The sequence below is a fragment of the Cyprinodon tularosa genome, unplaced genomic scaffold, assembly GCF_016077235.1.
Source record: "Cyprinodon tularosa strain WSP-4 unplaced genomic scaffold, ASM1607723v1 ctg673, whole genome shotgun sequence".
NCBI classification, from domain to species: domain Eukaryota; kingdom Metazoa; phylum Chordata; class Actinopteri; order Cyprinodontiformes; family Cyprinodontidae; genus Cyprinodon; species Cyprinodon tularosa.
The window spans coordinates 228,422-372,600 of NW_024039422.1; the positions used below are offsets into that span (position 1 = coordinate 228,422).

The 144,179-nt window shown below is 37.3% G+C and overlaps 2 protein-coding genes across 3 annotated transcripts in view; both read left to right on the forward strand.

Moving 5' to 3' along the window:
* The first annotated feature begins 11,580 nt into the window (after positions 1-11,580).
* On the forward strand, positions 11,581-86,979 carry sh3kbp1 (SH3-domain kinase binding protein 1). The gene is made up of 19 exons (XM_038267441.1): positions 11,581-11,906; positions 33,299-33,456; positions 50,683-50,797; positions 52,523-52,629; positions 57,101-57,245; positions 57,332-57,408; positions 58,545-58,628; positions 69,987-70,056; positions 72,780-72,874; positions 72,955-73,050; positions 73,138-73,189; positions 73,267-73,338; positions 77,671-77,806; positions 77,897-77,967; positions 78,052-78,158; positions 79,123-79,233; positions 84,571-84,782; positions 84,862-84,925; positions 86,805-86,979. Exons 1-19 carry the CDS (start codon positions 11,903-11,905, stop codon positions 86,841-86,843), a joined length of 1,815 nt encoding a protein of 604 aa, XP_038123369.1. The 5' UTR covers positions 11,581-11,902; the 3' UTR covers positions 86,844-86,979.
* Positions 86,980-95,137: 8,158 nt separating this feature from the next.
* Positions 95,138-144,179, forward strand: part of map3k15 (mitogen-activated protein kinase kinase kinase 15) — a 49,297-nt gene continuing 255 nt past the window's right edge. Inside the window, exons 1-30 of one of the 2 annotated variants that reach the window (XM_038267442.1) lie at positions 95,489-95,777; positions 100,270-100,409; positions 100,591-100,614; positions 100,878-100,955; positions 104,037-104,230; positions 104,881-105,049; positions 105,165-105,271; positions 106,158-106,328; positions 106,415-106,527; positions 108,279-108,438; positions 108,993-109,143; positions 109,227-109,334; positions 109,559-109,608; positions 111,853-111,948; positions 112,417-112,504; positions 112,593-112,726; positions 115,711-115,838; positions 116,189-116,319; positions 116,996-117,101; positions 122,322-122,479; positions 122,573-122,756; positions 122,995-123,169; positions 124,583-124,757; positions 127,820-128,005; positions 128,352-128,457; positions 130,278-130,518; positions 138,341-138,453; positions 139,736-139,842; positions 139,936-140,012; positions 140,273-144,179. The exon at positions 140,273-144,179 is cut by the window's right edge and continues 255 nt beyond it. In XM_038267442.1, the coding sequence (XP_038123370.1) occupies positions 95,489-95,777; positions 100,270-100,409; positions 100,591-100,614; positions 100,878-100,955; positions 104,037-104,230; positions 104,881-105,049; positions 105,165-105,271; positions 106,158-106,328; positions 106,415-106,527; positions 108,279-108,438; positions 108,993-109,143; positions 109,227-109,334; positions 109,559-109,608; positions 111,853-111,948; positions 112,417-112,504; positions 112,593-112,726; positions 115,711-115,838; positions 116,189-116,319; positions 116,996-117,101; positions 122,322-122,479; positions 122,573-122,756; positions 122,995-123,169; positions 124,583-124,757; positions 127,820-128,005; positions 128,352-128,457; positions 130,278-130,518; positions 138,341-138,453; positions 139,736-139,842; positions 139,936-140,012; positions 140,273-140,366 (4,053 nt within the window). In that variant the 3' untranslated portion in view covers positions 140,367-144,179. Of the gene's footprint in view, positions 95,778-100,269; positions 100,410-100,590; positions 100,615-100,877; positions 100,956-104,036; positions 104,231-104,880; positions 105,050-105,164; positions 105,272-106,157; positions 106,329-106,414; positions 106,528-108,278; positions 108,439-108,992; positions 109,144-109,226; positions 109,335-109,558; positions 109,609-111,852; positions 111,949-112,416; positions 112,505-112,592; positions 112,727-115,710; positions 115,839-116,188; positions 116,320-116,995; positions 117,102-122,321; positions 122,480-122,572; positions 122,757-122,994; positions 123,170-124,582; positions 124,758-127,819; positions 128,006-128,351; positions 128,458-130,277; positions 130,519-138,340; positions 138,454-139,735; positions 139,843-139,935; positions 140,013-140,272 lie in introns of both variants that reach the window. The other variant, XM_038267443.1, reaches the window with a different exon arrangement.

A 144,179-nucleotide genomic window follows, 5' to 3' on the forward strand; every position in this document is an offset into this window, starting at 1 on the left:
TATTTGTTAAATCACTATCAATTTACTATTATACATCTTAATTGATTTTATATTATTAATGCCTGAGCTAATAACCAGATGCTTCTGTTCTTCCATCCATCTCCAACCTTGTAACTTTGTTTTCCCAACTAACTTCTTTGAATCCCAAAAAATTTTCAGCTGCTCTTTCAATGATTCTGATTTTATATGTCTTATGCTTGACTATAAAATTAGTTCCTCTGGTGTCGGGGTGAAGTTTTCTTCTCTTTCTACTTTGCTTTGCTTTTAAACGTGATTCTGTGCTTGATTCATTTCTCATGTCATTTGTCCTTGAACTCTCTTCAGTGCTTCTTTTCCACATATGTTTGGTTGTTTTGATGTTTTGTCCATAAACTGAAGTTAAAAGCTTTCAGCTGATCCAAAATGCTGCAGCCAGAGTTCTTATGAAAATTAAAAATAGAGATCATATTTCTCCTATCCTTGGATCTTCATTGGCTTCCTGTTTAATCCAGAATAGAATTTAAAATCTTCCTTCTCACATATAAAGCCTTAAATGGACAAGCTCCGTTCTGAAAGTAGAAACGGAGGCAAATCCTTTAGTTATCCGGCTCCATCCCTTTTTGATAAAGCTTATAGTTAGGGTGGCTCAGGTTATCCAGAGCTATCTCTATAGTTATGCTGCTATAGGCTTAGACTGCTGGAGGATACAGTGGCCCCTTTTTTCATCATTCTGCTTCATTCTATTTCTATTGTCCCATTCTCCAGTATTCTCTAACATTATGTAATTAAGTAAGTAAGTAAGTAAGTAGTAAGTAAGAAATGTTTATCTATATAATACCTTAATACAGAGGTCACAAAGTGCTTCACAAAATTACAAAACATATAAAAATACATTTTTATTTACAGTCACAAAAGACAACCCTACTAGAATTAAAATACTTTCTTAAACAAATAGGTTTTCCGTTTGCTCTTAAAAACACCAATAGAATCCAATAAGCGCAAGGAAAGTGGGAGATCGTTCAAGAGAACCTGTGCAGCCGGCTGAAAGTAGCAGTCTCCCCTGGTCCTGTAACGAGTACGAGGGACTATGAGCAGGTTCTGGTCCTGAGACCTCAGCCTCCGAGAGGCAATATAAGTCTCTAATGTAGGAGGCAGCCTGACCGTGGAAGGCTCTCAAGGTCAGCATACCCAGGATTTTGCTCTCTCATCTGGCTATTTGGCTGTGACACCATCCTGGAGAGAAATATCAGCTGTGCTGCTGCCATCAACACCTTTGTGTATAGATGTTTGAGCTCAGCCTGTTTTTCAGTGTAGTCCTGTTTCTCTGACTGTGACTAACAGGATGTGCTCTCTTCATCCTCTGACATTGGAGCTGGCTCGGTGCTCGTTTGCCTGGCTGTGTGTTTCCTGGACGAGGCCGCCTATGGAGCTGGTTGACAGTTGCCTTTTGTATCTCTGCTTCTTTTTGTATGTCTGCTTCTGTCTCATTAAACCCCAGTCAGCCTCGGCAGATGGCTGCTCATACAGAGCCTGGTTCTGCTGGAGGTTTCTTCCTGTTTAAAGGGAGTTTTCCTCCCTACTGCTTGAAGTAGGGACATGCTTGATGTGAGGAATTGCTGAAGGGTCAACGAGTCGATGCAATCAACTTGTTTTCCGTAGATAGGAAACTTTAAACCAATCTGACTGTATTATTTGGTTGAAATGTCTCTGTAAAGTACCTCGAGATGAGATGTGTTGAGAACTTGTGTTATGTAAACTGTATTTCCACTGCTTTCTTTCTCGCTAAACATCCTCTATAGTAAACTCTGTGCAGGCTTTCACCATTGCAGCACCTTTCTACAGCTTCTTCCCTGCACTCCTTGATTCTGTGTTCATCTCTTTTGCTTTCCCCTAAAAACTACTACGTGCCAAAGCGCTGATACCTGTAGCACCTGAGTGGAGGTGGAATGAACTGCTTGACTGGGAAGCTAAACCTATTTTATCTCTTTCTAGTCAAACTGGCTCTAAAAACTCAACCAGCAGGGACATGCTTGCTGCTCCTCTGCCTTCTATATTTATTTATTTTGTTAACCTTGGCTCCAAAAAGGTTTATGATTAATCAATCTAAATCCTGGTTATTGTATTCCTGTCACTGCTATCAATGTTTTATTATCTCCAATTACTTTTATCTCTATCACCTCCCTCCCACCCCCACCCCCGTGGTCAACATCCAAAACCTGTTTTTGTTGGGTTTTTTTGCTCCTCAGTTTTGCAAATTATCAGCAAATTTCTATCTCTTAGCTCCCTCACCATTTGGATTCTCATTCTTTTATTTATCTGAAAATCATTAGGGGCTCAAAGGACTGTTATTTCTTAGCACTGAATCCAATTATTATTTTTATCTCTTCTCTTACTACCGTCCTTTGCACAACTCTTTCTTCATCTGGACTGCTTATTCTTCTAATTCTCGTTTATATCCTTCACTCAAACAACGTTTCACCCTTTTACCTGCTATATCTCTCCCTTTCCAATTTGGAACTGTTATCCAGCCTTTTTCATCCTCATCTACCTGACTTGCCATTTTGTGGCCACGAGCCCATATTCGCCGGCCTGTTTTCAAGAAAGACTATGTCCAAAAGGCTTCTCCCTGCTAACCACTTTTTGTCATGAACCCAGCTTTCCAGTTCTCGAGTGTGTAGTTCATGATGGATTCATCTTTATATTACAAAAATCGAATTCTTTATAATGTGGTTCTATATAAAAATTTATAAACACCCTCCTGAATGCAGCAGAAATCTATCCACAGGCATCAATAAGGTCCTCTTGAACCTTGGTAACATAAATAAGGACACACCAACCATGAAGGTGTGTCCAAACTCAATTGTTAAGGTAAGACATGTTTACTTATATTGCACAAGTCAGTAAAAGGACAACTCATAGGGTTTTACAGGAACAAAACCCTCACACAAAGAGTACTTTTTAATTCAGGGCAGAGGAAATCTATAATGATTCATTTAGATTTAAAAGAAAAGTCAAAATAAGCTCTAAACAAATTCAAATTTAAATGAGCTCAGAAACTTGAGAAACCCGAAATAACAAAGAGGTCTGAAAGGTCGATATCTTTGCAACAAATCTGTAGTGTTTCATGTTAAGGCATTCATCAGTTCATAAAAAAAAATATATATATATATATATATATATATATATATATATATATATATATATATATATATATATATATTTTTTTTTTTTTTTTTTTTTTTAAGGTCTTTTCTCTGCAATACAGTAAGCCAAGAACTGGAGTGGGTGTGATATTTGTAGACCCAGAATCATTAAGACATAGAAAGGCAGCAGTTTGCGTCCCTCACCACATAAGTTTGTTAAATCCTCATGTCTATGACTGTGGCTGATGTCTGTCCAGTCAAAATATCATTGCTCTTCATTTGCGGACAAAGTTGCACCTAAGGTAACTTTACTTCAAAGTAATTTCAAGATCTCTGTTAAATGGATTTAAAACATTCACTTCCTGGTAATATAATGGGCAGGAAGTATTTTAGTTCTGAACGGGTGTTTTACTGGAAGAGCAGCAGAATTAAAAACAACAAACATGAGCTATTCATATCTGTAAAACTCCCTTTTGTTTTTAAAGACTATTTTTTTTTACAATCTCTTCCTTCTTTTAACATTTTTTTTAAAGGAGGAGTAAATATGTTGGGTGTGTTCATTCTGTCATACCTGCTCAATACCTAAAGAAGGGATGTAATTCACCATTCATGTCTTTCCTAATTTTCTTGAGTAAATTTTTGTGAGCTATATATTTTTGAAAGATAATTATTGAAAGGAATGTTTTTGTCAAAGTTCTGGTCAACATCATTTCATCTGTTAAATGTGCAAGCAATGAGCAGCTGCAAAGAAACACAATAGATTGAGGAAAAGACTGTAAAAAACAGCATCTTGTCACAGATTCTAGCTGTAATCTAAACCACTGGATGATATTTCTGTGACTTTTACTGGGTTTAATGATGTTGTATGATGTCTGTACACTAATGTTCTCTAATAAACCCTAAGGCCTGCACAGAACAGTAATATTGACAGTGAGATTATTAGATTATTTAGTAAGAGACTGTAACTTAAAAAGTACCAAAGGTGCAGTATTTAGAAGGTCATAATAGGAGCTTTGCTTCTATGAGGAAGTCTGGAGTCAGAGAGAAAGAGAGTTTCACAGGATATGGAGCTGTAGGAGTTCAAGGTAAAAGTAGGATTGCATTAGGGCAGCAACTAACAATTATTTTTTAAATCGATAAATCTGTCGATTATTTTTCCAATTAAGTGATTCATTATCGGAGTTCTGCATAGAAAATTTTGATAGATGGAGAAGTTTTTTGATCTTAAATACAAAATGTTTGCATATTGTTTTTTTTTTTTTGTTTTTTTTTTTTTTACAATTTTGGTATAATCAGTCCTCTAAGTGCTCTGTCTGTCAGCCAAAGAAATGTTTTACAGTTTCTTCTTGATTATTTTAATAATTGATAAATCATGATTAATCCAATGAATTGCTTTGAACCTAGATGGCATTAAGGATTGTCTTTGACTTGCTTTCTATTAGCTGTGATGATGGAAACTTTAACAGCTGAGGTGAAAAAGGAAATTTAATTAATTAGGACATTTGCAGATGATATTGTGATTTTTGGTGGGAGTAGTGAGCTGGTGGATTAGTGCCTTAGACAGGACAGGTGTTGCAGATTTCCATTCCAAACCTTTTAGCCGCTGAGAGTGTATACCGATCGGGCCAATGATTTATAGATTTATGACACATGGAGGATATGGTGACACATAGGGATCTAGAACTTGTTTTTGGCAAATGAAGGTAAGCTGCAAGTCAGAATAATGGTCTAAGTGGAGCTGGAGGTTACAGAGATCAGAGCAGAGATACAATAGTAGGGGATTTTAAACAGTCAAGGTCAATAATGAAGTAAATAAAGTAAAAAAACAAAAACAAAAAAAAACGTAAAATGTGTCCAAACAGAAAGGAACAGGTGGAGAAAAGCGTCAGATGAATTGTTTAAAAACGGTATCAGCAAGAAATGAAAAGAGTAGAAGACATGGTGAGACCAGCCATGTTCTACGGTTTAGAGACAAGAGGCAGAGGTGGAGGTAGCAGAGAAGAAGATGTGGAGGTTCGCTTTAAGAGTGATGAAGATGGATGAGATCCAGAACGTCAGAGGGAAAGCTCAGGCTGTACTACAGATAGTGTTAGAGAAGCCAGATCTGGTTTAGAAATGTACAGCTCTATCAGGTTTCCTGAGATCACACAGCCTGTCTATTTGAATTTGAATTCAGATCAATTTGGATATGTGGGATGGATACGATGCGGTAACATCCGACTGTCTAACAGCGTTATTTACATCGATAACAAACATCTATTACACCAACTCAGATACAGTTTGACCATATTATATCTAAGAAAAAGAAACACCTTCTAACTATTTAAAACAATACATTAGATGTAACGTAGTGTAATGCCTTGTGAACCTCAAAAGTGCATTTTTAAAGACAATAGATAGAAAAATTCTAATGTATGGCTAAGAATGACTAATCTATGTGCAAAACATATTATATTGTGCCCACAAAATATATTTAATCTATGCCCCAAATCCTAATCTACTGATGGGAATATACATATCTTAAACAGTACATATAGTAGTATGCTTTGTGTCCAATATTACGGAATTGAGCTGCACTACTTCAGCTCTGTATATCCATCCAATAAATGAGATAAGATAAGATTACTGCTCTCATGGGGAAATTGAATATTTGTTGACTAACTGTTCAACCCAAGGTGTTAAAGCTTAGAAATAAGTAAATACAACAAAACACATCAGGGTATGCTTGTAGGAATGATTTACTGTGTATCATCTGTTTCCTGCTGTTCTGTGAGATTTAATATTTAACTGTGTAATAGCAGCACAATCCCAGATGGGGTCACCTTAGTGCTTTGTGTGAAATGGATGGAGATTTACACTCCATCTGCAGATAGAGAAACAATTGTCTTCCCTTAAAGGAGTAGCGCAGATGGCGTCTGTATGAGGAAGAGGAAATATGGGAAGAGGTGAATTAAATCGCTTCACATGCTTTTAGATTTTTCTTTGCTATTTTGGTTTTTCATATTTCATTAGATGCTGAACTTATGGTACAACACATATTACTACGAATTTAAGTTTTTTTTTGTTTTGTTTTATTTTTTAAAAGGGATTTCAAGAAGTGATCTGAGGGCTTTCGAATGATCTTGGTTTATCCCCAAGCTAAAATCAATAAATCTAATGGAGTGTTGCACTATTAATAATATATTTATTATTTAAAGTATATATTTCCGATTTTTTATGAACTAATTCATTAATTTGATAGTTCCATGAAATATTTATTTATTGTATTGTGGCACTTGTCACCCTCCATACATCCAGGAATACCAAACCCTTTCTTTATCATGAAAGCAGAAATCGGACAAAAAGTGAAGGTATTATTCTATTATTATATATTATTATATTAATCATTATTGTATTTATTGCCTTATAATATATTTCGAGTATTTATTTCTTATTCAGAAAACCTTTGCTGTGTAATTTCCTTGTTATGTTTATGTACAATTTGAATGTTTAGTTATCTATTTATCTCTTTACTTGATTGAATCATTTGAAAATCAATCAATGTTGTGGTTGAATTAATTTCTTAATAATGTAAAAATATATTATAAGCATTGCTCAGAGGGAAGAATGGATTTTTACCCCTCAAACAGAATTTTACAAATAATTAGAACAGTAAAAGTTTGCCTAAATAAGTATAGATTGGTGCAATTTTAGTGCCATAAGGCTTTCTTTTATTTCTGTTTGTCTCGTATCTGTTTATTTGTGAGTTTTCTTGAAAAAGTGACCAAAGACCTGAACAAGCTTTTTTAGAAAAGAGGGAAAAAAATTCATTATATCACATTCCCAGTTCCAACTTCTCTGTTCACAAAATTCCCTCTCAGGTCAGATACGTTTTGCTTCAATGTCACAAATATATCTTAAAATCTTCTAAGTAGCTCCAACTTCATCTTATCAGATTTCATTTGTCGCCCATGCAGCATCTTGGAGCAGCAGACACAGAAGAGGCGAACAAAAACCCCTATTTCCTAATCTCTTTGTCCTTTTTACCGCTGAATCATTTAATCACCCTCTTTCTGCTGCCGCCAGCAAATTCTTCTCCCTGAAAGAAAAATAGAACAGCTGTGCATCAGCATGTGCTTAGAAAAACTTACCTTCTGTGTGGGAATGATTTAATATATGTTTGGAATGAAAAGAGAATCATGCAAGCAGATTTGCATTCAAGTAAGCTACACTTCACTTGGGATGTCCCTGCTATTAAAAGCAATACATTTTATTTAATAATAAATTACAAAAATCTACAGGTCAATGAATTTCAGTTTAAACTTTTGATAAATGCAGGACAATCTATATATAGCAATATAGCATTTACCCTAAATTATATGTAAAGTCTTAATAATAATCGGTTAATTATTTTCTCTTCATTTGGGTGTTGCCCTAAAAAGACTACCTCTTAAAATTGCAGCCTTTTTATTTCTTGCAGTAAATTATGAAGGGCTTGGAATAAGCAAAGTTAACAGAAATCTATTTAAAATGCAAGAAACAAGAGGTAGAAGAAAATTGGTGGTATTAAATTCCACCTCAGTCTGTTAATTACTATCTTCTGTACTATCATTATAAATTATTATGATCCAGATATGTGCTGCTAATTTTCTCTATATGTACATTTTTAATCGAACATTTTGTGTTAGGTGGTATGGTATTAAGCTTTTGTTTATGATAATAAGCATTCATTTCAGTGGCCATGAGAGCTGAAATATATTTTTCTCCATATTTCAACATGTTTAAAATCCAAATTTTATAAATAATTTTTGCTCTGGAATCTGGTGGAATTCCTTTACTGTAATAGAAGAGTTTGGTGAACTGTATATCGGGATATTTGGTCCACCCAGGTGTGACGCGTTGGTCCCCTGCTGTGAAACATTCAAAGACTATGGGAAATACCAACATTTTCTGTGTCGGCTGAATGGTAGAAATAACAGATCATGCTGAACATCTGCTTCCTGGTTTATTTTGCAGTAAAACAATAAATACATCACAGATTTAAATATTTAGATGAACTTTTTTTTTTTTTTTTTTTTTGATGTCCACATTTCAAAAGTAGATAATTTATTAGGCTATATATACTTTAGCTTTTGTATACTAATGTTAAGTCTCACAGAAGTATATCCAATAAATTATGGGGAATGTAAAAAATCAGGCCACTAATTAAGCTGCTGGAATATATTTTCATTTATTAGATTCGGTTGGAGCACATTTTAAAGTATTAAGCTAAACAACATTATTATCATATTGAAAGAACGTGAAAACACATACAGAAAAAAAAAAATCTAAATGAAAAGTTTATTACAACAAAAATTCTCCTATTTCTGTTTGTATCAATTAGATTTCACATTTAAATTCTTAGAATCTTTCAGAACGAAAACTCATGTTTTAGTGTACAAAGTTTAATGTAATATATTCTATTTCTAGGCAACACATTGCATATATAGAATTGCATACATAGAAACAGGGAACAGAAACTATGTGCAGCTCTTGACTCTTCTTTCCTTTTATAGGTTTGCAAACTCGACAATAACAGCGCTGATCAGAAGAAAAACATAAAAGGACAGCTACAATAATTAGTGCTGCAGTACATTTTGTTTTGGCTTACTTTCAACAACTCATCAATCCTGCTGCCATAAAGGTTGATTTGCATGACTGTCAGTTCTTTTGTCTACAGATTTCCCCTTTTGAATTGTGGAAGTGCAAATGTTAAAGTTAACAATTTTTACAGTGACAGGTATATACTGTTTTACTACAGTTAAATTAATCAACTTTACATCGTTTAATTCAAATTTTGTAACAAATTCAAATGTAATAGCTTCATCTCCAAATTTGCCATTACTGAAACACATTTTATTTAAAAGAGAGAGGAGGGGAAGCTTCGATGTGACATTTATCCATTTATTCAGTCACTTAACATTTGCCAGTATTAACTGTTTGCCACTAACCCCTGGTAACTACTTCCTTCAGTAAGAGAGCAATATTATTATACAACCGCTCTGCCTCATAAGAGTAAAAACAGCCTGCACCTATTTATTTATTCTAAGTTTATTTTGAATTCATTACTTCTCTTTACACCTCCAATTTGGCTCTATATTTATCATGAATTATTTAATTTCCTTTCATTTTATGTTTTTATCAAACTTTACTTTGCTTATATACCTTTTGTCTAAAAATGTATTTATTTTTATATTAATAAATTGATTGTTTCAGTTACTTCCATTTATTTATTGATTTAATGATTTAATTTGATTGAATGAGGATTAATTTAATTACAACCATATAGTTCATTTCCTTATCAATATTATAGTGTCTATGCCTCCTATATTAATAATGTTTATCCCTGCTCAGAGGTGCAAAGTAACCAAGTATAAGTACTTAGTATAAATATTTTCATGTGCAATATTAAGATAATTTATTACTTTTACTCAGTACATTTCAACGCAATTATCTGTACTTTCTACTCCTTACTTTATCAAACTCTGACTTGTAACTTTCTATCCACATTAAATGACATTAAGTAACAGCTGCAGTCTGTCCAGCTGGAGCACAGTTTGTACTACAAGTATTTAACTGCTTATGCAGGACTCCTTTTCAGTTTAATATAGCATCCTGACTGGAAGAAAAATAACGATTTAGAGCAAAATTAGACAGTTTTGCCAACACAGCCAACAAAGGAAAATAATTTTATGATCATTGAAATGTTTTGTTTTTTTAAGAATAGCTTTTAAAAGTTATTTTGCATCATAAAAAAAAAAAAAATTGTACTTAAGTGACGTGTTTAACCTTTGCTTTTTTACTTGTACTTTAGTAAAAGACTTCATTCTGTACTTTTACTTTTAATAGATAATTTTTTACAAAGGTATTTGTGCTTTAAATACTTTTAATACTTTAGACCAGAGGTCTTCAACAGGGGGTCCGTGACCCCTTGGGGGTCCTCGAAGGTACTCCATGGGGTTCGCAAAGTTTTGGTTGATTAGACCAGAGATGGTAAAAGTACTCACTTTCCCTTCTTGAGTAAAAGTACAGATACTTGTGTTAAAAAATACTCTGGTAAAAGTGGAAGTACTGAATAAACTTCTTTACTCAAGTAAAAGTAACAAAGTACAGGCTTGTAAATTTACTTAAAGTATAAAAGTAAAAGTAGAAACCACTTTTTTCATTCCATTGCCTACATTTTAAATGGATGTCTGCCAATAGGACTAGATCTCTGTTGTGTTCATTTTCAATCATCTTCAATCATCTCGTCGTCCATACTACTATGCTAACGCCACCGCCACCAAGCTGCAATGATTTGCCGCGAATGAATACCGCTGAATCTGTCGATTCATCTTGTAGTGGTGCGTCAAATGCAATGTAGATTCCCATCCAATTAGACTGAATTTGGTATTGATGATGAGAAAAATAATAACGGTAACTCCATTGAAATTGTTCAAAACTAAAGTAACGAGCCAATTTTTAAAATGTAAGGAGTAGAAAGTACAGATATTTGTCTAAAATGTTTAAAGTAGAAGTAAAAAGTCGCCATAAAAATAAGTAGTAAAGTAAAGTAAAAATATCAGAAAAATCTACTTGAGTACAGTAACGAATTATTTGTACTTCGTTACTTCCCATCTCTGGATTAGACTTTGTTTTTTTATTCCCCCCTGCAATTTTTTCCACTAATTGAAATGTCTTTAAATACACATTAACATGAATTCAACACACTGTAGGAAACAGATAAAGTCATCAATGCACACATTCAGTGACACCCAGGAGCTCTTTCAAGCCGTTTCATTCACAACACCTGTCCCATCAACCAGGAATCAGAATCAGAAATACTTTAATAATCCCAGGGAGAAATTACTTTCGTTACATTACGTTACAATTTCATACAATATATATATAATCAGGGGGTCCCCGCTCCATTTCGCCATCAGTTTGAGGGTCCTTGGCCTGGAAAACATTGAAGACCCCCAGCATTAGACACCTCTGACCCTAGTGTCCTGTCATCATCATCAAAACAATGGCATTTATTTCAACTGGCGATATTTAGCTCTTAATTTATTGTATTTTCTTTTTTTTTTTAGAGATTTGAATTTTTATAGCCTATAATTTTTTGTTACTCTTATTTTATGAAAAAGCTTCCTTGCTGAGTAGTAAAGGTGCTTTATAAAAAAAAAAAAATACAAAATATGCAAAAGTGCTGTAACAAACCAGGAAAATAGCAAATTGATACACAAAGCCTATTACCTGTTTCAATATTTGTATATTTTGAGTTCTAAAAAAAAAAAAAAAAAAAAAAAAAAAAAAAAATTCAGCTGATTAGGACCGATGGGATTTCCTGGTCTAAAACACATTTGTGTCACCCACCATCTGTGCTGCGAAGATGACGTCACACCTTCCCTCCTGCATCCCACGGCATTTACGAAAACGAAAACTCACCGCTAGCAGCTGGAATTTACGAGGCGTACGCGAAAGTAACACAGGAGATAGAGAGCGAGGGGAGAGAAAGGGGTTTGCTCATCAGCGCTTTTTCCGTTTTCTGGCCGCTCGTTGTTCCTCCTCCTCCTCTTCCGTGTCACTGGCTTGAAAAAAAGAAAAAAAGAGGAAGGAATATGGTTTGGTGTGACGCTCCTCCCGTTTAGTAGCGGATCTCTGCAAACACGGACGGGAGACTGTCAAAGGGGGGGGCTTGGTCCGGATAAAATCCGCCTGTAACACCTGAGACTATCGCCCACAGTCCTGCAAGAGAAACAGCAGCACACCGGGGCACATAAATGGGTGAGATGCTGCACGTTTATTTTTACTTTTTTTATTGTAGTTGCTTGTGGTTGTGAGCAGCCTGCAGCCTCCTCTGCGCATCTGGATGGGACAGGACGCTCCAGATGCGCACAGGGTTCAGTCTTCTCTCTGTGCCTGATCTACCTCCACCCCACACACCCTTTTTGCATCTTTTTTTAAATATCGTAATAAAGACAAGCGTTACGTGGGCCGTGAGCCTTTGTATATAGAGGTCCACAGCCACGCGTGGGGGGGGGGGGGGGGGTGTAGTGAGCGCGTGTTTTTTTTTTGGGAGAGAACGCCACTGATGAGTTGCAGATGTTGACACGTTTGCATTCACAATGTCTGTGTGCCAGAGTGTTTTAACGTCCAGCTCAGTGTCTGTTTGCACGAAAAAGGCCTTTGCTGTCTCTCTTTTCCCCCCCACGAGCAATGCGTGTTGTTCATCTGGCTGCAGATTAGGTGGTCTGGAGATCAATAATTAGATGCCATGTAAGTCGGCTCATTGTCTAGAAAAAGCCATGTCCTTTAGGGCTTTATAACTCTGACTTCCCCCTTTTGTTTGCATGTTTCAAATTCCAAATGCCCTGCATAAAAGACACAGAAATCCCCATTAAGCCTATTTATGTCCATTTTGCATGCATGCATTGTGAGGCCCCATTCTGTTGGTGCATTGTAATTGTAGTAAATCAACTATTGAGGTGATGCAGGGCTCACCTCATGCAATAAAACTTCTAATAAAACTCTGAACCATTTTGAGTAACACTCAAGAGCATAAGCTGTGTGACAAGCCTGTAAAAGTCACTAACCACTCCTCAACCTAAAAAACCTCAAAGTAAACACCACGCAGAGAGATGAATTAAGTAGCGAATATTGTAAAGACCAGTACTTTATTTAACTATGCGAGAAAACTACATAGGTCACTGGGTTAAGAATATTCTCCGTTCATGATTGATAATTTCTGTACAGATGTGTACTAACTCAATGTAAACATTACACTGCAAAACTAATACTGCTCTATATGATTGTATTTTGATCATAAACTAAAGAAATTATGATAGGCCTACTGATGACAGGGATTAATATTATGACGGAGTATTAGGTCCAGGCTAGAGAAAATTGTTTTTCTTCTATTTCGAGAATAAAGTCGTAAAATTACAAGAATAAAGTCATAACATTACGAGAATAAAGTCGTAATATTGGGAGAATGAAGTCATCCTACCACAACCCATTTCAGAAAGAAAGACTCGAGCCCTGACCAGCATATGACAGCTGACCATCGCCACCAAACAGCAACTCGAGTCCACTTTGACCTACTGCCCAATTTGATGCTGGTGTGCTAAAAGATTTTCTTATTTGTCAAACTAGAGCCAAGTATAACTTCACATGATACTCGACATTCCTCATTTTAGAGAAGAAAGTGCTTCTTGTAGGAGTTGTCATTAAATACACCTTTATTCTCGTAATTTTATGACTATTCTTTTTGTGACTTTTTTCTCATAATATTACGACTTTATTCCTGTGATCTTAGGACTTTATCCTTGTGATGTTACGACTTTATCCTTGTGATGTTACGACTTTATTCTCGTAATTTTATGACTTTATTCTCGTAATGTTACGATTTTATTCTCGTAATTTTATGACTCTTCTCGTTGTGACATTTTTCTCATAATATTACTTTATTCTCGTAATTTTACGACTTTATTCTTGTAATGTTACAACTTTATTATTGTAAGTTCACAACTTTATTCTTGTAATTTTGCAACTTTATTCTTGTAATTTTATGATTATTCTCGTTGTGACTTTTTTCTCATAATATTATGACTTTATTCCTGTGATTTTAAGACTTTATAGGGGACGGGCACAGCGCGTTGCATTCTGGGTACGCCGCCATATTGACAGCTAGTTGCTACGGTAAACAAAGACCTTAAACAGCACAGAGACGAGTAAACAGCGATGTTAAAAGCGAAGAAAGGATGCGGAATATACCGAGACACACTGCAGAGGGAAGCCAGGGACCGTTATCTGCAAAAGATGGGCTTCATAAACGGACTTGATCCCTACGAAGTAGCAAGCAAGGAGTGGTGCGTTGGGGAAGAATTTCTACCGCCGTTTGCGAGGGAGGACATATTTTCCTATCTAGTGTGTGGCGTCAGTGCCTACACACATGAAGAATTTCGCTGCTACAAGTCGCTAGAGGCTTACAAACAGCTGACAGATGGAAAAGTTCACGACATGGAAGTAATCAAACCGAATGAGAACACAGTCATTAGATCCAAGGTAAGCTACCGTCTCAACATGGTGTGGTGTTTGTTGTGGTGATAAGACTAGGTGCAGGCACTAACGTAAAACATCAAAAATGTATCTAAACAAATCTTGTGCTGACTGTACGTGTCCTGGGATACTGTAGTTACATTCTGATGATATACGACTGTCCTACCATGGTACTATGTTGTATGTATGTTCTGTAACTTACCAGAATGAAAATGCCGGGAACACACACTCATGGACACTGGGATTGAGTTGAAAGTTATATTTGGCCGTCTTACAGCAGCGACCCATGCTAGCCGGCGACTCTTTGTTATGGAGGACATTTGTTTTCCATTGAGACGCCTCCAGGTTGGAAAACGGTAAAAAGACAATCCATTTGGGATTTTTTCCCCCGTCCAGTCACAGCTTGCGCTACTACACCCTACGACACAGCAACCGGTGACCATAACGACAGCAGAGGTAAAATGAAACGGCAAAAAACTAAGCAAACTACTAGCAGAAGAAAGCAAGTCCTTACAGGCGCGAAGTCGAAGTGTAAACAATGGGCTGACCAGCTTTCAATATGGCTGCCGCGCAACGTGTGACGTCATGTGCCCGTTCCTTATTCTCGTAATGTTACGACTTTATCCTTGTGATGTTACGACTTTATTCTCGTAATGTTACGATTTTATTCTCGTAATTTTACAACTTTATTCTTGTAATGTTACCATCTTATTCTCGTAATTTTTATGACTATTCTCGTTGTGACTTTTTTCTCATATTATGACTTTATTCTCGTAATTTTACGACTTTATCCTTGTGATGTTACGACTTTATTCTCATAATTTTACAACTTTATTCTCGTAATGTTACGACTTTATTCTCGTAATTTTACAACTTTATTCTCGTAATGTTACGACTTTATTCTCGTAATTTTACAACTTTATTCTCGTAATGTTACAATTTTATTCTCGAAATTTTTATGACTATTCTCATTGTGACTTTTTTCTCATAATATTACGACTTTATTCTCGTAATTTTACGACTTTATCCTTGTGATGTTACGACTTTATTCTCATAATTTTACAACTTTATTCTCGTAATGTTACGACTTTATTCTCGTAATTTTACAACTTTATTCTCGTAATGTTACGACTTTATTCTCGTAATTTTACAACTTTATTCTCGTAATGTTACAATTTTATTTTCGAAATTTTTATGACTATTCTCATTGTGACTTTTTTCTCCTAATATTACGACTTTATTCCCATAATTATGACTTTATTATTGTAATGTTACGATTTTATTCCTGTAATTTTATGACTCTATTCTCTTAATGTTACGACTTTATCCTCGTAATGTTAAGACTTTATTCTCGTAATGTTACGACTTTATCCTCGTAATGTTACGACTTTATTCTCATAATTTTACAACTCTATTCTCGTAATTATATGACTTTATTCTTGTAATGTTGAGACTTTATTCTTGAAATAGAAGAGAAAAAAAATCTCTAGCCTGGCCCTATACTCCGTCATAAAATATATGTCTTAAACCAAATCTTAAATGTTTTCCTGTTCATGGACGTGCAAGTATTAGCATAGAAGCACACTTAGCTGGTGCAGGGAATTTAGAAAAATGTTGTGCACCAACATTTATATGTGGGGATTTTTATGATCCATTTAATGGTTGGAAGAACTCACAACCAATAGTGTGGTTCACAGGCAAGGTAATGGTCCAGTTTCTGGCCCAATCCTCCCCTTCCTACAGTATTAAGGACTCCTGCATTTTCCTGCGGTGTTTGGTGCGGTTAAACTGATGTAATTTGCTCGGAAGTATGTCTGGACCACCCCTATCTTGTCTTTGGAAATTATCCTAGCATGTGGTGTTTTCCTTGAAGATAAATAAGCATGCAGTCTATTTAATGACATTCAGCAAATCAGGAAATACTAAGAAACTATTACTAGTACTTTCTGTATGTAGCTGTACACCACATACTCTAGGACCAAGCCTGTTATATCTATCTTTGTCATCTTACGTGTTGTCTCCCAAGTTGTAAAAATAAACAGGCAATTGTAAACATCTTGTCATGTGACCAAGGCATGAAACTAAGCCTCACGTATGTGCTAGCATTATTATAGAAGCTGATATAGGGCTTTGAGAGATTGGCATTTTAAGACATCTATGAACCATCATCTAAAAGTGATATATTGACTGTTGAACATGTATATCATCCATTATAGACCTAAAATTAAATCTTAGATGCAAGCAAGGATTTGTATAGAAGATGTATTTTATGTGTGGAAGTATCTGTTTTAAAATATAATAAGCCATTTCCTGGAAGTAAGACATTAACCCATCCATCCATCCATTTTCGGTCACGCTTATCACTTCTGGGGTCACGAGGGGTGCTGGTGCCTATCTCCAGCTGTCTACGGGCGAGAGGCGGGGTACACCCTAGACAGGTCGCCAGTCCATAACAGGGCAACACAGAGACAAACAACCATTCACACACACTCACACCTAAGGAGAATTTAGAGAAGCCAACTAACATAACAGTCATGTTTTTGGACTGTGGGAGGAAGCTGGAGTACCCGGAGAGAACCCACACATGCTGAGGGAGAACTTGCAAACTGCATGCAGAAAGGCCCCTGGCCCGGGCATTGAACCCAGAACATTCTTGCTGCGAGGGAAGCAGTGCTACCCGCTGCTCCACTGAGCAGCCCTTATATTAACCCATAGAAATGGTTATTATCAGTGGTATGAGAATAAAAACGTACCTCTAACACAGCTTTTTTCTGCACATGAGCTAATGTTAAGCTAGCATGGACCATAAGTCAAATAATCATCTGTTCGAACACTATTGAATCGACACAAAAGTAGGGGAATAACTTGTGTGGATGTTCTACTATGGATTATTTACTAGAGGAGTGTAAACATATAAATAAAATACCTAAAACTAAATCACCACTGTCTGTTTTCAAGGATTAGAGAATTTAAAAAGTAGCATCGCTGCACAGCCAGCTGCTACAAGTAGCTGGACAGTTGACAACACAAATGGCTGCCCTTCTCATGGTTACAACCGTACCCAGTAATTTACTGGCTGAGGACGATGTGTGAATAAAGCCAGAACTGATTTACTGGGTAAAACTGACCTGATGGTTCATATCCGTTAATTACAGAAAATGCTGTAGTGTTATTAAAGCCGTTGTTCTGTCAGATAAGCCTACCTAGTCAGACCATCCAATAGTCAATAGGACCTCAGATTTGCATTTATTACTTTAGTGTTGTACGAAAAATAGACTTTAAACTTTGTTGACAGGTGTGTATCCCTTTAGTCATATACAAAATAAAAACAATTAAAGGTCAGATTGACATATGCTTCAAAAAACACCAAAAAGTAAGCAGTTAAATAGTTGTTTTGTATATGACTAAAGGGATAAACTACAGGGATAAGTGGGTGTTGACTATGGGTATGCTGGTGTGAGGGGGTATGCTCATCTGACAGAATAATTCAATTCAGTTTATTTCTATAGCACCACTTCAAAAGACATGTCATCTCAAGGCAATTTACAATTCCACCAGTCCACACAGTTAAATTGATTCAAAGTTTTCTATCTAAGGAAAACCACTTGATTGCATCGACTCATTGACTTGAAGGCAATCACTCACTCTAACCATGCTTGTAGTGACAGTGGAGAGGAAAGACCCCCTTTTAACAGGGCGGCCCTGTCCAGGAAACATACAGCCAGGCAGACGAGCTCCATATCAATACAGGGTATGGCACGTATATGTTATCTTCGTAGTCATGCGTTGCCTAACCATAGTCCTGCTTCCTGCTATATGTTGTTAACAGGGATGCCCTGATACAACTTTTTTTTATTTCTGATACAATACCGATATTGCACTGAGTGTTACTGATACTGAGCCGATACAATATCAGCACAAATCGGACATATTTATTCTACTCAGTTTGTGGTGTAGGATATAAGAAAGGGTATGATAAAGGGGTATTATTCAGAGAACAATAGTCACCTAGAAAAGCTATGAGAACAACCGACCCATTTATTATTAACCAACAGTTTACATAAACTTTAGATAGAAGCGGCGTGTCTTTATCAGCATGCCGGTATCAGAGAACTGGGTGCAGGGGGCAAAATCTGATTTTTTTGCCTGATATCAGTTGTTCACCTCTGCAACAACAGCATTGGTTACAAACATGCTGGCAACATTTCTTAAAGTATTTTTATCAAGTAAGCAGACAAGTTTTCTAATGACGTCTGGAAACTGGTTGAATCTGGAAGTGAAAGAACTCCTCTCTGCCGCTGTCAGGAACTGTCCAGAACTCGGTTCTCTAAGACAAGATACCTGCTGCTCTTCTGGATCACAGGGTACACTGGAAAAAATAGAAATCAAGTTATTTATAAACTTCCATCTGCAGAGAAAGTACTGTAAATCAAAGTAACCAAACTTAAAGATGGTAGTAGTGACACAACGGGAGAAATAGCCCTTCAACCCTTTTACCAATCGAAAGCCAACTTCAGTTTCATGCTTGGTAAATGGTAAATGGCATGTACTTATATAGCGCCTTTATTCAAGTTAGGAGACTTGACCAAAGCGCATTACACTACATTAATTCACCCATTCACGCACACACTCACACACTGATAGTGGCAAGCTACATTGTAGCCACAGCTGGCCTGGGGCTCACTGACAGAAGCGGGGCTGCTGTACACTGGTGCCACTGGGGCCTCTGACCACCATCAGTAGACAATGCAGGTGAAGTGTCTTGCCCAAGGACACAACGACACCGAAAGTCGGAGCCGGGGCTTGAACCGTCAATCCTTCGATTTCAGGGCAAATTCCTACATCCAACGCCACTGTCGCCACTGCTTATGTGTTCTCTATCAATCATTTGATGGTCTAAGGTTTTGTACATTTGTTTCATGGGAGGTCTGGGATTTGGAGTGGTTTTTATTGAGGTAGTCATGTTTAACCTTATGTTTGGGTTGGAAAAGTCAGCCCTAGCAAGCCCTTCTGTGTCGTACAGCACATCTGTTCCCTGCCACCACACTATTGCCGCTGTCACACAGCTAGGCAGAAAGCAGAGAGATTTTCGAATAGCGGTTACTAACAGTAGCTCACCCTTTGGCACTTTGTAGTTACCTAGCAATTAGCCACCCTGCTAAACTAAATAACAAAAGAACAGCAGTCTTCTTTATAGTTTGCTTGATCATTTAAAGCTATATCCTTTGCATTGTTGCCACCTGCAGGTGATATTGGATATATCTGTTCCAGTATTTCTGGGTTAGGCTTCACGGTGAAAAACAGTGGGTGGCGCTGTTGCCTTGCAGCAGTGGGTTCGATTCCTGGTCCGGGGTCTTTCTGCATGGAGTTTGCATGTTCTCCCTGTTCTTTTGGGGTACTCCGGCTTCCTCCCACGGTCCAAAAATGTCCTGCGATAGATTGGCGACCTGTCCAGGGTGTTCCCCACCTCTTGGCCATTGACAGCTGGAGATAAGCATCGGTCCCACAGATTATGAAAAAATGGATGGATGGATGTTATTGGGTTAAATTGGGAAAACAGCTGACCTAGAAATGTACGGGGACTAATGTGTGAAAGGGGCTTTGAGAGGATAAGCACTTTAAACCTTGCATGAATAATTACCATAACTGTAATACTTTTTAATTGTTTTTAACCGTGTATTAATTAGAGGTGGATGCATATAAAACACAAATGATATTGAAGGAATATATCGGCTGTTTTTGTCAATGCATCAAATTATGTGCTACAAAAAGCTAGCTATTAGAAGAAGTGACACTGACAAAGTAGTAGTTTGTAGCATACATTCTCAGGTCACAGGTCTGTGTGTGGTGGGTACTGCTTCTTTTTGATTATTGGGGGATGTTTAAGCAGATAATTAATTTAGACAGTGGATTTAGTAACTTTATATACAATTCACTCAAAATTTAGCTTTGATATTTGTAATTAGTGCAATAATAATAATAATAGCCCTATTAAAAGATGCTTCAGTTCCAATAGATTTTATGCTGCCACCACTCATATTGTGTCCAGGAGCTAAAGATAAAGTCATCATGTTGTCTATTGCTATTCAGACAGGGTGTGTTAATTGTCTGTATTTATTATACATCTTAATAGAATGTAAATAATTACCTCACTATAATGGTGGACCTTCAGTTACTTTGTACCCAACATTAGTCATTTTTTAAGATGGCTTAAACATGTAGTTTAATATTAGGCAAATTGGATCCTGAAATTAAACCATGATAAAAGCATACACTATATAAAGAAAACATAAAAGTGTAATATAGTTAGTTAAAACTCTTACAGGTTTTCCGCGGGTCATTAAAAGTCATTAAATTATATTTTTTAAATTAAGGCCTTAATTGGCATTAAAATTAATTGAATGTGTTTATTGTGGCGTTTAAAATGCAAGATGTTTATGAAAACTATTTCGTCAGACATATTATATCACAATATATTTGCGTGGAACTGCTTCCGGTTGATCGCAAAGCTGTATGTTCAGAAAAGAAGCTTGAGTCGGAGAAAAAGCTAGAGAATGGGGGGAAAAAGCTAATATCAACAAAAGTGGTTGGTAAACGAGGAATTCGGAACATGGCTGCAGCCTGTCGAAGTGTACCTGTTGGTGGCATTAAAATAATTTCTAAGAGCATTAAAAGAGCATTAAATTTGAGTTATTCATTCCTGTATAAACCCTGTCATAATGACTCCACATATAAAACATCTCATTTACTTTGTATTTTTTCCACCATAATGATGACCCACCAATCTCCTTCACCTGTTGCCCCTCAGATCTCGCAGTAAAGGTGACATAGATTATATTACCAGCAAGTAGGGTTTGAATACATAAGGCCTGAGATACCCGTTCTGCCTACGTTGACGCTAAAAGAGATCTTTGTAACCTACCAAAAGTGTAAAGTGGTACTGTACCTACCCTATTTCTCACATTCCTAAAATATAGGAATGTCTAATTTTTATCGTTGAAACATGTGAATGGGATGAATTCAGGTAATTTTAAAATTGGACATTGAAATTTTTCTCTTGGCTGATTTCACATGTCAGACATGAAAGCATTCCCTTAAAGTATTGTCTTAAGATACATTCAGTGTTCTCTAAATTTTCCTCAAGTGTTAATTAACTTACAGAGGTGGATAATCCAGGTTCGGAGAGTAAAAAGCCTGCACAGAGATTATCAATCATTTCCAGCTCCACAGACCTGATGGGGACTAATGTTTATAACCTTGGTTTTAAACTCCAGTCCTCGTGGGCTGGTGTCCTGCAACTTTTAAGTGTGTCTCTGCTTTAACACACCTGACTCCAATTAAAACTCATCAGCTGAGCTCTCCATCGACTGAATGCATGCCGGTGAGTTAGTTTAGCCATTTACTTTAAGCATTTAAAGCCCCTCTCACACCTTGAAGATTTAGCCAGTGTATGCCTGACGCCCCCCAATCTTCTAAAACACTGCCATACGCTGAACTTTATGTGTATATTTTCAATTTTGGGCGTATACATATAGTATTTATAAGTCCACAACTTATGTCCAACAACAGCCTGTGCATAACGCTTGGTAGCGTAACGCACATGAAATGTCACAAGACAGTGTCTTGTCAAGAGATTTTGCTCAAAGTTCCTCGACGAACTTGCCGTATGTCATTGTGTTTTAGCGTGCTTCAGCGTGCTCATCATTTATACAAAACTTACCCATAACTTCCAACTTAACTTCCAACTTATGCCAACGTTTTTGACAGATTTTTCTTATGTCATGCATACGCTGGCTAAATCGTAAAGGTGTGACAGGGGCTTAATGCAATGGACACATCTAAATTTTGCAGAAAACTAACTCCTTAAGACTTGAGTTTGAAACCCCTGGTTTTAAATAATCTGGTTAACTGTACGGGATGAAGGAAAACTGGGCAAAGGTTTAACTTTCTGAGGCTGGATTCACCCATCTTTGTTAACTTATAGGAAGCTTACAAACCATAGCCTCCTAATCTGGACTTTCTTGACTTTATATCATTAAACAAGTCATAAACAAATCTCTCTTGTAATTATGACATTTACTGGCAGAAAATGTTTAGTCTAATGTGAGAGACTGAAAAAATAAACCTCAAAGCCGTATGCTCTTTTTATTCATGTATGTTATCATATACAGATATGAAAGTCTTCACACCTTTGTACACATCTGGTATTGTCTTGACTTCCCTGCATAGTCTTAACCTTCTAGCATTTTACTGAAAACGGCGCCTAACAGAAATTGAGATTCCAGTTTGATTATTAACGAGTCGATTGAATGTTTTAAACCTGAATTATAATCAGAGTTATGATGAATCCTTAAAGTAGCAGTTTCTTTCAAGCACAATGTCTGTTTTGATGTGTTGCTTGATGTGACTTTTTTAATGAACCGAGGCAATGGTCTAAACACTTCTTACTGACTGGGAGAAGCCATTTTGTTGAGCTTGATATTTCCGTGTGATCTTGAATTTACCTGTTGTAATAAAACCTTTAACCCTATTTTCTCTACTTCGAGCCATCAAGTAAACAAAATGTTGCACGTCGATTTTTGCACGTAATTTGAACATCCTGTTTGCTCTATTTTACAAATGGATTTATGAGGTAGATTGCGTTGTACGCAAATGTAAACCAAAATCAAGTTCCTCATAGGTGTAAAATTTGCACCAGTCCTTCAACGCAAGTGTAACCTGGCAGTATATTTTCTTCTTCTTTTTTTCAAAGACAAAATGAAAACCAAAAAAAAGTTTTTTTCAGACAAACTTGTGTTCTTTTGTTGTCTATTTTCCTTCATAACAATTACCACCATCTTTCTTGCAATCTAGCAAACAGTGTTTCCTTTGGCCTAGGCTTGATCATATTTAGATTTAAACAAATATACCTAAATGGAGGCGAATTTACTGGAAAATGACCAGATAACGTCTCGTTTGGATGCAGTGAAAACTGCTTCAGCAAAAATAATCAATGGTGCCATTTTAGAAAGTTTTAATTTGCATGCAGTTAACAAATGAAACATAAGGGCAAAATGTGACACATTCAAGTGTCAGTGAGAGAGAAAATTAAGCCATATCACATTAGCCGCTAAGAAAGGGAAGGGTGTGTGATTAACTCAACTTATGGTTAGCTTAGGTGGTCAGGGAGTTGGTCTGCATGTCAACTAGAGAAAACATGTTAGTTTGACCCGTATTTTCATGATTCAAACAGGCTGCAAGGCAGAACTCATTTTAGTCCCTTTACAGAAACAACAGGATACTAAAATAAGACAAAACATTGTTTTCTGGGGCTTAGTTTGGCCTTAATCTTTTTGTAACTACCATGCAGATTCTTTTTACTCTTACGTCTGCTTACATTTTGTGTCGCTGTGAAGCTGAAAAACCTTCCCTCTTCTCACCGCCTACTCTACAAAGTTATTCTTCCTTTGAGCGGCTGACACCAAGGCTTCCCCACTAATAGTCATACAATATTTGAAACAGACAACGCGAGCTGTAATTCAGCCGCAGGATTTACTGAGCAGCAGAAGGGTGAGCAGAGAATGGTTGGAATTTTCCCTTTTCGCCGGAGCATTGTGATCCGATCCTCAGTCGGAGTAGAGTGGGTGGCTTTGGCTCCCAGTGGGCCCCGGGCCAGAGTGAATGTTTTACAGACACAAACACACAGCTGCTCTTGACATCACCAATGACAGAGTTGCTGAAACTCACTGAGATCTAAACACGGGTTGGCTATAAACCACAGAAATATCATTGCGGCTCTTCACAGATCACCCTGTGTGTCTGTGTGAGTTGTTTCCCCATTATCTAAACTAGCTGCAGCTGTTCCGTGGACGCTGCAGGCTTGATCACAGATTCTTCTGCAAATCTCTTTCTTGACCACTTGAGTGGGAGTTGTGTTTTGTCTGCAGACTTACAGATATTCAGTCTCTTGTCGACTCAAGGCCCCTCGCTCTTTTCGTTCTTGCAATTTAAGTTAGAAGCTTATGAAAGACATGTTTTCATTGATTTATAGCTTCGAAAATACATCCCATTTAACTTGATTTGAAATACTTGAATTAGATTTTACCTTTACAGTAAGAAACTCTTTATCTGACAATGTTTGCATCTCAGACTGTCAGCCCCTTGACGAGGCCAACCCTGAACCTATCATGTAAAACTAAAACCAGAATAACAACAGATAGATCCCTATTTTGAAAAAAATGTTGCTCATCAAAGTGAGCAGAATCAAACTGATCAAAAATATACATAATTTCCTCAGCGACATGTCAATATTTGCTATTTCTTTAGGTCTGTACAACTTTTTCTTATATTCGTTTTTAAGAATCAAAAAGTACTTAATGTTAAAGAAAAAAAGAAACTACACATGAAACCTAAGTACTGTATGCCCCTTAGACCCACTGCTAATAGATCCGGTTTTGTTACTGTTTATTTTTTTGCTTTTCTGCACTGTACCCTCTCTGACACCTTAGTTAGAGATGTTCTTTAAGACTGCTGTAGTTCATCGGATGGAATCGCTATTAAGTTTCCATTGCCATGATATTTCAGTCAAATTGATGTCTAAACTCTATCTGGACTGTTCACAACTTCTATATTCATTACTTTTTCAGTCAATTAGCTTGAGGTTTGAAGCTGGGTTTGGAATCTGTCCATCTGTCGGTCCCTCCAGAGATTATTTTATGCGTTTGTTAACTGAATTTGAATGGAATTATGGTCATACAGTTTTGTTCAAAAGAGAACATTTCTAAGGAGTTGTTTTTAATTCAGGAGTCATTTTATTCAATCTGGGCAATGCTGCTTTATTGCTTTAAAGCAGAGAATTTTGATACTGGCAAAATGCTATTTTTATTTGGTCTAGTCTTTCTAAAGGTCCTTTTGACTGGCATAAACAATGTGAAGTTGTGGTATAGAAGTGAAAGGTAAAATGGCCTTTACATGTAAAGTGTCTATTGTTGTCTGAGAGTGGCTGGCAGTGGTTAGGGTTGATCAAATGTGTTTTTGTGCGTTAACATCCATCTTTGTTAACATCAGTACAGCCACAATTCTTGGTCTTTCTACTTGCAAGCATTTCAAACTAGCTTCACTTGTTTAGTCCTGCATTTAAATAGTTAATCTTTCATCTGAGATGAAGCGAATTGCGTGTTTATATTGTGCCCTTGGATTTGTATGCAGTGATGTTAACGTGTTTCTCTACAGAAATATCCAGTCTGTCACTTACATCTTTGATCCTAGCATTGAGATTGCTAACCCCGTGATCTCATATCTGTTCGACTCTGCATGGCTTCAGATGAGCCCAAGGCCTCTTCTAGATTTGCCACTAACCTTGTGTTGCTGCCACTTTGCGCCCTCCCAGGCGCTCAGTGATGAGCAGAGCTACCCTTATCTCCTTTCTGGTGCATTTGATGCAGACAAACTTGTTGGTTCAGGTCTGCCCTGCTGTGCTACTTTAACTGTACTGTTATACAGTATGCAAGAAAAGTGTCACGAACTATAAATGTACACTTCTCCTTATTGAAAGAGCCTTGCACTTCCACTCCCAGGCTGGTAGCCACTTCCTCCCTCACCCACAGAAAAAACTGCCACCACCAGCTACAGAAAATGATTTCTGTGCCACATTATTTCAATAACTAATCCCTGTAGTGGTCTGCAGCCAGAGTCCTCTCCTTCTCATCTCCCCAGCTGTCTGACATGTGGTCTGCAGTCATCTCCTTTGTCTGTTTGGTATTGATATCTTGTGAAAGCCTTCATCCTACTGTTCCTCCCCTTTGCCTGTGATGTGCCCTCTCAGGAATGCCCTGACCTACTGGTGGAACCCAAATGTTTCACAGAATGCGGTTACTCATGCCTTGTGTCGTCAGTGTCCTTTTACCACAGTGTGAAGAAATGTAGCTACTCTGCTACCCTTTTTACTGTAGTTCCCATGGTTACCCAACTCTAGAATCTCCCTCCTCACACCCTCTCTTCCCCTGCTAGCGGATGTTTAAACAAGGATCAACCCGTGCTCCCATCACTGCTGATGATGATAAAGTGCTCTCCCTCTTCAACGCAGCTGTAGAGGTCTCATAAGAAGTCTGGGTTCGGGTTAAAAAGGCAAACATCAGCCACTGAATTATATTTGTTTACACATTTTGTTTAATTGTAGCTTATATTTTGTATTGCATGTTAAGGTTACATACTGAGATGCTCTAGACCGTGATGTGCAAACTTGCCCTCTTGATTATGGCCCTTATTAAACCAAGTGGGAAATATTTCATTTGAGGTAGTAGTAGAGTTCTTCTGTATTTTTTTAATGTTATATCGGCATTGAATGTATATGACAGAAGGGCATTGATGGTGCAAGACTTTTATATTTAGGAAGACCTCCCTTAAAGGGGTCATAGAATGATTCAATAGGGTATTTGGTGCTGGTCCTTAAGGTCTCTGAATAGGGTGTGTAACATTGGTTGTGCTGAAAATGGCATATTTGCTCTTCTATGAGCCCTAATGCAAGCCTGGTTATAAGTCCTAGAAAAAAACAACAGGTTTTTTTATATTATTTTGTTTTATATTATTATTATAATATTTAGATGAGCTGTGCACTGATTGGTTGGTTTACAACGACGGAAGCTGCTGAGCAAAGACGCATCATAGCAACAAGCACTCACTCACTGAAACATCAAATTGTTGATATGGTAGGGTGACCAGACTTCCTCTTTTTCCCGGACATGTCCTAGTTTTCATACCTAAAAAAATCTAAATTGTCTGGGATTTTGGTCGTCTACAGTGCAACCAGAACTTCCGGGAGACTTGGGGTGCCCGTTACCGGTCCCCAGCCCCCTCCTCCGGCTGAGGAGGGGAGGCTAATGGCTCTTTGCTGAGGTCCGGTCCAGTCAGTGACCCATTAGTTGAAACTTCATTCCCCCCCTCCCTTGGGCTAGTGAACCAGTGGGCTGGTCTGTATGTCAATTTCAGGGCGTGACAGAAATACAGGCTGGAACCAAATAAGGCAACATCCCCGAATTTACGTAAATTCAGTGCTTCGTTTTAATTCTCCCGTTTTATGATGGGACTTTAGAATTGTGAGATTTGCAGAGAAAGGAGGTGTCGAATGGGGTTTGAACCTCTCTGTACGTCCATTTCACCCTCTGAACTATTGTTATTCATCTATGACAATATAAACTCGGGTTTACATTCTATGACCCCTTTAAGATTAAGCATTTCTTTAGCTCTAGATGAATCTTTTCTGTCTTTGAAATCGGAATCAGTCGTAGTTTATTACCTTTCAAACTTAGGCTACGTTCACACTGCAGGCCTACATGCTCAATTCCGATTTTTTTTGTGAAATCTGATTTGTTTTTGCATTGCCGTTCACATTTCCAAATAAATGCAACTTGTATGTGATCTCCTGTGTAAACTGCATTTATGCAATGCAAGTGTCCTGCACGTGCAGTAGAGGACGCAATGACGTCACAAGCCAGCGTGCTCTGTATTTACAGGAGTAAGCATGGATGGTAGTGCTGGATCGCATCTAGCAATCTTTCAAAACCTTAAAAACTAAATTTTGTCGAGATGGTTAAAAAGAAAAGACTGCTCACCGTTTTATCTTCCCACTAGCAAGACGCAGAATAGTGAAGTTTGTTGAGTATGAATGACGTACAGGTCGGATGAATGTGGCCTTGCCACTCAGAAACAGGTGGCATTTGAAAATATCAGATTTGTATTGGATTCAGGACCCCATAGCCAAGTGGCCTGGGTCGCATTGGAAAAAATGGATTTGTGTTGTTCAGACTGTCATGAAAAGATCAGATACAGGTCGCATATGGGCCAAAAAATCAGATTTGGTTCATTTCAGGCTGCTGTGTGAACGAAGCCTAAAACCATTTCCTCCGTCCAATAAGATGTTTTGTCAATGGAATTGGTATTTTTGCCCCTAAAATAGGATAATCATATTTTATACACTTAAAATAAGACATTTTTTTTTTCTTTCTTAGATACCCCATTCGCAAGATGTTGCATTTACCTTCTGAATTCAAGAAAAAAATGCACTTATTTTAAGAAAAATGTATTTACTTAAATTTCATTTTTTACACTTTAATATGCAGGAAGTCTTTTTTAGCGTAGGTTCTTTCCCACTAATTTTCTGTTGTTATGATTACATTTTATGTGTTCGGTCTCTTCATACATAAGAAATGCAAGTTTTATTCAAATATAAAATGTCCGGACCAGAATGAAACCTTCTGTTAAACAAAACATTTTTCTCTTCTCATACCGTAGCATAGCTTGAGCTGACGTTGGGCTATTGCAGGGTTGCAGTAGTTGATTAACTATTGTGTCTATGCTGTCGCACCAGTAGACTCAATCTAAAGTATAGATGGTGTGTGAGAGTGGAAGTGCTCGTGTTAAATCCTGGATTAGGGGTTGATAAAATTGTGTATGTTAGAGGGTCAAAAGCGTAGTAAGATGATGTTAAAGCTTTATTTTCTGACGGTATTTCATCTTGTTAGGTCGATGGAACAAAGGGCGGATAAATATAATGTGAAAGGGGTATTTCTAAAAACACTGATTGACTCACTTCGTCTTTTCACAATCACCTCTTAACAAAGAGGTTTAAAAAAAAAGCAAAATTACAGCAATGTGTACATGCATGCTCTTTAAGTTGTCTCTTGTACATTTAACCCTTCAGCATCTTGGCTTCCAATCCTTAAACTTGAAGCCTTGAAAGATGGATTATTTTATAATTGTTATCTTGTGAATCTCACAGGAATTCATAGGCTTTATAAAGAATCCACCACAAAGCAGTGTTATTTAAAACATCAAGCTCTAAATCCAAGGAGATTCTTTGATGAATGTTGTTTACATCAATAAACAAAAAACTGCCTTGAACAGAGAGATTATTGCATTAAGGATATCTATCTTGGGTAAACCTGAAAGGTGACCTTTATTAGCCTGTTCTTGTGGATAGAGGAGTCAAGCGCAGATTTAAGCCTAAAAAAGCAGATATGTTTATTTGTTAAAATCTACCAGAAAGATTTATTTAGAAAACCACAAGTTTAATCTTGTTTTCTTATGAAATATATTATGGATGGTATTGTTTTATTTCATTTATCATGTTGCATTTTTCATTTTTATTTGAAGAACAGTAACCCTAAGAGGTTAACATAAAGTTAAATTCTGCCTAAAAAAATTTAAAACTATTTGGGTTTGATAGGAAAATATGATGTGTAGTCATCAAAACACAATGGTACATATCCTCTTTTCTGGTCTCTTTTAGTAGCACTGCAGCAGTTGATTTGCTTTCTTAATTTAACCTGTTTATAAAAAATGTTTGATCTTTTTTTTCTTTTCACTAATTTTAGGACGTAGTAACAGCCTTTAGGCATGTGGAATGCTAGGTAGGCTTTTGGCTCCTTCCTCCTGTTAAACTTGGGGAGTTGAAAGAAAATTTGTAGTATGTGTTTGTGAATGTTGTACATAGTTCCTCCTCAGCTGGGATTATTCTGAAGGTTTTAGTCTGAAAATAACTGTTTCTGTCTTTGCACTTGGTTGTTGGAATACTGGTAAACTTTAACACTGTCAGGGGCAGTCCTGATTAGATTGATGTCACTTTTTTACCTTGTCTTTTCACTTCCTGTTTTATTTTGGTACTCATTTCCTCTCTCGTTTTAGGCAGCTTCACTTCCTGAGTTCCTTCCTGCAATCAGGATCTGCCACTGCCTAATGCAATTCACCTGGTGTATGTGCTCCTCTTTTGTTTGTTAGAGTATTTAGTTCCCACCCTTGCAGCTTCCCTTTGCCAGTTCGTCTTAGTCTTTTGAGCTTAGCGTTCCAGCCTTTTTTGCCTGTTAGATTTAGCTTTCTTGTGTTTTTGACCCCTGCTTGGATTTGGACCTGCCTTGCCTCTGCTTTTTGATACTTCTGTTTCTGCTGGATTTTTTGTTGTTCAACCCTGGACTGAATTAAAAGAACTTTGAGTTTTAATCCACTGTGTCAGGTCTTGCATTTGAGTCCTTCATTTCTAAGCCTTGTGACAAACACTTGTCACACTAAATTAATGTTTGCTTTTTTTCTTTTAATTCCACTAAATATGAATATATTTTTTTTGCCAAATGTAAATTATGAAATCATTTTTATGGGTTTATAGAGTGATCTTTAATTACAGTTATTTCATTGTTGATAAAATTGTTATAATAATAAAAAACAAACTATAGAGGAATAAGGATAAGCCTCTTATTGAACCAGGTATGAAAAAGAACAGTTCAAAGTTAACCTTAAACATTTGTATGTTTTAGCTAAAATGCTATTAATAGCTTTAATTATTTTTGCTGCATGGACAATTAAAAAGTTGAATTTAGTAAAAAACAACAAAACCAACAAGTTAATATAAGATTTAATTGTGCTTTAATTATTGAATCGTATGACCAACTGTAGTAGACATGATCAAAAACCACTTATTTGAACAGAAAAAAAACTTATTTCATGATTTATTAAACCAGCTGTAAACAAAAATTATTACATTAAACCTTAACATTTGCAATGTTTTGTTCCCCTGTTTGTTTGCACACTATAAAGCTTCAGCAGAACCTAAGAATCCAACTTCTCATGTAATAATACTAGATTTGCAGGCACTCATGGCTAATGGAAATAATTTTTAATGTAACTCAAATTTAAACAAAAGAATGTTTCATGTTCCTTCTTGCAAAAAGTCGTCAACGTTTTGTGTAGAAGTTTGATTGTTAGCAGGTGTTTGGCATCAAAAAAGTATCAATCTGTATATGAAGTCATTTTTTTGTATTATTGCATCAAAAGCGAACAAAACTCACTTTTACATGACAGGTTTAGACACTTAAGGTATTCCATGAGGTTTCAAATAGGAAAGTTTCTTTTAGCTTCAATTTGTAGCTCTTTGAATGTGTCTATTAGGTTTGGTCCTTGTTGCTTCTTTTCAGTATCTCTATAGAAAATTTGCAGCTAAAGTAAAATAGTTCATATAGGAAATGTGAGGGAAAGGGTTAAAGGGTTTTGTAATAACTTTTCGAGGAAATCAAAATAGAGAATAGATTTTATGTGGCTTCCCTTAATTTTATCTAACCCATATTTTTATGTACAATGGTTTCTGGTGAGGAACTAGAATACTTATCAGAGGTGGGAAATATCCAAGTAAGAGTAGAACTACTTCAGCATAGTCTTAATCAAGTAAAAAGGAAAATTACCATGTCGAAAAAATAATCAAGTGACAGTAAAATAGTATTTGGTAAAGAAGACTGCTCAAGAACTGAGTAACAGACCATATCACCTGATTTATTTCAGGTTATGCAAACAGGAAGACCAACATATAAAGTTATTTGCAAACACTGGTATTAAAAAAAAGTACAGGTGAGAAAATAATTTAAGAACTCTCATGCAACTTCCAGTTTATATTAATATTTTTTTTACATAACGCTTATTAAACCAATCCTGACTGTGTCTGATTTATATATGTTAGAGCAGGTTAAAATAGCTCAATTAAAGGTTTATATTTTTCCTAATCTCCATAACTACTGTATGTCACAACAAGCTCAGCACATACTAATATTAAAAAGACAAAACTTGATAAAAAAATACAAATCTTTGTGAAACTTTAAGTGTCTGGTTCATTTTTGGTTAAAATTAGTTTTTCATTTGGTAGATATGCTGGTGTCTTCATTTGGTAAACTACAGAAGTTAGTTATGGTGGGTAGAGAGGCCAGTGATTTTACTCGAGTAATAGAAGCAATACTTCTTAAAATAGTAAAGCCGTGGGAATTTATCTGTCAAAAATTGTAAATCAGCAAAAATGATTGTTGGTAAATGTATTTCATAACTACACCATGTCACAATTTGCCACAATGTATGTTGACAGGCCAAGAAAATGAACTTTTGCAAAACCATGTCAGCTCTATGTTTACAGACAGAAAAAGGAAGCATATAAAGAGAATGACACTGTCCCTACTGTAACACTGAGAAGGCTTTGTTATGTTTTGCTTCATCTGTGATTCTAGAGATAAATGTGCTGCCAAGTCCCGGAGAGCTTGGTCTAAATCTCAGGTCATGGGACTTCAACAGGATAATGAGCCAAAACACAAAGCTAAAAACACCCAATAATGGCTAAAGAGGAAAATATTGGACTATTCTTAAGTGGCCTTCTATGAGCCCTTACCTAAACCCTATTGATCATCTATGGAAAAGGCAGCCGTCAAACCTAAGATAACTGGAGCAGTTTGATAATGAAGAGTGGGCCAAACTACCTGTTGAGATGAGCAGAAGTTTCATTAACAGTTACAGGAACCGTTTGATTGCAGTTATTGCCTCAAAAGGTTGTGCAACGAAATATTGACCAGGGTACCATCATTTCTTTTTTTAGGGCTGTTTCATGAGTTTATTTCATTTTAAATCTTATTGTTGAATCATTGCTGAAGACATTGTCTGACTTTCATTTGATAATTTTGATATTATTTTTTATGATTAATATTTCTATCAGATTCAATTTATTTACAATTTACCATTGTGTATTTTTTTAACATGAGGAATACCAAATTTTTTTTACCACACCTGCAAATGCAACTCAATAGGGTTAATGCAACTAGTATTTTTTTAAAGAGATTAATCTCAAAGTTGGATATTTACGGTTAACATAATGTTTTCCCCTTTTTTTTTGCGCAACTTTAAATTTAGCACATGTCACAATGATAAGATGAATGAATATGGTTGTGTATCTCTGTCTCTAACTGCTAATGTCACTGAGATTAAATCTATTATGTTTTCGACCTAATAAAGTTTCATTTCACTTTGTGGTAAAGACAGGTTGTACAACATGCTGTGAGCGTAGTCAGAGATAAGAACCAGCACCAAACAAATGTTCCCATATATGGAAAGATAATGCAGCCTTTTCCAAATGTTGAGAACTTAATCAGCATCAAGCATGTTTACTTCTTTGAAGTGTCAAAGGTGACGGATTAGAAACTTTTAGCACTGTGATTTGAAAATGTTCCTCTTTCATTTTGAGATTAAGTGATAAAATGCACAATGGCTCACTTAGCCCCCCTCTGCAAAAGTAGAACAATATGTTTTTTATTTGGTTTTACTTATTTGTCTTCCTGTGTGCACAGTGGAGGCCGTGGTGGAGTTCGATTATGAGGCTCAGCAGGACGACGAGTTGACCCTGACGGTGGGTGACATCATCAGGAACATTCGACGGGATGACGGAGGCTGGTGGGAGGGCGAGCTGGGCGGACGCAGGGGTCTCTTCCCCGATAACTTTGTCAGGGTGAGTTATCACTGAGGAAACCCTCGCTTTCACCACTACCTTCTTTTTCCTTTCTCACCCTTCATTGTCGACCCAAGCTCTTCACTACCAGCTGCCAAATAAACATATAGCTGTTTCTAGTTCCTGTATTTCTGTGTTAACATTGCTATTTTGGTGTAATGAAATATCTATTACACACAAATGTGACTTTTATGGAGGATTGGCCAGTAAAAAGGTCTAAGAAGTTCTAATCTTGTAAAGGACACAGCAAACAAGTAGAAGAAGGTTCTCTGATCCTAAAAATGACATCCTATATGGAAAGCACTGCTTGTGGAGACAATCTAACACTACATATTATATTGAACACACTAATGCCATGGTTAAGCGGAGAGTAGATATGCACTGATCCAGTTATTTCCAGTCCGATACGATACCTGGGCTGAGCGTATCGGCTGATACTCGATACCGATCCGATTCAACTGTTGAATGAGTTAACCATATATTATCACATGTAAGTGAAGGCTTTAGCCTTGACAAACATTGTTAAAAAACATAACAAATTAACACAGATATACATTTACTTTATATTATTTATTAAAAGATATGCACTAAAAATAAAGAAATGACAGTTCCATGTAAAGTGTACTAGATTAGATCTTCAATATCATGACATTCGATTCAGCTAATTAGTCAATATTGAGCAGATATGAGTGCATCCATAGCATAGAGGTGGCAGAATCATGCTTTGGGGATGCATTGCTTTTGCAGGAGCTTAGCTGATTCAAAGACAGATGAAGTTAATTTCTTGGAAATCTGAAAAGAAATCATGTTAGCAAAAGAGGTGGGGAAAAAAACAGCAGGATAACTTGGCTAAGCATGAAGCCAGAGTTACATCGGAAGGGGTTCGATAGATAAAGAGTCTATTCATGTGTTAGGCTTGACATACACTGTATACATTATTTGCCCTTTTCGGGCCGATTCTAAAGCTGTGCAAGACTTTTTCGTTCGGGTTGACACTCACTGGGTGTATGCAACAAGGATTCTTCTTCTTCTTCTCAGACGAAAACACAAAAGCATTGCGGGGTTGCAATGGAGTTCTTTTTGTAAAGTTGACAGACGGTAGTAGCCATGTTTGCTCAGCCATGTCTTTGTCCAAATACGTTGTTGCCCTTTACTTTTTAGGGCTTTAGGCACAAAATTGCACAAATTGGCAAGGAAGCGCATTTCACTCTAGTGAGCTTCATATTTTACAGGAGGCATCAACGCTTCCGTTTTTTTACTCTTCTACTCATTTGGCTTCCGGAAAGACGAGTCAGAGTAGTACCATCTCACTGCGGAGCTGAGTCCGAAGTGGATTTTAGACGTACAGTGTGTGCAGGTAGATCGCATATAGCTTCGGGTTGCACAGTGTGAGAACATACATGGTGAGCTGTGAACTTTTATACGCTGGGGTTTCGTCGTACATTGTGAGCTGTAGCTGCGTGCAACGATTTAAGTACCCTGTTAAAGTCCAGATCTAAAACCATACGGGAATCTGTATTAAAACTTGAAAACATGTATTTATAGATTGTTTACGTTCATTCTAACTGAGCTTTTGCAAAGAAAAATTTCCAGCATATTGTGGTTCTACAAAATACGGATTCTGGTACGCTTAAAACAAATATTGGAAAAGAACTCAAAGCCATGTGCTGTTCTGCTTCCACTTAATTATTGTGTTCATCATAATTTAATCATAATTAAATACATGGACATCAATAAAACGTTAAAAGGGTTTGAATACTTTTTTATAAGCTTGCATGTGATTAGCTCTTTTTGATGAAAGACTGCTTTATAACCAAATTCTACATACGAATGAGTTGAGATGAGTGGAAAACTAATCTCATTATTATAGCAGCTGTTTTGTTTACTGATTTTAAATTGTCACTAAATTTAGAATAAAAAAGATGATGCTGCTTTTCTATTGCTAACTGACCTCTGCAAGTTCTCATTTAGGAGAATTAGGAAGTAGGAAAAGCTAAAAACCAAGCGACTGCTTCCTCTGAATAGCAGACCTTTTGTAAAAGTTAGGCAGATTTCTATTTCTTTTTGAGTTTTTACAGCAATAGTGGCTCATTTTTTCAACAGTAAGCAGACAGGAAAGGAGGTATGAAAGAGAGGGAGAGACATGCAGGAAAGGACCACAGGCCAGATTCGAACCCGGGTCGAGCACTATGGCCTCCATACATGGGTCATGCGAGCTAACCACTGCTCCATAAAGACATGCCCAGATTTCTGTTTCTGAATGTTTTAAATAGCTTAATCTTTGCATCAATCATGGCCTCTAGTCACCATTGTCTAATTCTAAATGTCATTTCTGTTACAACATTGCATGATGTGGAGTAGAACCGATTACAAATGCAACAAATTGAGTCTAGTTCTGTCTTTTAAGATGTCCTCCAAACAGCTGTTTAGTTCAAATATTTAGAAATTAGAATAATCAGCTATAGATGGCATCACACATTGTGTATATGGAATTAAAATCTTTGTGCTTAAGTAATAAAAATGTGTTTATCCTTGTTCCAAAAATCTAAGATCCTTTAAGATCTATTTTCCTTCTAAAGTCCTTGCAGTGCTTTCAGAACTTTGCAAAAAACATGGTGAGCAGGCAGCAACTCCTGCTGGCACAGGTTTGCAAATGTAAATATCCAGAGTGATCCCATGATTTAGCTCATAGATATCACCACTATCAACACATTGTGGAAAAACTCAAGTAAAGAAATTAACTGTCGCACACGGACGGTTGGAAGAGGCTTTGATAAAGTCGTAAACAGCTGTGTTTTCTACTTCCCTGGGTTAGCTACCAGATCTGCTCAGTTGGTCAGATCTGATCGGGCCCTGCACATGCCAGTGACGTTACGCTAAATGATTGGCTGAAGGTTGCCACATGATGTAAATCATTGTGGTTGCCCAGACAGCGATAATAAAAATGCAGTGTCGTTGCTGAACTGCCAGTATAGGATTATTTCAGTTTGGAAGTATTTTACCACTAAAATGTGAAACATAATATTAAAGGTTGAAGTGACATGGGGTGTGCAGGTGGTGCAGTGGTTAATGTGCATATCCCAAGTAAGGAGGCCTTAGTCTAGGACGCGGGGTTCAACCGCGGTTTGAATTTGACCCCTGGTCCTTTGCCCCACGTCTCTGCCCCTCTCTCACACCCCCTTTCCTGTCAGCCTACTGTTGATAAAACAAGCCACCAGTGCAGTAAAAAAAAAGAAAAAAAAAAAAAGTTTGAGGTGACATTATATTTGATCTTCCATATTTTTTCAAGTAAACCAGAGTTCTTGCATCGCATTTTAGCCCAGCCGGCCGATACAAAGAAAGCTGTCATAACTACACTAAAGGCAGATGTGCTCATTTTTTATGAGTATTGGCATTTCGACTGACACCTAGGCTCCTTCTCCAAGAAGTCTTGCTAGTACAGGTGCTGGTCATAAAATTAGAATATCATGAAAAAGTAGATTGATTTCAGTAATTCCATTTAAAAAGTGAAACTTGTATATTATATTCATACATTACATACAAACTCATATATTTCAGATGTTTATTTTGTTTAATTTTGATGATTACAAATGACAACAAATGAAAATCTCAAATTCATCATATCAGAAAATTAGAATATTGTGAAAAGGTTCAAAATTGATGGCCCCTGGTGCCACACTCTAATCAGCTAATTAACTCAAACCACCTGCAAAAGCCTTTAAATGGTCTTTCAGTCTAGTTCTATAGGCTACACAATCATGGGGAAGACTGCTGACTTGACAGTTGTCCAAAAGACGACCATCGACACCTTGCACAAGGAGGGCAAGACACAAAAGGTCATCGCTAAAGAGGCTGGCTGTTCACAGAGCTCAGTGTCCAAGCACATTAATAGAGAGGCGAAGGGAAGGAAAAGATGTGGTCGAAAAAAGTGTACAAGCAAGAGAGATAACCGCACCCTGGAGAGGATTGTGAAACAAAACCCATTCAAAAATGTGGGGGAGATTCACAAAGAGTGGACTGCAGCTGGAGTGAGTGCTTCAAGAACCACCACACACAGACGTATGAAAGACATGGGTTTCTGCTGTCGCATTCCTTGTGTCAAGCCACTCTTGAACCACAGACAGCGTCAGAAGCGTCTTGCCTGGGCTAAAGAGAAACAGGACTGGACTGCTGGTGAGTGGTCCAAAGTCATGTTCTCTGATGAAAGTAAATTTTGCATTTCCTTTGGAAATCAAGGTCCCAGAGTCTGGAGGAAAAGAAGAGAGGCACTTCATCCACGTTGCTTGAAGTCCAGTGTAAAGTTTCCACAGTCAGTGATGGTTTGGGGTGCCATGTCATCTGCTGGTGTTGGTCCATTGTGTTTTCTGAGGTCCAGGGTCAACGCAGCCACATACCAGGACGTTTTAGAGCACTTCATGCTTCCTGCAGCTGACCAACTTTTTGGAGATGCAGATTTCATTTTCCAACAGGACTTGGCACCTGCACACAGTGCCAAAGCTACCAGTACCTGGTTGAAGGACCATGGTATCCCTGTTCTTAATTGGCCAGCAAACTCTCCTGACCTTAACCCCATAGAAAATATATGGGGTATTGTGAAGAAGAAGATGCAATACACCAGACCCAACAATTCAGAAGAGCTAAAAGCCACTATTAGAGCAACCTGGGCTATCATAACACCTGAGCAGTGCCACAGACTGATCGACTCCATGCCACGCCGCATTGCTGCAGTAATACAGGCCAAAGGAGGCCCAACTAAATACTGAGTGCTGTACATGCTCATACTTTTCATGTTCATACTTTTCAGTTGGCCAACATTTCTATAAATCCTTTGTTTTTATTGGTCTTCAGTAATATTCTAATTTTCTGATATGATGAATTTGAGATTTTCATTTGTTGTCATTTGTATTCATCAAAATTAAACAAAATAAACATCTGAAATATATGAGTTTGTATGTAATGTATGAATATAATATACAAGTTTCACTTTTTAAATGGAATTACTGAAATCAATCTACTTTTTCATGATATTCTAATTTTATGACCAGCACCTGTATATATGTAAGCGCAACGCTGACAGTAAAATTAAGAGAATGCTCTGACATATAATGAGCATAAAGGAGGCAGCAACTTTGTTTCTAAACACATGTTTCTCATTTGCACATATATTTGAGAAACCTCTCTGAGGACCTCAAGTCAGTGCTATTAAAACATTCCTCCAACATTCTTGAGACTCATCACACTTAGCCAGAGTGCGCTTGCAGACAGGTGCACATAGGCGCTCCTGCTTGCCAGCAGACAGAGAGAGCAACCATTGAAAGCAGTGCTGGAGTGTCCAAGTTTGAAAGGATTCCCAAACGGCTGGTCTGTGAAGAAGACCTGGCCAATGGGCCGGATGAGCTACCTCCGACAGCTGCAGGTGGAAAAGTGCAAAGCAGTACAATCTGTTTGCATAAGAGGTGTTGCTTCCCAATATAGAGAAAATAGAAAGAGAGAAATAAGGGGTAAGCTTAATTAGCAAAGAAGCAAAAAAGAAGGAAGTTATGTGTGTCGCAGAGCAGATAAAAAACAAAAGTAGCTTCTCTTTAGCCTCTAAGAAAAGAAATTTTAAAGATTAGGCATACAAAGATAGTTCATTAGACATTCTAAAGGGATGACTCAAACAAAACCAGACTTTAACATATTTAATCTAATTAAGACAGAATATTTAAATTCTAGCACACATTGGTCAAAAATGTAGGCCTACAAGTCTTACTTTTATTAGAAATAAATGATACTTCACTTTAAGTATCATGGTCACTTCAAATATAAGCATAAAAACTGTTTTTTACTGAGAATTATGCCTAATTTGATCAGTGACGGTGCAGCATATCAACAGAAACAACAACATAAACTATTATGTATTTATTATTTAACTAATATTAGAAGAACTTTGAAGATTTAAACATTCCTCTCACCCTAAGATGTGCAATGGATGTGGCAGAACCAGATTTATGTTCTTTTTAATCCAGTCCCATATACCTCACATGACATAAAATGTGGCTGGAGGTACACTATATTGCCAAAAGTATTTGCTCACCTGCCTTGACTCACATATGAGCTTAAGTGACATCCCGTTCCCAATCCATAGGGTTCAATATGACGTCGGTCCACCCTTTGCAGCTAGAACAGCTTCAACTCTTCTGGGAAGGCTGTCCACAAGGTTTAGGAGTGTGTTTATGGGAATTTTTGACCATTCTTCCAGAAGCGCATTTGTGAGGTCGCACACTGATGTTGGACGAGAAGGCCTGGCTCTCAGTCTCCGCTCTAATTCATCCCAAAGGTGTTCTATCGGGTTGAGGTCAGGACTCTGTGCAGGCCAGTCAAGTTCATCCACACCAGACTCTGTCATCCATGTCTTTATGGACCTTGCTTTGTGCACTGGTGCACAGTCATGTTGGAAGAGGAAGGGGCCAGCTCCAAACTGTTCCCACAAAGTTGGGAGCATGGAATTGTCCAAAATGTCTTGGTATGCTGAAGCATTCAGAGTTCCTTTCACTGGAACTAAGGGGCCAAGCCCAGCTCCTGAAAAACAACCCCACACCATAATCCCCCCTCCACCAAACTTTACACTTGGCACAATGCAGTCAGACAAGTACCGTTCTCCTGGCAACCGCCAAACCCAGACCTGTCCATCAGATTGCCAGATGGAGAAGCGCGATTCGTCACTCCAGAGAACGCGTCTCCACTGCTCTAGAGTCCAGTGGCGGCGTGCTTTACACCACCGCATCCGACGCTTTGCATTGCACTTGGTGATGTATGGCTTGGATGCAGCTGCTCGACCATGGAAACCCATTCCATGAAGCTCTCTGCGCACTGTTCTTGAGCTAATCTGAAGGCCACATGAAGTTTGGAGGTCTGTAGTGATTGACTCTGCAGAAAGTTGGCGACCTCTTCGCACTATGCGCGTCAGCATCCGCTGACCCCGCTCCGTCAGTTTACGTGGCCTACCTCTTCGTGGCTGAGTTGCTGTCGTTCCCAAACACTTCCATTTTCTTATAATACAGCTGACAGTTGACTGTGGAATATTTAGGAGCGAGGAAATTTCACGACTGGATTTGTTGCACAGGTGGCATCCTATCACAGTTCCACGCTGGAATTCACTGAGCTCCTGAGAGCGACCCATTCTTTCACAAATGTTTGTAAAAACAGTCTGCATGCCTAGGTGCTTGAATTTATACACCTGTGGCCATGGAAGTGATTGGAACACCTGATTCCAATAATTTGGATGGGTGAGCAAATACTTTTGGCAATATAGTGTATATGCGAGTGCAAATCACTGTAAGCTTCAACTGACAGCCTTAAGCAGAGAAAACAGAGCTGCAGCAGTTTTGCAGCCTCTTGCGTTTACTTGTTTTTTAAGAATTAAGGAGAAAAACATCACAAAATAAAGAAACAGCCTATCTGTTATGAGAAACCGTTATTACAGTTTCCAAAGCTCCATATGATAGTTCCCTTTATGTCAAGCTTGACAAATTCTGTTTAGGCAACTGGACGCCAAGTTTTCTAGAAGTCTAACTAGTGGCGTTTTCTTCATATTGCTCTGCCCTAATTCATACTAGAAATTCAAATTAAAAGGTAATAATAAAGAAACATTTACAAAATGATATTTTAGTCAAATAAAATATTTAATTTTAATTTTAAAAGGATAATTCTAATTGTCCCAGACAAATTGAAGTACCCTGCTCAACAGTGAACCAAAAAACCTGTCAGCAGGTCCAGAAGTCTGACTGAACATTTCCTGCACATTACAGAAAACACCTGATTTCAGGTATTGCTCAAAAAGTTTTAGTTCAGGTTCCTCATCACACATGTTTACTTGTTTTATATATTAATGTGAACACACGTATGCATATATCTTTATTCAAAATCAATGTCATTTTTCTGTCTTTAATGGAATCGTACGCCAACTTTCAAACACAACTGTACCTTCAGATCAGCCATACAGTGGTTTAAGGGCAAAACATTTCATTTAATCTGTAAAAATGTGCTCTAATTTTGATCTCGTCATCAAAAATTCCTGATTTCATTTCCTTGTAAAATTAGTTACCAGAGCTGAGAAAAGGCTTGTGTCAAGAAGTACTACAGTACAAAACCTAATGCGGTTAAACCAAGAATGAGTCAAATCTGAACAAACTACTGTGAGAAGCTTGTGGGAGGATTCCTGCACTATTTAAAAGGAAGTCATGCACTTAAAGTGCTTTTATATAAGTTCAGGTATTAACTGATGAATTTAAAATAACAGACTAAAACATCCTAGAAATGTGTCAGTCTCATTATTGCAACTAATGACCTCTATGGATCTTTAACAGAAAAGTCAGACAACAAAAAACTTTGTAAAAATCTGGTTTCTTCTACAAAGTAAGCTTCTTGCTAAAATTGTTTAAAAAAAAAAGTTTGTAGTTATAAAAAAGTTTTTTTTTTTTTTTTATCTCAACTGAAAATAATTACCACAAGCTGAAAGTACTGGGGCAGCTCTATACATTTCTGCCTTTTCTCAGGCTGTATACACCTCAGTTTGGCTTCATTTGTGCTGAATATATGTCACTACTGACCACTCAATGGCTACTAAAGCCTATATGATTCTTTCCAAAAAAGTTAAAAAACAATCCACTGGACTTTGTCACAAAGTTTGAAGACGTTTCACTCCCCGTCTAGGAAGCTTTTTCAACTCAAAATGTCAGAAATAGCGTTGAGTTTTTAATGCTTTATAGAGTGGACCTTAAACAAAGCCTTGTTTTGGCTTAGAAAACATGCAATTCAATCTGAAAAACTCACACAAAGAGAAAAGACAATTACAAGAAATTTATTGATACAATTGCTTTGTCTTTGGTGCTCAGACCTCGGCAGGAAACATAGCACTTAATTTTAATAAATATGCTTGAACAGGAGCAAAGAATAGGGCTGTTTCCTCCCAGGCCTGAAACTGGTGGTCTGTAGACTGGTGGTTAGCGAGACGGTATGCTAAGCTTTATGGGGAGATCCAGTGGACTGCATGAGCTGATACTAGAGCTTCACTCAGGGACCTGAAAGATGGACGTCTAGTTGGATAACACAGGTTGAGAGGACCTGTCCATGATGAGCAAGCATGAAGCGACAGTGGAGAGGAAAAACTCCCCGTTGGGAAGAGATCTCTGGCAGAACCAGGCTCAAAATGGCGGTCTTCTGTCGGACCGGTTAAGATGAGACAGGGAACACAGTTCAAGTCTGGGAGGAATGACACTCTGATAAAGCTTTAGCTACGATGGTGGAGGAGGGGCTGGAGGTGGGTTGAAACGGTGTCATCTGAATGAAGTCACAGCGCATCCACCGCCTGCACACAGGAGCAGACGAGTTGAAGATCTGAGTCCTTTTAAGATGAACTTTGGATGCCGATTAGCATTTGTGGCGGTGTGGTTCAAAGCTGATTGGCTGTGTCGCAGGTGGATGTAGGAGAGCGATGAGTTTCTTCAGTTGAACTTCCGCCTAGGCTCCATATTGAAACGGACAAATGGCATGTGAACTTGTTTGGGTTCTTTGTTATTCTGAAATACCCGATACCTGTCTATGTCTCTGAAAGGGGGTCATTAGAGGGAATTCTTGGCCTGGATGAACATGCAAGGTGTTCTGTTTCCCTATGTGGGGGGTGGGGGTTGCGATGATAGCAGAAAGGAATCAACTCTGAGTCCACCGCCTCTGTTTAAGGTTGTTTTTCCTCTCTGAAAATAGATGACTTCCTTCACACCACCTGCCTTTTTTTCTCCAAAATGTGAACATTCTGGTCCTCAAATGAATGTCCTTTGTGCATAAGGTGTAGATGTACCTAAGCCAAAGCATGGCTTTGTTTTAGGTCCACTCTATAAAGCTTTGAACTCAACGCTATTTCTGACATTTTGAATTGAAAAAGCTTCCTGGATGGGAAGCTAAACGTCTTCAATCTCGGAAACAAAATCCAGAGGATGGTTTTTTTTACTTTTTTTTAAATGACTATGACCTGGAACCTTCACCAGCATAAAGCCTATATAAATAATTTGAGTTTGTTGGTGTAAGTGAGAGACAGGAAGACAGAGAGGCAGTGAGTAATGCAGCAATACCAGACTGGTTTTTGTCATGAGACTTCAGTTATTGCCAATCAGTGGCAGATGAATGCGGCTTTTTGTTAGGAGTGCACATGCACACACAGGTCGGAGAGGTGGCCCAAAATAAGACTATGCATATCCACTTCGACCACAGAAACAGCAGAGCCCAAAAAATCACATTACTTTCATTGCTGCCACGGTTTGCTTGCATCTATGGAAGAGATGGTGATCATCTGACTGTGGACATGCCCCAGTTAATGTTCCTAGTTAAGTAATTTAAGCAAAGAAATTGTTTTAGATTTCCACAAACCACAATATTCTTGCGCTAATTTGACATGCCATATGCTGATAGTTTTTTTGTGTGTGTGACAGGCTTCTTTTTATCAGTAACTACCAGCCATATCTAAAAACCACATAAGTCACAGGGGAAATTCTCAGTACATGCAGTTCTGTTAAATATTTATAATTGCATTCATCCTTTTTACAGTTTAGTTTTTCTTAATCTTGTGTTCCCTTAAACTTTTAAGGGAACAAGCAGCTCATATTAGAGCATATTTCTCCATCAGCAGAGGAGAGAGATTTCGCAACGTTGTAGTTTTAAAAGGTAGTGCTGAGAAGAAAATTCAACAATGTTCTCATTGTATTAAGAATGCAAAAAAAAAAAAAAACTCAGATTGCATGCAAAATCCAGGTTCACCTAAAAAAGTAGAATGTCATCAACTGGTTTATTTCAGCTATTTAATCGATAAGGAAAAGTCGAATCCTTGCATTAGATTTAGTACATTGTTCATCTTAAGGTTTGCATGTATAAAAACATATGCAAACCTGACAGTATGTCCAAAGCTGATCTACTAACCAGTTGCAAATTGAAATGCATATCTTAAGTAAACAGAACAAAAGGTGCAAACACTTTTGCATGTTCGCCTTCATGACTATGCAGAGCGCATACCAAAACGTGCAACATACTGGGAGGAGGAAATGCAAATGTATCGACTTACAACCCGCAAAGCGAATTATCAACTTGAAAAAGATTAAAGACAGTTTCTAAGTTAAATTTTTTTGAAAATCCTGTGCAAATACGCATGTAAAAATGTATGCAATTATTACTGGTAACGGACGTATGACCTACCCAAAAGAGAGAATATCACTTGTGTCAAAATACTTATTTGGACTATCAGAAATTTCAAAAGTAAAGACATGTCAGCTGTTCAGCAATGTTATTTTTTAAGCTGCAATAATCATAAATTTAAGGTTTACAGCACCGTTATTTTAAGATAACATAGGAAAAGAGCTTCCACACAGCCCAAATATGGGACTGATGAAGGGAGTGGGACACAGACAAACTTTGTAAAAGAAAAGGAAAACAAATATAAAATTTTATGATTGATTTTAAATATTGTTTCATTTTTATAAGCAAAAAAAAAAAAAAAAAAATAGAAAAGGCCAACAAGGAACACAAATCCGTTTGAGTTTTATAGATTTGAGGAAGACTAACCCCTTGTAGCCCTCTCTTGCAAATAAGAGACAAAGCTGTTGTGTTACGCACATAGATAATATAGAATGTGCATTCCCTCATTGCCAGTTTTTACACTGTTATAAATGTTTTCACAAATTTCTCACATACCTACATTTCTAATTATTTTAAAACTAAATAGAAAGTTTAGAAATTATAAATAATTATAAAAGAAATTAGGTAAAGCTTTCTTCTACAGTACATCGATAACCATGTAATAACATGGTAATAACATAGCAAGTTGCTGTATAGTACTTGGTAACAAGAAAAACTTTTTGGGGTTTTTTACCCCAAGATTAAGGTTTATGATTTCAAAATAATAACCTACATGTAATAATTACAATTGTATGTGACTATGTAACGTAATTACCATTAAGTTACCACATAACATTTTCTATTATTGGCCACCTCCTAAACATATAAAACTGAACTCAAGTTACATATAAATAAGCTTTAGTTTAGACAATTTGCTTGCTGTCTTCTAGGTTTGGTTTTCTCTTATATACCAAGTAATAAACTGCATTTTAACAGATAACACTTTTATTTATTGCTGTCTGCGAAATTAATATGAGTTACCCGGTAATAAGGGTTTGAAATCTAAGTCTGACTTTACCTTGTTCGCCTAAAATTTGAAGAAAAGCTATTCTTAAGATTCTCCATAAAGTTTTTCTTGTTGCCTAGTAATATAGTGTAACTTGCTATGTCATTACCTGGTTATTACATGGTTATTAATGTACTGAAAAAGAAAGCGTTACCAAAAATTATTCCACGATGTTCCGTTTCTGTCTCTATGTATGACTGGTATATTATGGGCTTCCTTGCACTGCAATGTCTTTTTGTCAGCAGGAGGTTGTAAGAAGTCGGAGTAGGTAAATACAGCCGTTTAAAGCTTCATTTTTCTGTAGGTCTGGCGGCTGCTTTAAAACTTCCTTTCCAGGTTTAATGATTTATATTTAATCGTTAAGTTTTATTTTTTCTTCCATTGTTTTGTAGTACTTTATGCTACATATGTGTAAAGTACATCATTAGTAATATACATTTTTTTATTTATGTTGTTGTTATTATACTTCTTCTTGGTTATTATCATCATTATTATCTCTAACACAATAGCTAACACAATAACTTGGAACATTTTTCTTTAATTGCCTCTCTGCTTTAACTGCCTGAAGCGCATGCAGTTTTCTCATTCAGTTAGCTCAATCTGACCACTTTTGAAACTATTATCCATTCTTTGTAGATCACATGCAACACGTTCACTATTTGCATGTACTTTTTTTCTTAAGAAATGTGATGCTCCTTATTTAGATTTATATAGAGATTTTATTATTTTTTTTCACTATGGATTATAGGTAATAAAAACCCAAAACTTTTAAGTCACAAAGAATCTCTTTCTTTTTACAGTGCATGAAGTAACCTCTAGTCCTTAGTTATATTTTTTACATTTTGCACAAATTATTCCAGGAAATGACTGTAGTTGCAGAGCGTGTTGTCAGTTTTTTAATGTTGCGTACTTTAAACTCTTCAACACAAGCCTTATGCTGTTTGCGGTCATAGGAAAAAACAAAAAAAAGCCACAGACTTATCTGCTTTCCATGTGCAGCCGTAAATAGATGTCATACTTTTTCAATCATCACATATCTTCCTGTTGGTGTTGATATCTGTCTTGGGTTCAAAAATGCTTTTTGAACAACTTTAAATGACAGCAGAAAGAGCAGGAGGTGAAAACATTTTATGAATTATATTTAATGTCAGAACTTCTGTAATTTTCCATGTTTTTGAAACTCACCCTAAAAATAAAGTCAGGTAGCGCTGGCTCTAAAGGTTATGCAGAAGTAGCACCGGTTGTTGCCAAACAAGCACAACATCATAGATTGTTTTAAGATATGTTTATATAGAAAATACAAGTTAGAATCCTATTTTTTATGAAAGAAAAGGGGAAACATTTTAAATCAGATTATTATTGTGATTTAATTGATAGAAATGCACTTTTTGTCAGTGTAATGCTCATTAAATCTATGTTACAAAATAAAAAAAAGAATATAATGGTATTGTTGCTGTTGTTGATTTTGATTTGAAATAATTCCATCCAATAGATAAACATTTAGCAAATTAGTGAGATCCTGTTCATACATTTTATTACATTTCTTTGTAGGGTTTGATAATAGTGAATTTATCATATAAACCACAACTTACAAAGGTCATGTCTATAAATAGTAAAAAAATAGAAATGAAGAACAAATTAAGGGCAATGGAAAAAACCAGAGGGGAGAGAATCTGGCTAAGTGGTGATAAAACTGACAGAGCTTCAACTCCTGGGAGGACTAATGAGTGGCATCACAAGAAAAAATAAAGAATGGTAAATGGTAAATGGCATGTACTTATATAGCGCCTTTATTCAAGTCAGGAGACTTGACCAAAGCGCTTTACACTACATTCATTCACCCATTCACGCACACACTGATGGTGGCAAGCTACATTGTAGCCACAGCTGCCCTGGGGCTCACTGAAAAGAAAAAAGTTGTTTCACCTCAGCAATGAAGGGCCTGATTTTTTTAGATTGCAATAAATGGCACTAAATTGCACATGCAGTTATTTTTCAGTGCTCGCAGTAAGTGGGTGTGTTTTGCAAAATGTCAAGACATGAGAACTGATATGGCTCCACCCATTAGAATCAGCAGATGCAAAATTTGTGGCAGCAGTTTAGTTTTCGATTTGAAAAACTGCTTTGCTCCTAGTTAATATTTACATTTATATTATTCATTAGTAAAGATGCACCGATCAGACACCTGGATCAGATATCGGCTCTGATATCGACTAATTAGCTGTATTGGAAATCGATCTCATATCGGATATCTGAGATTCAATCCAGTGCACTTTACATGGAATTGTTATTTCTTTCTTTTTGCTGCTCATTTGTTAATAAATAATATTAATTAAATGTATATCTATCTGAATGTGTAACTTTTTTTTTATGTTTATAACAAGGCTAAAGATATATGGTTCCTCCAATCTACAGTTGAATCAGATCAGTATCTAATATCAGCCGATACACTCAGCCCAGGTATTGAATTGGATCAGAAAACAATGGATCGGTGCATCTCTACTCATTAGCATATGATCTGCTTATTGATGAAGCCAAATGTGCATAAAAAAGTTTGCATATGCTGTCTGCTGAATTGCAAATGCAAATCACTTTCCACCCTCTTTGAAGATCTACTCTGCGCCAAGTAGTACATTTGCATGTGTTTTAAAACACGCAAACCTTCTGAAGATCAGGTCTTAAACAATAATAAACAAACAAAAACAGAAGGACACAAAGGCGGCTGATTATATTTTCATATATGGGGGGTTGTTTTGGATATATATATATATTTTTTCCTCAATAAATAACATCTAAAAAAAGTATTCTCTAATTAAGATATTTTGGTCTGTTTTTAGAATTAAACAGGTGACCTAACAATAATGTATAGCAGGGAAAATACTTTTTCCCTTTATTCAACCCTCCAGATCTTGTTTTTGTGTGGAGGGTATTACTGTAAATCCTGGACAATTCAATGTTTTGAAGTCCTGTTTTGCAGTGCTGACGTGCTTTACCATCATTTCTATTAGGCTTTCAAAGATACAAACAAACACACACAAAGTGACCCTAACACTACAGTGTACATAATGCAGGTGTTTCCTGTTCAGATATGGTGAATCACATTCTCTTCCTCTCCTGTTTTCTGCTGGGTTTCCTTTTACACACGACCACCTCCATATCCCTGCAGCAGGAATGGCAGCTATGGAGGAATGTGCCTCAGTGGCTTCCAAGTGCAGTGCAACTAGATGTTGGTCTCTTCCCGACTCACAAAATGCATTATTTACCTAAACATGAGCACTTTGATTTTATCCTCTATTTACATCCATTTGCTTCTGAAGAAGAAAAATCCCATGTGTATGCCTCTCGCATATCCGCTCATAAAATAGAGGAAGCCGTAGACTAACAAATGGCTGCTGTGTGATGGCGTGGGCAGCCCGGTGTTTCTCCTGCTCGAGACAGAGTTATTTTCAGCTGTCCGTCTGTGGGTTTGTGTCTGTGTGTGTAAAGTTTTTGAAATAACGTTTGGCTGCTGTGAGCAGAAAGGCAAAGCTGGCCTCTCTGCCGTCTGCCTGCACAACCATACATTGATTCACTCTTGCATTAGCCTACTTAACAAGCTCTAATGTGATGCAAAGCCACCATTTTAATCTGACTTGTGTGACCAAGGATTACTTCCTGACATTTCGCAGTCTTGTCTCACATCTCGGTTACTGTGCAACTAAAGAAAAAAAAAGACCTTTTATATTTTCCCAGAGAGCATGCGGTCACGGTAAAATGTTGAGGCAGTGCGGTCATCCTTCTGTTGAATGTTTACTGAACTGAATCACCAGCTACTGAACCACATGTTCCTCAGCTTGAGGTCAGATGCATGGAAGCAGATCCTAAAAACTTATTTCATTTAGTGATTAATTATTAGATACACACTCAACCAATGCGATGCACAGTGATCATTTTTGCAATCTTTTGGGAGCAAGTTGGAGTATATCAAACTAAAATATATGAATTCAAATTATTTGCATGCAGATATTAAATAAATTTTGTTTTAATTTGGTTTAATTTAAGACATTAAGAGAACTGAAACAACTAGAAGTTGTTTTGATCAAATGTAGCTTGATTCAAAGAGCAGATAAAGAATGTTAGTTTCGTTTTTTATGTAATATAAGTTTTAGAAGAAAAAAGTTTACTTCATATTTACTAGCAGATTTCAGGCTAATTGTTATCAACTTGATAAATATTACTTAGAATCTTTCAGCATTATTTCAGCTAAAAAAAAGAAGAAGTTTTATTGATTAGCCCAACTTGGGATTTTCTTCAGCCCCTTACTTTTTAATCTTCTACTTCCTGCTGGAAGAGGAGCACATCAGCCATATGTCAGATTTTAATTGGCGCCTTCACTGTGGGAAGCTTGAATCTACTGTCTGCAGACTGCAAATTATTCTGTTTGTAGTTACACAAAAAAAAAGAAAGAAGAAAGATCCAGCTTACACATAAAAAAAGAAAGAAAATAAAAATAAACTCCCCCTTATGTTGTTGAAGAAAGATGTTTTGTCATGTAAATATTTTTGGATCTGCTCATTAGGGCTTTAATGCCTCACCATGAGATTCAGAACCCGGTGTGTGCACTCGGGGTGAGTCAGCGTACCCGCTCCCGTCTGCTTCGCTGAGCTGCGCTCGCCACAGGCCAGCGCTTATGAAACAGTGTCATGATGAATGTGGTGGGAAGATGTGAACCATCGTGTCTATTTTTCCTTCTAGTCTCTGTTGAAGGTTTCTATGTCTACCCCTTTTAACGTTTTGTCTTGTCACAGTGTTTGGACGCTTGCCTTTCTCTGGGCTCTTTAATCCGGTTCTCGTGCTGTCTTGTGATTCCTTAGACAGAGAAAAAAATGACTGCAGTGTTGATGGTAGCTTACATGCATTAATAAGCTGCTGTTTAGAAATCCCCCTCCTTCACTAAATGTTGGAGCCTTTACTCTTTCATCCATTATGTTTTGTTTTTTTGGCTCATTCCTTCCTGTCTCCTCTGTCTTCCTATACAGGAGATAAAGAAGGACGGGAAGAGAGATGGAGGACAGTCTGGGATGATTAGGTCGGAGCTCTCCAACGGCAGGGCCAGCCCCGTGTCGGACACTAACGTGCGACCTGGAAAGAAAGGTGCGCCGCTCTGTCACACATGTCGACTCGTATGTTTATACACCACCATCATTAGATAACCTGTTGTCTGCAGGCTCACGCTTAGATCCTATTAGTCTGACGAAGGATTTGGGTCAAGGATTGCTCACCACTCTGTTGCTGATATGTAGATACTGCAAAATGCAAACACCAGGTTAGGTTGAAAGAGATAAAGGCCGAGGGCCTCTTTAAACAATCTTTGGTTTGGTTTGAATGATGATCAGTCTCTTTCTGAAGCCGGTGAACTAAACCTGCAAGAGACAGAGAATATTTCTGTTTTTGGTAAATGGAAAATATAAGAAATTGGTTTAAAATGAAGAAGAAAAGACAACAGAAAAATCAGATTTGCTGTATTAGAAAAAAACTAAAGACGACACCAAAACTTCTATATTCTTCATCCATCCATCCATCCATCCATCCATCCATCCATCCATCCATCCATCCATCCATCCATCCATCCATCCATCCATCCATCCATCCATCCATCCATCCATCCATCCATCCATCCATCCATCCATAAATCATAGTAACCTCAGAAATTGTTAAACTGTGTGTTTTGGAAACAAATCTATCATACCATAGGGTGTGTGACTTTAATCAAGAAAATCTGCAGCAAAGCACAGAAAGCTGATGCGAAGAAAGACGTCAGCATGTATAAACAACCTTTGAAAGGTGTAAAACCACAGCTAAGACTGATGAGCTGATGGTTTATTAAGGAACACGTGTATAGATGTAAACAACATGATAATTTACAGCACCTGAAGGTTTTCTTTTAAGTCAGTCTGAGAGAGCAATGAAAATGCGTGTATACACACACACACACATATATATATATATATATATATATATATATATATATATATATATATATATATATATATATATATATATATATATATATATATATATATATATATATATATATATATATTTATTCATTCATAAGCTACATAATTATAAATGCTGAACCTACCAGCAAAGAAATGATACGCAGTCATGAAAAAAAAAAATTGTCAGACCACTTTGTTCATAAAAAACTGTTTATGTAATCAATTACTATCTGTTTATTCCTGTGTGTCTCATGTGACTAAAACAGACAAAAATTAAAACATAGATTATGTCTAAAAGCTGTTTTTGGTAGAACACTGCAACTGGCACGGTTTTAATGTGCTCGGTGTCATGAAAAAATGGAAAACAGGCAGATCCATCCATCCGTCCGTCCGTCCGTCCGTCCATCCATCCATCCATCCATCCACCTTACATTACACTCTTAGTACCTGTTTTTGTTGTAGTGATTATATTTCATAAATGCAACTGTACATTTGGGTGTTCCAAACATTGAAATTAGCAAAAACTAAAGAAAAATTGGGTGGTCTATTATATTTTTTTTGCATGATTGCATATGGCGATATAAACACATTTTCTCATATCCCTGCTGATGTGTCTCACATTGACTGAAAGCAAACTGCAGGGACACCATGTGGAGGAAAAGAGGAACTGCAGTGTCATGTCTAAATGCCCTGGCTGATGTGAGATGATTTAAGAGCCCTAATGAGGCTAATGGGTTTGGGCCAAACAACTGCGAGGCTTAGTAGAAGTATGTGTGAGTCAGTTATGTTTGGACAGAGAAGCTGGAGATATAGTGTCAAGATTTGACAAGGACATCATTAATTGAGGCTGATTTGTCTAATATTGTATACGGTACAGGAGAGCAAATCCGCAAGCGAAGATGTAAGGCCTCCTTCAGCTATGCACCGCAGCATGAAGACGAACTGGAGTTGAAAGTAGGAGATGTCATTGAAATCATTGCAGAGGTGAGGCTCTTTTTTAAAATTTCTTTTAAAATCCACAAAACAACTCTAGACTCTACATTTCATACATATAAAACATGTATCTAAGGGAGCACTATTAAAGGCCTTAAAAAATTAGCTTTTATTAAAGTTCTTATAATTCACACCTTAGAGTGTCTACAAAAGTTTAAAATCAAATCTGTTCCCAGCGTGTAACATGAAAGCTCATCCCGAGAAGGGATGGCCTGATCCCAGTTTTTTGGTTCCTGAGCCGATTTGAATTTTTTTAATTATTAGTTTTAGCGATTACAATCCGATACTGATCAATACCGACCCGATACCTATAGTATCAAAGGAACTCCCTCAAAAAATGTTTGTATTTCCTTAAATACAACTGAAAACAGGTCAAAATTTGATATTTCAGCAGCATCATAATGCAAAACATATTGCAAAATCTGGACAGAACAGATTTTTTAGAATATTGAATATATATTTCTACAATATTGACCTACAGGTGCTGGTCATAAAATTAGAATATCATGAAAAAGTAGATTGATTTCAGTAATTCCATTTAAAAAGTGAAACTTGTATATTATATTCATACATTACATACAAACTCATATATTTCAGATGTTTATTTTGTTTAATTTTGATGATTACAAATGACAACAAATGAAAATCTCAAATTCATCATATCAGAAAATTAGAATATTGTGAAAAGGTTCAAAATTGATGGCCCCTGGTGCCACACTCTAATCAGCTAATTAACTCAAACCACCTGCAAAAGCCTTTAAATGGTCTTTCAGTCTAGTTCTATAGGCTACACAATCATGGGGAAGACTGCTGACTTGACAGTTGTCCAAAAGACGACCATCGACACCTTGCACAAGGAGGGCAAGACACAAAAGGTCATCGCTAAAGAGGCTGGCTGTTCACAGAGCTCAGTGTCCAAGCACATTAATAGAGAGGCGAAGGGAAGGAAAAGATGTGGTCGAAAAAAGTGTACAAGCAAGAGAGATAACCGCACCCTGGAGCGGATTGTGAAACAAAACCCATTCAAAAATGTGGGGGAGATTCACAAAGAGTGGACTGCAGCTGGAGTGAGTGCTTCAAGAACCACCACACACACAGACGTATGAAAGACATGGGTTTCTGCTGTCGCATTCCTTGTGTCAAGCCACTCTTGAACCACAGACAGCGTCAGAAGCGTCTTGCCTGGGCTAAAGAGAAACAGGACTGGACTGCTGGTGAGTGGTCCAAAGTCATGTTCTCTGATGAAAGTAAATTTTGCATTTCCTTTGGAAATCAAGGTCCCAGAGTCTGGAGGAAAAGAAGAGAGGCACTTCATCCACGTTGCTTGAAGTCCAGTGTAAAGTTTCCACAGTCAGTGATGGTTTGGGGTGCCATGTCATCTGCTGGTGTTGGTCCATTGTGTTTTCTGAGGTCCAGGGTCAACGCAGCCACATACCAGGAAGTTTTAGAGCACTTCATGCTTCCTGCAGCTGACCAACTTTTTGGAGATGCAGATTTCATTTTCCAACAGGACTTGGCACCTGCACACAGTGCCAAAGCTACCAGTACCTGGTTGAAGGACCATGGTATCCCTGTTCTTAATTGGCCAGCAAACTCTCCTGACCTTAACCCCATAGAAAATCTATGGGGTATTGTGAAGAAGAAGATGCAATACACCAGACCCAACAATTCAGAAGAGCTAAAAGCCACTATTAGAGCAACCTGGGCTATCATAACACCTGAGCAGTGCCACAGACTGATCGACTCCATGCCACGCCGCATTGCTGCAGTAATACAGGCCAAAGGAGGCCCAACTAAATACTGAGTGCTGTACATGCTCATACTTTTCATGTTCATACTTTTCAGTTGGCCAACATTTCTATAAATCCTTTGTTTTTATTGGTCTTCAGTAATATTCTAATTTTCTGATATGATGAATTTGAGATTTTCATTTGTTGTCATTTGTAATCATCAAAATTAAACAAAATAAACATCTGAAATATATGAGTTTGTATGTAATGTATGAATATAATATACAAGTTTCACTTTTTAAATGGAATTACTGAAATCAATCTACTTTTTCATGATATTCTAATTTTATGACCAGCACCTGTAAATCGCGTAGGGAGCTAAAGATTAGGGTGATGGCAAGAAGACCTTCCAACCTCAGTGACTAAGAGCTCATTACCAAACAGGAATTGTCAAAGAGGAAACACAGAGAAAAAGACTTTGATTCCTGAATAAATATTTCCACCAGTTTTTAATTAGAAAAGATTCCTTTTTCACTTAACTAGAACTTATTTTACTTTTCAAATTTATTGTTTCATTTTTTTTTTTTGCAGCCTACCACCATTGGTATGTGACTATGTGTGGCATTGGATGAAATGGCTGAATGTAGTATGAGGTGTTTGGGTCCTAGAAATGTATCAATCTCTATCACGTAAATGACATTTAAAAAGGCATTTACATTTAAATTTGTCAGAGGAATGGATAGGTTTTGTAAAGTGGGATTGCAGCCTGTGTGGCCCCACACTGTCTTTTATTAACCTGGGGGTAAAAATCTTAAGAAATATTTTTAATCATTGGGGTAAAAAGGGTACTTCTGTCATTATATATGTGAATAAAGTTTGAACACTTTCTTTGTTCCTAACTTAAAGTCAGATCTTTATTTTTAAACTCAGTGATTTCATTATAAAACATAAAGAAACCATAAAAATAAACAGCTTTTTTAGGGTCCTTTAGGGTAATTTATTGTATTATTGTTGTAAATGTGTTGCAGGGTTCTGTCTGCATCTTGTAGTTCTTACCATGACCTCTAGATGTCCTCAGCTGCCTGTGTTTTACTGTTCTTTTTTTCCCCCCCACTGTGCAAACAAGTAAACTAAACTTAACTCATCACACCTGATTTAACTCACAACCTTCCCCTTGCATTGCCATCCTTGTTTTCAAATGTCAACATTGTTAAGAGAAATTGTTTTAGAGCAGTATTTGGAAAGTGAGAGGAGACAAACAGGTTTTGGATCGATAGTGGGGAGAAAAAAAACTAAAAGAACTTAAATTAGATCAAATTAAATGTAGTCCAACTGTACCATTACCAGTAATCCTTCCCTGGATGATACCTGATACTACAGTTGATTTGATATGGGTAGAAAAGAAAAATGAAGGCAATATTAAACATTACCTGATACAGGAATATGTTAATAGTTGTTATGGTTATATTGAAATATATAGAGATGCATCTAAAAGTGTGAGTAATAGACTAGATATTGCATTTTATGTTCCAGATTTCAATATCAAAGTAAATAGGAGAATACATAATTAATTATCAGTATATACAGGTGAATTATTAGCAATAATATTATCATTACAATGGATAGAGGAACTGAGACCATTAAGATCAATTATATGTTCAGGTTCAGTTTCAGCTTTAATCAGTGTACAAAATAATTTTTCAGAAAGTAGACATTTTAATTGAAATACAGAAAGTTTCATGTCAAGTTCAAATAATGGGTAGTAGTGTTATATTTATTTGGATGCCAGCACATATAGGGATTAAAGGAAATGAAATTCCAGATAAGATTGCTAAGGAAGCATCACAAAATAAAACCACTGATATGATGATTAACTTAAGTAAGACAGAAATTAAAAGTATCATTAAACAAAGGATGAAGAAAAGATGGCAAAAACAATGGGAAGGGGAAAGGAGAGGAAAATGGTTTTATAGGATTCAGTGGAAAGTCAGAAAAATGAGGATAGCAGAAGGAAGAAGAGGAGAGGAAACAGTTATTTTAAGACTTAGATTTGGACATACAGGATTAAATAATACACTATTCAAAATAAGGAAACATGTCAGGCAAATGTGAACATTGTGGACAAGACGAAACAGTAGAACATGTAGTGATGTATTGTAATAGGTATGAAGAAGAAAGAATTTGGTTAGAGACCTAAATAAGGAGAAAGTTAAATTTGATGCGTTAGATATTGTGCAGAAAAAGTAAGAAACGTTTTCAATATTTATTTAAATATATAAAAATAACATGAATAATTAGGAGGATTTCGTATTTGTGAAGTAATATTATAGATATATAGATAAATAAATATAAATATCTTTATGAATAGGGCCATTCTGATCCACACTTCTCACCAGGTGGTGGCGTCGATGCACACTGAAAAGTTGTTTTCCAACTGCCATTAAACGCAACAAGACAAGAAGTAGTTTTAGTTAGAGAGTCACCAAAGTATGATGTATATTCAAATTTTAATGTTGGGCTTATTAGAGTAAATAAGGAAAAACAAACTATGTAACTTTTTTTTTTTACTTTATCTTTTAAAATGTCCTTTTTGTTGTGGAATCCTTCGTTTTGAGAAAAGTGAAACAAGTTAATTGTAAAGTGTTGTTTATCTCTTGATGTCAAGTTTCTGTTTTGATTTGATAGTTTCAAACTTCTCACAGTGTTTTTAATCTGCTTTATCATGTGCTTAGGTTGAGGAGGGATGGTGGGAAGGACTTCTTAATGGGAAGATTGGTATGTTTCCCTCCAATTTTACCAAAGAGATCCTGGCTGATTCGGACGCTCCCTGCCTGGAAACTCCTAACTCATCGGAGGAGACTCGGCAAAACCGCACTAGTATGTTAAAGAAAAACATGCATTCTGCGCCAGGCTTTGCTGTATGAATTGGTTTGGAATTGCTTTGTTTTTCTGTATGTCTCCAGGCAAAGACAGCCCTGGCAGTGAAAGTGATGGAGGAGACAGTCGGTCAGAATCAGGGTCAGAAGTCCAACCTAAGAAGGTAATCAGTCGCTTATTTTTGCATGTTGAATACATCTATAGTCATTTTTCATCTAAAATATCTGACGTTAAAAACTTTCCTCTTGGAATGATGACAGATTAGTCATTTGACTGAAGTCTGATTGGTACAGTGGTGGAAAAGTTTTTTTTTTTTTTTTTTTTTTATGTTCCTGTATCTGTTATTTTGTATTTTCATCTCTTTTTATTGATTTTTTTTGTATTATTTGTAAAGTGACCTTGAGTGTCAAGAAAGGCGCTGTTAAATAAAATGTATTATTATTATTATTATTAAAAGGAAAGTGAAGTCAGTGGGTTCCATCTGCTATATTGCCATTTAGTGTTTTACATCTGCAAGGGGTATATTTGGTGATAAGGTGCTATACACCTAAGAAATTAGGGGAAAAAATTATTTGGATGTATTTACCCTGTAAAATGTACAGAGAACGCTAAAGACTCTGTCAACGTTCAGCATTTCGCTTCGAAACAGATTCTTGATGATTAGGGATACTTGATCTACCCGTTTGGTTCCCCTCACCATCGTATGCAGGACGCTCTTTGTGCGCCACATTGAAGCTTAAGGTTTATGACATGTTTAGTCTTTCTGAATGTTGTGACGCTGCTGTTAGTTTCAAGTTCCACAGAAGTGTCGCATCTGGCCTGTTTCGTGATCCCTTTGATGTTCTCGCTGCCAGTTAGGCTATCCGAAATCTCACGGATAACTTCTGTCTTTGGTTTAAAGCCGCTGATGCTAAGAGATCTGAGCTGGTCAGGGCACCAGGTTGTTTTGTATAGTCTCTGTACTATGTACATCTGTCCATTTGAAGAGCAGTGGGCTGAGCACACGACCCTGAGGGATCCCAAGATTCATACGAAGGGATTTAAAGCGGTTTCCCAGTCATTAGGCTCAGAGTTCGGTCAGGAGGGAGTAGGGCAAGCATATGATGTCTTAGGGTTTTCAGGGCACTTGAACTTTCTAAAATGACAGACATGTTTTACTAGGGTAGAAATATCCTTCTATGTTATACCTCTATGTTATACCTCTTAATTGTGACCGGTTGCCAATTTCTTTTCTTTTTTTGTGTGTTTTTGGCTGTTTTAAAAGCAAAACCAGTTTAATTTGTTACACTTTCCTTCCAGGTCCAGGGGATTGGGTTCGGTAACATCTTTAAAGACCAGCCCATCAAGCTCAGACCACGCTCCATTGATCTAGATTCAGAGAAGGTCAGTCACTCACAACGTTGTGTGAACAAACCGCCCCATCAGAGGATACTCCATTTCCTTTAACGTCATCACCAGAAATCCTCAGACTTTTTAATGAATATGGTTGATAGTTAATGCCCATGAAAAAAAAACAGGCTGTGCAATGCATATTTTTAGACATTGCCTATTTTAAGTTTATAACTATCTCTGTTTTCGATAACTTCTTATACCTCAGTGTAAGGAAGTCTTACATTTAGCTCCTCCCAATTCTCTGTTTCAGTTTCACAGCACAGGAAGCGGTTTTATGTTAACACACACACAGAAATGCACACCCACACACACAGATGCACAGAGACATCCTGCAGGGATTTGACAAGCAAAGCAGAAGTGAGAGCTCTGCAGAGCAGACTTAGGGCGTCAGAAATACAGAGAGAGAGAGAGAGAGGAGGGGAAATAATACCGCTTTTCACTCTAGTCTACATGTTCACATGTTCTCCTGCTGCCTCTGCGCTGATGCAGCAAAGCTCCGACTTTAACAGAACGAGAACCGACGGTAGGCTCTGGATTTTTCTGCCTCTTCTCCTGTTCTTTTCTCACCTTTTTTAACATATTTTACTCATGCCTGCCTTTATTGTACTTCCTATTTCTTTTTTTATATTCATCATTAATGGGCTCAAAAGTTAACGTGACAATATCACATTTCTAATCCATGAAACGTATAAAATGAAAGAACAAGCAACAACAAATAACTATTGATGCATTTCTCAAGAGAAGATAGTAAAATATTAAAAGAAGGTCAGCAAAAACATTGTTTTTTTATATGAACTTTTAGATTGAGTTAATGTTATTTATGTTAATGGGTATACTAAGTGAGAAAACTGGGAATGTGACTTCCTTACATTTTTATATCTTTAAAAATAGCCTTTTTATTACGCGACTTAGTCTACAAACCAACTAAAAAGTCTCTTTTTTGCACTTATAATGAGATGAGCGAATTGCCAAACTTCAGACGTCGTCTGAAAGGTTTATATTCTGCTGGGTAAAAAGAGCCTTCATTCTATGTACACCTATATGATAAAAACAGACAAAAGGCCTGAAATCAAATTTTTGTCCTTCTTGTCCTCCCTTTTGATTACAAATATCAACAATAGAGAGATATATATGATTATATATAGATAAAAACAAACTGTTGAATGAAAGAACAAACAAATCTCCTTTTTAAAGTAATGGTATTGTCCCTAAAAGCTGTTATTGGTCATCAGAGCTTCCTGTTGCTCCTGTGGTGCAGATGTGTGTGTCTGAAGGAAGTTTGTGCTCCTGTCCCGCTGAGTGGGAGGTGAGTGTGTAACTTTACTGCAAGACAAGTCTCTGTGCTCCCTAATGAGGCTACAGAGGAGGTGATGGGAGGTGGGGGAGCGTCTCTGTCTGCCTGAGTCACACAGAGCCACGGTAACTTTATAGAACTGAGCTGGAAGGTCAGCTTAGCCTGCTGTATGAAATTTAGCTTCACAACTCTTAAAGGAAAAAATTAAATACTCTAAAATGCCATAAAACCTTTAAATACACCATAATCTGCATTTTTTACCATTGTTTTTAAGGAAGAGAGTAAATTTAAAATGTCCATCTAAAGGGCTTAATGGCTATATTAAAAGTATGATATAAGCTCTTTATACGGAGAACAATGTGTCACCTGGATCTACAGCAGGTTCACTAGATACAAAAGAATACAGACTGTTTTCCTAATGGAATGAGTCATTTATTAGCTAAAATACACTGCCTGGCCAAAAAAAAAGTCACCACCAAAAAAAAAGGTAATTCACTCTAATACTTTGTTGGACCGCCTTTAGCTTTGAGTACGTCATGCATTCGCTGTGGCATTGTTTCGATAAGCTTCTGCAGGGTCATAAGATTTATTTCCATCCAGTGTTGCATTAATTTTTCACCAAGATCTTGCATTGATGATGGTAGAGTCTGACCGCTGTGCAAAGCCCTCTCTAGCACATCCCAAAGATTCTCAATGGGGTTGAGGTCTGGACTCTGTGGTGGCCAATCCATGTGTGAAAATGATGAGTCATGCTCCCTGAACCAGTCTTTCACAATTTCAGCCCGATGAATCCTGGCATTGTCATCTTGGAATATGCGTGTGCCATCAGGGAAGAAAAAGTCCCTTGATGGAATAACCTGGTCATTCAGTATATTCAGGTAGTCAGTTGACCTCATTCTTTGAGCACATACTGTTGCTGAACCTAGACCTGACCAACTGCAGCAACCCCAGATCATAACACCGCCCCCACAGGCTTGTACAGTAGGCACTAGGCATGGTAGGTGCATCACTTCACCTGCCTCTCTTCTTACCCTGATTTACCCATCACTCTGGAACAGGATAAATCTGGACTCATCAGACCACATGACCTTCTTCCATTGCTATCACTGTCCAGAAGTACCCTGCGTCCTGCTTACTGACCACTTGGTGAGGCATCAGCCCTACACGACCTTAGCAGGGATAATATATGTCTACAATAAGACAGAACACCAGTTACAGCATTGTTCGGACATATGGCTCAAACAGTGTGTAAAATAAAACAGACAACTGCAACTGCAGCTGTTGTTTGCGAGCAGAATGTTTATCGGATAAGACGCTGCTTTCTCTGAAAGGAGGTTTTGCTTTTGTATGTGAACCCCTACTGTATAAAACATTCACAGGGCGTTTTATTAGCCCTTTATCCAAATAATCCTACTGGGTGTTAAGAATATTTTTTTTATCTGTGTCTGAGCTAAATTGGCAGCTAAAGTCTGATCGTGTCCCCTATGGCAAACTATGAGTGAATCAACGCTGAAATACGGTTAGGTAACCAATGAAGGGGGGTGCACAGTACCAGCTGGGGTGAAACGCAGAATCTGGTTGCGAAAAAGCCAACAGCCAGTGTTGAAAGGCGGAAGTGGTTGCGACAAACAACATGATATGATTCAATGTTGATTAGATGCTGGGATATTACTGAAATTTGATGATAAAACAAGATTGATTCAGTTGAGTCATTTCAACATTGTTTGATTAAATATAACAGGATGATTGTTCGATAGTTGATCCACCGTCAGTCGTTTTTAACCGTAATTTGACATTAAATGAACATCCTTTGCTATCTAGGATATCAGTATTTAGGTTCCCTTTCAGACACCCTTGATTTGTCTTTAAAGGATCAAACAAAAGGTGGAGAGAACAACGATTTAAATGTTGCAGCATTGCAGTGAACTTTAGTCTGATTATGGGGAGAAAAGTGAGGACTTGCAGAGTCACTGCATGACTCAGAAAAGCAGTTGTGAAGAATCTGCTGATAAATATCATCAGTGTAAAATCAGTGTAAAAATGCTGTTCAGAACTGGAGCAGTTGTTAGAATGTGTAACTGTTATTCGTACTTTTATTATTTTGTTGGTGAGATGTCTGTCTGAAATCAAAAAGTATCATCAGATGACACCTTTTGTCTAAAGAGCTCATTCATAATCTGTTTTTTAGGTTCCGGTCATGGCAGCTGACATACTGACTTAATTCAACTTAATCATGGTTTAATGTATAAATCCTCAAGCTCATCAGCTTACAGCTGCTCTGCTCTGTCCTTCTGTGTGTTTACATGTTTACAGATTTTTTTCTCTTTCGTAGCAATTAAAATACTTTGCATTTTGTAGGATACATGCCTCAGCATAACTGTAGTAGAGAAGGTAAAAAGGATTATAGCTGTTACTTAGTTCAGAGTTTCAGCATAGAGTTTAAACTTGAAAATGCAAAGGAAAGAACAAAGAATCTCAACCATCTTTCAGCACTAAGCCTCCAGAAAAGGATAAAAAAAAGAGAGCATCACTTTGGTATCAACACAGGCTAATGTGTTGGTACACCTACCATCTTTCTAATTGAAGGACAGTGGATTACTGGACAAACACCCCTAGATTGGCCTGCAGCTTGAAACATATTTACCAAGAATCGAGACATTTGTCCTTGTAGAGTTAGTCAGCTGCTGAGCTCACAGAAACTCCCCTCCACTGTAGCTTACGTTACACCCGCAAAAGAAAACACAGCAGAACAATGGCAAAGTAGGCATTTTTTTGGTTAGATAAGAAGGACCGAGAGAGCCTCGCATAAATGCTTTAATAAACTTGGAAGACATTTTATACAAATGCTTCTTCAAGCCAAGTAATGCTGACAGCAAGGAATGAGAAAAAGGAGCCTCTATGCTTCCTTTAGCATAGGAAGCTGCAATATTTCTATCAGACGGTGAGGAGCTATGTGGAACCCCACATTCTTAGGCACAGACCACCTCACCTGCTTAACGTGTACTCTTTATGTGTATTGGGTTTTATAATGGAGAGCTTCAGCCATTCCTTACATTTCTGTGACTTGTGTTTTTGTAGCTCTTTTTTGAAGGGCTGTAGTTCCTATTTGACATGTTTTCGTCCGTGCCGTAATGTCCGTTCTTTCATGAAATGATGTCTGGAAAGTTGTAGGATTCTCAGCAAGTTGGAGTTCCTTTCCTACCCATAGGATAGTGTCCTTTCTGTCGACCCCTTGCAAGGTGAAAGAGGAGAAGCTAGAAACAGAAGCACACTTTAAGCTACAGAATTACTATTTTCTGAGATCCAAAAATGGGAACTAACCATAATTATAGCCAAAAAACTTATCTAATGGCTGGGACTATGTTGATGCTATTTTATTACAAAACATATCATTCAGTGAAAAACATTTGCAGGTTTTCATTAAAGGTCCAAGAGTTTCTACAAAAAAACTTTAAAGTACATTCATTTATAGATTATAATACAGATCAAATTAGCAAAATAATATAAGACAATTGGTTTAGCATCAATTTACCAAACCTGAGACAAAGGTTTTTGAAAATTACAGCTGATTGAGGTCATTTGCTTTTCATATTTGTCTCGGACCACCACCTACAGGAATACAAAATGTTTTTACTAGATCTAAAGGTTCGAAAGGATACTTTAAAGGCACTTAGAGAAATGTAGGTGAAAGGTGAAGTCTAAAGGGTTTCTTTGGTTCATTACAGTCAGTGTGTTCGTATCTTATGCATTTGGATGTTCTACGTCCTATTTTATGCATAAGTCTAAACAGCTTCAACAGTTTTAATCTAAATGTTCATTGAATCGTTTCAATGTTACGTCGTTATCAGAAAACACGTAACTAAGAGCTGACAGAAGCGATAAACTGATAGGATCCATTGAAATACTTCCTTATATTTAAAGATTTAGCAATGAGACAGCTTTTTGCTTCCACACTATAGGCATGTTTGCTTTTATGAGAACTAAGGCATTTAACATTAAAGATCCTGGAGCAAGAAACATAAAAGCAGGATGCCCTTCCTGCAACAGCAGTGAAATATTTTTTACCTACTAAGTAGAAGTAGCATTGTCCTATATTGGCTCTGCTGTCTGCTTCATTATCACCAGTGCCAAGGCTGAATACCATCGGTAGCGTATCTTTTACACTGCAGAGATAGTGATTGGCTACAAGCTGTCGTCTAACAGCAAGGGGACCCATCTTAATCCAAACATTCAACTGTTTAAAATCTTACTCCCTAAAGCAGGAGCTGCTTGAGACCATGTCCAACAACCTGACATTTGTTATAAGGCTATTTTGACCAGCAGACAACAGCATGGTTAAAGTCAGAGGGAAATCCTGATTCCATCCCAAAGCCTCACAAGATGAAGCTGAGTTAAATTAATGATTTATATAGACAACACAGTCAGAGGGAACTATTTTCCTGGTCTGAATTGGTTTGGAAAGGACATTTTGTTAGAATTAAACTTTATTGGAACTAGAATTAAGCTTTATTGTCACAAGTACAAAGCAACGAAATTCACTCTCTGCATTAAACCCATCCCATTATTTGTATTTCCACACTTCCTTCCCAATTCTAATCTCTTCAAAGCTATATCTATCCATTTCCAGATACTGATCTGTCAGTTTGCCTATATAAAGCTTGACCTCTGTAGAAATCTGCTGTCTAAACATTGACTACTGTGATGCAATTCACCATCACTTTGCACAAAAAACTTTAATTCACTGTTCTACTTAAAGCGTTCCTTAATCTCATGTCTACTTTAAGCTATTTATGATAATTTATTAAATCATTCATGTTCTTCTATTGACCATGACCTTAATGTGTTTAATATGGAAAGTATTTAACTAGACTTAAAATATACCTTCACAATATAAGCTCAGGGATTAAAGTATTCCGGGCCCAGGTAGGATTTCCGGCTCGTAGCAATTGCCCATGGGTGAAAAAAAAAAATCACTTGGGGAAAAAAATTACCAGTAAATAAAAAAAAATTAAAAAATTAAAATCCTTGCGTTTGTCAGCCAATGGTGGCAAAGGAGCACTCTTAAACTAACAGTATTAGTCAATCAGAAGAAGGGGGCGCTTCTTAGGAAAGCGTGTAACTCCTCCTCTTGTTTCTTGCTCACGTCGCCAGATAGATTGTGGTGCAGTGCTGAAGTTCTACACGGAGTGCCACCCTGCGCCGTTTCAACTAATAGACGTGTTAAAAGTCAAAAAATAAATAAATTAAACTTTGTGTTTGGAGAGAAGGAGGATAGAAGGAACGGAATTGCATGGAGTGGGCATAATGCAATTCAGGAACTGCAGGGAAGATCTTACAACCATAGATAATAGTCTCAAAAATAAATAGCACTGGGCATGGTTGGAGGAGACAGGGCGAGATGGCAAGCCATTTAGCAGCTGGTGCAGGAAGTTAGGTGAACCAGGCTCTTGCTTCTTCACGCTGTGCTCCAGGAAGCTTATTTACGCATCAGGCAGCAAAAAGGTGCCACACAAATATGAGTTATAGACCTGGTCATCAAGATGCTGTTCGTGCGAGCCCACACGCTACACGTTTTCCGGGAGCTATGGCAACAGCTGATGTACCAGCGTCAATGAAAGTTAAAGATAAGGGTTTGGGCTTTCCTCGCCGAACACGACCTCTCTTTCACACTATATATAGATGCACTTTTTCTATCCTCTGGCGGTTTTTGGTATTGGATTTTCAAAATTCACATTTAGTCTTGAATCATTCATGCAATCTCTGATCACATGGCCCCACACCTTCCTGGCATGGCTTGAAAATACACACACAAACATGCACGCACATATATATATATATATATATATATATATATATATATATATATATATATATATATATATATATATATATATATAGATATATATATATATATATATATAGATAGATAGATATATATATATATAGATAGATAGATAGATAGATAGATAGACAGACAGACAGACAGACAGACAGACAGACAGACAGACAGACAGACAGACAGACAGACAGACAGACAGACAGACAGACAGACAGACAGACAAACAGACAGACAGACATATATAGTTTCTTGCCTGCGTGGAAAAAGTTAAGGCTCAGGATTTTTTTTTGCTTTAATCCCTGTAAGCCCTTCAGAGGCATTTGAACCACTAATAGTAGTAAAATCAGGACTAAGAAGGTTACTATTAACTGAACCGTTTGGCCTTGAAAAGTCTCACACGTCAGTCCAAGTTTTGACTGCTATCCGTAGAAATAGCTGGTTATTTACTCCGCTGTCTGCTGTGGTTATTACTCAGAGCTCGCACCTCCACATGCCTGTCATTAGTTAGGGAATGAGGGAGGGATGTAAGGAGGGAGGGAGGAAGTGTTGGAGGGAGAGGTCGAGCTGAACAGAGCCGTGTGTGTGTTCAGACAGACTGCGCGCTGTGAATGTGTGTGTTTTCCTGGGGAAGAACCACCCTGGTTCCACAAACACCAGCGAGGGATCCACTCCAGCTGGGTTACAACGGCCGCTTTAACGGTAGCCCGCTCACATGGTTATCTTCGTCAGCATGTCGGCTGCCTGGTTTCTGTGATGAATCTATTCATAGGATGAATTAGTGTTTATGAGGGAAACCAAATATATTGATATATGTATTATTTATCCTTTTATCTCATTTTATGTTTAAGGTTCAGCTGGATAGAGATGAGGATTTTTCTTTCTTTTTTGAGCAAAAACAACCAAGTTTAAGATTTGTAAACTTGGAGGAGGGTTGCAGACGAGGCTAAAGTAGTCAGACTCACTTCTGCTTTTACCAGAAACAGCAGATACACTGGAAAAAATCTAAATCTAGATAAGTATTTTTTTCTTAAAATACTGCATTTTTTCTGGAAGTGAGGAGGTAAATGAGACGCTTTGCCAATGGAACAAGACAATTAACATTAAAGAGAAGAACAAACAATTGCATTGTCTTATTTTAAGGGCATATATCTAATTATGTTATTTTAAGAGTACAAATACTCATTCCATTGGCAGATCATCTTATTTACCAGCTCAGATTAGGGGTAAATACACTTAATTTAATAAATGTTTACTTGTTTCTGGATCGTTTTTGCAGTGTAGCAGTTTGCTAGATATTACCTTCCAACTTTGAAGGCTGCAATTTTAAACCAGCAGTTTAGCTGAACCCAAGAAATGATGCAGATATTTAAGGTCCACATAAAAAAAAAAAAAAAAAAAAAAAGAAAATTTGTTGGGAGCCATTTGTTTTTCTGGTAGTTTTTCTGACCCGTCATAAATTGGCCATAAGTTAAATGCTGACATAGGTTCTGTTGTTTCGAATTAAAGTCTGAAATTCTGTACCACTGATACCTCACCTCTAAAAATGTCTAACAGGATAACATTTTTTGGATATTAAAAAAAGTAATTTAGCCTCCCCCTGTCTAAATAGTTCCATTTTTAACTTAGGTTAAGATGCTAAAGATACTGACTACTACTAGCTATGTTTACATGCATAAAATTTCCTTAATCTGATCCTCGGTTGATCGGAAAGTCTTAATCTTTGTATACCATCCATACATTTTCTGACACGCTTAATCTTGGGGTTGCAAGGGGTGCTGGTGCCTATTTCCAGCTGTCTACTATGGGCGAGAGGCAGGGTACACCCTGGACAGGTCGCCAGTCCATCGCAGGGCAACACAGACACAAACAACTATGCACACACACACTCACACCTAATGAGAATTTAGAGAAGCCAATTAACCTAACAGTCATGTTTTTGGACTGTTGGAGGAAGCCTTGCAGCAGAACCCACAACCTTCTTGCTGAAAGGCAGCAGTGCTACCCACTGCACCACTGTTGTTTACATCAACAATCAATAGAAAGATCCGATCATGACATGTGTATACTGTACCTGTACCAAGTATTAGATTGGATGATGTCATTTAAGCATGCACAGAGCGCTCTAGTTTATTGCAAAAACCGGCGGAAAAACAGTGGTTTCGAATGTAAATCGAAGGATTGACGGTTTAAACCCCATCTCCGACTTTCAGTGTTGTTGTGTCCTTGGGCATTGTCTACTGATGGTTGTCAGAGGGCCCGGTGGCGCCAGTGTACGGCAGCCTCACTTCTGTTAGTGAGCCCCAGGGCAGCTGTTGCTACAATGTAGCTTGCCACCATCAGTGTGTGAGTGTGTGCGCGAATGGGTAAATGACTGAATGTAGTGTAAAGCGCTTTGGTCAAGTCTCTTGACTTGAAAAAGTCCTATATAGGTACAGGCCATTTTACCATTACGCTGACGTTAGTCCCAAGTGCAGTGGCAATTATTTTACTCCAAATATCCAAATAGGTGTGCAGAGGGACCGCAATCGGAATGGTAATCAGCAAAAAGCACCGCTCTCTTTGGAACGAAATTTCTTTCCGATTGGATTAGAATGTCGGACATGTTTACAAAAAGCAATTTTTACCTGATCGGGCCTTCAATCTAATTATTTGTGTCCATGTAGGTAAACGTAGCTACCAATTGTTAACTGTTAACCAATTTCCAGCTCTTACATCGCATATTATAGAGATTTACAGATCTAGCAGTCTAACAATTCCATTGTTGTTTATATTTGCCCAGTGTCAAACCATGCTGTATTAGTATGTAATTTTACTGAGTAAAGATGGTAGTTTGCTTGTGTCTTTTTACATTTCACTACCTAAAGCTATATTTGGAATTTTAAAGCATCATTACTCTAATACTAATAATTATTGATGTTGTAAAAAATGTTTTATCTGACATTCCGTAATTGCATGCACCTTATACTTTTTCATACTGTTATTTTTGTTAAATATAAGTATTATGTTATTTAAGAAAATATAGCCATAATTTGAGCTGATTAACTTAAGTATGCTAACATTAACATTTGCATTGTTATACATTTAGTAAACCTGAAATTTCATATGTTTTTATGTAATAATTGCTTTAAATTTGTACTATTTTCCTTTGGTCTTTATTCGTTTCCCACAAACCTTCAAGAGGTCTTTCAGCTAAATAAATGTGTGCTAATTTGCAGAATGTAGCATTCTAATATGAATCATAATATTGTTATTCATCGGTTAGGTCTAGGAAGTTATATTAATAATCATGTTGTGTGTACTTTTTATAGGTTTAGCACTGCGGTGCAGTTTGTTCCTCTGTTGCTAGACAAAGTTCTCGGTTCAAACTCTGACCTGAGGTCTTTTTGCAACTAATATGAATGTTGTTCCCATTTATCTGTGGGTTTTCCCCGCATTCTCCAGCTTCCTTCCATAGTCCAAAGATATGAGGTTGGATTGGTGCTTTTGGATTGGATTGGATGGATGGATGGATGGATGGATGGATGGATGGATGGATGGATGGATGGATGGATGGATGGATGGATGGATTGATTTTTGGTGGTTAGCATTTAGCCATAGAAATTAGATGTAGAGACTGGCTAAATATTTCGAATTTAATGTGCAAATATTTACCCTGAACCCCAGTAACTAGTTCAGTAACATTTATTTTATTCTATTTCTGGCAAATATAAGTAATGCTATCCAATAATTGCATCTGAACTAATGTGGCAAACTCCTTCAGCCTACGCTTCTGTCTCTGCAACTTGAGGGTTGTCGGTTCAAGCCCCAACTCCAGCGTCCTGTATTTAAATGATCCAGCTGGAAAAAATGAAATAAAAATAGAGTAATTCCTGTATTCATGTTAATTTTTGTTGAAACCTTTGGTCTTTAGACAAGGTTCCTTCAGTCTGAGGAGTTGTCAATAAACCCAGCCTCATAAGCAGTACATTCACACAGTGGAGGAACAAAACACAAAATAATGAGACATAGCCTCATTGTAACTTTTAGTGATAAGGTCAGATTGATTCAAGGTCCTTTTCTGCTCAGTCATTGTTTCCTCAGCTTCTTATAAGACAACCCTAAAAAGACATTCTTTGCTGCAAGTTCATACTGCAGCAAAGAGAGGAAGTATCGAACCAACTGAGCCTGTTGGCGTTGTGTCTGAGAATCTAAAGGTTTCCTGTCATATGTGCCCCAGGTCAACGAAGGGAAAGGCGTGAACGTAGCAGCTGAAAGCATGAAGACAGAACCTGACAGCAAAACTAAAGGTGAGAAGTTTCAGCTAAGGTGAAAAAACTCTGCAACATCTTTATTTCTGTAACTTAGGCAGTCATAATCCTTTAAGTAGCTAATTTCTTTATCACTTCCTTTTATTGTAGCCCAGGTTTCCTTTCATTCTGATAGACTATTGTTTCTTATCATCATTACCTTAGCATTGTTCGTGTTTTGATTGTGGAAATGACTGGCATCCTAGATTTTCAAATTGGATAGAAAAGCATTGTAAAAGAAAAGAAAAACAGGAACAGAGTATTTATATTTTCCTTAATCAGGGAGCTGAATACAATCGAACTCAAATCTAGATATAGAGATTGTCTCGAGGAAGGAAGGAGTTTGAAATTCATTTATTGCATAAAAGTGATAAACAATTGCTTCAATCGAACAGCTTTCAATTCATATAGTATGTAGAGAAATGTATTACCTGGTGGTCTGACATGTCAGTTGTTTTTTTTTTTTTTAAATATCTCCGATATAGAAACTCAGTAAAGACAAACCTCAAACGAGATGCAACCAGAACTGCAGTAAAATCTGTTTCTGCAAATTATTGACCCAGGAGCTGCTCATTTTAAAGCTACAGACACTGTTTTCTATTCTCAGGGTTCTTCAAGCTTTTCAGAGATTCTTATATGAAATTTAAATAGGTCCATCCGTAACTGATGTCACTTCAGAAAGGCTGTCCCTGTGGAGAACAAAGTTATAAAGCTGCTACAGCACATTCAAACCCGCCAGCTGCAGGGCAGGCAAATAAAAAAAACAGAAACCATGACAGAACATACAAATACAAGACAGAGAAAAAACTGTAAATCCTACTGTTCACAACTTAGCAATTTTGTCATTATATTTGGCGACTTTTCACACCCCTTCAGCAATGTTTTTCCAAAAATGTTACTGCCGATTAATCTGATGACTTTTGTTCTGTGTTGTTTGAGACTTTGGTGACAACACATGAAGCACGGTTTGCTTAGAATTTAACCTTCTTTAGCGAGGAGTGAGGCAGCGAGGCTCTCCCTCCCCCGAAGCACTGACAGGGAGTCAAATGAAGCTCTGCAGCCAATGCCTGCAGGAAAAGACAGAAGCTGTTCTCCTGTACTGCTCTTATTGAAAATAAGTTACACACACAAAGCTTCCACCAACCACACTTAAATTTAAAAGCAAGATGTAAATATATTTACTTTTTCTTTCTTTGGCACTGTTGCATGAATATAGATCCCCTACATTGCATTCATAAACAGCCTCATCAATTGTGTGCTTCTGCTGCTTTAAGGTTGAATTTGATACCCTGAGCTTCATTTATTCAGTTTTGGTTCAGATGAAATATAATTGAATGCTTGAAATACCTTTATAGAGTTCATCTTTAGTTTTAAACCTATCTAGTGTGTTTTTAATCACCTTCTGTCTTGCTAATATTGATATTTTTCTCTCTTGGTTGAATCAAACCGAATTACCAAATATGCATTCTTTTGTTTTTTGTTTTTATTTAGTTTTTATTTTAAGTTAATAGTCTACTTCTCTTTAACACTTTCAACATGCAACAGGAAACAACATGTTTTATTATTTTGTACACTGCAGATCTTCATATAAAAGGGGCTTTACACAAAACCCTATCGCAGCTGATCCCTTGATGATGACTGGAAGTGTTAAACATGTTTTTGTAGTTTGAAGAATACAAGGTTAATTTACATTTTAAGAAATCGTAAATCTAATCAGCTTTAATCATATTAGATATAATTTTCTGACAAAAAAATAGTAGCAAATGAAAAATGCTTATAGGCTATTAACTTTGGAAAACCACTATCCACAGTTCCCATTGAGCAGAAAAGCCCTAGGGTCTCAAACCGGTTCCAGAAAGGGCTATGTGGCTGCAGGTTTTCTTTCCAACCAAGCAATAGCACACCAGACTCCAGTCATCTCATCAACTTAGTGCAATCTGAACATGATGACTTGATGAGATGAATGGAGTCTAGTGTGCGATTGCTTGGTTGGAAAGAAAACCCGTAGCCACACGGCCCTTTCTTGAACCGGTTTCAGAACCCCTGAAGGTGAAAGCTACAAGTTTAACTCCTCCCTGCCAGTAGATGGTGTCTGCTCTCATTCAAACCTTCAATAATACTGTTTGCCAGCTGGTTGCCAGGCCAGCTGGTTGCCAGGTCTTCAAAAGCGTATTTTTATGAAGAAAATTATTAGCTAATGCTAACTGTACTTGCATGAAGCTGCCCTGGTTTAAGAAGTGAATTACAAACAATATTTTCACACCAATTTACTTGCAGAGGAACCTAGAAGCCTGCTGCAACATGGCTATGCAACACTGTGGTATGGGCTAACCTTAAAACATTAAATTCACTGGTTCAGAAGAAAAGCAGCAACCCCCACGTGGCCTTGCATGTGCTTTTCTTAAGTTGGCATCTAAACCTTGACCATTGTTTCTATGATTTAGGGTGTACCTGTTTTGGTAAAATGAGAAGTCTTTAACCTACTATTCTTACTAGAGCAGATTCCTTTTGTTTTCAATTTGGCATCGTTACCAGAAGTAAATATTTATGCAGTTTGGACCCGCCAAAATACATAAAAAAATAATTTATGTCCTTTTTTCAGTGATATTAACACTTATTGTGCACTACTCAAGATGTTTGGAAAAAAAATCTTCTAAAACAACTCTCATAGCATTTATGCATGAACCATTGATGTATTTATTTTTTATTTCATTGGCTGCCAGTGCGGGAGCAATGTAAGGTCCTTTTCCCATACGAAGCACAAAATGAAGATGAGCTGACGTTGAAAGAGGGGGATATTATCAATATTATCACAAAGGTGAGAGCAGCATTCATGTTTTCAGTTTTCCACAGTAAATACGCTTGATGTTGTCGATTCAGACTGTTCTTCTTTTACAGGAATGTGCCGATGCAGGCTGGTGGATGGGGGAGATCGCCGGAAGACAAGGCGTGTTCCCAGATAACTTTGTCAAACTGCTTGAAGTTGAGAAAGAGGTAATTGTGACATCTTTGAAACAAAAAAAGCTAAACTGTGAAACAGCTTATTTAAAAATTTACCCAAATATTTCAATGTTTTTTTAGAGACCTAAGAAACCACCGCCGCCAAGTGCGCCTTCCTCTAAACACACCACAGGTAAATGGCTCAGTTTTGCTTTTATTTGTTAATTGTTGTAAATTCAACCACCCAAAAATGTGAACTTTAATCTGTAGAGAAAAAGTCAGAAGGGAAGAAAGCCCCCCCTGAGCGGCCTGAGCATCCGCCACACAGAGACCAGGATCGAGGTAAACGTGGTCCCGCTTTAACCTGCGTCAGCCCCGCTTTTAATGCATTTTGCTACCTTGTACTGCTCTTGTCTGATTGGCAGATTTCCAACTTCCAACGAGCCTCTAACAACTTAAATTTCCCTTTCAGCTTGTTTCCTCTGCCTTTGTGTACACAGTGACAGAGCTTTGATTGAGAAAGCTAATCAGCATCTGTTTGCGTGCAACAGGAAGCTGCAGGCTCTGTGGTTTGATACTTGTCGAACACTGGTACCCTCAGTACTGCCGGTGCAAGACAGATGCATCCACTCTTCACCACAATAGTGCGGGATGTAATGCTGGGTTTCCGTGAGGCCTGAAGTTGTCTTAAATGAGCAAAAATAGTCATAGATCTTGAATAATATTTAGGTATGTCTCAATAGTAAATCAGGACTTTAATGTTATTTATATTAATATTATATTATTTGTTTTTGAAATAATATCTTGTTCTGCCTAAAGAATTAACAATAGATGTCCCGGAGAATTTCAGTTTTCCTGCAAGCCCCCCTCCCCTCTTCAAGTTTGTGTATTCACTCTACCTTGCTGAGTGTCCGTGTTGTATTGCAAATAACCCGTGATATGACCACCCTTCTACATGAGACTGGATAAAGGCTGAAACAAACTGGTATCAGAACAAGAGCATGCTCCAAACACTTTTCATTACCTGCTCCTGCAACGTCAGACCTTTTTGCAGGAATATCTTGATAGGTCATTTCTAAATCATTTATTTAGGCAAACCTGGACAACCAGATATCATACGGGTCCTGGTTCCTGAGCGGAGAACAGGTCATAACCATGCTTTTCCAACAAGGCAAGGCATAGCCTATTTATACTGTCCATTCACCAACAGACTCATTTATATTGCAAAGCTCACTATGTGAAAGAAAGAACAACTTAGAAAATAATTGTATTTTGTCTGTTCTCGCCTTTTCATGTCATTCAACATTTCAGCTTAGAGAATGACAAACAGTATGATTTCAATATTGGAGTAACATTTATTTCACCTAAGGAAAAGCACTACATATGAAGCTACAATTGTCCCATTTAGCAGTCTCCACAAACCCAATGCGAGTACTCCATGCATTTGCAACAGGTATACTTTGTGCAGTGCACACAACGCTCAGAGTTCTGCGGTTCCCGTTGCAGAGATTGCGCACCTGGCACTGTGTTGTTTTACCATGAGAACGTCTCTTCATCTCACGATGCTGTCTCATCTTTTCTTCTTGTATTGCCTTTTCCTGCATAAACCTGTTACGAAGTTCCTCTGCAAGTCGCAGAGTAAACTTTTGTTGACTGTCTTTAAACAGTCCTTAGACTCCGCAGCAGCGGTCACTTGAGTTATATTTGCCCCCTAGTAAATAGGGCAGACGGTCATTATTATATAAATATTCTTGCTTTCTACAGCGTTCCAGCTCATGCAGCTATTTTCATTATACAGATCAATTGTTGTCTGATCGCTGCGCTGGTCGCTCCGCTGTCTGAAATCATTGCGGTGTTGGCAACATTGATGACGCAGACCTAGTTATGTTTAATCACAAATATGATTTTTCCCCCCTACTCTCAGGTAAAACACTCGTCAACAGAGAGGCTTTAGCTAAAACCGAAACTGAAGGGGGTGGAATTGTTCTCCAAAGACAGCGCTAATGGAGCATTGATATGGAGAGATACTTGTGCCTTCGGTTTAAACGCGCAGGAACCAATTCGAGCTTGGAGTGAGAAAAACCGGGCACCCTCAAAACTGGTCTGGCGCGTGCTCAACTCTGAAAAACACTTCTCACTGGACTGTCGTCGCGCTCAGTTCCATTTCGGATCCATCTCTGTTCGCGCTCGACCTTCTCTCTCCACGCTCAACACCAGCTGTGCGCTCAGCGGTCTCTCCGCTCACTCGACTCTGTCTCTGCGTGTTGTCTCACTGCACGCTCAGATTGGTTCCTTTGCGCTCAAGCCGAAGGCACAGATATCTCTCCATGCATTTACATCTGAAAAGGGATTCATGAGTTGTGAAGGACTGTTGTTGACGAAAATCCTCGTATCTCTGGGCTCCCAAGTGTTAATGTATTTTTTTTATGTAAAGCTACAAATCACAGGAAGCTAAAAAGCAACCAGTTCTGTCCCAAGAAATGTACCCAGCCTTCATCACATACCTCAGAAGACTGATTTTGTATGATTAGGACATACAAATTTGAACATTCTTGTAAGATTATGAATTAGATACTTCATCATAGCAGCGTACCTAGCGAACAAATGCTTTAAAAAAGATTTCAACAGCTAATCCTGCTGTCTGTCACTGTTTGAGAGCGCATGGTTTACTGGTAGAGAACACAAAGGTTAGGTAATGTATGTGTAAGAGCATTTGAGTCACACTCATGAGAGCAAAACAGCTGAGAAACATCAATTTAAGTCACTTCCAGTCGCAAATATAACCTACAAAAGGCATGCCTAATCTTCAAAGATTCAGAATAAAGGATGCTAAATTGGGCACATAGTGGGTAATCAGAAAGAGTAAACTGGTTCTGTTCCTCCTATTTAAAATGACCAGACCTTATTTTGTTCAACTCCCAGTTTGAGAGTGGTAGTAAAAGAAAGATGAGGTTCAAAGCCATGAAGATGAAAATAATATTATTACAAATTATTTCAAAAATAACAATTATAATACTAAATAATATTTATAGAGCACACTGGTAGCTAATCTCTAAGTGCAAGTAAAAGTAAATAAATTAAATGCTGACAGAGATGGGAAGTAACGAAGTACAAATACTTCGTTACTGTACCTCAAGTAGATTTTTCTGATATTTTTACTTTACTTTACTACTTATTTTTATGGCGACTTTTTACTTCTACTCCTTGCATTTTTACACAAATATCTGTACTTTCTACTCCTTACATTTTTAAAAATTGGCTCGTTACTTTAGTTTTGAATAATTTCAATGGAGTTACCGTTATTATTTTTCACGTCATCAATACCAAATTCAATCTAATTGGATGGGAATGTACGTTGCATTTGACGCACCACTACAAGATGAATCGACAGATTCGGCGGTATTCATTTGCGGCAAATCATTGCAGCTTGGTGGCGGTGGCGTTAGTATAGTAGTATGGACGACGAGATGATTGAAAATGAACACAACGGAGATCTAGTCCTATTGGCAGACATCCATTTAAAATGTAGGCAACGGCATGAAAAAAGTGGTTTCTACTTTTATTTTTATACTTTAAGTAAATTTACAAGCCTGTACTTTGTTATTTTTACTTGAGTAAAGAAGTTTAATCAGTAGCCTACTTCCACTTTTACCAGAGTATTTTTTAACACAGGTATCTATGATTTTACTCAAGTCTGGAAAGTGAGTACTTTTGCCATCTCTGAATGCTGAAAATAACTAAAATTAAAAATCAGAATCAGAATTACTTTGTTAATCCCTTGCAAACAGAAGAGAGAAAGAATAAAATGAAAAAAATATAAAACATGATAGATGTAAAGAGATCTGTGATGTATAAAATATCTATATTTTAACATCTATGCTGTGAAATCTTGGTAGTTAGACCCTTTCTTCAAGATGAACATCTAGACAAATTATTTCTATTTAGTAAGGAAGCGTGATATGGCTTGCCATGATTTTTCATTTTTTGAAATAAATCACTAGATTTTCCTTTCTCCTTTAACCTTCATTTCTCACCAAAATGAGAAATTTTAAAGACTTGCTTTTTATTACAATTATTCCTTCTAATAGTTTACCTAAATTCAAAATGCACCTAAAATATAAGCATCCTTGAAAGAAAATAAAGCATTGCAAAAATTATGAAAGATTAGAACACTTAGATACTTCAAGTGCAACTTGTACCAGAACAGACAGACAGTACGATTAGATGGGCTGTTTTTCAGCAGGGGTGTTTCTGTTTCTCTGAGGAGGAAAATCAGCCAATTCACGTCCTTTTTATTTACCTTTAAATCTTTGCAAGGTCCCTCTTGGTTATGACCATAATATTTTTTTTGTAGAGAATGTTTCTTTTTATTTTGACAGATGTAAATTACATTGGAAAACTGTAATTAGAAAATATTTACAGGAGATTAATGAAGAACCTGAGGGATAATGTATTAGAAACTGTGTCTCTTGGTTTGTGTTTGCACTAATAACATCTCAGCTTCCACCCTCCTCCCTCTTCATTATCCTTCCATCCTCTGTTCCTGTATTCCCATTTACTCCTGCAGCTTTGCAAATCTTTTACCTTTTAACTCTTCTTTTTTTCAACTTTAAGGTCAACTTGAAGATGATTATTGTTCTGTAGCGCTATCATTTCTCATGTATGTGTGTGTAGGTGAAGAGATGAAGATTGGAGAAATCCCTAAGCCTTCCCTCCCAATGCACCTTCCCAAGAAGCCCCACCCCCCAAAGTCAAGCTCCTCCTCCTCCTCCCATCCCCCAAGGCGTCCAGAGAGGCCGCCTACATTAGCGTCAGTAAACACACACACAGAACCCAACAGAACCAGAGATGAACCCTTACCTTCTAGAGGCTGATTCTGTTGTTTGATTTACCTGCTCAGGAGTGAAAGCCCAAAGTCTGAGGGCGGTGCTTCAACACCAGATTCTGCCCCTGACAGGTCACAAGGCACCGGTGAGTCTGAGTGGCAGGAACTTGGACTCCTCCTTCCCTTTCGCCCTTTCTGGACGTAACTCGTCTGTTTGTTTCTGTGTTCAGATTTTGACCTGGATGCGGTCGTTTCTTCAACAGAGAAGCTGAGCCACCCGACGGCATCGCGACCTAGAGTCACAGACCGCCGGCCTCGTTCCCAGATCATAACACCTGTGAGTGTTCAGGAACCTACTGACCCAGTTTTATTCCGCTTTAAAACCACAACATGTGGGGCTCATGATGGGTTATTAGCACAGGATGTAAATCTCTCTAAACCCAAACAGTCCAAGAACTCTTGATGCCAATTAGTTGACACAGAGATATAACTTGTTGCACTGATCACATTATTTTCAGCCTTTTCTAGAGGCACCATCTTTTTCTTCTAACCCTGCTTTATAAGTTAACTTTTAGATAATTTTGATGAAGCATGATTTAAAAGCAATATCTGACTTTTATTTTCCCATTTTCATAGATTTCTTTTATTTATTATTACTTTTCTCAGATTCAAGTTAATCAAGTGGCCAGTTTGTTTTTTCTTTTATTAAATGAGGGGCACCAACAATTTGTCATATTTCCATACATGGAATTAAGGAAACTTTGGGTGTCACAAAAACAAAAACATCGGATGTTTTAAAATGACTCCCACCTATTTATATCACATATAATGCATTCATATTATAAAGGGAAAGCAATATATATAACTCATGTATTTACATAAATACATATACATGCATATACACCTCTACATGGCTTCTTGGCACCTTAAGAAGAAAACCCTCCCTATAGCATAATGCTGCCACCATGTTTACCCACACAGTTGGTGCGTTCAGTGTTTTATATGTTGGTGGAGTGTCAGTTTTGATTGAGCATACTATATTTGCAAACGCTTGTCTTTAAATATTTCTATATCTTTTTAATAAATCATAGTATAGAAACACATAAAAATGGATCCTTGCTGACTTTTGTGCCACAGTAAAGCTTCAACGATCTCTGCGTTGATAGATCCTCCCCAACCAGATATCCTAGTTTATTTAAACATGTTGTGGCAATTTCCTATTTTCTGTTTGTATGAAACAGAAACATTGTTGATGTTCCTTCTCTAGGTTTTCTGATTATATTATTTTCTTTCTTTGGCAGTCCTCTCTGTCCAATACAGAGCTGGATTCTCCTACGGTGGAGGAAAGGAAGGACAGGAGAAAAGAGGACCAGGAGCCCGTCTCCATCAAGAAAGGAGTCCCTATCATTCCGGTACGATCACTCCATTTACTTATATATTTTCTTGTGTTTAGCCAGCAGATGGCGCCATACGGTTAATTTTCCTTTTCAAATGTGATCTGTTGAAAGTTACTCCAGCTGTTTTCTTATATCAAAAATGTTAACAGATTTAAAACGAGGTTGCAAAAGTAAAAATTGGTGAAAAGCAATGGCAGGGAACAAAGCAGTCTGTTTTCCTTGGTCCTCTCATTATTCCAAATTAAACATCCAGAGTATATTTAAAGATATAATAATATTTGGTCTTCTAAAGGGGTCATAGAATGAAAATATAGGGTATTTGGAGCTGGTCCTTAAGGTCTCTGAATAGGATGTGTAACATTTGCTGTTCTCTGAGCTCTAATGCAAGCCTGGTAAAAAGGCTTAGAATGAAATGACAGGTTTACTTTTATGCTACACTCATGAATATTTAGATGAGCTGTGCGCTGATTAATTGGTTTACAGCGAGCGAAGCTGCTGAGCAAAGACGCATCATAGCAACAAGTACTCACTAACTGAAATATCAAATTGTTGATATGGTAGGGTGACCAGACGTCCTTTTTTCCCTAGACATGTCGTACTTTTCATACCTAAAAAAATGTCCAGGGGGTATTTCAAAATCGTTTCAAATTTTGGTCGACTACAGTGCAGCAGAACCCAGCCCTCAGCTCCGGGGCTGGTCCGGCAACCCCAGCGAATGGGGGCAGGGAGCCAGCGGGGGATGGAGCGACCAAACCCGACTCGGTGACGGTAGTCTGGACAACTGCGGCCCTGTGCTTACTGTGCTTCCACCCTTACCGTGATTACCGTCACCGGGTTAGGTTCAGTCGCTCCTTGTTCTCCTTTTCAGAAGCCTAAATTTGGTCACCCTAGATATGCTAGCACCAGCTAAAGGGCAGATTATACTTCTGCAACAGCCCACATCAAATGTCGCTTGGGTATGTTCGCAAACCAGTTTTGCTGGTATGCTTCTGCACCGTCGGTCTGGAATTTCTAGAGACACACAGCAGTTTCCGGCCAAAGCGCAAGGGGGAACCTATTAGGGAACTCGCAAGAACTTTGGCGGCGTCGGCGGGAGTGTTTATCTTCCAAAACAAAAATGGCGCATCTGCAAAATATCACCATCACAGAGACAGATCTAGAGTTGCTAGACATCGAAGAGGAACAGGTTCTGTTAATGGAGCGAACCTCCTCGATTAACCTTTCGTCATAGTATTCCTTTGTTCCTCGGTTTTAAAAATGGCGCGCCCCGGGACCAAATCGAGAAGGACGACCACACAGACAGCCGGAAAGGCATACCAAGGACCAATCACAGCTGCTTTTTGTCTGTGCACTTCCGTTTGAGGTCTGCGCGGGTTTGCGACCATCCGACGCGTAGTCAGGAATTTTTTGAGGTGTGTGACGACGGTTGCAGAACCTCTGCACAGGGGGCGTGGTCACAGACAGAGACAGATTTGACGGTTGCAGAGTCTATGCGTCAGAAGCATCAATTGGCCTTTAGCGACAAAATAAAACAGCTTGCAGTTGTGATGACCTTACGTTCGTAACAGCCCCTCGTTTCAGTAAAAGAAGTTTAGCAAATCCTGCTTTGAACTGTCCAAGATTTTGAAAGCTGTCTTCGGTAAAATGCTTAGAGCAAATAAACAGATGAGCATCAAACTTTGCAGGGATCTTCTGATAGACAAAAACAATCCTTACCTGTCGAGTCTTCGGATCCTTGGGAAGACTGTAAACATTTTCCCCCTTCTCCATGAAACCTGGATCACTGCATTTACGCCCGTGGTTCTGGCTATTTTCAATAGAGAAACTGCCTGCTTTGCAATTCTTGTAGAAGTGAACCCAACTGTAGGCTACCTCTATTCATGTTCTTGGGTCAGTGAACCAGTGGGCTACTCTGTATGTTAATTTCGGCGTGTGACAAAAGCAAGGGCGTAGGTTTGATTTCAACTTTGGTAGGGACACTATTCTTCAGTTTCATTGGTCCTTTGCAAAAAATATGCATGCTCTTTTTTATGCTTAATGTGAGCTTCAGGGCTCATTTTGTTTAAAGAGAACAGCAGCATTTCTTGCTACATTAATACAAATCTTAAAAGCACTACATGCACTAGATGCTGTTTATCAATATTTAAAGCATAAATGGCTCTGATGAATGTGGAATTAGGACTTTTTCCACTTTGAAAAGGATTGCATTTAAATTTACCTGCAACTAAGACAGCGTCTATTTAACCAAATATAGTCTATAATATGTGGATTTATTCTGTGTTTTCTTCTGAAGATATAGAATTGTGGAGAGGTAAAACCCACTCTTATTTTTTTTAATCTAATATGCTCTCTCCGGATCATGCAAAATAATACATTCAAGGGACGGAAAATAAATGTATTGTATTTACATGTGCACTGGAACTAGAAGAGGAACTGACACTGAGCATTTAAAATATTAATATTAGAATTTGTACATCTGGGCTGTAGTTACTCTGTATTGCCAATTTCATGTATTTTATCTATGGCTGAAACAATCATATTAACAAATTATTTAAATAATCGTGAACTAATTTAGTAATTGATTAATCGTAAACTGGAGTATAGGGCCACTAAAATGTGCCTTTAGCCGACAGAGCGACCCACTTAGAGCAGGAATTATACCAAGATTGTAAAAAAGTATTAGCTTTTAAGAAGTGAAAAAAAAAAAAGTTTTGTCTGTCAATATTCTCCACCCAGAACTCCTCCAAAGGAAACGTTTAAACATTTCTGTTTCACCTGGTTTCATTTCATAAAAGATCTTCTGTAAGGAGCCTTTGGCTATCTGATTAAAAGATAAAATAAAAGAAATCCTAACGTTGTTAACTTACATTTCTCAAGTTCCACAAATAAAAAAACTCTCTCCTGCTTCTTTACAGAACTCCAGTCGGAAGCTTTCGCCTGTTTTAGCGTAGATAATATTTTTTTCATTTGGACTAGCTTCTTGGCCCAATATTAATTTATTTTAGCGTCTTTTTTTTCGCGCTCCAAGCACCCGCGCACATACAGACTAGAAAACACGCAATCAGAAAGAGAGAAGGCTGAACTTAAGGCAGAATAATCAGAGAGTTAAACCGCGCAGCACAGTTGATGCGCTGCTATGTGAAAGGGACAGGAAAGAGCAGCAGCTGCAGCTACCAGGCAGAGGAGCTGCGAGAGGAAAAGAAGCGGCTGCTGTATAGTAAATTATAAACATGTTGTTTACATCCAATTATTGGTAGGGACAAATAGGTCCTTCCAAGTTTTTGGTAGGGACATGTCACTATGGTCCCTATGCAAACCTACGCCCATGGACAAAAGTACAGGCCAGAGTTGACGTTAATTCAGGGCTTCGTTTGGATTCGCCCGTTTTATGGTGGAAGTTTAGAATTTTGAAATTTGCAGATAAAGGAGTTGTCGATGGGGTTTGTACTTGTCTGTACGTCCATTTCACCCACCGAACTATCAATATTCATCTATGACAATATAAACTCAGTTTTGCATTCTAGGACCCCTTTAAAGGCCCTTTGAGAGTCTCATCGTCCTCCTTTTTAATTGTCTTCTAAACTGGTTCGACTTGTCGTGGATCATTGTCTAACGATCACCACCTCAATTGAATGTGAAGAACCACTTACACCACAACAACAGCATAATACTATGAATACTATACCCAACAGTTAATAAATGAAGTTCCAAGCTTCAACTTTATTCTTCCAAACACTCTTCTTGTCATTCCGGTAGTTTATATCATAGCTTATCCTTTTATTGTTTTTTTCTACATCATTTTATTTAGGGTCATGGAAAACATTAAGGGCCATTTGAACAGCTACCTGGTCTCAGCCTATTTATATAAATTAGTATATAAAATGGACAGTTTAGAATCGAATAGCAACTGAAACAGAGTTGTTTAACAAAGGTATTCAGAAATCTCTTCACTAATGTAATGTAATGGTGATTGGTTATTTGATGGAATATGAGGTAACACTGACCTGAATAGATCAGAGTATGAGTGACAATAAGAGGCGTCTTTGTGTGACTCTCACTGAGGTCAAGTCCTTTGGTTTGTTGAGTGGACATCCTGCTATTACATGCGACTTCCTTCCTTCACCCTTTAAGTCCACAACATTAAAGTAGCTGTGCTGTGAGCTGAAACACTGGATTTCAGTGGTTTGTTGTTTTCCCAGCCTTGATTCTTGGTTTTTCTCTGGTAGTTTCTTGAGGTCGTTTCCATAGGGAGACAGTTTGGGTCAGATGTCAAAAGGGTGATGAAATTGAATATAACAAGCAAATATTATACAATATCAAAGCAAAAGAGTTTAAATCTCCAACTAGCAATATAGTAAAAACTGTTAGCTATAAATGCTTGAGGTCTACTCCCAACATAATACCGTAAGTATTAAATTCACTTTATTTTTATAGCGCTAATTCACAACACAAAAAAAAACATTTGAAAATATGTTAATGGCTGTTGTTTATGTATTGGGGTCTTGATTATTCTTAATGCACCTTTTTCCTCCTTGTTTGCACCTTCTTTAATCACTGTGCCAATATGTGACGAGTGAATTTCTCCGCTTTGAGATCAATAAGGCTCATCTAATCTAATGTATTTAAGCCTTTTAGAATGAGAGAAAATCCCAATTTAACTCAAAGTTTGGGATACAATTCTTGTTTTTTTTTTTTTTACAGAGGTTTTGGGAACTTTTTAAATGAGTCCTAGGAATAATGATTTAAATAAAAGATTTAACATTTGAATGTTTTACTGGCTGCATGTAAAACTCTTATCTCCTCTGTATGTTACTGTGCATCTTTATAGTTTTTTAATTGTTCTTTTAAGTTTTTTCTTCTCTTTGCATTTCTTAAAAATGAAAGATAGGGCAATGCGTCCATAAAATCTAATCATAATATTTTGTTGTAGTATTCTGTTAACAATAAAATTCACAATAAAAACACTAATTTATTCTTTGAAGTCTTTCTACAAATCTTAAAGAGGCCTCTTGGGAACATAAGTTACATAAGGAATTGTAATTCATATTACTAAATATCCCCTAGTAACAGCAGTTAATCATATTCTTTCATTAGTGTTTCATCATCACTAATTCTAATTTATAATTTGACGATATATCCAAATTGCTTTCATGACTATTAATGCATGGCAATATGATAAATGCCCATCCTATATAAAAAAAGAAATAAAATATTCTCAAACTGCAACAATGATCATCATTCAGAGTTCTTTATTTAAATTTAACATTCGCCTTGATAGCTCTCATGCTGTGTGACTGTGTAGGTAAATAAAATGAATAATCGTTTCTTAGATACCATCGTGATCTGTTTTAGGTAGGGGATGTTAAAGCCCCGCTGCATAAACCCTCTATGCTGCCCCCTCCTAACTCCGGCCATCGCTCCATCTCCCCGTCCTCCTCCTCGGGTCTCACCCCTTCTCCGGAGCTGCGGCACTCGCCGCTGACGCCGTCGCCGACGCTGGAGGAACTCAGGAGCCAACTGAGAGACTTGAGAGCCTCCATAGAGATGCTGAAGATCCACCACAGGTGAGCCGGCCTGCATGGTTGTTTGTTCATTGGTAAATGTTTTGTTCATGTGACTGAAACTTGATGGGATGCATTTCAGGCAGGAGATGAAGCAACTGGCCACTGCGCTGGATGAGGAGAAGAGGATGCGCATTAGTTTACAGGTTAGAGTTATTTTATCTTGACCCGTGGTAGAAAAAAAATGCTTATTTCCGGATGCTGTTTTTATGGTATAATGTGTATTTTTTCCAATTTTATGAGACTTAACATCACAAACCAACATAAAGTTGTGCATAAATTTGGAGCTGAAGAAATTTGTGTATTGTAAAAGGTTTTCAAACCCATTTTTTTTATAGTATATTTGTATCCTCTTTGAGTGAAGAGTTTGCTCATCCTTATGTCTACTCCTTTCACTTTATGGGTCCTGGAAAACTCTGGGGCGGACGTTTTTTGGTGTTCATCAAACATTTTATATCCTCTCATCTGCCCCTAAATAATCCCACATATCTGTACTCAGGGACTGTTAAATTGCCTGTGAAGACCTCCTCCCACCTGAGCGTCTCCTATTGATTCATTCCTTGTCATTTTAGGTCAGAGGAGTGCAAAGCTTACAAATAAATAAGCCCAGTTTGCTCTCCGTTTAGATTAAAATTGTCTAGAGCCGGTAAAAGTTTCTTAGCTATTAAAAATGATCCTATCCAAAAACGTTGTTGAAAAGGGAAAGACAAACTTAGGAGGTAAAGAATAGACTTTCCTGAGCTTAATGAGACCAATAGATTTCTTTACCTCTAGCTACTGTGGTTGCTTATTTAAGCAGGATGCAATCTCCTAGGTTTGCTCATTGTTCACTCACTAAACAGCTGTGTTTATATGGGGAAAATGGTTTTATACAATTGCTTTCTAGGGGGGCAGACTAAAGGGTAGAGATATATGGATACAGTGTTTTTAAGGCTGAAATTAACAGATTTTCCATCTTGGGCTACCCCTTTTTTTTCGCCAATTCTTAAAACCAATAAAGTGCAATGAAATCAGAAAGTTGGACCCAGAATTCAAGGCGAGACAGGCAGTGGAAAAGTTCAAAGCATTTATTTTATAACAAATAGGAATGCCGGGCTACTTGTCAGCGGGGCGAATCCCTGCAGGGATAGGAAATCCAGGTCAGTGACTGGACTGTTGGGCTTATCACGACTTGGCGCAAAAGTCACTGACCTGATTCAAAGTTCAGTCCGATCTGGAGGAAAGAGTTGAATCCAAATCCATGAGTCCTGAACAGATCAAACCAACTGAGAAAACAGGGGCAAAGCAAAACACTGGATCTACCGGGCAGAAATTGGTCAAAATCGGGAAAACAGAACAAGATTCAGATCGCTGCAGTAAATCTCACCAAACTGCTCAAATAACCTGGCGCTGATGGTAGGCAAGCAAACAACATTAATAGCAGAGGAACCAGTTGGAAACTATCGTCGCTATATCAGCCGCTGGCCCACTTGGACAGGTGAGCAGGATCAAAGGAAAAAACCCAACCATCAGCCCCAAGAACATGACATATAGCTTCTTCTTCCTTGATTGATATAATAAAAATGACAAAAAGATAAGAAATGTTTGACAAGTTTCATTTTAACCAGAATGGAAATTACAAATAAAAGAAAACATAAACAATGGACATAAAATGGAAGGAATGGCAAGGCATGGGCCTCACGGGATGTGAAAGCAATGAACTGTTGAACACATCAAACAATGACAATACAAGAAGAAAAACTATCAGCTCCAAGTATTGGCCTGCTGATGCTTTGGTAACTCCTTAGTTAAAGGGGCGAAAACTGATATAGCCAGTCTTTACTCATCAGAAATGTTAAAACATATTTAGTATGTTTTTCCGCTTCAGAATTATTGTTTAAAAAGAAGAAAATACTTAGAAATTTTGAGTTGGAAGTTGAACATTTTAAAGAAAAACTTTTTCCAGAGAACAGCATTAGTTCATTAAATCTTAAAAGCCTGTAAAAAATGTGCAATACTAACTGATTCCCTGCGTTTGTCTCACAGGTGGAAGTAGAGCACTTAAAGAGGAGCCTGTCCAAATGAGGACTGAAGTATCCGTATCAGCCTGCTCCCATCACGTCTGCGGCCATATTAAATAACAAAAATGAAAACAAACAAAAAAAAAACAGAAAAAGAATAACTTTCTCACAGTTGGTTTTGACACTTCAGCCAAAACTACGTTTGTGCCAAACGATCATCACCATCAGCGGTTCAGCACCATGGAATCAGCCACATTCCCGCCCCTCTAAGCCGCCTTATCCTGCGTTTACTTCTTACATTTATTTCTATCTCCTGCTAAAGAGGCTTCTCTGTTTGGTTTACTGCTTTCTTCGCTGTGCCACCGGTACCGACCGGCCGCAGAAAAAGGATGCGCCCGGAGCCATGGCTGCCTGGTACTTTTTAAAGTTTCCTAGAGCGAAGGAAACGACAGCCTCTGTAGCCCGGTCTGAGCAGAAGACCTCTGTGCAGTTCTATGTCCACTTTGCGGCCTTCACCTCCTGTCTGTACGTATGAGTGTGTTTGTGTTCATGCAATGTGAGGACCTGGAGTACTGAGCTTCAAAGAAGGGGTTTTTACCATTTACATTTCCAAACAAATGAAAATCAAACCACAAACACTGAAACTAGCTTCAACCGGGAATCTTGGTAACACATTATCAATGTGTGTGTTTTAAGATACATTTAATTTTTTTCATAGTTTAAGTTCAAATAAAAGAGGGACCAATGACAGCACAATTTTAAGCATATATGCAGATACAAAAAAACTCAACAAGGAATGCCTCAGAACACAAAAGCAACATTTGAAAGGATACCAATTTAATATTTTATCAGTTCCCATTTTTAATCCTAGGTTATGATTCATACAGTTAGGAAATAAAAACAAAGTACAGTATTTTCTTCTGTAAAAGTTCCAGAGTAAATAATGTGTCTGGTTTGCTCTGCAGACATGAGATCATAAGGCACCAGCCAGATTAGGATTGCCTTACTTTGATATTTCATCCCTGCTTCCTGTTTATTCTTAACTAATGTTTTTCTTTTGTTGGTCCATCCTGGGAATCCATAATTCTAAAAACATTTTAAACTGCATAAATTCAGCAGTCAGGATAAAAATGTGTTTAAATTTTGGAGGTGATAAAATTGCAGCAAACAGCAGTTGTCCAGATCAATTTCAATCTTTACCACTGCATTTTTGTATCTATTTATAAACATCTGGCATAATTATAACCAGATATTTGACAGTTTTCTGGCAATATAGTTGGTAACTTGAAGTTGTTGGTTTTCTTAAATAGACCAGGCTTGAAAACATAGTCCATTCAATACAAATAAAGTTAATACCAGTATAAAAAAAATATAGTATTAACCTTCTGTATCAGTTGCTGTGGTTGTTATCTTGTTGGAACAGCTGATTGTGTCCAGATTTTGGACAATCTAGCAGTAGATGTGAGGGAGAGTTTAAACTTTGTTAGCCAGTCCAGCTTGTCCCAGTGAATCAGTATAATTGGCAGTAAAACCACTGATCTCTATTTATCCACTGGATTGCTGATAGTACGTTGGTAGTACAAGGTGGAGTGAAGACAGCGGCAGCCATATTGGTACTCCTTAATTAGACCGGTCGCAATGTAAATAATATGTGTGCTACAGCATCGAACAATCATGATAATCTCATTTTTAGGGGGTAGACTTTTAAAGATAGATTTGAAAGATAAATTCATCCCTTTGACACACACTTGCTGTTTCATAGCAAAAGTAAATTACTGTAATTTCTGATAAAAAAAAAACACATCAGATTGCACAGTGATTATGAAGTCAATGAAGTCTATAAATCATGTAATATGACATTACAAAAATTCATCACAGCAATATTAATGTTGTAATGGAGCACTATAATACAGATGTGCCAAACATGCTAAATTGATTATGTACATGTAATTTACATCTAATAATTACATTGTTATGGTAATGAAATATTATAATTTATAATACAGTTTATCATTTCAAGATTTTATATCAGGACTGAATTACAATTACATATTACTACAGTGACATTTTAAAGTGAATGACTTTCTATTTACTCTTCTTTTTATTTTCTAATGTTAGACACAACATCAATGGCTAACTCAGTCAATATCTTCGAGTTGGTCCGAGATAGCCAGACTAATTTTATGCTATATACTATACTATAGGATACATCGGCATATAGATGGATTATCTTCTTTAGTACATCCACTGACTGTAGAATTACCTGTGAAACTTCCTCCCAAAGCCAGAAAACTGCTTTTTTTTTGCAGCCAAATGCTACACATAGACATTTTCATAAGACATCTCCATGAGAGTGGGGAGTACCAAGATAGCAGCAGGTGTCTTCACTTTTTTTGGGCTATCATCAATCCAATATCAGCAACAAACAGAGATCAGTGAGTAAAACCAGCACGATGCTGCTATTATCCTGTCTGAATACTGTGGGGCTTGGTTGTTCTCTGTCAGACCATTACACATTTTGTGGTCTTTTATATGGGCAGTAAAGCCCATAAAGAAGTAAAATAACACTGGATTTATTGTTAAGGAGAGGGACGCCGTGTTCCAGCAGTGTCCAAGCCATGGCAGACTAGATAGGTGGTGGCAACATTTCATCTGAGGACATCAGTGCTGGTCAGATGGTTAAAATGTTGGCTGATTTTGGATGTCTATACGGGGAAAGTGATTCAAACATACATTAGAACTGATTTGGAAATAGATCAGGAAAACTGACTTGAATGGCCTTTTGAAAAATACACCCTTAGACTCATTGAAACATATGGACTATGCTTAAAAGATAACCAAGTATTAAAGTGAACTTCAGTTATTTACAATGAACACCAGAGCAGATCAAAATGGTGGTCAGTAATGAGAGAAAACATTGGTTATAGATGATCAAATGTTTAGGCTTGCACAAACACGCTAGGTCAGCACAATATTTTTCTGGTCATTTTTGCATAAAGCAAATAATTCATCTTTTATTTAAGAAACATCTTAGGAAACAATAAAAACATTGGAACAAATATATATAATTCCTTGATGCAAAGCATGAGAACATGTTGCTGCAAGCTGAAAGTGCATGAACAATTTTTTTTTTTTTTTTTTTGTAATGACAGGGTTAAGTGAATGTAGATGGTTACAGGTCCTCATGGGTAACTGGAGGGAAAATGTGCATATGTGGTTGATTTTGTATTACAGCATGTGCTGCTGTTTTTGCCTCCCTTCCTTACGTGTGCACAGAATCTATGACAACCCGTCACTGTGGCCTTCCTGTTTCAGATTCTTTTTATTTCTTATTTTTTCTGTCTTTTGGTATGACAAAGAGAAAACTGCTACATCTTAGGCTACAAGTTGTTTTGTTGACTTGGTCCTTTCTCTCCAAGATGGTGATAAATGAATAAATATATATATTTACTTTTATATTTCTGTGTAATAAAGAGGCTATTATGTACTGTATGTGTGTGTCATTTGTGTTTTGCAGACTTACGGTAATAATTGACAAAAGCTTTTAGTGAACTAAAGAAGAAGCTGTCATAACGGACAAAGAAACCACAGAGGAAATTAAGCAGCAGCTTTCTTACACATAAAACAAATGAAAACTCATTGGTAAGATAACCCCTTCCACCTCCCAAAAAAATATATTTTAGTTAAGAATGTGACATTATGTTACAGCAATACATTTATAAATGTAGTGATTGCAAAATTATCCATGTCCTTTATATATATAAATATATAGATATACGTAGATAGATAGACATATATAAAGCTTTTTTCAGCTTCTGTTACACCTTTTTCTGCCCACACAAACATTCATCAATCCAGTTAAATAAACTCATAAAGTTTTAGAGATAAATGATTTTTGGCCTTTTGGGTTCAGAATGGTTTAGTTTGATGATGTTTATTTTCCATAACTATGACTACACTCTACTTTCTGGAAGAACTTTTACATGAGGAAGTTAAACAGCTGACCAAAACCTCTGTGACACTGAAGTCAGCTCATACTCCTGTTCTTGTCCTGCTATAATTACATGAAAAAAACTGACACTTGACAGTGAAAACGTGTTGCTTTTTCAGAGACTTTAGACTCTGCATGTTTGTGGTTTTGTAAAAAAAAAAAAAAAGGGACAGATCCCTTATTTTAAAAACCAAATGAATATTTTGGAATAATAGTTGCAGCAGAAACTGGCTGTCTGTTAGTTAGGTGATAAACTCTTTGTGGGGGAGTGGCAGCCTAGTGGTTAGGGCATTGCGCTTGGAATCCAGAGGTTCACTCTCACAGACTGACACTCTCTGGGTCCCTGAGCAAGACCCTTAACCCCACCCTGCTCCCCGGGCGCCGCACAATGACAGTCAACTGCTCCCCAAGGGGATGGGTTTAATGCAGAGAGTAAATTTCATTGCTCTGTACTTGTGACAGTGTAAAGACAATAAAAGCCGGAAAAAAGAAATAATAAAAAAAACTTTTTAGCCATTCAGTTCCTACATGGTTTTTGCAGTAGGAACCTGGATCTTACTCAGGTTCTCCCCTCGAAAATCGGTACCTGAGAAGATTGGGTCCCATTTTAAAGTAAAACAATAATTATTGCCTTGAATTAAAATGTATTTAACTATTTCTATAGTAATGTATCATCATAATACAATAAAAACAGTATTTCTTTTTTGTATTATGTTTAAGCAGAGGATATACTGTACTTGTATATCAGTAAGAAAGTTCAAAACGTTTATGAATAAACGGAACTAAGGTGGAGCAGCTGAGGATCTGTGGCTCATGGCGAATGCAGGAGGGGGGCGAGGCACAGCACAATCACAGACGCTCTGTGGGAAAAACACAGGTACGTGACCACGATCATCTGACAGAAGACGATGATCTAAGTGAGTCACTTACCTGGTTTTATAGTTCAGTCCATCTCCCTAGAAAAGGGGTGCGATCCAGCCGATTGGCGGGCGACTGACGTCACCCAGAGTGTCCCCGGTGCTGCAGTCCTGGACTTGAGCCGATCCAGGGATACAGATCAGGCAGGAGCAGACAAGTGGCAGGATCCAGGCATCCTAGGGCTCCAATGCAGGTTCAGAGTCAAGAAGGTTGACCAGGCGGACCACACAGGAACAGACAGGATCAGGTGCAGATGAGCAGGCTTAGTGGTAGAGGGTAGCAGAGACAGGACATGGAACCAGAACATGATGCAGGACCTTTAAACTGGTCTCCAGCTTGGAGCCAGGCTTACTGGAATAAAAACTGATCCTCCCCGTGTATAGAGCCAAAACCCTGAGAACTCAGCAGGGGAGGAACAGCGGATGATTAGGAGACCAGACAGACACAAAAACCAGGATCTGGGACAAGAACTGTGGAATAAACAGAACAGACAGACTGAACAGAAAACTAAATATACTGATCTGGCCCCGAATACTCAGGCTGAACAGAATATAAAACAAAGGAAACAGGTGAGAGGAATAAATGATAATTACGACAGGGAGGGAAAACTGCAGGTGAAAGAAATAACCAATTAAAGTGGAGCAATCAGGCCAGATCATGACAGCACTGACTGCATTTGAAACTGATAAGGGATAGCTCAAAAAAACAATTTTATGCAATGCAGTAATTTGAAAAAACATAAGCACGAAGATTATAAAACCCTTATTATGATTGTGTAAACATACATCAGATCTTTTTGTGTGGTTTGGGCATCTTCTCATGGGTGTAGGTTTGCATAGGGATCATTGGGACACGTCCCTGCCAACATTTTGGCACCAACCTACTTGTCCCTACCAATAATTCTATTTCAATAACATGTTTATAGTTTACAATTCAGTGTCGTTGCAGCAGTCACTTCTTTTCTCACAACTAATAAAATTTGTATAAATGTAGTAAAAAATCCTGTTTTCTCTTTAAACGAAATCTGCCCTGATGCTCACCTCAAGCATTAAAAAAAATAGGTGTCACGATTTAGTGTTGGATTGAGGACCCAAAAGCAGAGGCAAGTAGGCAGAGGTGAATTTAGGTGGGTTTAATGAGGTCCACAGGTACAGAGGCAGGAATCAAAAAATCCAACAAAAATAACAAACAAACCAGAACCAAGGAGACATCTGGGGAAACCAAACTCTAGGAGCCAGGGAGAGACGAGGTGAGCAGACAGACGTTAGACGAGGATCCAGCAAACAGGAACTGAAGAGGGAGGGCTTTTAAAGGGGACAGAGACAAAGAGAGGGCTAACGAGAGGATTGGAAACAGGTGAGGACAGAGCAGAAAACAGAGCTAGGGATAGAGGACACAAGAGGGCAGCAGAGGAGAACAAATGGAAAACCTGGAAGACAGGAACTAACAAGAAAACAACAAAAATAATACAGGTGCTGGTCATAAAATTAGAATATCATGAAAAAGTAGATTGATTTCAGTAATTCCATTTAAAAAGTGAAACTTGTATATTATATTCATACATTACATACAAACTCATATATTTCAGATGTTTATTTTGTTTAATTTTGATGATTACAAATGACAACAAATGAAAATCTCAAATTCATCATATCAGAAAATTAGAATATTACTGAAGACCAATAAAAACAAAGGATTTATAGAAATGTTGGCCAACTGAAAAGTATGAACATGAAAAGTATGAGCATGTACAGCACTCAGTATTTAGTTGGGCCTCCTTTGGCCTGTATTACTGCAGCAATGCGGCGTGGCATGGAGTCGATCAGTCTGTGGCACTGCTCAGGTGTTATGATAGCCCAGGTTGCTCTAATAGTGGCTTTTAGCTCTTCTGAATTGTTGGGTCTGGTGTATTGCATCTTCTTCTTCACAATACCCCATAGATTTTCTATGGGGTTAAGGTCAGGAGAGTTTGCTGGCCAATTAAGAACAGGGATACCATGGTCCTTCAACCAGGTACTGGTAGCTTTGGCACTGTGTGCAGGTGCCAAGTCCTGTTGGAAAATGAAATCTGCATCTCCAAAAAGTTGGTCAGCTGCAGGAAGCATGAAGTGATCTAAAACTTCCTGGTATGTGGCTGCGTTGACCCTGGACCTCAGAAAACACAATGGACCAACACCAGCAGATGACATGGCACCCCAAACCATCACTGACTGTGGAAACTTTACACTGGACTTCAAGCAACGTGGATGAAGTGCCTCTCTTCTTTTCCTCCAGACTCTGGGACCTTGATTTCCAAAGGAAATGCAAAATTTACTTTCATCAGAGAACATGACTTTGGACCACTCACCAGCAGTCCAGTCCTGTTTCTCTTTAGACGCTTCTGACGCTGTCTGTGGTTCAAGAGTGGCTTGACACAAGGAATGCGACAGCAGAAACCCATGTCTTTCATACGTCTGTGTGTGGTGGTTCTTGAAGCACTCACTCCAGCTGCAGTCCACTCTTTGTGAATCTCCCCCACATTTTTGAATGGGTTTTGTTTCACAATCCTCTCCAGGGTGCGGTTATCTCTCTTGCTTGTACACTTTTTTCGACCACATCTTTTCCTTCCCTTCGCCTCTCTATTAATGTGCTTGGACACTGAGCTCTGTGAACAGCCAGCCTGTTTAGCGATGACCTTTTGTGTCTTGCCCTCCTTGTGCAAGGTGTCGATGGTCGTCTTTTGGACAACTGTCAAGTCAGCAGTCTTCCCCATGATTGTGTAGCCTATAGAACTAGACTGAAAGACCATTTAAAGGCTTTTGCAGGTGGTTTGAGTTAATTAGCTGATTAGAGTGTGGCACCAGGGGCCATCAATTTTGAACCTTTTCACAATATTCTAATTTTCTGATATGATGAATTTGAGATTTTCATTTGTTGTCATTTGTAATCATCAAAATTAAACAAAATAAACATCTGAAATATATGAGTTTGTATGTAATGTATGAATATAATATACAAGTTTCACTTTTTAAATGGAATTACTGAAATCAATCTACTTTTTCATGATATTCTAATTTTATGACCAGCACCTGTAATTAAACACTAAAACAAGGAGCAAAGTAAAACTGAATACTCTAAATAAACATAACAAATCCAAGACTGTGACAATAGGAGCATGCATAATGAGTAGGACCAATTACATCAGACCAATTCAACTTAAGATCAATAGTGTCCCTACCAAGGTTGAGATCAAACCTACGTCCTTGCATCTTCTGAACCATCTGCTCTTGGGTAAACCAAATTTAGATTCTTGTTTCTGACAAACTTTTTAGCAGTGTTTAGTTGTTTGTGAAGGGGGCAGGTTAGGGACATGTTTGTCCCAGGGTAATATTGATGCAAGAAGCGCCCCTGGCTGTGTGACTAGTCCAGAAGGACACAGTTATAAATTTAGACAGCCAGAGGAGTGATAACATTTCAGAGTTGGCAAGCAGCCCTCTGACAGCAGCCTCCCACTCTGGGAACCTTAAACCGGATAAACCTGCCCGCCAAGATAACAATTAAACTTCTGCATGAGTTAATCAGACTCCCCCCTTTACTCTTTCTCATCTGGTCGGATCCAGTCTGCTCGAAGCGGGCGTCCTGGTGCGAAATAATCGGTGTGATTTAATGAGGCGGAGATGCAAGAGGACAACCCCAGAGCCGCTCCTCCGCAGCCAGGACAGGTGCCCCACTGGTGAGCCTGCAGAGGACGGGACAGAGCGGCTCAGAGAGGGCGGAGAGGAGAGGAAGTAAACAGCAGGGTCACTTCCCAGCGTTGCGCCATGGATCAGGGGCAGAGCGCAGATATGGTGGGGGAGCACTCAGCCGGGATGTGCGCGTCGGAGCGCGGGGAGGTGTCCAGTCCCAGTCCGCCGGCCAAGCAGCGCTCCCTGCGGGTGGTTTACGTCCTGAACGACGGCTTGAAGTCGGTGATGGCGAGCAGCCCGGAGTCCGGAGCGCTGCAGTGTCTGCAGAGAGCCTGCGACGCAGAGAGCGCGCTGCTCACCACCGTCACCTTCGGACGCCTGGACTTTGGAGAGACTGCGGTTCTGGACAGCTTCTATGATGCAGGTGGGTTTCCTGCTGTTAGTTTGGCTCCTCTACATGAACACATCTGTCTGACTGCAAAACGAAACTAATCAAAATAATCAGAGCGTCTGTTTTCCCTGTTTTTTTCTTAAAGTAATTCAAACCAAAGTTTAATTAAACTTGTGTGGTTAGAAAACTCAAGTTTCAGCTCTGAATTATTGTTCTTTTCTCATGAAAAACTTTTAAACAGCCAAGCAACAGAGGTCAGCGCTCTAGAAACTCGAAGTTTGGTAATTTGAACAAGTTCATGATCTGGAGAAGAAAGGGAAGTATGGAGCAATGTTTGTTTTCCCCAGACCATATTAAAAAGTTAAATATTTACCATCCTCTCATCCATACATAAATCCAGGTACTGCCATTCAGAAGCAGTAAGTCATAACTCTAGGGTAATGAGCATGTTAATTTTTTTATTATCCAGGTCGAGAAGCTGTAAATCCATTTTAACAGTCAGTTTTTAAAGAATAAAACACAGAAAACACTGAAGCTGTATGATCTCAACTCAACTAAGTTTATTATATAGATAGTTTCCACTTTAAGGTCACTGGAAAAGAAATGGGCCCTCCAACTCCTGTGGTTTTATATAAAACCTATAATTGCACATTTCCATGGAAATATTTACAAGTATGCATAACCCAGGTCCTTTTCAGTAGATGTCTTCAGAATTTGCTTGCTTTGTGTCAGTAATATGATAAATATCTCCTGTATATTCCCAGATCCCAGCGATGCTACTGATTCTGCTGCCATTATTTAGACTAAATTCTGTGTTCTCGCTTTCATTCATTTGATTCTGCTTCATGTCTTGATTATAAAAAAGTGAGACCTACCCCTCCTGCAAAGATCAAGTCAGTGAAATCAGAGCTGCCCCTGACTGTCTTTAATTAGCAGCTATTTATACCCTGTGATACTGTCCACACCTTTGATGCAGACAGCATGGGCATAGTTACAAGGTTTCACTACACAGACCCTGGGGACTGACAGTAATCGGATAAATCCTTGCAAATGGAGCTGAAAAGAAACACAATATGGAGGTTTAAGAAAGACGGTGATGGGAAAAGATGGTTTTATTTGTATGCTAGATTTTAACTTGCCAGGGCTTGTTATGGTTGACATCATCAACCACCCAGACATTTTTCTGATACGCAGTAAAAAAGGCGCCATTATTTGCTAAAACCATCATGAAGCCAGAGCAGATCTGCGAGTCATGGCTGACCATGATCTTTGGTTAAATTTCAGTTATTCAGCTCAAAGTATGGTACACGTTTTTCCCTCTAAATTTAACTTTACAAATAAAGGGGCCTTGGGAGATCCTTACATGAAAACTGTTTTAGAATAAAACTATTTAAAAGCCTGAAAAGGTAGTTTCAAGTTCAGAGTTAAAAGGTTTCTTTTTTTTCAAAACACACAAAAAAACAACTATTTAAAATATTTTAGCATGAAGAAATTAGGATAAATAAAGGAGGGAAAAAAAGCTTACCCTTTAATGTAAATAGATGGGAAAAATTATACTTTTAGAATTTACAGATAAGATTATGTAAGACATTTAAGAAGTCTGGTTGTTCTGTTGGAAGGATGCCTAAATTATCATCCATTTATAATCCAGGTCCTCAGAAATGAGTGTCCTGCTTTTCACAGAGTAGGAATATCCCAATAAAACCTGTTCACTTCCGATAGGAAACAGATATTGCAGCTTTGAGTAGTGACCGATATGATCCCACTTTTATTCCTCGTTTTTTTAGTGTGCAGAACACTAACTAAGCTGTGAAGAAGAACAGGTTGGTAATTGAGAGGTTTTTTTTTTTACTAACTGGTTAATGAACGGGTGAATGCTTCATTTAGAGATTTAACAACACAGAAACCGCTTCAACGTCCCCTTACTGTATGCTCTCAAGAGCTGCCCCAATCTACACCTATATTTTGAGCCTCTTGTAGTTCTTGTATTGCATTATGGGATATGCAGTTAGGTCACCATGCATAATAATGGTTGTTTGGTATTAAGCTTTACATGTCTAATCTACTGGATTACTCCTTTTGTAGTCAACATGTTAATGGCAGTTTTGTAAAGTTAGTTATATTCCTTATCTTTTTTTTCTTCTTTTTTATAAATCATTTCTTCTGTATTTTTAAACCGGAACAATAGCTGGTTAATAGATTTGTGTTTAAAGAATGCGGACATGTATGATCTGGTTTAACAGTAATTAATACTGTAAAACCCAAAATAAATCAATAAATGAAGCTTAATTTTACAGACATGGTTCTATTGAATGGAAGTAATACACTGCCAGGCGTAAGATCACATATTCTAATGATTTGTTAGATAGACTTTAGCTTTGATTATGGCACACATTCATTGTACCATTGATTCAATAAGCTTCTGCAATACAAGATTTATTTCCACGCAGGGTTACATTTTTTTTTTTTTTAACAAGATCTTGCATTAATGTCAGAGTCTGATTGAAAGCCTAATCCTGCACACTCTGAAGATTCTCAATAGGTTTAAGAACTGGACTCTGGTGGTGGCCAATCTTTGAATCTTGACATAGTCGTCTTGGAATATGCCAGCATCATTAGAAAAAAAATCCATTGATGGAAATAAGCTGGTCATTCAGTATTTTTATAGGTAGTTGGCTGATCTCACCCTTTTAGCCGAAACTGCTACTGAACCTAGAATTGAGCATCTACAGCAACACCAGGTCATAGGATCTTCTTACCCTGATGAGGCCATCACTCTGGAACTGGTTCTGGTTGCTCCAGAATCCAATCTTTATCCTCCCTAGTAAACTGAAGCCTTCTTTTGGATTAGCCTCTCTGGTTTTCTTAAGAAACAGCTGCTCAGTTCCAATCTGTTCACATTCGGAATGTGGAATGTTTTTTCGTTCACCATTAAACATAGCCCAGGGTTATATTGGTGTTTTTCTTCAATTTTAATTCCACCAAATTTTTAAGTGATCACTGATCACATTCATTTAGGGCTTTTTCCAGCCACATTTTCCCCCGAAGACAATGGGTCATAACTATCCTTCCATTTTTTTTATATTATGTTGTACAGTTTTTAACAAATTTTAAATATTTTCTGCAATCTCCTTAGATGTTTCCCCTCCTTGATAAAAGTCAGCAATTTGACCCTTTCTAAAACAGGCTGATTTAATTTCCACAACCAAAGGTTTTACATGTTTGTTTAAGAAATGAGAATCAACTCATTGCACCAGTTGGGGAACTGAATCATAATTGCCCATAAAGTAATTATCCAATGGGAGCCCGTACCTATTTACTTAGTTAAATCCAGGTGGAAACAGTTTTTTTTTTTTTTTTTTTTTTTGGCTAGAGAGTGTATTTACATAGAAGACAAACAATGATCTCAATTTGAGATTGATGATTTGAGATTCTGTGCAGGGAGCTGAAGATTAAAGATATAGCAAGGAGTCCTTCCCTTATTAAAGGCTCAGAATTTATCTTCGTAAGGTAATTATAAAAAGAAATCAGTTGAAATGCACAAAACACACCTACTCCTACTCTATTATAAAAAGGATTAGATTACTGTAATCCAGGATAATTGTAATCCTGATAAATGATGTATAATCTGCACCTTTTCATGAAATAGAATTATAGGTATTGTACTTTGTTTTATAAGCATCTGAAAGATTGCTGCTTCATTTCATATAAGAAAAAAACAACTGATTGGTTTAATATAAACACTTTATAATGGAAATCAAAAGTATTATGAATAATTTCTAGGTTAATTGTACATGTGGCTGTTGTTATCAGACTTTATTTCGGTAATCTTTGCCTCTACGTGATGCAGGCATGTTTGCATGTCTGCTCTTGCCCCCTTCTCTCATTCTTTTCATTCATTTGTTACGCTGCCGGCGTTTGTGTTTAACATTGTTTCCTGGAATCGGAATCAAAACCTGCTCCAGGAAGGATCCTGCTCACTTCGTCATGTGGTTTAAAAGCTAAGGAGGATGACGAGTTCCCACAAATATTAATAAAAATTAGCAGAAAATATAAGATCATTTGTTTGTAAGCTAAGATTCATTCCGATCAGGGTAAACCAAATGATCACAATCCAATAAACTATCAAAGTGTGCAAAGAGATAGTGAGTCCAGAAATCAGCCTGACTGAGATGCGATGATTGGACGCTAAGAAAGCTGTCGATAAAAACATCCGACTTCTACAAACCTTTATTCATACTGTAGATTTAACATTCAGAAGAAAATCTGACTATTAGAAAAATCAATAAAAGAGGATTATTAGTGCTAAATGTATTTGTGGAAGCTAGTAAATCATATTTGTTTAATTAATTGATCTCATGTATGTAGATTTTCTATCCTGAGAGCTTTAAACATTTTTCATGAGATACTCAAACACTCATGGACAAGTCTAAGGAGGACAGAGGTTGTTAAGTCATACAAAAAGGAAATTAATTTCCCTCTGCAACATGAATCCCTCTAATTATCTGCTGCTCATTCGTTCCAGACATTGCTGTCGTGGACATGAGCGACGTGTTTCGGCAGCCCTCGCTGTTTTACCACCTGGGCGTGAGAGAGAGCTTTGACATGGCTAACAACGTCATCCTGTACCACGACACAGACCCAGACACTGCTCAGTCATTGAAGGTACGTGTGCACACCCCCGAGAGCGTAACCGGAGTGCAGAGATGCCATTCCTTTACTCTGCCTCAGAACAAAGTGATCCTGAGGTTTATTTACAGATCTGTCTGTTCTGCAGTTATTTCTCCTATCTTAGAATGTAGCATACTCTGAAGATCTGTTTGCTCTTTGTTTGGCTTGTTTGCAGGACATGGTTGCACAGAAAAACACAGTAAGTTTCTGCATGTTTGTGTGTGATCTATCTGCACACAATGTGCCGTGCTATTTCTAGGAAAAGCATCCGGGACATTTGCTGTCAGTCCTATGATCCTGAAATGCATTCAGGAATGCATGTCCACGTGCTTTTCCTTTGTGGAACTCTCTTTCTCCCTCCCACACACACACCTTCAGAATCCTGACAGATTTTTAACTGCAGGCTTTCCCAGAACTTGGTGTTTATTTTCCTGTCATTCTCTGCTTGCTTGTGTGGAGTAGGCCAGCCGTCCTCCAGCCTTAGGCTTCCCTTGGATTCAGCTGCCTCCAGAATACAGAGGCTCTGGACTGAGAAATAAAGTAGGTACAGTGCCATGTCTGCACTGAAGCATGCAGTGAGAATGCCTTAAAATGCAGACACTACTAATAGAAAAAGTACTTAACAAGTTGAATGCAAAACAACGGTTTGGTGAAGGAGATTTTGACTTTGTTGAAAGTTCTTCAAAGATACAGTGAAGGACTGTTGCGAATAATTGAAAAGACCTGCCCTCTCTATTGCTCATGCAAGTGCGAGAGCATGCAGGAGCCCATTTCTCCTTGTGTACGCTCTGTTTAAAAGTTACTGTTTGCATCGCTCATACAAGCTTTGCAATTTTTCCAGACTCACCACCGGTAAGTGAAAATGGGGACGAGCATGTAGGCCGGCCTTATGTAAACATATCACCAGGATGATTGACAATAAGCAGGACCACTTATTTTGATGATCCAACCACAAAAAGAATATCCTCCACTATACCTTTAAGTTTAGAAATTGATAAAACTCCATTCAGGATCAGGTCTTTAGAGAGAAGGGTCAGGAGCATCATGAGAAAGTTGGAAGCAAACTTTGCCAGAAGAAACTGTTTATAATTGGAGTTTTCGCTTCCAAGAACACCCCAGGTACCACAACACTAGTATGTTGGACTCACATCTGTAGCTCCCTGCTATAGTGTCACTTGCAGTGGTCCATCTTAAGTTTGTAACTTTGCACGATTGGCGCCAAGTGGCTCAAGGGAAGGTGTTTCCAAGTTTCCAAGGCTTGGCATAAGTTAAAGTGAATGGATGAAGGTATCACAACGGGCACTGGGCTAAATCTAAATGTTTTAGACAGTTTATTTTCCATATATAAACTTCATCACAATTGTCAATTATAGTGGCTAAGCACTATACCAAAGTAACCACAATCCACATCCAAAGAAAAAAACGTAGCCATTTCTTTCAGCTATATCTTTTTCTTTTTGTCCTTATTTTGTATCAAGTGGCCTCTTTAAAAAGCTCTTGGCTTCCAACTATGATTATATAACTATGGCTACAATTTGAAAAGTAGGGAAAAAATAAGAAAAAAACACACACCCCCCCACCCAAAAAAAAAAGAAGAAATTGAAGAAACCATTGTCTGCCTAAACCTCTGAACCACCGTACTTACAGTCTATAGATATATGCCTCTCAAGTGGTTCAGTGGTTGCATTGTGGTTTAGCCTCTGCATGCAGCACATGCACAGGCTCAAGTCCTACAGTATGCACAGCTGTCCCAGATTTGATTCATGGCCATTGGACTACTTTACATCTCCCAAGTCCCTGGCACGCTTTGTCCCATCCATTAATAAAGTCCACTAATGCCTGTTAAAAGTCTACAGGATCTCAACACAGAGTTCGGCCAGAGACAAGGTTACTTCCCTTACTTATACATGTTGCTCTGTTTAATGCATTTTTATTTTTTGCCTATCATCACAGCTATGCTATCTGAAAGCAGACAGCAGATGCTCTGTAAGTAGAGGGAAAATGTTATGCATTCTGGATGGGGAGGTCTGTGTTTATTATGGACCTATGGTTTCAAAGGGGCTGTACAGTAAGTCCCTCTCGGTATAGAGCAGGGCGGGCACGTTTATAAGTCATGCTTTTGTTCGTGCCGCTTTGGGCAGCAACATTGGATGTGTGAAGATTAATGGCCCCAATGTCAGATATAGTTATGTTACCATGAGTTTAAATAATACCAGCCATTCGATACCAGATGTCAGATTGGCTTTTATTGACATTTTTATAGCAACCGATTTGATTTATTTCACAGAACAAGAATAATTCAAATTCTTGGGTACAGTCTTCTTCCAAATGGCATAAAGGCTTAATTTTGTTTACATTTTTTCATAAAATGAATTGATTTCAGTCCATTTCCATGAACTTATGTTTTATTCAATCCCAGACAGTCTGTCCTCAAAAAGACAGGCTGTCTGGCCCTCAGGATCAAAATGTGACTTTTTTGTCTTTCTTGCAGAAAAACAAAAGAAAGAACTCAAGCAGGATCTTGTATCAAATTTGATTTAATTCAAATTTTTTCCAATTACAGACAAACTCACATATTCCCTTTTCCTGAAAGGCTTATATACAGAATAACAGAGTCGGCTGTACTTTCTAAGATACTTTTTCTGTTAAATGACAACAGCAGCTCTAATGAGAGTTTTTTTTAGACAAAATACATGGAAAACGCAGGTGCAATGACCCAGGTGTACCTTCCATAAAAACATCATCAGGTACACAGAATTAATGACAGCAACAGTTCTTTATTGGATATGAGCAATACGATCACACACCGAAAAAAAAAAACAGTGTTGAACTAGGTGTACTCTCTATGAAGAATAAACAGGAAGATAATTCTGCATGAATGAAATCAATGAGCATAGAAAATACATTCTAAATGGTGTCAAATAGGTGAAAAATGAAAACACCTCAGATTCTAAGTGTTTATCAATTAGGAGCTGAAGCTGAAGCCTGACTTTGCATGAATTGTAAAGCTCACAAGAGGAATGCTGCAGGAATGCTGCACTGTGACCACTCTATAAAGATAAAAAATATTTGTTTCTGCAGCTTTTATTACTAATGTTAATGTTAATTGCACTATTTCAATTATGTACGTAGAAGTACTGTGTTGGTTAGATAATAGGTGTGATATGATGCTACTTGTCCAATAGAGTGTGGTATATCTTGTGTTTTTAAAATAAAAACTTTTGAGTCAGGGAATTTCAGCTGGGGACTTTTTTAGAGGTTCTGTTTTTATTGAACTTGGTGTCTGTGTTGGGGTGTTTTAGTGATTTTTGGGATCTTTTGTGACCATCATTTGTCTATTTTTCACAGCACCTGCTTCAAATGTCACGATGTTGCCAAACAGCCTCATTGGTTGCTCTGATCCTTTGCTTTTACACATCCTCCTCATTAACTACCCTCTAATCTCCACTCCATCTATTGTTTCCCCACCTGGGAGTCCATTTACATCTGCCCCCTGTATCCTGCATGTGTGCCTACCTGCACTGCTGCTCTATTAAATCTGCATTTGCAGGCTTACAAAAGCTGGTAATTAGTCCATGATTTCTTTCTGATCTTTAAACATCACCCATTCTCCCCCTCCAGGCTTCCAGTGGTAATTACTACTTCATCCCCTACATTGTGACTCCTAACCATGAGTATATGTGCTGTGAGAGCGACGCACAGCGCAGGGCCAGTGAGTACATGCAGCCCAGCTGGGACAACTTGTTGGGGCCGCTGTGCGTCCCTTTGACAGACCGCTTCACCAACCTCCTGAAGGACATCCATGTTACCTCATGGTGAGACAGTAGCAAAAAAACATATTTACTACTAAAACAGCAATGTTAAAAAAAATTGCTTTTGTCAACTGGGAAAGCCAAGGTTTCAACCAAAGACAAAAGTTCTTTAGTATTGCTTTAACTGGGCCATACTGTAAGAATTACCCCAGGGAGGGGTAATGTAAGGAGAAGCATGATTTTTTTCCTGCTCCAGCACAGAAAAAAGATCAGAAACCTCTCTTTTTAAGCTAATGTCTAAGCTGGGAAAGGCAGTCTCATTTTGAAGTTCTTTGTTTTTCATCAGAGTTGGGTTAAAACTTCATTTTTATAACATATTAATACCCACAGAGTTCTTTAGGCATAATTAAATCCTATATTTGCCTATTGGGGACTATAAATAATGTAATGTAAATGAGTCATTGTTTCATAATCCACTAAGGTCATGATATTTTCATTCCGACATGTTCAAGTTTGATATTATTGCCTCCTATTGGATTAACGTAACTTTTAAGGATTTTCTGTGTTTTTGTCCAGAGATTAATATTCAAAGCAGAAACTATATTAATTGTACTATTGTAATAGGCTCTATCTGTCATCATTTACATAAAAGTTATATACTTAATTAATTTTCAACTTTCTCCCACGTTAATCCATTTCATCCTCTTTTGCAGTGCATCTTTTAAGGACACTTTGCTGAATGACATAAGGAAGGCCAGGGAGAAATATCAGGGAGAGGAGCTGGCTAAGGAGTTGGCCCGTATTAAACTCAGGATGGACAACACAGAGGTCCTAACGCAGGATATCGTCATGAACCTGCTGTTTTCCTACAGAGACATTCAGGTACAGGCCACGATAAGTGGAGTACCTTCAGAAGCTCTGTGAGAAATAATTATTTTATCATCTTTTTATGGAAATTGATTCAACCTGTTATGTGTGTCTCAAATCAATCAAACAGGATTATGATGCTATGGTTAAGCTTGTGGAGACTCTAGAGACTCTGCCTACTTGTGATCTGGCTACCCAGCCCATGATCCAGTTTCACTACGCCTTTGCTCTCAACAGGTAAACAAAGCACACATTTTTGTGATTACTTGTTAAAACCATTTTTTAAAGGAGATCTCACCCAATTTTAGGTTATTTTGCACTATTATGTTGTAGCATAAGAATTTTTGCACCAAAAAATCATATTGAGAGGGAGAACAATACAGAGTTCCTACACTGTCTGGAGAAGATGAGATACAAAAAAAAATCCCAATTCGTTTAATCCTTTTATATATAATATATTTTAGCATTTCTGCATATATTTTTCATTTAATGACTGACTTCACACACTGCAAAAACCATCTAGAAAAAAGTACAAAATCTCTTAAAATAAGTGCATTTACCCTTGATTTTAGTAGGTAAATAAGACAATTTTCCAATGGAATGAGTATTTCTACTCCTAAAATAAGACAATTAGATAATATTCACTTGAAATAAGACAAAGCAATTGTTTTTTTCTTATTTTAAATGTAAATTGTCTTGTTCCATTGGCAAGGTGTCCCACTTATCTCCTCAATTCAAGACAAAATTCACAAAATTTAAGCAAAAATAACTCATGCAGATTTCCATTTTTTGCAGTGCAGCTGACTGTTAAATCTCCCTGTGGGAGAGAAAACTGAGGATAACTCTGTTGTGTTGTTTTATTCTTATTTTTAAGGATATCTAAAACAAAGTTCTTCATATTATTTGAAAGTGTAGTTCATCCATCCATCCATCAATCTGCTCACAGTACCTACCTTCCTAGAGAAGGGCCTGGGAAGTGGAATATCAGGAACATAAAAACACTCTTAAATGACTGTTATCCGATCAACCATTGCTGTAATGAAGATCAGTGTCATGTATATTCAGTGAAAGTACCATTGCTGAGTTATCTGCCTTTAACATTTAAGCATTTGAATGTATGCAGGAGGAACAGTCCTGGAGACCGGGAGCAGGCTCTCAGGGTGATGCTCCAGGTGCTACAGACCAGTGAACATCCTGCTCCTGACATGTTTTGCCTCTGTGGACGGATCTATAAGGACATCTTCCTTGATTCAGACTGCAAGGACACAGTAAATAGAGATAAAGCCATACAATGGTGAGAACAGACTCAATTAAAATGGTTATTTTCTTTATCAAATATTTCACACAAATAATTTATCTTTTATTCGGTATTACCTACAGGTATAGAAAGGGCTTTGAACTGCAGCCGACTCTCTACTCTGGCATTAATCTAGCGGTCCTCCTCATAGTTGCTGGTCAGCAGTTTGAGAGCTCCATTGAACTGAGGAAAATAGGTGACATGAAAACTCCTTGGTTTCTTTCCTAGAGTCAGAATGTGTCTTCATTTTAAACAAGAAAGTTTTTTTTTAATATTATTTGTCTTGACAACATTTTTTTACATATAAAAAAGGTTTATTTGTTGTCTTGTTGGTTATTTTGGTTCTTCTCAATTTCACTGGTTCGGTTACTTTTTTTGTACAGTATTGTTAGAATAACAGGTTAAAGAAAAATAAGTTTATGATAATAAAATGAATAGTAACTGGTTTAAAACAAAGTAGAAAAGTCATCTAAAGCATCCTCATATCTAGAATGAAAACAGGAGAACAAAAAAAAATCTTTAAAAGAATTAGACATTTTTTATACAGAGAATGTATACAAAATATAATTTGGCTTTTTACAGCTTTCCAGAAAGTAAATGAACATTTTCATTCCATAAAGTGCAGCAGTGATCAAATGTAAACAGTGTGGGAGAAAGAATATGGTGCAAAAAACGCATTGATATGAAAGTTCAGAGCATTCACATATGGTGCAAATATTCAGTATTTTTGGTTTGGTGTTATCAGTATGATGCAGAGTCTGTGTGTTTAGGGTTTTTTCAACAGTTCAGCAGTCTGATGGCAAAGGAGGAAGAAACAGCTGCTGAATCTGCTGGAGCATGAATAAATATCCTGAAAAGGTGTTGGGTATTCCAACTAAATTTTTTTAGGGTATCAAATCAGCACTCATTTATTTTCCCTTCTTTGCAATAAATAATTTGTATTTTGAATATATTTATACATTTTAAAACACTAGATGAACTTTTAAAATGGGTTAAAATATTTTGCATCTAGTTCTATGTTCATAGTGTCAAAAACCCTTTATAGTTAAAACCTTTTCTTATTTATTTTTTTTTGTTTGGGGGAAAAAAAGGCATTAGAATATTGTTCTACTATTCCAGCTTAAGGGCAGAGCACACGAGTGGTATGAGACTTGTGATTAGAAATCAACCTGACCAGCCTTTGATGGATTCAAAGGTCAGAGGAAAAGTGTCAATTTAATTTAACTCATCTGGTGAGAGACAGTTCAAAACTCTACCCCCAATATTGCTGTTGAAAAATAACAAACAGTGAGTTAAATAGATGATTTCTGGACCATTTGGAGCTTATGTGGGGACTTTGTAAGGGAGACCAAAACAAGTTGCAATAGTTAGTATGGGGAATTATGAGGATGTGGACAAAAACTCAATCAAAGTAAGGGAAAAGAAGGGGGTAAAGACCATTAATTTTTCACAGCTAAAAATATATAGTCTGAGTAATAGTTTAATGTGAGACATAAAAGGCATCCAGGGTCTTAAGCTGAGATGCGAATGAAGCTGTGAAACTGACAATAAGAAAACCAATATTTTGGATAATACCAATTTATTTCTGCAAGACAGAGCTCAGTTTTAGAAATGTAAAGGTGAAGTAAAATTTTATTTTGGACAAACGAGGTGAAGGAAGAGGTTGGCAGCACAGAATTTCCACCTTATAAGTAGAGCTGGGTGTCATCTGCATAGCGATGGATATTATTGTTGAATTTATCAAAAATATTGCATATTATTACAAATATTACCAATTCGGCCTTAAAAACTTACACTGATGAACTAAGGGTTATATTTGTTTGTATGTTTTATAAATTGCTAAAGTGCTCGAGATAAAATCTTTTTGGGTAAAATGAGAGCTATGTTGAAATTGTGTCTTTTAATAGAGAACAGTTTGTTATATTAACTGTTTACTTCTCTCTTTAGGTGTGAGGTTGAACAGTCTGCTGGGCCGGAAAGGTTCTCTGGAGAAAATGAACAATTACTGGGATGTGGGCCAGTTCTTCACCGTTAGCATGCTAGCTAGTGATATTCCTAAAGCTACTCAAGCTGCTGAGAAGCTGTTCAAACTGAAGCCACCGCTATGGTAGAGTCTCATATTACAGAAAAAACATTTTATTTATTTTTCAATTTACACGTTTAGTAAGCACAAACATGGTTAGGTAAACACTAACACGGTTGTTTCAAAAGAAAATATGAGACGGGAATTGGAATTAAAATTTGTTTTTTCACATGATAAACCATTAAAAATTCTGTTAAATCATTCTCATACTATCTCCTGTCATATTTTTGTCTTTTTTTCACTGTTAGTACCATCTGGAATATGATCACATAACTGGTGATGCAAAAAAAGTGTATTTTTTCACAAAACTTTTTTTTTCTCAGAAAAAAGGAAATCACATTGACATGATTATCTTGACATAACAGAATATTCCAACCTCAAAGAAATCATTCTTTCCTAATCTATCCTAGGGTTTTTGTATGAAACATTTAAATTCTAGAGTTGTAACAGATACTTTGAGTGCCAAATGAAAGCTCCAATCATCAACATTTTGAGGATAATGGCACGCATCTAGAGACGATTGTTAATGCTCATTGGCCTTGATAATTTTGATTAATTTAATGCACATTTCCTTTCAGGTATTTGCGGTCAGTGGTGCAGAACCTCCAGCTAATCCAGAGATTTAAAAAGCAGGTGGTGGAGCATTCTCCCCAAAGAGAAAGGCTCGACTTTTGGATGGACATCATTGTGGAGGCCACACAAGGCACCACCAAGAGACTTCGATTTCCAGTACAAACAATTACGCATGACTAATCAACTGTGTATCTTAAAATTTGGATGCTAATATTGTTTGCAATTTTTTTTATTTGCAGGTTTTGATTCTGGAGCCAACAAAAATTTACCAGCCTTCTTATGTGTCTATAAACAATGAAGCTGAAGAAAAGCATGTTTCCATCTGGCATGTTTCTCCTGCTGAAAGTGTAAGAATTAACTTTATTTCACTATTGTAACTTTAGTTCATCTCCAGCTCTAATTTGCATAATCATTTCTTACATATACTGGAGTCTTCATCAGTTATTTTAGCTAGATTGTCATGTACTAAGCTGTTTGTTTATTTCAGCTACTTTGAGAAATAACCGACTCTAAATTAATCTTTGATCCCAGTATAAATGTTGTGGTAAATAATATATTTTAAACCCCACAGAAGGGAATCCATGAGTGGAACTTCACTGCAATCTCCATTAAAGGCATTAGGTATGTATAAACAGAACATTCACAGACAGAATAAGTCTGGCTGTTTTTTAATTTTACACTAAACTTCCATTATATTTTTTTTAGAGATTCAGGGAATCTGAGGATTACTCGTGACAAACTTTCTGCTGCTGTATGAATAATTAAAATAACAAAATTTTACATCTTTGATACTCGTCCGATATGGAGACAATCACACAGAAATTCAAATTTATTTGGGTTAGTATTGTAATGTTAGCTAGAGCACATTTTTGCACTATAACCACTATGAAGCCAGTACCTTTCTGTCTTCCTGTAAACTAATTACTTTCATAGTTTAAAGCTTTCTTTTCAGAATGTATAACTTAGATTTCTGAAGTTACATCTTGAGAGTCTATCACAGATGACTTTTATTGAACTTTCAGGTTCACCTTTCTTTGTCACTGCAAGTTCACATTACATTAACATCTGTTTCTTGTGAAGCAGTGAATAGTGTGCAGCACCATTTTAAAGTAAAGGGGTCTTGTTGGGGGACCCAGAGTGAGAGTGTCTAGTGATGTAGCAGCCTTTCCTGGATGTCAATGCACTCCTCTCTAGCCACCAGTCCCCTGGTTCCTTTTAAACTTTCAAAAAACATACAGGGCACTTCAAATAATGTCATTAAAGAACAAATTTCCCTCATGTGAAAATAACCTGCAGGTTTTGAAATTTAAGCTTTAAGTTCAAGATAGGAACCTAAAGTTTCTTAAAAAAAAAAATAAAAATCTGAACCTTTTGGACAACCAGCTGATAGTTGATGAAAACTCTGTTGTGTAAAGTCTAAGTTTAGGAGTGTATTATGTTAGTGCATTTTAAGTAACCTATAAGATTTAACACATGCATCCTGCAGGGGTATGAATAATTTCCAACATGACCTTTCCTTAACTACCTGGAAATCTAAGTTGAATCCCCTTTATGGCCAGCTTGCCATACGACTTACTGTCCCTCTGCATATGCAAAACAGAGCCCATAATTATTGCAAACGAAGGAAGGACTAGATTTAGACTAACATGACTAATGTGATCATTGATTATTAATGGTAACTTAGTGTCCCTACCCAGTAGTCTAGTTGTGAAAAAAAAGGAAGGGAGATGGTGGAATTTTCTTCTTTTTTTTTTTTTATGCATAGACAGCCTAATAAATATAGTCTGTTAACCTAAAGCAATATGCATGGTATGGTTGTTACATGTGGGGTATGCCGGTCATTGACCTTCACCAAGGCACCTTACAGTAGAACTGCAGTCAGTCCCTGGACTGGCATGGATATCACTTCCCCTAAATAGTTTGGGATAAATGCAGAGAACAGAGTTCTCACTGTAATCAGCTTCATAGTCATGGTAGGACACTTCTTTGAGTTTATTGATTTTGCTCAGGATACTCGTAAGCCCACAGACTGCCAAATGTTTTAAGGGCCATATTATTGTAATTACTTTTAATATACATCGTTAGAATTTTACACATTCAGTAATAAAATTTCACAGGGAATGATATGGGGGAATGGTCATTTAAAGGCATACTATGCAACATTTTTCAGTTAATTAATGTGTTCCATAACGTTTTGGATGATTAAATGAGTCATTTCAGGTTGAACAAAGGTATTCTCGGCCGCCCTGGTGGTCTGTGGGGGAAATACCGCAGTTGCAATTGCAGGAGCCCTCGGCCCGCACCCACAGGCTCAGAAGTCTCGCGAGAGTCGGTCTTGCTTTACGGCGAGAACTTGGCTAACTACAATCTTTGTTATTTAGACACATGCATAACAAATAATGTATGAAAACATGCTAAATTTTCAAACTCAAAAATTGGAACAAAATAGTCACTTGCCGCAGTAGACATGGTGATTCGATGCGTTCGCCTGTCTGCTAAGCTCAAAACAACTGCGCCTGGCTTGACAGAGAAACCAGGAGAACAGCTGAGCATATTTATGACAGTGCACTTTTACTTTCGCCCTTGGGGGGAGCCTCGCTGGAAAATCAACCCCGGTTGCATAGTATACCTTTAACGGGGGATGATTTTTAAGATTTTTTTTTAAGAAGGGGGATGCCATCCCCTCTCATCCCGCTACCTCCAAGTTAAGTTCTATAAACTGGTATCAAGGCACTGACATTAATTAGGAGATTCATAACCTCCTTTGTGCTTTTACTTGTGATCCTGGTTTTGCATACACAAAAGGCAGGAATGTATTTTCAACTGTGATACTTAAATTACATTATTTGTTCACTCTGTCTGCAGTATTAGCAAGTTTGATGAACGTTGCTGCTTTCTCTATGTCCATGACAACTCTGACGACTTCCAGATCTATTTCTCTACTGAGGAGCAGTGCGGTCGGTGAGGACACACACCTCTAGATGTGTCTGTGTAGGTGTTTGTGTTCACAGAGCATGTGGTTTAAACCAGTCCTTTGGTTCTTAGCCAGACTCTCTGTAAGCCCTTACAATGGTTTAAACATTTTTTCTTGACGTTATGGTTTCTTCTTAGACATTTTGTCTCATTATTTTTTGTAACGTAGTGTGAAATTTACATATTGTTACATATTTTTTTTTTGTTTATTCCATGTAGTCAGCTTGTTCAAGCTATATAGTTTTCTATTTTCTTAATTTATTTTATTGGGACAGGCTTTAAAATCCTAGAAGATCATTTTAAGACTTACAAGAAAGTCTGGCTGCTGGAACGCATGACAATAAAAGAATGACATATGAGTTAAAAGTTTTGCTTAGTTTTGTGTTTTGTTGTAATCTGACATCTAAATCCTAAAAATAACGGCTTTGATGTTTATTTGTTGGGGGGGTGCATCAGGTTCTGCTCCTTGGTGAAGGAGATGATATCTGATGGTACAGGGAATGCTGTGGAGCTGGAGGGAGAGGGTGATGGAGACACGCTGGAGGTCGGTATTTATTTCTAATTTCTTGTGTTGTAAAGTATAGTTATTTTGATGCAAGAATACACTGTGTGTGTATATTTCTGTGTCTCAGTATGAGTATGACACTGATGAAAACGGAGACAGGGTGGTGCTGGGCCGAGGCACTTATGGAGTGGTGTATGCTGGCAGGGACCTGAGCAACCAGGTTCGAATCGCCATCAAAGAGATCCCTGAAAAGGACAGCAGGTAAGTCCAGAGCACAGAAGAAATAACAAAAATGTGTGTGTGTTTTTTTTACGTAACTATTATAACTTTACCTAAAAGCATTACCGTAAATTTAACTGACATTAAAAAAAACTAATTGAAAGGACTAACCCGTTTCTTTAAGTCAGAAGAATGCTGCTGTTGTTCTAAATCTTGGTAGCAACATTAAATACATATCTCAGTTATTGGTTGCTTTAAAGGATTTTCAAGTAGTTTACAGATTACTTGACGAAGAATTTCAACTTGTGTGAAAGTCTGATCATTAGCTTGTAGGTTTAGGAAAATAATTTGACTGCTAAAAGCAAATAACCTGTACCGGTAAGTTTTGGTTTAGTTTAACAGATGAACCATAAATCAAAAGACCTATTTTCCAAAAAAGAAACCTGTAATTTCAACTGTAACATGAATGTTTGTAAAGCCAGAAGGGGCATCTAAAAGCTCAAAAATGTGACCTGTTTATTCAGAGTTATTTCTTAAAGGAATAGTACACCCAAAACATGATTAGCCTTCATTTTCTACTCACCCCAATGCTGAACAACACTCTGGAGTACTTTTTTGATATCTCAAATGCATCTGGAGATCTGGGAGGCTTCTTGCTGTCTGCTGACATTCAAATAATGGAGGTCTACGGTGCCCGAGACAGAAAGGTCCATAAAAGTCCACAAAACGTGTGTCAATATTCCTCCATACTGCTCGTCCAATGTATTCCAAGTGTCCTGAGTGGGTAGCATCCAGAATTTAATCGAAACGAAGTCATTTAGAATGTTTTTAGAGCATAAACAGTAGTGTATAGTATTTCCTGAAAGCGCGCGCCAGCGCGTTCAGGACGCTACGGAAGCCGGCAGACCAAACCAGATGAAAGTGCGCATTCGGCGTCTGCTCTGCTGATAATGCAAGCGTAGAAGAAGAAATGTGCTGTTTACCTGTGCAAAGAAAGAAACAACGAAAGAAAAATGTCTGAGGACTTCAGTGTTGAGGAAGAGCAGGAGTTCTTTGCCGAGCTGAATGCGCACTTTCGTCTGGTTTGGTCTGCCGCGGTTTCCGTAGACTCGTGAACGCGCTTTTAGGAAATACTATACACTACTGTTTATGCTCTAAAAACATTCTAAATTACTTCGTTTCGAGTAAATTCTGGATGCTACCCACTCGGGACACTTGGAATACATTGGACGAGCAGTATGGAGGAATATTGACACGTTTTTGTGGACTTTTATGGACCTTTCTGTCTCGGGCACAATAGACCTCCATTATTTGAATGTCAGCAGACAGCAAGAAGCCTCCCAGATCTCCAGATGCATTTGAGATATCAAAAAAGTACTCCAGAGTGTTGTTCAGCATGGGGGTGAGTAGAAAATGAAGGCTAATCATGTTTTGGGTGTACTATTCCTTTAAAAGTACAATGATAGGCATCCCTTTGTGAGGTACTGTAACCCATCAGAACTATATTTTTTGCGGTATGTACATTTGGATGGTATATGATTACTAAAAAGTAATATAGAAAATCTGGGTCTTAAAATCTAAGTTACAGATTTTGTTTTGTATACATACAAAATACATACCCTGTGCATATAAAATGACAATAAAGTTTGATTAAATCTAAGATTGATCATTCAAAAACACAGCTGTCTACTCTTGCCACACAGGAGAAACGTGTTAAATAATATAAAAAAATGGTCAAATTTTTTCAAAACTGTCTTTTATTGCAGATAAATAAACCTTTTTTTCTATTTTTGAAGTTATATCACCTGGTGAAAATAGCATTTTTTGGTAGATTATAGGGTTGTCACGATACTAAACTTTTCAACTCGATCCGATACTAAGGAAAATATTCGATACTCGATACCATTTTCGATACCACAAGGATAAAAACAGACTCCAACATTCTACAGAAATATCTTCATTAATTAATAAAATACAATAAATAAATAAAATAAAGGTTGTATGCTGTGCACAATATTAAGCAAGCTTGATAAAAAACTTATAAAATTAAAATTAAGTGTTCCTTCCTTGGCTATGCTTTGCACACATAACAATGACACTAGCCAAACCGGTTAAGAAACAAAAATAATTCTCAGCAGCTGCACCTGTTACAAAAAAAAGTCTGAAACTGAAAAGTGCGCAGAATTATTCAATCACACAGTGTTTCTGAAAGTGCATTTTCCTCTATTCTGCACTTTAGATGAATGAGTGCTTGGTTGCCACTGGTGGTGGCACTGTATCGATACTTTTAAAAACGAGTATTGTATCCGGATACAACGCTTCAGTATCGATACTTTTTTGAGTATCGATACTTTTGACAACCCTAGTAGATTAGTGTTTCTTTAATAAAAAAACAAAACAAAACACACCCCTGCTGGCATAAATGAGTACTCGCATTCTGTATTATCTGGTAAACGTAGTTTTTAAATATTTTCATAAATACAATGCTCTGGAAAATTATATTTTATATGTTCTTTAATAGTTTGTTTTAAGTCATAATGATACCCAGGATTGTATGCATAGTGTTTTTTGTATTTCAAAATAGAAAAGCATTTCTCATTGGTACTTTGGCTGAGATATAGTATTCATATTCACACTTTATTTTTTTCTCTCCAGCTTTTATTCTTATTACACTGTCACAAGCCCAGAGCAACAAAATTAACTCTCTGTATTTAACTCATCCCCTTGGGGAGCAGTTGACTGCCATTGTGCAGCGCCCGGGGAGCAGTGTGGGGTGAAGGGTCTTGCTCAGGGACCCAAAGAGGCAGTCTGTGGGAGTGGGCTTGAACTCAGAACCTCTGGATTCCAACCTCTATGCCCTAACCACTAGGCTGCCACTCCCCCTAAAAGTTTACTACAGTTTTGCCATAAATTCTCTAATAAAACAACCCCAATATTTTACTTGTTGAACAAATAGGTTTGTAAGTGCCCATAATCAGGATTGATAAAACGTTTATTTCTTTCTGATATTTATTTCTATAATTCAGGTACTCACAGCCTCTTCATGAAGAAATTGCCCTGCACAAGTATCTAAAGCACAGGAACATTGTTCAGTATTTGGGTTCGGTTTCTGAGAATGGATACATCAAGATCTTCATGGAGCAGGTGCCTGGAGGTACGAGTCTACAGAAGAGGGAATTTGTTGCTTCATCTTAACGAATGGAAACTGTTCCTGAGATCCATTGTTTTGATCTATTTCAGGCATCCCCAAAGTCGGTCCTCAAGGGCCGCTGTCCTGCAGGATTTAGAGGTTTCCTTGCTCCAGCACAGCTGATTTTAATTGAAAGCTGCTCAACTGCAATCATCATAATCAGCTGTGCTAAAGGAGGGAAACCTCTAAAACCTGCAGGACAGCGGCCCTCGAGGACTGACTTTGGGGAGGCCTGATCTATTGGTTCAAAATAACTTGGTTGTGTTTCAATTCAAGATGCTTTTAGGACATTTCTTGTTTCTTAATTTTTTCAGGAAGCCTATCTGCATTACTGCGGTCAAAATGGGGTCCTTTGAAGGAGGCGACAATAATCTTCTACACCAGACAGATCCTGGAGGGGCTGCGATACCTGCATGAGAACCAGATTGTCCACAGAGATATCAAGGTACTACTGTAAACACCAGATATTGTCTAATTAAGGTAAATATTGGAGAGATTGATTTGTTTTTAGAGGGAAAGATGTTGATCTCACATTATGGATTTTATTTTGCTGTGTAAACATTAGCCTAAATAGTGCCACTTATCCCCCTGTCAAGCCTTTTGTTGCTTTATTATCACTTTTGAATAGTGACAATTGTAATTTAAAAAAGTATTCTTAATGATATGATTGGTCCTGTCTGCTTAGCTTAGCTGCAATGGTAAACACAAAAACAGATTGGCACGCTACCCATGTTCTTCACTGTTTTATATGTATGTATGTATATATATATATATATATATATATATATATATATATATATATATATATATATAGAGCATATGATGTACACTCTTCCAATTTTTTAAAAATTTTATAAAAAAGCTATCTAGCTTTGAATTTTTAGTTTAAAGAAAAATTATCTTGACAAGTAAAGTTCAAATAAAATGGAACTGAGACCAGAGCCCTGTGGCACTCCATCATTGATTGAATAGCCTTAAATTTCCTGCTGACAGGGACCCATATTTTGCTTAAAAACCCGCAGATTAAGAAACACAAGTCTTTCAATGTAGGTAGAGACGGTATTTAACACCTATGCAGAGTATATGAATCCTATTTAATCACATTTAATTAAATCATACAGGGTGACAATGTGTTGGTAAACACCTACAGTGGCGTCTTGAAGATCTCTGACTTTGGGACATCAAAAAGGTTGGCTGGAGTCAATCCCTGCACAGAAACGTTTACAGGTAACCCATAACATTCTGGACGTTGCTTGCTTAATTTTTTTGTTTCAGAGGTAAATTTGTTATTTATTTTTTTTTTTTTATTGATTTACACTCATTTACATTACAAAATTAGAAAGAAAAGCAGCAAGTTAGATGATAAATAACATATACTATAAAAACACTCAGTAAAGATTAAATATGCAGTTTATATTCAAATGTAATTAATAGGAAGCGAGATATTGTGAAGCTGTTTGCCTTATTAAATATAACAACCGCTGACATTTGTAATCCAGTGATAAACCAACCTTCTACGGGAAATATTGTATTTTTTAAATAAAAAATAATGACCTATATAAATACTAATCAATCACACAAGTATGATAGCCTTGGTCAATTCTGGAACAAGGAGCTGGGAAAAGTTTTTTCTTTTAAGAAAATATTTTTTAAATAAGACTACCTTCAAAATAAAACAGATAACTTTCTAATAAAAGTTGAACAATGCAACAGGAAACTTCACCCCTAAAAATGAAAAAAAAAAAAAAAAAATGCATGGAAATCAATGATTGTTATGATGTTTAATCAAGGTTCAGCAAATAGATTCACAGAATGAAAAAAACTGTCATAAGTACACATGCAGCAATTCAGTATGTGATGTATAAATGGAGTCATTGAAATGCTGCAGTCTCATGCTATGAGAGTAAATATCAAATGTCAAGAGCCACTATCAGCCTCTATGGAAACACTCCAACATACAAGCGTGTGTGGACATACACATTCATTGGCCATCTGGCCTCCTCCTGCAGCCACAGAGGTGTATAATTAGATCAGCTAATCATGCAAAGGCAGGAGGGTGTTTACCTTTCATTAGCAGGTCTTTTGGTCTGCTTATCTGTTTCTGCTGCTTGTCTTGCTGACGCTGTTTCTTTATGCTTTTTCCTGTAAACCTGACCTCTGTTTTGAGATGTAGATACAATTTAAGGAGGCAAAATGGAAGGGTTTTATGTATTTTTTTCGTTTTGTGGCTAATATTATTTATATTAAATTTCTGTATATTTATGTGAAAACACAGTAATTATAAAATTAAGCTACTGTTGAATAAACAACCAGGATGATGTCAGAGATTTTATAACTGTGAAAGAATTTACTAAGACGAAAAGAGCCATTTTATTCTCTGCATGATAGTGTAGTGTCTTGCTTTTAATAGACCAAAAAGCTATTGATGCCAAAGCGATGTAAAAATGTTCATTAGCGATAATGAGAATGCTACTAATGCTACAGGTTTTGCAGCTAACCTGTTTAACTCTCTGTTGTCTTAAAGGGGCCTAGTCACGTAAAACAATGCCTATAAAAGTACACACAGATAGAGATGTCCCGATCCAGGTTTTTGCACTTCCGATCCGATACCGATATTGTTTTTGGACTTCCGATCCGATACCGATACTGGCCGATACCAGCCTATCCGAGCATGTATTTAAGTTTAAGTTAAACTATTTAGCCTTAGTTGTAAGACTCATGTTGAAAAGAGTTTTAGTACTCTTGATAACATCTAGCCAGCTGAATTAGGTGAGATTGAATAAAACACAATGATTGGTAACAACAAACTTACCTGTTTATTAAGAGATAAACACAAACTGGACAAAATTATGAATAGCAATCTGAAATTGCACAGTGAACAGTAAAACCGTAAACAGTTAAAGGTGCAAGTATTACTGTAAGTTTTAATAAAAATGCAAAACAGACAAGAGTGGAAAATATTCTGTTAACTTAGAATCAGGACTCTACTCTTGAAAAAAGACACTGCTTAAAAAAAATCAATACAAATAACAGTGAACTATTACACAAAAATGCCTTAAACTCCCCAATCTCCTCCACACCTGGGCTCTGTTCGAAAACCTAGGACGTGTCCTCCAAGGATGCGGTCTACCTAGACTGGATCCTTCGAAGTCCTTGAAAACAAGGAGACCGGAAGAGTTTTGGCTGTAAATTCGACCAGGTCTACCCTTCGGCGAGTTTTACCGCCGTATGCTCTGTTGCTTAGCAACGTGAACGTTGACACACAAAGCAGGAAAAGAATGAATACAGAAGTTTTCAAAACTGTTTATTTATTTCTTTTTTTATTGTGAAGTGAACAAAGACTACACTCACAAGAATCCAGAGTGGAATAAAGGTTCCAACCACCGGGAGCAGAAACAAATCAAATCAAATGTAATGATAGAAGCCTTAGTCAGTTAAATAAAATGCTGCTGTCATTCTGCACATCTCTGATGTTGCTGCTATTTTCAAATATCCATTACTGTAAAAATGTCCATAGCTGCATATTGGTTATTTATTCCCCAGTTTTATATTGTTAAAACACTTTACAGTATTGTATTGTTTATATTTTAACTCTTCCCTATTATGTTATTCTTATACATTTTTCTAAGGTCCACATTTGTGTGACCATTTTCAATAATCTTTCTGCTGCTGTAAATTTTCCCATTGTGGGAAAATAAAGGGATTTTCTATTCTATTCTATAAAAGGGGTAGAAAGATATAAGTAAATCTAAACAATATATTTATAAAAAATATATCTGCAAAATCTCTAATATTCAACAACAAAAAATACGAAGTTAAGCATATTGTGCAAAATAGCAATAAAAAGATAAAAATCCTATCAGATTTATAGTCCCCACCCTGCAAATATATTAGAATCTGTCCTTAAATTACAGCCAAACCCATTTACACAGTAACAGATTAAAACCTTTAGATAAACCAAACATTACCGCCACAAATCTGACTCAGTAACCATTAAAACAACAATTTTCATTAATCTCAGACGGAACTATTCACAGAGTTGTATTATATTAAACTGAACTTCCAATTTTCACCACTGTTCGGCGCCAAGTAACCTTTCCTCTGATCACAGCTTGCTTGGTCTCGCAATGAATCCTGGGATATCCAAGAATACCGAGGATACATCGGACCCGTCCTTCAAATCGGGCAAAAAGAAGGACGCATTTTAAGGCCGTATAACGAGGACTCTTGGAATCCGACCAGACCTCGGCGCCGCGCAATGACGTAATCGGCCTTCGAATCCGGTCTTCTAAGGATGCGTCCTAGGTTTTCGAACAGAGCCCTAGTCTCCATCTACACATCGTGCAGGATAAAATAATCCCACACGGCTGACATTTTCCCGCTATCTTCCAATTCGCCTGTTTTAATGGTTAGGCCGGGAGACAGACCCAAAAAGACCAGTGGGTGTGTTGAGGGTGTTCTGGAAAATGCGGACCGGATTCGGGGAACACTGGCGCAAAATGGTGGAATGGATCGTTTCAATCGGCGAAACTGGAAAATACGGACCGGATTTTTTTTTTAAAACTGGATCGGCGGTCTGGATCGGCATTTTTACATGGTTTGCCGATACGCATTTTTTTGCCAATATCGGCGTCCGATCCGATACGTGGATCGGATCAGGACAAGCCTACACACAGAATCATAAATTCAACTTGAAATAAAACAATACACAGAATGTTTGATCCTGATAGTTTTTACTTAGTCCTTTTTGAGCCTGAAAAGAATTTTTGCACCTGGCATAATATAAGTAGACTGGCCGGCCAGACTAAATTACATGATGCATAATACGTTCTCATAAACTGGAACAATTAGAGTGCAGGAAACGTGACTTTACAATGTTGACTCTCAGCACCAGAATTACCCACATTGCAGCAGCGCTCTGCTAGCATACAACCAAGTTGGTTATTGCAAATAAGTGAGGTTGCAAAAAAAAAAAAAAATAGAAAATTTTTTGAGAGAAAACCTTATACCCTCGGATATTTTAGGCAAAACCTGCAGAAATCATTCAAACGAGAGTCTCTTCGACTACTTCATATGTTTCACAGACTACAAAATTACAAAAACAGACCGCGTTACTTGGGGTTTTTGTGTCAGATCCATAGTTCTCCGATGGCATTGAAAGGGTTAGTCCCATCCCTAAAATCAAGCTGTACCAGTTCTTTACCCGACTGATATGCCGTCGTATATACTACCGCATAGGAGTCTGGATAACCAGGCTAGCACACCCAGTCGATATAAAAATGGTCCTACCCCTCTGCTACAGTCCATCCATCCATCCATCCATCCATTCATCCATCCATCCATCCATCCATCCATCCATCCATCCATCCATCCATTCATCCATTTTGAATTTGGCTTTCTTTTTATAAGTTCGCTGAGAGTTTCTTGGCCCCATTACTTTTTGCTTTTCATACAAAATATTTTACCACCGGTTTTGTGGGAAATATACACAAAGCATTAAGGTTAGTAACAAAATAGAACAAAAACAATGTTTTAAAACATTGAAATAAATACAAGAAGCCAACAGGGTGTGACCATGTCATCAGAAAGCCTTTGTATGCAAACAGAATGAGCTACCGCCATAAAGATTTGTAAATTCATAGTATGAGGCCACTTTAAGCTTGTCGAGGATCAGCTTTATTTTCTCAGGGATACACAGCAACCCAACAGAGCACGCACTACAGTGCTGTAAGTCATGATCCTTTTTATTTGACTTCAGGTGAAGGTTGCAATATAAACTGGTGTACTGACTGTTTCTTTGGTTTATATGATTCTTACAACAGCAGATGGTGTCAGCACCTCTATTAATCCAGACAAGGCCTCAATCTGTTTTCCCCCCTAAGTTCCACCAATCAATCCAGATAACACACCAACATACCATAGCTATATTTTTATGCTGTTTTTATGTTTTTGTTTTTTAAACTGAGTTTTGAATCTCTTAGTACATGTATATAGTGACAATACAATAAAAGCACTCTATTATATTCTTTATTCTAAAAGAAACTAGTTCTAAGAGCGGAGATAAAAGCTTTGGTTATAAAAGGTCTGGAGAGACGTTTTACAGCATCGATGGCTTTACCATTCCCTGCCACAATTATTACAGAAAATCTCTCTAATATGATTGTTAGGACAAAATATGTACGTTGCAGAATAACTATACAAAAGTATAAATACATCTTCTTACAGATGGCTTGAATCAGAAGAACATTAATTTGCATGACACATTACCACTTCAGCTCAGTGATTTTTGAAGTATCCCAGCAACATTAATCAGCAATAAAACTGTTCAGATTTAGACTCAAATTAAACCTAATTTCTATTAAAGGAAACATGCTCCTTCAACACTTAGGCTGGGTTGATTAATGATTAAAAAGTAATTTAGAGATAGTTGCACAATTTTTGTTGTAGGTACATTGCAGTACATGGCTCCAGAAATCATTGATAAGGGCCCTCGGGGTTACGGGGCCCCAGCTGACATCTGGTCTCTGGGATGCACTATCATAGAAATGGCCACTGGAAAACCTCCATTCCACGAGCTCGGAGAGCCACAGGCAGCCATGTTTAAGGTAGGAACAATGCAAAGATTCGATGTCTTTGGAGAGTTTTCTTTTCTTTTAATTTAAAGTTGTTGTTGTTTTTTACGTGGCTTTTCATTGCAGGTTGGAATGTTTAAAATCCACCCAGAGATTCCTGAATCTTTATCCTTAGAAGCCAAGTCCTTCATCCTGCGCTGCTTTGAGCCCGATCCGAATAAGAGAGCCATCGCTGCTGACCTGCTCAGAGATATTTTTCTACGGCAAAACACAAAGGGGAAAAAAAACAAGATTGCCTTCAAACCAACAGGTGACAGACAGTTAAATACAGTGCTTATAGCTGAAGCCTTTCCCATCTTAATGTTTCTGCCGTTCTTCACAATGTACTTATGTATTAGTTGGCACAAAGTAAAAAGTAGGAAATTCAGATTTTTTTTACTTTAGAAATATGTATAGAATGAATTAGAGGACAATTTACTACATATATACACATTTCGTTTATAGCTGTTTTATGCAAATTTGTCTCTCCTGTATTCTCGTGTTTTCAGACTACATCCATAACGTTTCCATTCCAGTGCAGCAGCAGGGTGAAACTGCTGGCAGCAGCAGCAGTGAACATGGCTCAGTGAGTCCAGACTGTGACTCCAAACATGACATTTTCTTTCAGAGGAAGAAACCCTCTGGTTCCGAGAACCTCAAAACATCCAACTCCAACTACCTAAGGTGAGAGCAGATTGTTTCCCTTGCTTTATCGTGCCGTTGATCTATACAGTGAGATACTGAGATACAAAGCACAGATTTACAACTTAAACAATTAAGAAACAAAACATTTGTAATGGTATCAAAATTCCTGAAAAAACTGTTAGCAACTGATCATTTCTGAAGATAAGTCTGGCAATATATAAGAAAAGTATAATAAAATGAATAATAATTAACAAAAAAAGTAGAAATGTACCACAATATGGGTTTTTCTTTATCACAAAGGGTATGCCTCAAGGCTGTGTTGCAGGACCTCTTCACATTATGTTAACAATAAGGGACATAAACTTAAAACCTCTATGCTGATTATGTGTTTTTTTATTATAACAAAAATAATGCTGTCCGAGGTGTTATAGTTCATCCTTTACATTTGCCATTCTGCATAATTTAGGGACTGTTTATTTTGCTTTTTCTATTTTTGCAGTTTTGTTTTATAAATAAGTACAAAAATATCCCATAAATAGGAAAATTTGTTCCGACGACCCACATCCTTTCATGCCTCTTTTGGAAGACAGCTCCTATCAGAATCAGATCAAAGTAGTTTCCTTTAATTTACTCTGTCTACTCATAAAATAATGTCTGTATGTGACCTCAGTTTATTTACATGCGCAAGCAGGTATTGTCTCATTGTTTTGATTTGATCATTGCTTATAAAGTTTCATATTGATTAAAAGTAAAAGTATTCTGGACTGTTTGACAGCTTTTTTTTTTTTACCTAACACAAACCACAATTTGTAGAAGATTAATGCAATTTCTAATAATTTCTTAGTTGGTTTTGTTTCTTTTTATTGTCTGATTTATAATTTTAGTTGAATATGGAGAGAAATAATGATACTAGCAGTTAAATACATCGGTATGAAATGGTTTAGTCACCAGCATGAAATGAAGAGTGGTTGGAAAGACACAGAATACATTTAGAAAGAGGTCAAATAAGATTAAAGCTATTTTTAGAGAGATATTGTTTGTTTGTCTTTTCTTGAGACGAATGGCTATGTGTCTCAGTTAGCCGACTTGTGTAAAGATGGGCAAAAATTTAAAGTATAAAGATTTAAAGACCCAACCTCTCAGGTATTCACCTGCTCGTCCATTCTGTAAATGATTCTGTGCATGTTTAGAGGACAGGTGGACTCTTTGTGCTTTGCTGCTTTTTACAACAGCAATATAATAAAGCCTGATTATTTTGTGATCCTCAGCTGGTGGATGTGCACACATTTAATATCTCATCCGCTATAACATGGGCTGCATACATCAGTTGCAGGTCCAGCCTTATTCATGCCTCTCTGCGCACACAGTAGCTGGGAGAGGATTGTATCTTTAAGTAAACTGAATCAGAGGGTCAGGCTGTTGTAAATTGTTGAGCCAATTCCTCTTTTGCAGCGTCCCAGATGAGGGTTCAGTTTCAGAGGACCGCAGTGTTCCCCCCTCACCTGAGGACAGGGACAGCGGTCTATTTCTCCTAAAGAAGGACAGCGAGAGACGAGCGATTCTCTACAAGGTCCTTAATGACGACCAGGAGAAGGTCATCTCCAACCTGAAGGAAAACCACATCCAGGTCAGTGTCCATATAAAGCAAGGAAATCATTGGGTGGAGACAAAAAGCAGACAAATCAGAAAAAAGAAGCTCCCCAGATAATGTAATTAAAAGTATAAGCGATCTAAGGCAGCATTAGCCCGAAACATACACCTCAAAGTAAATTTAAGTGCAGTACTTACTCTCTAAAAAGAAAAGGTTTCTCCAACTTAAATGAAATGTTTAAAATTTACCTAATTTTTTTTAGGTTTATAAGTTGAAAAATTTAATAAATTAAGTTGGGCAAACTTAATTTGAGGTCAGGCAAGTTTAAGGTAAGCTTATTAAAGTAGTTCATTTCATTAGCAAGACAATTCAAGGAGATGCACATTAAAAAAGAAACACAGTAGGAAAGACAGAGAAAAGCACATTACAGTGGCATAACTACATAACTGTGAATCATGTTAATAACCATAAATAATTAAAGTGAGTAAAAAATGATTATAGGATGATTATAAAGGTAAATAATTAAAATGAATAATAATGAAATACAAAATAAAAAAAAACAGTGTTTAGATAGCACAGTCAAAGCCCAGACTTTTTTATATCGATTCAAAGCAAGAAAAGGTTTTACCCTTTTAGTATTCTTGGAGTTTTATTTTAGATTAGTGGAGTTTATGAACTAAAATCTGCTTCTCTGTGGTTGGTTCTGGTTCTGCAGAGTAGACCTGAGCCAGACAGATCTGAGAGATCTGAGTGTGGGGGGGTCCAATGACAACAAGTATGTAATGGGTTGTGGAGCTAAGCCATTTAGTGATTTGTAGACTAACAGAAGTATTTTAAAGTCTATTTTTATAGTTACAGGGAGCCAGTATAGCTATTTTAGAACTTGGGTGATGTGCTCCCCTTTCTTAGCCTTAGTGAGGATGCAGGCAGTGGCATTCTGTATCAGCTGCAGCTGTCTGATCAACTTCTCAGCCAGACCTTTGGAGACACCATTACAGTGATCCGTTCTCCTAAAGATGAATGCATGAGTTAGTTTTTTAAGGTTTTTTTTTTATTATTTTTATCTAGGACATGTTTTTTATGTGATAGAAAGCCTACCTTGTTGATGTCTTATGAGCCTCTAAAAGATCAGGTCTGAGTCCATCACTATACCTAGATTCAAAGGCAGATTGGTGGTTTCTGGCTGTATAATCTGAAGCAGTTTGTTAACTTGTAATTGTTCTTACCTTGATCTTAAAACTGTTACTATAAATACATGACCTTAGTAGGATCTTGCTTTGACTTAAGTAATAAAACTGACCACTTTGTCCTCCGCTGCTTGTTACTGAGCTTCTAAACTCATATACATGTACATTTATGTACTTACATTGATGTGTACTTAAAGTACACTAGTTATAAACTTATAAGTCAGTATACTTTCAGTTTACTTGTAGTGTACTTATCAGCGATATATTTAACTAAGTATATCTTACTAGAAAAAAAGTATAGTAAAAGTCTAACTATATCCCATACTTATAAGTTGAACTCATATATTCATAACAATAACAGCAAATTTACACAAACGTGTTTGTTTGTTGTTAACAGCAAGATTCTGTCTTAGAGTTTTGGCAACAAGAAAGCTTTGTTTTTAGCTTGTAAGGTACAGTATCACACATAGAGTATTTTTTCATAGTGTATTTCAAAGAGATTTTTTTATTTTTATTATTCATATTGGTATCTTTCATATGCCAACAAAAATAGTAATTAAATAATATTTTTATTCCACAAAAGCAAACCAAAAAAGCGAATGAAAGCATGAAGGTTTACATATCGCTACAAATAAAAGTTCCAAAACTAAAATACTAAAGAAAATCAGAATCATAAACAACAATACACAGTATTATCGAGGCTATAGCAGCTGTTAATCATGTTAACTGACAGCTAAATTGAAGTCTAACTGGAAGGTTGTCTGTATTTTTGAGTGGACATTAAAGTCTATTACAACTAAACTAAAAGCATACTGAGACTACTTTAAGTACACTTCAAAATTATATTAAACAAAAAAAAAGAAAAAAAATGTACTGGTCTGAGTCTTTTGGTTTTGCCTTAACACTGAATGGAAATCAAAATGAAACTAGCCTATAAAAATACAGGAAAGTCATCCTCCAAGTATTCAAGACATTACACAAAGCTATGTTAGCTTCACTGCCTATTGCCTTTGTAATACCTTCTAATTAATTATATCCTTATTATTTGTTGCTTATGTAAATGTTTGCTTTTCATATTCTTTTTTTTTATCATGGCCATTGAGGTTTTTAACAAAAAAGAAAGATAAATCTGTGACATTTCTTTCTCTGTGCTGACCTATAGAAAATAATACATTAAAAAGCATAAAAAAATAAAATAAAATTTTGTATAATAATAGTAATTGGTGCTTGTCATGAAAACTTAAAAAAGGTAGTATTTTCCAAAATAACCAGTAGGGGGTGTCAGAGTTCTTTTAACAGCGTCAAATGTTGCCTATTCAGGCTGGAAAAAGTGATGTTCACTGTCTATACCACAGTATTTTAAAATTGTACACAACTCAATGTGACTTCATCATATTTTTACTCAAGTAAGAGCAAAAAGTAAACATCCAAGCAAAAACTTAAGAGTAAAAAAAAGTTAAAAGCCTTCTCAAGTACTGAGGAACCTATCATAATATCTGATATGATGTAATAACTAAAGGCCAAAATACAAATTTATGTGCAAATAAAAAAAAAAAAAACAGAAAACCATTAATATTTACTCCTTACTGTAAATTAGACATCCAAACATCATGGTAGGTCTAAGTACACTTGTTTACAAAAGAGAAAACACATTTTCACATAAACATTAGCTGTCTTTGTCTGGAACACTTTCTTTTTAGAAGTCGGACCTTTTGCCTCAAGTAGCTGTAGCAGCATTTATATATATTAAGATGTTACTGCAGTGAAAGTAAAAAGCAAGGTGCAGTTAACATACTAAATGTACATTTTCTTCAAAAGGTCACTTTAATAGAGTCAGTGTAACTTTTCACTACCCACCCTGTTGATGTATTTTAATACATTTTGTTTGTGGATGTGAATTTGTGATTTCAGGGAAGCGAGGAGCTTCTGCTCTCTGTAGACCACATCAAGCAGATCATCTGCATCCTTCGGGATTTTATTCACTCTCCGGAAAGACGGGTCATGGCGGCCACCATCTCCAAACTCAAACTAGATCTGGACTTTGACTCTAACTCGATCAACCAGATCCAGCTGGTGCTTTTTGGCTTTCAGGACTCGGTCAGAACAAACACAATCACTGGGATTTGGATCAAACATGCGGAGATCATAAAAATAATATACTAGATAGGATTCTTGAGCAGCTAATGGGGCTTTGTAAATGTTAAATATTTTGCCCTACAGAAGGAAAGACATATTATTTCTGTATGGTAGTTTGGATCACATGTAAAAAAAAAAAAAAAAGAAAATAATTGAAAGTTTCTAAGAACACTTTTTAATTAACTGAATTTTGGTTTAAATGTATTTCTCCTTAAATATGTAAAAAACTGAAATTGCTCTCAATGTCTTGAACAGTAATAAAATGCAACTTTTTTCAAAGTGTCACTTATGTTTCTGATGCTTTCAGGTGAACAAGGTCCTGCGGAATCATCACATCAAACCTCACTGGATGTTTGCCATGGATAACATCATCCGCAGAGCTGTGCAGGCTGCAATCACCATCCTCATTCCAGGTAGGAGAATCAAAACGGCTCAAACCCCCAACATTCTGAAGAACAAGACACTGTACCTGCCCTATGTTCGGAGATTTCCTGAACAGTGTTATGATCAAGCATGATATACGTATGGTTAACTGGGGAAGTGAGGAGTGAGTATTTTAACTACTGTAGACAGCATAAGGGATTTGAATTTGGGGAGGAACAGAGAGCATCTAATGCAGGAGTCTAGCTTACAGCAGTGTTGGAACATTACAACATGACATTTGGCCTATCAGCGTTTGCTTAAAGCAGACACTGAGGTGTCAAGAAAAGGAAAATGATTTATTTAATGCCTTAGAGGCAAGCCAGTTCTGTAAAGAAGTAAGTTGCAAGAGGCAACACAAACAGTAAAAGATAGTAAAAGTGACACATTTAAATAGGTAAATTATTTATTTATATATATATATATATATATATATATATATATATATATATATATATATATATATATATATATATATATATATATATATATATATATATATATATATATAAATAATGATTGGTAAATTATTAATAAACCTAAATTGATGTGGAAAACAAATCAAAAGGTATACCACAGACTTAACCATAATGTTTAAATGGCTTAGTCAAAGGTGATTCTGAACAAATTTGTTTTAAATCCTGATTTAACTAATGGGTTTCAGGGCTTTGATAGTTTTCTAGGAGTTTATTTCATATCTGTGGAGCATAGGAACTAAATAATGTTTCTTCTTGTTGGGTTCTGGTTCTGGGTATGCAGAGTAGATTAGAAGCAGAAGACCGTACAGGTCTGGGTGGCTGATCCACTGACAGCAAGTATGTCATGTATTTTGTTGTTAAGCCATTTTGTGAAGTACTTATTTAAGTGTCTTCTCTGAGACACGGGGGGGCCAGTGTAGCGTTTGCAGCACTGGGGTACTGTGTGTTCATGTTCTTTGTTTTGGTGAGGACGAAAGCAGCAGCATTCTGGATCAGCTGTAGCTACGTGATCCACTAGGCAGACCTGTTAAGACATTGTTAGAGCATGAATTAGTCTTTCACGGTACTGCGGAAATATTAGTCCTTTAATCCTGGAGATGTTCTTTAGGTGGTAGGAGGCTGAATTTATCACTGTCTTTATGTTCCACTAAAGGTTCAGCTTTAGAGCCTGATTGGTGGTTTCTAGCTGGATTTACTGAAGCTATGTTAACTATTGAAAACTATTCTTTTGGTCCTTCTAAGCATTTACCCAGCATTTGAATTGGTTAAAAGTCACCAGGTGACATGATAGTAATGTACAGCTGTTTGTCATCTGCATGGTTATGGTAACTTATGTTGATTATTTTTAAAAGTGAAATTCTTCACTGATGCATATAGATAAATGTCATCATATTACAGTGTAATTAAACATTATAAATTCACGCACAAGGCCAATTGATGTAAAACCAAATTTATTCAGAAATGTATCATATAGTAAAACATTATGGAATATTAATCAGTTAGGGTAATGTTAACAGTGTATCATGCTAACACCTGTATATAGCAGGTGGGAGACCTGCAGGTTTAACTTGCAATACAGATTTTACAAATAAGCCAAGCCAATTTTCACTTTGAGTAAATTATAGATAAAAGCTATTGTGTCACGGAAATTACACCAACAGAAATTTGCTTAACCTGCTGAAGAAGTTTATTTTAAGATGACTCAAACTAAGCTTACTCTACTGACTGCTCAAACTCTCACGCAACCTTAAATGAGAAGAACAACTTATTCTATTTAACATATATCTATATCATGGTGTGTAATTATAACCTAAATGATTGGTTTTAACCTTCAGAGCTGCAGACCCACTTTGGGCCAGCCTCAGAGTGTGAGGGGGCAGAGAAAGATGATGAGGTGGATGAAGAAGAAGCAGAATATGGCCCTGTTTTAGCTCCGACCTCAGATGACCCTGGATCCACACCTGACCCCGCCCTAAGTTGCACCAGTACTGTGAATTCCAGCCACGCTCAGGAGGCTCAGCGCTTGCACGCCCCATTAGGAGTCCAGCTTGGACGACTCAAGCAGGAGACCAGCAGGTATTAACAAAAACAAAGGACCAGCACATGTTTTTTGCAAAATGATACAAAGTGAGGTGGAAACTATTTACTGTGCGTTGAGGCAAATGGAACTTCAACAGTTCATTTCAAACCAGTATTATTAGATTGTTGGTTTATTAGTGGAGCAGAAGTGATGTCACTCTTAGGAAACAAACACGCCTGAAGGCATTTCATAAATGTACGTTTGGTCTGTGGGAAGTTTCCATTTGAGTATGTGTTTTAAGTTCCAATATATAGCAGCTGAACAAAATTTTATTAGGCTACAAATGAAGCTAAAACTTTATGATTTGTGCACAGGTGCAACAATTTCAAAAGCAATTAATTAAATAATAATTTTAGATATGATATAGAACTTTGTAAAGAATTCCTACAGATTTTTTAAAACACAATTTTTTAAAGTGAATGTTTCTTACATTTGTCATTGTATTATTTTGATTATCATTAATAATAATAATAATTATTATTATTACTATTGTAATAATAATAAGGTTGCATGTATGGCTTTTTTTCATATAAACTATTTTACATTTCAGAAGGTTCTTGGAGCCTGTTTTATGCATTTTATTTATTTTCTTGTTTGCCTCAAAACCTTCAACATTGCCTCTTAGAAGTCGGTGTTATGCATACAGATTTCTAGCAATAGTTTATTTGGAAACTCTTTCTCTGGGTTGTCTTTCAGGATTCAGACCAATTTAAAAGCATATTATTTTCAAATATTACTACCATATAAATAGAAAATGGCATTACATGACATTTACAAAATGTTGACCCATATCTGAAAGCATGCACCCGGGCTCGTTCTGCACACATGTACATTTTTACTCTTTAGACACATGCATTTTTATCCAATGATGAATTTCCAGGTACCTTTCAGGGATCCCTGAAAATTCATCACTGAATAATCTTCAGATTTTTATCCACTGCAGTTCTAGTAGTACCCTCACTGAAAACCACATCATTACATTTCCACCTTGATTAAAAAACGTACAGAAGTCGGTTTTAAAAACTAGCTTTTCAGTCACCATACCTTGGGGCTAACCTGACTTGAAAGTGCCCTAAATGTTAGCTTGTAAAACAAGTTTGCAGGCCCTGCTACTCTAGCCAAGGAAAATACAAAACACAACACATTTGCAGCTTGCAGTATGACATAGTAAGCTAGTTTATCAGTGCACTGAAAACAAAAAGTGGTAAAATATTGTCATTCTGATCTATGAAAGCCCAATGAGCTCATACCCCTTTATTTGAGAAGAAATAATTATATCTAAAATGGAGACGGAAATCAGAGGGAATACTTCCTTAAAAACTTGACTGGAACTGGGTCTGACATACAAATTTAAGGTTTAGATAAAGGTATTTAGCTCACTCTTAATGCTTAATTGGATCAAAACAGTCTAAACCCAATTCAGGTTCTGCAGTTACCTCAGCGGCTGCCTCAATTATTTATTTTTTTCATAGGCTCAAAGTTATTGATAAGCAATCCCATAGAAGCATTACTGCTTAAATTTCACCCTATGTGTTTGGCAACTAAATAAAAAAAAACCCAGAATAGTTCTTATTCTATTAGTAAAGAGGAATATGCTGTTCTAGCTCTAAAAATGGGTCATCAATTACGGCAGTAGAATGTTTTTTCAGATTCAGTTGGATTCCTGTAGTCAAGTACCATTTTTTTATGCAGTATCCTAGAATTAGAATTATCCATCAAAGTATGTAGCTCTGTGTTAAACCAAGAAACCAGCCTCATATTGACAAAGTTCTCACTTTTAAAGGGACTGTGTTGTCTAAAGCAGTACACAGAGAATTAGTAAGCCCATCATCAAAATCATCAATTTGTGAAGTGGAATATATTAAATGGTTGCCTCTGCAGTATTGTTCAGCAATACAGAGGAAATAAAAAATGGAAAAGATTCTTTAAAACGTATTACTGCATTAGCTGATAATGATCTGCTAAACTGAAACAATATTAGTTAACTCTGTTAAATTAAGGTTTAAGGTTACTAAGTGTTCAGATAGGGTTATGAGGAAATACTGTTATTTCATCACCATTAATGCAATGTTTCAGCGCAAGATCGAAAGTATGAAGATTGGATAGTGCGGGTCTATGCACATTTTGAACAAAGCCAATCCAGTCTAAGATAGCTTTAAATGTTGCATTTAAGCTGTCACCATTAATGTCAGGATGAATATTAAAATGTCCTGCTATAAAGTCCTTGTCAGCATTTACATCAGATAGGAAGTCTGAAAAATTATCCAGAAATTGAGAGTAAGGACCTTGTGGAGAGTAAAAAGTTACCAGCAGAAGATGTTTTGTTGCTTTACAATTTGGATGGGGAAACTAAAGGTTAAATGTTTAAAAGAGTTAAAACCATTAACTGGCCTTGCACTGATCAATAAATCAGACTAAAAGATTGTTTCTACTCCTCCTCACACATAATTTCTGGGCATGTGAAAATGTAAATTAACCCTCTTGTTGCATACAGGTCGAATTTATTTTGTGTGTATCAAACTTTTTTTGAGCCTTTGTTATTAATACTACATACTTCTTTAAACATGATTCCCCTGGTCCGTATCAGGTTATAAAACAGTAAAGTTTACTTAACGATTTATTATCTATTTTTGCATCATTGTTAACATGACTGGGCAAAGCTTTGTCAAACCAAGAAGATAAGACCAAATCTATTCTGATTTGGTCTTATCTTCTAAAGGATATTGTCAATGGTCTTCTGGATCATTCAGATGCAACTCTGCAAATCTTTTTGTGCTACTGCATTCTTCAGGTTGAGAGAGGTTTGAGGTTTTTCCCCTTGCACTTAATTCAAACAAGCTTAACTAGTTTTCTCTAGTGTACTGTCATGAACTCTTCTGACACTATACTTTGTCTAAAACACTTTGTCTGATTAAGCTCTTGTGTGTTTCAGTTTCTCTGAGCTTTGCAGTCTGACCCAGCTGAGATGTCCTCATCTAGGGTAGTTTGGTATCCAATTTAAATGATTTCCACTAGTGAATAATCTCTCTCTATAGAGTGATAGAATTAAAAAAACTGTCATATAACCCATTCCAAATTGAAATGCAGCAAAAAATGTATTTCTGGCATTGGTCCACTTTGTTCTTCAAACACTAATCTTAAATTAAACAGAGTCGCAAACTGCAAAAACCTTTACTTTTGTGCATTTTTTGTAAACTTTATGGGACACTGATAAGTTTAAAGTATGGTAAGGACTTTAGAAATAACCTTAGTTATGTTTCAGTAGTGTATGTAGAGCAAGGAGCAAAATATATTATGCATAAATGTAAGTGTGTCTTGGTAAACCGAATAAGCAGGAGGGCAAATTGAGTTCTCATTTACATAAAGGGTTGTATAGTTTTTCCAGGACTTCAGCGTCTGTCAGAAAAAAAGAATGATGCTGATTTTTCTGGCTTTTAGAGATTTAGCCAGCATCTAAGTATCATGAGAACAAAGAACAAAATGTTCTGTCTTTTACAGACTAGCACAAAGTTCGTGGGAGGAACCAGAGACGTCTCCCCTCACCCTATTTATATATAAACACTCTGCACTGAAAGACATCAGAACAATTTTTTTTTCCATTTACCAGAAAGGCTTTTTGCAATATTTCCTTAGCAGTTAAGTTTAAACAGTAGGACTGTCTGATACTGATATCATACGAGCACTAACAAACTATGATGACAGCCTTCACAGAGGCTGTCAGCAGCAGAGATTGATCTGAAGTCAAGCTGTAACTGCAGCCTGAGGCATATTTCCATGTCTAACGGTGATGAAGACGCTGTCTGATACAGGACCTGTCTCTACCAGCCTTATGTGTTTTTCTAAAGCAGCTTAAACTTTAAAGAAGCATCAAGCACCCAAAGCATCATTGGAATTGGAGGTGGGGGTCCTTCTCCAATATTGCAATGGCAATTGGAGGATAATAATTCTAGGAAATTATGTTCATGCAATATAAAGCCTATTTGAAGTATTTTTTCACAACCTGTTGTTAAAAAAGAAAAAGAACATGTTATTGGCCTTATGTTGAAGGGGCTAAAACTTGCACATGATCTGGATCACTACCTATTTTGAATGAATTGTTAATTGTCATGGTAAGAAATTTTCATAAAGTCCGTCGATAAGTTTTCAGTTGATCCTGCTAACAAACCAATAGCGTTCCCTTTTCTTGTGTTTTTGTCCTTAATAAAATAACTCCAGACTTTTTGAACCTGATGCTGAGGATGTCAATAGTCACTGTGGCCACCCTCTAGTTTAGTGGGGAACTGCTTGTTCCACCAAATGTGCCTATCTCACAATTTTAGACAATCTTTTAAAAGAATATCCTGTATTCAGATAATGATCTGTATCATCACCAAAGTTCAACGGATTGCTCCTTGGCATGAGGGAAACCTCTGATGAAATTTTTTTAATTAAAATTCATCCATGATTTTTCAAATTATCCTGTACACATACAGACAGACAAACTCTCCTAAAAACATAAGCTCCTTCGCAGAGATAATGAAGTATGGCAATTTGATTTAAGCCAGCATTTCAAACATTTTATTTGCCTCAACGGACATCAGAAGTGACATGTTTGTGGAGATCTGTATGCCCTTTGGGAAGGGCTCTTTTGAAGATTACCTACTTTTTACAATTACCACTAAAACATATCTGATATTGATTTCAAAACATTTCCTTTTCACAGTGGATAGATTATATATACATAACTAGGTAACTGCAGAAGGGAAATTTCTTTAAGATTTTTCATTCTAAAATAAACCCAGAAACCTTTTTCCTTTTTCCTTATTACCTCACTAATGTGCCTCTTTGTTTTGGTCCACCACCTAAAGTCCTTCTAAAATGTGATCTTTGCCATGTTAGCTCATGTTAGGGGAAAGATACCTGCTCCAAAATACTCAGCCCTCCTGTCAACAGCTAAACCAAGACTTGTTTATTGGACTGAAAGCCAAACAGACTTCATTTGTCCCTGCAGGAAACAAAGTGAACTACTCTAGAGGGTAGCTAAAGATGCAGCTACACTGCTTTAGAAACCCATTTCATAGATCTATTTTATGTTTGAGTCTTTACAGCTGTATGGTAAATCATAGTAGCGGATACTGAAATGAATAAACTATAATGTTTATGTTTACCCAGAACAATTTATTCTCAAAGTATTAAAATGAGAGTTTCCTGGAGCATTGAGCCTAAGCTCATCCCGAAATCAAAGCAGGATATGAGGTTAAATCTGGTTTTATGCTTATACAGCAGTTTGAATTTAAACTGAAACAGAATTTCTAATAAAAGCAGCGTTTACCCTTGTCAAACGCCAGGTTAAAGAGTAGGTATGAAAAATATCTCCAGTTCTTCTTGAATGAACTGGAGGTAGAGGGGCAGAATGTGATAATAATTGAACTTTATTGATCTCATATTGGAGAAATTTACCTCTGCATTTAACCCATCCCTTTGAGCAGCAGTGGGCTGCCATCGTGGGGCGCCCGGGGAGCAGTGTGGGGTTAAGGGTCTTTGCTCAGGGACCCAGAGTGGCAGTCTATGGAATTGGGGCTCGGACTCAGAACCTCAGAGTTCCAGGCTCTATGCCCTAACCTCTAGGCCGCCACTCCCCAACATGTGAATTAAACATTCCAGTGTTGTAACCCTTGGGAAGATGGATACTTACTTCAGTGATACTTATACATTTAGTGCAAAATTATCAACCTTACACAAACCTCCTAAAAACATTACCTATTCACAATTATTTATGATTCTGCATAATTTCATCTACCTTATTCTTACTCAACAGGAAACTTAAAGTTTCTCAAATGAATACCAAAGATTATTATTTTGTTTACACAGATGTAAAAGATTCTTTTTTTAGATGCAGAGCATTGCATTTTGCTTGAGGATATTCCTTAAACAGAAATAAAATGGAATGCTGCATTTTCAGAAAGAACAATACAAAGTATGTGTTAGCCTTCTATTTTAGGTCTGTTTACAAGGTCTACTGAGCTCATTGGTGGAGAAACTCAGTGTCATGTGAATCCCAGCCATAAGGAAATAAAAATACAGCAGGTGTAATTTGTATGTCTGTAATAAAAGGTGTGAGGTTGCAGGTTTATTTTTGTTGGCATATTTCTTTCTTTTTAAAGGCACTGGCTTGTGAAGAAAGACATCAATAAATTTGTATTGCAACATGTTTCTTAATGTGACAAACTTGTACTAACAGGTTGTTTCACAGAGAAGAATGTGTGCCCTCCTGGAAAAAAATAGTTGAAACAGCCAACTGTCAAAGCATGTAAAAAAAAAAGGCAATCTCTATATTTTCATTTAGCATCATTGAGGTGAGGGTATGTTAAACAGTTTGCTATTATCATTTCCTCTAAGAAACGGTTAGCTCTTGGTATGAATCGTTCATCAAGGTCCTGAAGAAGAAACAATAAACAATGTAAAAAAATTAGGACCAAAACATCAAAGCACTGGCAGTAAAGCAGTTGCTCTGCTCTTACAAAATTTCCACTGAGCAACAAGGAACTAATTTCATTGTGTGTTTTGGTGTTTTAATGTTTTTATGCCCAACACTTTGTATGCTGCTGTCTTAATGCTTGAAAAGTTGGCTTGGCTAGTTCTACAGTTCATGCAAAGATCAGCCTGAAACCTGATACTTTTTATTTCTGTTTAACTATGAATCCATCGTCTTCCACTTATTTGACATCTGCCTGAAGGGCTGATAGGAAGGAAGGGAACCCCAGACTTCCCTCTCACCATCAACAGCCTCCAGCTTATTCTGGGGATCCCAAGGCGCTCACAGGACAAACAGGATGTATAATCTCTCCAGCAGTTTCTTACCTTATCTCTAAGCCTGGCATCACTCCTACAATGCTTTGTCCTTCCACCATTCTCTGAGTGTACAGATAATTTGTTGTCTTTTTTAGAAATTGACACATTATGCTCAGTCATCAATAACATACTTGATCCGTATATATGATGGATGGCCGGGAAGAGCTGTCCATCAATACGTTGGGCAACAGACATGGTAGAATTGAAACATTAACTGGAAAGGCTTTGATTTGTGACAGAACGAAGGATGCATGGGTTAAGGAGTCTTTAAGAATGAGCGGTACAGACCACACAGAGAGGAAGCTCATTTTGGCTGCTTGTATCCAGGATTTTCTTTCTTCCAGTGATTATCTAATACTAATTGTCATATGACGGAGTCATAATGTTGAAGATCAGCAAATCCAGTGCTTTAGTTTTTGGTCTAGTACTTTCTTTACCATGACAAACATTGTGGACACAACAGAGTACAACAGCATTGGCTACATTACAGCAGACAAAGCCCTAATTTGTCTGCACATCTCCTATTTAATCTTTCTATCACACTTGAACAAGACATTAAGATACTGAAACTTAAACTCCCTTGAAGAACTTAACTCACTTGAAGCAAAGATCTTCACCAACCCAAAGGGTCATTTCACTATTTTTTGGGCAAGAAGAATGGCCAGGAATAGAGCTGACTCTCCTTCAAGCTCCATCAGTGAACCACCCAGGGGAAAACTAGAGATCAAGGTCAGAAGAAGCTAACTAAACTACTTAACCTGCAAAAGTAAAAGATAAGCTTTCCAAACCAGACATCCACATCTCCGCCACTACACCTTGAGTTCCTGTTTATGAATACCACAGAAAGGATCAGGGCAAATCCACAATGGCATACGCAAACGCATACTGGGAACAGGATCAGCAGCCACACTCCCACACTCCCTTCTTTCATTATTATGTTATTAAATGAACATTGTTGATTATTATTGGGACTTTCTGTTGGTGCAGGTTACTGGAGGAACTGTTACAGAAGGAAAAGGAGTATCAACATGTCCTGAAAGCCACGCTGCAGCAGAGGACTCACGACTTGGAGCTGATCCGAGTTAGACACAGACCACCAGGTGAACTCCCTGACTCACTGTTTTGTCGTTAAGACATATTATTCCTTTTAAAGTTCTTTATTACATCCTGTGTTTATACAGGGTGAGTCAGTCTGCTTCCTGTTCACATGAAATCACCCTTTTACCGATAGGAATCAAAAGTACATTGAATTAAATGAAAGCCCTATAATTAATTATTTCCTCCTGAATGAATGAATATTAAAAATTATATCTTTACCCGAGATGTTGGGAAAACAAACTCTATCTTTTAGAAATGTACAGAAAAATAAATAGATTTAGCCTTCGTAAAAATAGTTACTTATTAAAGCATGTCAAAAAAAACGGTTGTCTTTCTGACATTCTTGAGCCTTCTCTTGGTGGATTTAGAAGTTCAGTTATAGGCTCCAGAAAAAAAGACTGCACTTTCTGTAAAGAAGTCTTGAGGAGGGATTGATAAGCCAATCAACAGCAGCCTTGCAGAATGGCTGAAATGTTCCTTCTGTTCTTTTCTAAGACACTTCCTAAGCAAACCAACAACTATTAAGTGGCTTATGTTCAATGTTTTGGAGAGCCTATCACCTTAATCCTATAAAATGTTTGAGAAGGTTTGAGAGCCAGGCAGCTTACAGACATTTACATTAGTTCTGTAGGAAGGAATTGGCCAAAGGTAGTTATAGGTTTAGGAAATGTGAGAAGCAAGAAGAATGCCCTAAATTTTAGTCCCAAATCCGTCAACACACTAACAACTCTGTAGTTGAAAAATTTTGCAAAAAAGGTATTTTATGAAATCAATTTTCAAACATTTAGATATAAATTATAATAACTGAAAGTATTCTTGGCCATTCTAACTGTCCAGAAGCAAAAATACTGTTGTTTGATGTAGTGTCAGACTAGAACATTAAGATTATATCTGTTGATTATTATTATGAAAATGTTAAATCATAATTTATAGCATCTTAAAATGTTTCTTCTCTTGAAAAGAGAAAAGAGGTAAACAGCTGAATTTAAAAAAAGCTCTCATAAACTTAGACGCAATCTGATGTAGGTCATGAATTTATAGTTGGAGTCTGTCATTCATTTGAAGTCATGAAAGGTTTGGGAAGAACAACAAGATGAGACAAGATGAGATTGGGAGGCCAATACTTTAATCCTCCAAGAGGGAGGAGATTTAAGCAAATAAGAAAAATAGAAATAAAAGAAAAGCTAAGACACTAAAATACTCTTGTCAGGATTTAAAAAAATGAAAAAGGTTATACAAAGATGAAAGAAAGTTGAAGAAACCTACATGTGCTACATTTTTCAGACATTTCACCTCCCTCAATCCTCCACGTCTCAGCAGACCATGAGCCAGACAAGCTGCTCACTGATTGGCTGAAAGAGCAGGGGGCTGATCCAGACACCATCGAAAAGGTGGATAATCTGTAGTAATATTAAAAATCTTGTCTTTCAACTTTCCATCATTGTTGGGTCTTTTTTAACAACGGTTTAATCTTTGGGTTGCAGTTTGTGATGGAAGAGTACACACTGACTGACATTCTGAGTGACGTCAGCAAAGATGACCTCCGCTCTCTTCGTTTACGGTATTCACACAACAACCATTAAAAAAACACTTTAACTTTCAGCTGTTTGACACTCAGCTAAGAAAGGTGTTTTCTTAAAAATTGTTTGCCATAGAGTCTAAATTTTGCCTTTGAGATTGGATCAGATATTTTTTCAATGATTTTTAGCATATTTAATATGAGTTCTTATATAAAATCCCAGTAGACTTTATAGCAAGGGACTGTAACTTATATCTGAACGATTTTTAGTTTTTTTTGACTGTTTTTTATTTCCTGCTCAGAGGCGGAGTCCTTTGCCGGATCTGGCGAGCCATTCAGCGACACAGAGAGCGAGAGAGGCTGACTGCTGACAAACACTCCAAAGGGGACGTATAACTGCAAGTCTAGCTCTAATTTCGGAGGAAATACGCGCACATTGACACATTACCAGCCCTACAGGGCCGACTTTTTCTTTCTCCTGCCTGTCTCCTTTGTGCCTTTTCACACTGACAGACTGAATCCATGCAGAGTCCTTACTGATCAGACCAAAGCACTTTAGTGCGGGCACTACTGTATGTATTTTCATGTATATTGAAATGTGTATTAGGAAATTTTACAATTATGGAAGCTGAGGTCTTTTTTTTTTTTTTTTTAGTATTTCTATCATATCTGAAAAGCTACTGTTTGTTGAAAGTGAGAACATTAACAGGTCTGTGGTTTGACCCTTTCAGAGAGCTCTGGTGCCTTAAATCGCTCATGCAGGTTTTGTAGATTAAATTCATATAGGTTAGGGACATTCTGCCTGTTTAAGCTAAATTGAATCTGGTTTAGGTCTGAGCAGCTCCAATTAAATGCTTTTTCTGCACAAATAACAACCAAAGGTTTTAATATAAAAGGCGATGTGAACTTTAAAGAATACATTTGTTTTAAATCCAGCCCTCTAGTTTTTTGTGGTGCAGTAAGCATAAGTTAGATTCTTTATTTATTTTTGACCCAACCCTTAGATATAATCTAAATCTATAATCTGTCATTAGGTTTTATATTAAACATCTGCAGGGAAACAGTTGCTGGACACCTTGTTTGGGCATATCAACAGTTTTGCTGGATGGGGTTATTAATGAGAATGTCTGGCATAAAAAGACACGAAAGACTGTCTTGACATTTTTTGCTGTTTTTTTGAGAGTTTAATTTAAAGTCGTAGGGAAGTCATATTTGAATGTCAAATCATTCTGGCTTAAACATGCATATAAATGTACACTTTATCAGAAAATATTTTAATCCTTTCTGTGTTTTTTTCCTTTTCCTTATCTTATGCAGGACAGTTAGTTATACGACAGCTTGTACACCTAATTGTAATTGTAATGTGGTGTAAACTCTCCTTACCTGTTTCCAATTATCGAAAAAATTAAAAAATAAAACAGCCGTATTATCGGGAAGAGAAGTATGCACCTTCACATGCATTAACCCAGTGGTTATGAAACTTTTGTTGCTGGGGCTCCCTTTCTTTTATAAGTAAGGTCCCCTAACACCTGCATGGAGCAACATCTCAAAAACTAAGTGCAGTAAATTATATATTGCAATAAGTAAACTAGAATCTCTTTAAATCATAAAAGTACCTCCTTTTAAAATGTAATTATTCTAAGTTTAACAGTTTATTTCACTGAATACATAATTGCTGTCAATTGAAAAAAAAGTGAACTACATTTTTTTATTGGCTTCCATCCTTTGTTTCAATTCACTGGAACGAGTTAACCAGATGATAAAAGGTACAATCTCATCATATGTCTACGATACGTTTGGCTTTAATAAGCAAGAAATACTGATCAGTAATGGGTTGAAGTTTTATTTATTGTGTAATCAGGTATGATGTACTTTACCATGTCAGCTTGTATTAGTTATTTTATACAGTCTACAGATGCACCAATCAGGTTTTTCTGATACTGATACCTGGGCTGAGCGTATTGGCCGACATCCGACACCGATCCCATTGAACTGTTGAATTAACCATACTTTATATCTCTCCATGTGAGTGAAGTCTTTAGCCTTGACATACTGTAAACATTGTTAGGAAAAGGACATCAAGATAAAAATACACTAGCAAGGGGGAAAACACTTTCTGTGTCAGAACTTATCTGGCAAATTTATTTCCATCTTGTCTTATGAGGGTTTACATTTCTTTTTCAAAAAGTTAAATAAGATACCTAGCGACTTGTTTGCGAACTTGTTTGCAAAATTTGGAAGGTTGCTTGTATTTTTTTGTTTCCATTAAGATGTTGTTATGCAATACTTCAAAATGCACATAAATTTTGTTAATAGATATTTGTCTGATATATAGCTTTAAAAGAATTGAACTCTCAAGGTCAGACATTTATTTAATTTGTTTTGTACCGCTCCCCCTTGTGAGTACAGTATCGTTGAACTGTACTGATCAAAAAACAGAACTAAAAAAACTTTTAGAGATGCGGGCTCAAGCTAGTTTGAGAGGCTCATTATCTTCAGTCACATGAACCCTGTACCAATAAAGTCTGAAACGCCGCTCAGCACAGAAGAAGCCGCTAAAAGCATAATAAAATACAATAAAATTCTCCAGTCATCTGGAACACGTCAGATACATTGATATATGTTGGAGATAAGTCCTGGATAAGTTACACATAAGTTATGCACAAGTTACTCATAGGTTTTGAAAAAGATAGACACCACGACTTATGAGTAACTTAAACTTAACTTATGTCAATGATCAGATAGCTTACCTGAGCCTACGCTGGCATCTGGAAATGTTGGGCATGCTCAAAATTCCTCTACGTACTTGACGTATGTTGACGTGTGCCACCAGCATGCTCTTATTTTTTTTTGCAAAGCGTACCCATAACTTATCCAACGTATGCCAGCGTTTTTGCCAGATTTTCGTACGTCAGGCGTACGCTGGCTAAACCATCAAGGTGTGACAGGTACTTGCACGAGCGATGCAAACAGCAACTTTTTTATCAGTGCATGAACGAGAAGAAATGGGCTGGTGTACACAGTATGCTCTCACACGCTTTAATAGGCGTTCCCTCTCGGGAGCAGGTACTGGGTTGTTTGTGTGCATTTTTTTTTCTAAATTGGAGAGGACGGGTCTTTTCAAAAAGTTGCAAAAATCCTCCACTATACCATTAAGTTGAGGTGTTTGGCCATAACAGACTTGAGTATTCTTCAAACTTGCCAGTTTGGTCTGAACTGAGAAGTTCAGCCCTGGTAGCATCATGTTATGTAGCTGTCCCTCTATGAAGGACACCAGTCTGTTCTGTGGCTTTTGCTACTGGAGGATCTGCTGCACTTTACAGAACAGATGGCTACATGGAAAGGCAAGGACATTATGGGGAAATATTGCAGCAGTATCTCAAGACATTAGATATGATGTTATGTTTGAATATAAATGCGTCTTCAGAATAGACAATGAACCTAAGCAGGTCACACATTTAGTCTCAAAGTGTCTCCTGCTGTTCAGCTGGTAGGATTAAACATTCCCCCGTTAAGCATTCATGCTGTACGTGAAACCAAGCGATGATCTGTACACATTTTCACCTTGAAACAATGCTTAAATAACAAACAAGTCTTTTTTTTATAGCTGACCTTGAGTGCATTCACATTGTATTTACCAGGAAGCTGCTGAATGTCAAAACATTTATTTCCCACAACAGGGAAACAAATAATTAAAAAAAAAAACATGCTGACATGTTCAGACACTTTCAGAAGAGCATTCTGTTGATCATTTTGCAGCAGCTCATGCATCGTTGGGAGGATATAACAAACGGCCGACTTGTGTCGTAACTGTTCAGTGGAAAGATTTGTCCTCACAGAAGGATTAAATTCCATCTTCCTCTGGGCATGTCATTAATTCCTGGAAGGAAAACAGCCCAAAGTTTCATGCATGAATGTGTGCACATTAAAAAGTGCGACTTAATGAATGCTGTTTCTAGTGTAGTAGTCAGTGGTTACAAAACTACTATAGAAATATAGTCCATGTGTCATATATTTATAACTCTTGTCTTCAGCTGTCAATGCTTAATGTGCTGCAATAAAAAGCATCCACAGTCGTGTCCTCATTTAATCCTCGGGTGAAACCACAGACCCAAACAAAATTTAAATTTATCAAAATGACTTATATTTAATAAATCTTCAGATTTGTTTGGAATAAAATGAAGTTTTCTCAATGCACAAATTATAAGC

Coding starts and splice junctions, on each gene's coding strand:
- sh3kbp1 (XM_038267441.1), top strand. Junction 33,457..50,682: donor TCCCCGATAACTTTGTCAGG/GTGAGTTATCAC, acceptor CTTCCTATACAG/GAGATAAAGAAGGACGGGAA. Junction 73,339..77,670: donor ACACAGAGACCAGGATCGAG/GTAAACGTGGTC, acceptor ATGTGTGTGTAG/GTGAAGAGATGAAGATTGGA.